The 144,179-nt window shown below is 42.3% G+C and overlaps 4 protein-coding genes across 6 annotated transcripts in view; 2 read left to right on the forward strand and 2 right to left on the reverse strand.

The window, feature by feature from the left end:
• Positions 1-6,193, reverse strand: part of plcb3 (phospholipase C, beta 3 (phosphatidylinositol-specific)) — an 86,591-nt gene extending 80,398 nt beyond the window's left edge. For all 3 annotated transcript variants that reach the window (XM_079579571.1, XM_079579570.1, XM_079579569.1), the window contains exon 1: positions 6,049-6,193. In XM_079579571.1, coding sequence (XP_079435697.1) covers positions 6,049-6,147 — 99 coding nt within the window. In that variant the 5' untranslated portion in view covers positions 6,148-6,193. The remainder of the gene's footprint in view (positions 1-6,048) is intronic.
• Positions 6,194-27,960: 21,767 nt separating this feature from the next.
• On the forward strand, positions 27,961-61,320 carry ppp1r14bb (protein phosphatase 1, regulatory (inhibitor) subunit 14Bb). The gene is made up of 4 exons (XM_079579669.1): positions 27,961-28,505; positions 58,828-58,911; positions 59,544-59,576; positions 61,163-61,320. Exons 1-4 carry the CDS (start codon positions 28,305-28,307, stop codon positions 61,229-61,231), a joined length of 387 nt encoding a protein of 128 aa, XP_079435795.1. The 5' UTR covers positions 27,961-28,304; the 3' UTR covers positions 61,232-61,320.
• Positions 61,321-70,881: 9,561 nt separating this feature from the next.
• On the reverse strand, positions 70,882-93,219 carry snx15 (sorting nexin 15). The gene is made up of 7 exons (XM_079579641.1): positions 92,910-93,219; positions 92,250-92,406; positions 91,110-91,225; positions 89,652-89,916; positions 77,523-77,684; positions 74,693-74,890; positions 70,882-71,072 (listed from the first exon to the last, which is right to left on the reverse strand). Exons 1-7 carry the CDS (start codon positions 93,006-93,008, stop codon positions 70,960-70,962), a joined length of 1,110 nt encoding a protein of 369 aa, XP_079435767.1. The 5' UTR covers positions 93,009-93,219; the 3' UTR covers positions 70,882-70,959.
• Positions 93,220-117,081: 23,862 nt separating this feature from the next.
• prox3 (prospero homeobox 3) lies at positions 117,082-130,441 on the forward strand. Its single transcript, XM_079580211.1, has 5 exons — positions 117,082-118,401; positions 118,956-119,063; positions 122,015-122,127; positions 127,537-127,642; positions 130,084-130,441. Exons 1-5 carry the CDS (start codon positions 117,115-117,117, stop codon positions 130,261-130,263), a joined length of 1,794 nt encoding a protein of 597 aa, XP_079436337.1. The 5' UTR covers positions 117,082-117,114; the 3' UTR covers positions 130,264-130,441.
• Positions 130,442-144,179: the final 13,738 nt, after the last annotated feature.

Raw genomic sequence — 144,179 nt, forward strand, 5'->3', positions numbered from 1 at the left:
CGGACAGGAGCAGAGTTTCCCCTTTGTCAGCTGGGACTCGGACAGGGAACAGGTACGAGACTACGAGCGCTAACAAAAGCTGCAAGTCTAGTATGTTTTTGTACCACTCTGCCCGTGTTGTTTAGTTTAGTCCACACGACGAGAGCCGGCGGGCACAGGGGGGCAGGCAGCACTTACCGCAGTCCATCCAGGGCTGTTGTGTACGCACCCACGACATTTAAAACTTAGTTTTCAACAGTATACAAGGACTTGCAAAAGGATCAGCCCTCCTTTAAGTTTTCAAAGCTTTGCCACGCTATGGACCATAAACATAAATATATTTAATTGAAATTTTATGTGAAAGACACACTGAGTGACACACAATCGTGAAGTGAAATGGAATTTATACATGACTATGAACTTGAGAAGTGGAATGTGCAAAAGTATAGGCCCCCTTTCCTCTCAGTGAAACAATTGCCTTCAGAAGTTTCCTGATGATTTGTGAATGATCACATGTTGACCCAATGACTAAATGGAGTCTACCTGTGTGTTTCTAATGTCAGCTCAGATACAGCTGCTCTGTGATGGTCTCAGGTCTGTTAGAGACTATTGTGGAGCAGAAGCATCATGAAGTCCAAGAACACACCAGGTCCGGGATAAAGTTATTGACAAGTATTAAGCTTAGGGGAGCGTTAATTTCAATTAATTACAAAGGTTCATTATTTTTTTTATCGTATTTCCCCCGAACACCCCCAAACACATCTCTCTGTGTACAGTTAAATACACCATCCAGGAGTGGAAAGAGTATGGCATTACTGCAAACCTACCAAGACCCGGCCGTCCTCTTAAACTTACTGACCGAACAAGGACAGCACTGACCAGAGCTGTTACCAAGAAGCCTATGATGACCCTGGATGACTTGCAGAGAGCCACAGCTCAGGTGGGGAAACTGTACACAGGACAACTATTAGTGGTACACTGCACATAAAGGCCATAGGTCAGTGCTGTCCACTGTGCCACTGACAGTCTTATACATTTTGTTTTAGCTGCTGCCAGAGTCGGGCACTGAAGACTCGGACGCGAGTCACACATAAGTCGCTATTTAAGAGAATTGCGACTCGACTTTGACTCGTCCCGTAAAGACCCGAGACATGACCGGGACTCATTACGAGTCCCTCATGCACTTATCATGCGGGCCTTTTAATGCCTGATTCTGGCCTTTTCTGTCGGCCGGAGACCACTGAGACCACTGAGAAATGCACCACTGCTCGTGCAGTTTTCGGTGAAACAAATGAAAGTTTAAAGGACAAGAATGGCAACAACACAGACTCAGGGCAAGGTCCCCGCTTCGATTCTGGGCCACATCATGTACAATAGGGTCCACCTCTTGTGGCCAGGAAAAAAAGATTCTTAAATCACAGTGGGACTTTCCTAACCTGGCTAGCACCAGACTGCTGTGTGCGCCTGAATCTTTTGGAACTGCACAGCAGCCTGGGGACCGTGGCCAAAATGTTCGCATGGATTTGGGAACCAATCACAGAACGAGGAGGGACGGCAAGATGATGGCGAGCTATTCGATATACGGAAGCTTGTAGTTTATTTACGGATAAAAAAAAAAAAAGTTTATTTACGGATCAAACATGACAGCAGCAGACGCGATGGTGTTTTTCGATCAAGCTTTAGGCCGTGTTTTAAATAGTTTAGCTCGAAAGTTTACAGCGGGTACGTCATACGTCATCTCATACGATGATACGATTGGCTGTGGTTACGTGCAGACACATGAGAGACATTCGTATCGCCCAATAAACGACTATGGACGATCGTAAACCACACCTCTCCTACGAGAAAATGAATTGGTGGTCCCCAGACTAAATATCACTTGTGATTTTAGTCTGGTGTTAGGCAGGCTAGGCATTTCCGGGTTAAATAAAAGGTCAGTGTAAACCTTCAATAACTGTATGAAAACCTGAAAATAAGTGTTTCCCTCCAAACTGCCATTATTTTTCATCCACCGGAAATTCATGTTTTAAACTTAGAGTATGTGAAACCAAAAAGTAAAAGGGATCCTTCATTTCTGGGGGGGGGGGGGAGAAGGCGGCTAAACTAAGTTCCAAAGAAAAGCTGCAGCTGCTGAGAAGACCTGCTCTGCAACCGTGACATTCAAGCACATATGAAGAGATTCTACTTCTTAGTTTTAACATACAGTATGTTTCACCTCTACATGAGTAAAATTATTTGAAAGCAATGTTACTCTTACTTGAGAAAACATTTTGGCTACTCTACCCCCCTGCTTATAAACATACATGAACACAGCTCTACATGTTTGCAAAGAGTAAACACTGCAGACGTGAAAAAGTGAACGTGAACACAAAGACAGATCCACACTATGTTTGATTCAGTGTGGCTCATCATGTTAAAGGCACAGCATCATGTTAAAGGCACAGCATCATGTTAAAGGCACAGCATCATGTTAAAGGCACAGCATCATGTTAAAGGCACAGCATCATGTTAAAGGCTCAGCATCATGCTAAAGGCTCAGCATCATGTTAAAGGCTCAGCATCATGTTAAAGGCTCAGCATCATGTTAAAGGCTCAGCATCATGTTAAAGGCTCAGCATCATGTTAAAGGCTCAGCATCATGTTAAAGGCTCAGCATCATGCTAAAGGCTCAGCATCATGTTAAAGGCTCAGCATCATGTTAAAGGCACAGCATCATGTTAAAGGCACAGCATCATGTTAAAGGCTCAGCATCATGTTAAAGGCGCAGCATCATGTTAAAGGCACAGGATCATGTTAAAGGCACAGGATCATGTTAAAGGCTCAGCATCATGTTAAAGGCACAGCATCATGTTAAAGGCGCAGCATCATGTTAAAGGCTCAGCATCATGTTAAAGGCTCAGCATCATGTTAAAGGCACAGCATCATGCTAAAGGCACAGCATCATGTTAAAGGCACAGCATCATGTTAAAGGCACAGCATCATGTTAAAGGCTCAGCATCATGTTAAAGGCACAGCATCATGTTAAAGGCTCAGCATCATGTTAAAGGCTCAGCATCATGTTAAAGGCACAGCATCATGTTAAAGGCACAGCATCATGTTAAAGGCTCAGCATCATGTTAAAGGCACAGCATCATGTTAAAGGCACAGCATCATGTTAAAGGCTCAGCATCATGTTAAAGGCACAGCATCATGTTAAAGGCACAGCATCATGTTAAAGGCTCAGCATCATGTTAAAGGCACAGCATCATGTTAAAGGCACAGCATCATGTTAAAGGCTCAGCATCATGTTAAAGGCTCAGCATCATGTTAAAGGCTCAGCATCATGTTAAAGGCTCAGCATCATGCTAAAGGCTCAGCATCATGTTAAAGGCTCAGCATCATGTTAAAGGCACAGCATCATGTTAAAGGCACAGCATCATGTTAAAGGCTCAGCATCATGTTAAAGGCGCAGCATCATGTTAAAGGCACAGGATCATGTTAAAGGCACAGGATCATGTTAAAGGCTCAGCATCATGTTAAAGGCACAGCATCATGTTAAAGGCACAGGATCATGTTAAAGGCACAGGATCATGTTAAAGGCTCAGCATCATGTTAAAGGCTCAGCATCATGTTAAAGGCACAGCATCATGTTAAAGGCACAGGATCATGTTAAAGGCACAGGATCATGTTAAAGGCTCAGCATCATGTTAAAGGCTCAGCATCATGTTAAAGGCACAGCATCATGTTAAAGGCACAGCATCATGTTAAAGGCTCAGCATCATGTTAAAGGCACAGCATCATGTTAAAGGCTCAGCATCATGCTAAAGGCTCAGCATCATGTTAAAGGCTCAGCATCATGTTAAAGGCTCAGCATCATGTTAAAGGCTCAGCATCATGTTAAAGGCTCAGCATCATGTTAAAGGCTCAGCATCATGTTAAAGGCTCAGCATCATGCTAAAGGCTCAGCATCATGTTAAAGGCACAGCATCATGTTAAAGGCACAGCATCATGTTAAAGGCTCAGCATCATGTTAAAGGCACAGCATCATGTTAAAGGCACAGCATCATGTTAAAGGCTCAGCATCATGTTAAAGGCTCAGCATCATGTTAAAGGCTCAGCATCATGTTAAAGGCTCAGCATCATGTTAAAGGCACAGCATCATGTTAAAGGCTCAGCATCATGTTAAAGGCTCAGCATCATGCTAAAGGCTCAGCATCATGTTAAAGGCACAGAATCATGTTAAAGGCTCAGCATCATGTTAAAGGCGCAGAATCTGTTTAGTCCTCCTTTAGTATAATGTAAATTCCGACATTTGGGTGAATAATCCCATTATAAAGCATTTGTATCCATTGAACGAACTTTGCAGGAGAGTTTGTCAACATTTCTGAGACAGTGACCCTGAAAGGTTTGTGAAATAATAAACATGTGAAGAATGTGGATGCCACAGATATGTTAGAAAGGTTAGGAATGAGTTTGGACACAACTAACATTTTCATTTGGTGGTTTCAAACTAACTCATAAAGCAAAGCAACAACAAAGGTTTCTAGCACAGCGAGGCCCTGGAAACACAGATGAAAAGCCAAATATGCCTAATGCTGATTCTGAAGACTCAGATTTCCTGAGAATTTCCTGGACAGACGAGCCCAGAGAGGACAGCGCGCCGACAAAACGCCCCACTTCATTCGAGGAGGGGGACAGCTGCGCACAAGCACCATGCACACCACAGTCTGGTCTGAGCCAAGTCAGGTAATCATTGACAGCCACTCACACGCACGCACGCACGCGCACGGAGCAGGGAGCAGGGAGCAGGGAGCAGGGAGCAGGGAGCACGGCGGGGTTGCCAGGCACGCTGCAGCGAAACATGCGGAAGGGAGTTGGGTCGCGTGGATCTTGGGGTGGATCAGTAAAGGATAAAGGACACAGAGGAGTGAGGCGGCGGGTGTGAGGCGGGTGTGCTCTCACAGTCTCACAGGGAAGGACAGAACTCACAGCCGAGTGGAAAACCGGCTGGGCAAGAATGCAACAAAACGCGCTTTGACTCCGTGCCCACGAGCGAGCGGAGCGAGGCAGCAGAGCGGAGCCGCCGCGCATTCACGACCGCAGACTGAAACCCCCATACACAATACGACAGGCTCTTCTAATTAAAGGCACTATACATATGGTTCTATTAGGCTTTAGTTTGGTCCTCTGTCAGTATATTGGAAGAACTGTGGGGAAAAACACTGTCCAATTCATTACAAAGCATTTGTATCAATTTCACAAACAACTCTTGAGTTTTCCAGTTTCCGTGAAAGCGACCATGAAAAGTGACCCTGAAAGTTGTGAAATGTGCAGATAAACCTGGAGTAAATTAGTAAAGTGAGGAAACACAGCTGACACATTCATGTCTTGCATTGTTTGTCATTTAGAACAATAAAAGAATGAGGTACAAGGCCTTCAATAGTAACGGTCAGTTTGTTGGATGATGCCTGTAGTTAAAGGCCCTGTACCTGGTCATTTTCCAGATACTGGAAATAAATCATTGATTTCCTTGTGAAAGTAGCATAACGCTACAGTTTACTTTACTGAAAAAATAAATCAGGTACAGGGCCTGACCGTGACACCTTACACAAACAAAAGAGAGACATGTTTACTGATCACTCTCATGTCAGGATATTATAACATTTTGTAAACAAGAGGAAAAGAAACTAAAGCAAACACAGCTCAAGGCAAACAGAATAAAAATACTAATCGAAATCGGAGAATGATAAATAAATAGTCACATTTTAGGGCAGAATGAAATTCTTGCAGTTGTTTTCAACAAGAGGAACTGCTCTGTTAAAACCTAAACACGTTCTGAAGCGCACGTGACTCTGGTGTCAGTTTGGTTTAGAGTGAACTCAGTCTTTTCCTCAGAATCATGTGTAAATGTGTAAATACAGAACCCCTCTGACATGAGGAATATCTCCTGTCAGAGGGGGAGGGTCGTACATGTGCGGGTGCTCCAGTGTGCAGAGTCATAATATTGACCAAAGGGGAAACAGTCCCACGCTGTCCGTGTTCCTGTTTCAGACTCGAGTAGTTACAGGACAAAGACACTGTCACTCTTACCTCGTCCCACTTGATAAACTTCCCTCCTTTCTTGAGCGCCTCGTGCACGCACACGGGCTTCAGTTGCAGTGCGTGGACTCCCGGCTTGGCCCCCGCCATGGCGAGGGACTCCCTGCCCGGCTGCCAACGCCTAAGCCCGGCTACACACTCCGCGAGCTGTCCACAGTGCCCGCCGCTCCGGCAGCGAGAGGCGGAGAAGGAAGTGGCTCTGTCTTCCTGGAGTCCTCCTGCTTTCTTTCTTTTCTTCTGCCCAGGAGGCGCGCGCGGCGGGGGAAGTTTCCGCGCAGGAAACTACGGAGCAGGTCCGCTGCGGCGGGGAAAGTTCGTTGTCCTGTCGGCTGGACCCGTCCTTTATCCCAAAGCTTTAGCGCCCACTCGGAGGAGCATCTGGCCCCAGAGCTTCGAACTTTCTCAGCTGGCCCCCGCTACGCTCGTCCGTTCCCCCGCCTCCCCTGTCACTCTTCCTCGCATGTTTTCTGTGGGAAAAGAAGGATCGACTGAGGGAAAGAGAGACAGCAGCGTCAGGGGGGGCGTGCCTAAAAAGGGGAGTGTTTTGGCTGTTCTTGTGTTCCGAGAAAGTTCAGTCGTTTCAGAGGATGAGCAGAGAAGCTGAGTCAAGTCTCTCAGAGCCCTGGAGGACTTTCCCTGTCTTTTTTTTTTTTTTTTTTTTTACTGATATTGGTTTTATGCTTGGAGACGGAGAAAGTTTTGCCACCAGTTTCATTTTAGATGGAAGCTTTACATTCATTTTCTTTTTATTCTTTTAAATTGTATAATGAAAGTGGTGCTGTATATGCCAGATGTACTTCAGTCCATAGGGTACAAACATATACATACATACATATATATAAATATATATATATATATACACTGCTCACAAAAACTTAGGGCACACTCAAAAAACACAATGTAACTCCAAGTCAGTCACATTTCTGGGATATCAGACTGTCCAGTTAGGAAGCCACGCTTATTGTGAATCAGTTTCACTTGGTGTTGTGGAAATTAAACAGACACAGGTGGAAATGAGTGGCAATTAGCAAGATCACTCCAAAAGAGGAATGGTTTTGCAGGTGGTGACCACAGACCATTTCCCTGTCTTCATCCTTTGTACCGTATTTTTGGAACACTTTTGCATTTGTCCAGTGTTCTCACCACTAGAGGCATCATGAGGAGCATCTACAACCCACAGAAGCTGCTCAGGGAGTGATGCTCATCCAAAATGGCACGTCCATTCATGCTGTGGCAAGAAGGTTTGCTGTGTCTCCCAGCGCAGTGTCCAGAGCATGGAGGAGATACCAGGAGACAGGCCAGTACACCAGGAGACCTGGGGGGGGCGACCGAGGTCAACAACCCAGCAGCAGGACCGCTATCTGCTCATTTGTGCACGGAGGAACAGGAGAAGCACTGCCCGAGCCCTATATGACCTCCAGAGGGCCACAAATGTGCATGTTGGTCCTCAAACGGTCAGAAAGCGACTCCATGAGGGGGGTATGAGGGTGGTATGAGGGGGGTATGAGGGGGGTATGAGGGGGTATGAGGGGGGTGTGAGGGGGGTATGAGGGGGGTATGAGGGGGGTATGAGGGGGGTATGAGGGGGGTATGAGGGGGGTATGAGGGCGTTGGGCCGGTGCTTACTGCCCAACACCGTGCAGCCCGATTGGTATTTGCCCGAGAACACAGCGATTGGCAGATTGGCCAATGGTGCCCTGTGCTCTTCACGGATGAGAGCAGGTTCACCCTGAGCACACGTGACAGACGTGACAGAGTCTGGAGACGCCCTGGAGAACGTTCTGCTGATGCAACATCATCCAGCATGACCGGTTTGGTGGTGGGTCAGTGATGGTCTGGGGAGGCATTTCATTGGAGGGCCGCACAGCCCTCCATGTGCGAGCCAGAGGTTCCCTGACTGGCATTGGGGACCGGGATGAGATCCTCAGACCTATTGTAAGACCATATGCTGGTGCTGTGGGCCCTGGGTTCCTTCTGATGCCTGATAATGCCAGGCCACATGTGGCAAGAGTGTGTCAGCAGGTCCTGCATGATGAAGGTATTGATGTTCTGGACTGGCCTGCCCGTTCCCCAGACTTAAATCCAATAGATACATCTGGGACATCATGTCTCGGTCCATCCATCAACGCCACGTGGCACCACAGACTGTCCAGGAGCTGACTGACGCTCTAATCCAGGTCTGGGAGGAGATCCCTCAGGAGGACATCCGTGGTCTCATCAGGAGCATGCCCAGGCGTTGTAGGGAGTGCATTCAGGCACGTGGAGGCCACACACACGACTGAGGATGATACAGACTCATTTTGGAGGAATTTCTACAGAATTTGGATCAACCAGTGACCTGATTTGTCACTTTGATTTTGACTATAATTTTGGATCCAGACCTCCAGGGGCTGAGAATTTGATTTCCATTTATCATTCTTATTTTATTTTGTTCTCAACACTTTGCCTGGCTAGACAGAGCCGGACTAAAGGACAGCACAGAGGCTCATCATGGCTGTACAGGAGCAGGCCTTGAGCACCAGAGCAATAGAGGCCCAGATCTATCACACCAGACAAGACCCCAGGTGTAGACTGTGCAAAGAGGCCAATGAGACAATCCAGCACATAACTGCAGGGTGTAAGATGCTGCAGGGAAAGCTTACATGGAGCGCCATAACCAAGTGGCTGGTATAGTGTACAGGAACATCTATGCAGAGTCTGGGCTGGAAACCCCAAGGTCAAAGTGGGAAACACCTCCAAAGGTGGTCGAGAATGACCGAGCCAAGATCCTGTGGGACTTCCAGATCCAGACGGACAGATGGTAATGAACCAACCGGACATTGTGGTGGTGACAAAGAGCAGAGGAGCCGTTGTGATCGACATAGTAATACCAAGACTTCAACATCAGGAAAAAGGAACAGGAGAAACTAGAGAAATACCAGGGGCTCAGAGAAGAGCTGGAGAAAACCTGGAGGGTGAAGCATCAGTGGTGCCCGTGGTCGTTGGGGCACTCGGGGCAGTGACCCCCAAACTGGAGGAGTGGCTCCAGCAGATCCCAGGAAATACATCAGACATCTCGGCCCAGAAAAGTGCAGTTCTAGGAACAGCAAAGATACTGAACCCTCAAGCTCCCAGGCCTCTGGTAGAGGACCCGAGCTTGGAGTAAAAAAAGAGAGAGGGTGAGGAAAAGTTTTTTTTAAAAATATATATATACACACACATATATACACATATATATATATACACATATATACACATATATACACACATATATATATATATATATATATATATATATATATATATATATATATATATATATATATATATATATATATATATATATATGTGTGTATATATACATACTGTGTAGGAGAGTGACAGGGACCCCTGTGCTGCCCCGACCAAATAAACCAATAAAGAAATAAACATGTATGCGGGGAATGTATTTCAAATAATATTTTTAAGATTGTGGTATACTTACACTTTTATTTGAGATTATTAAGAATGTAGTTACTTTCCTAATACATCACAGTACTCAAACATTACATTTTAGTCTCATATTGCACATTATTAAGGAAAAAAAATGAATGTAATGATAGTTTATTAAGTTCCTGTGTAAGAAATGTGTAGGGCTCAAATGTCTTTATCTCATAAGCTGCTGTTTGTTACTTTTAAAAAGCTGCTCCCTTCAGGGCGACTACAAACTCTCTGCAGTAAAAAACTGATGAAGATAATATAATATAGCCTTTATTGATCTCACAATGGAGAAATTCACTTGTTGCTTTCAGCTCTTAGGGTGTGCAAACAGGCAGGAAATGTGAGGGGAAAACAATGAAATAGTAAATCGTGGTATCTTAAATACAATGACTACCAAGTATAAACAGTAAAGAAGAAGTAAACAGACTATAACAGTGCAGGTTTACATCACAATGCACGTGGCTGATAAAGTGACGCAGATAAGTGATGTAAACACAGGGATTATTGCACATGTTACTTTACAGTCTTGTTGTAAGAAGAAGAAGAAGAAGATCTTTATTTATATAGCGCCTTTCACAGACATGGTCACAAAGCGCTTTACATGAGACAATTGTACATTCACTCCATTCTCGGTGGTGGTAACTACGTTTGTAGCTTCAGTTTCCCCTGGGGGAGACTGTCAGAAGCGCTTTCGCGACTACACACGTCTGCGCCAACGGACCCTCTGACACCACCATACATTCATCATTCATCATCATCATTCATCCTGGCCTATTGTGCATGTTTTTAGCGGTAGGGGAAACCGGAGTACCCGGAGGAAACCTATGCAGACACGGGGAGAACATGCAAACTCCACACAGAAAGGCCCGTCCAGGTGGGAATCGAACCCGGACCTTCTAGTTGTGAAGCGAGAGCGCTAACCGCTGCGCTGCACTGTGTAAAGTGAAAGATGGACAAAAGAGTCCATAATAACAATGTGGAACACAGAAACTTCAAATGCAGTTCATAGACGAAGGCAAAAATCTCTGCTGTACCAAGAGAGAGGGAGGTGCTGCTTGTTTATGCGTCGCCAATTATTAGTAATTAGTGGTAAATGAATCTGTAACAGTCACACCAATAAGCATAGCCTACATTTTTGGAATTATACATCGTATATAAATATAAATATAATGTACATCAATGTAAAAGGATTCAGAATACAGTACTCTGATTGGTGTACTGTACACTCTAAAGTAGCCACTAAAGTGCTTTAATTCAAGAGACAATAACAATAACAAAACACGATTACGTATACAGTACACACCTCACATATACACATCTACTCTGTACTTACACTGGCACCACCTTTAGTGAGATATTTTTCACTACTCAAAAAAATACAAAGAGGCAGGAGACTTCACATGTCGATTTAGGATAGAGGCTAAAGCAAAGCTACATAAAGAAAGTGCCTAAACTCGTCCTTGTGAAGAAGAAAGAAAGAAGGAATATGTTGGAAAAATGATGAATGTGTTTGGACACAACTATCAAGCAAAAGTAAAGCGTTTCCTTTTAGGCCTTTAATTCTTCTATCATGGTTGTTTTCTGCGTCACTGTGCCCTTCACTAAAGGTTTAAGATGGTGTTCTGTGGACTGACGTCGCTGCAGCAGGTAAGGCACCTGCAGCCACTGTCATCATGGGCCGGAGTTAGTGCAAAGCAACAGACATCTTGACAGTTTTAAAGAACATTATGGAGCAGTTTGTAAAAAAGGCAACCAGTGTCTTTCTTGCCTCCTTGTCTCATTTTAAAGCAGTACTAAGTAACTCATGCCCCTAGAGGCCAGAAGCGCCACTGCAGCATGTTGTGTTTTTTTACTCATTGTCCGTCAGAGTAAATATGCTGACAGAAAAGACAAATGGAGAGAGGGATATTGTACATCCAATCACACAATGGAGATCATTTTTTTCACTCAAACTTGAGCCAGATGATTAAATGGGCCGGTCGTTTGAAACCCTGTACACCAGGTACAGCGTGTAGCCACTAACGTTGTGAACTAATCCACCAACGGGTACTAGTAAAGTAAACATGAACCCGAATCAACTCCCAGCCAGCTCCGTTCACTTCCAGCCCCTGCTCCGCTGCACTGACGTCCAGCTCTGACGGCTCCCAGCTCCGCTCCTGTCCGACTCTATACAAGTGAAAATGATTAATTGTGGTTAAATGTCCTATGTCTGTGGTCTGTGCACTTTGTGTCATGTTTAAAAATTACAAAAGATTTTAAAATCCACTAGAGTGTCCCAGGCCTGTTGAAGGCCTGTTGAATCTGTTTTTTCGGTTACATAAGAAAAGGCATGTTTGTACCTGCTGCACACGCCCACAACCCACGTTACACTCATCCAGGTCCAAACAAAAGGAAGCTGTCATTTGTGCTGATTTTTGAAACTAACTATATTGTTTTTAACTTTTTCTACACTTCCTTCATTAAAGCCATGCTGTATTTCACCTAATAAAATAACAATAAAAAATGTGTCTACAAACTGAGTGGGCTTGCATTTGACTGATTCTTGCTTTCTGAATGCCTGGGCGAAGACCCTGTAGAAATGCATTGGCGTCCCTTAGTCGGCACAATAAAGGACTTTTACATTGAATGAATACAGTGTGCCTCGGACCTTCTCGTCTTTTCACATTTTTATGCAAGTACGGGAACTTTATGGAGGCTTCAGAATTCATGTTTTTGATACACGTCCTGGACCTAAATCATTAAGTGCTCTTTACAGTTCCTATATTCTGCTTTTTAAATCTTTCGACTCCCTATTGGTGTTTCTTGTAGCATTTCAAATGCAGAGTGTCCAGTTAGTGCTGGCATGGAGAAGAGAGAAGTCCGATGAGCTTATTATTATAGAAGTGACAGTGAAGCTTTCTCCACTTGATGACATCAGCAGGTGCGACAGAGGACTGGACTCATAACAACAGCCCCATGACTGCTTTTTTTTTTTTTTTAATCTATCGTCAACAACATTAATGTGGTTACAAGGTAAGGTACATGCTCATTTTATATTTGCACAAATTCACCTTGTCACATATGTCACTACAAAGAGCCAGAAGGTTAGGTTATGGGATGACATTACATTTTCAATGATATGATTATTTCCATGCATGATACTCCACAAACACATCATGTGAAACTGCTGGTAGCTCAGCCCATAGTAAGCTTTGTTTCTGGCCCCAGCTCGGCTTCATGCTGTCGTTTCCACCACTAAACCCAGTCCCCAGCAACACCCCCCATTCTAATAGTTCATTTTCAACCCTGACCCAAAGACGAGGCTTAAAAGCTGAGATAATGAGGAAAAAAATGAGTTCAAAGTCTTTAACTCACTGGCAAAAGAAATGACAATTTGACGAGAAATTATAAAATATCAAAAATGCCAACATTGGCAGTGCAAAATGTCATAGTGCATCATAGATAAAATGACTCAGAGACTCAGAGAGGTTATTGCACATGATTATTGCACATGAGTTACTTTACAGTGACTAGGTTTTCAGGGTCAAACCTGGAAGTCACAGGGAGTCCAGTCTGTGTTACGAGACCCGGATAAGTGCTGGCATTAGGCAAGAGATACTATGTTTAAGTATTTAGCAGTTGGACAGAATGGGGCAGCATGTGTCTGTGCACACATTGGAATCTGCTGACAATGCAAAACAAAAATATAAATAATATACATTAAAGCCACACTGCAGAATTGTAACTCAAAAGCACACAAAAACATGTCACATGTAAAGCTATTCTAGCAGGGGGATGTCAAATGTATTTTTATTAAAGGTCATGTTAGGCTGCCTGTAGTCAAAGCAACATTATATTATATTCCTTACTACTGAGGTATATTTATTAAAGCACAAACAAAACACGGTGTCAGAACGGTGTGACATTCAAAAATGCCTTGAAATGTTGTTTCTGAATCGCTCCCAAGTCATGTTCTTTTCAACATATTCTTTTTTTATTCACAGTGATAAGGTCGGTCTTCCTCATAGTCTTGGTCATGGTCTGCCCCTCCAGGTCTGTCTCCAGGTCTGTCTCCAGGTCTGTCTCCTGGTCTTCCTCCTGGTCTTCCTCATGGTCTCACTCACGGTCTGTCTCCTGGTCTGTCTCCTGGTCTTTCTCATGGTCTTCCTCCTATTCTGCTGTCTCCTGGTCTGTCTCCAGGTCTGTCTCCTGGTATGCCTCCAGGTCTGACTCCTGATATGCTTCCTGCTCTGCCTCCCGGTCTGTCTCCTGCTCTGCCTCCAGGTCTGTCTCCTGCTCTGCCTCCCGGTCTGTCTCCTGCTCTGCCTCCCGGTCTGTCTCCTGCTCTGACTCCTGATCTGTCTCCTGCTCTGCCTCCAGGTCTGTCTCCTGCTCTGCCTCCAGGTCTGTCTCCTGCTCTGCCTCCAGGTCTGACTCCTGGTATGCTTCCAGGTCTGACTCCTGGTATGCTTCCTGCTCTGTCTCCAGGTCTGTCTCCTGGTATGCCTCCAGGTCTGACTCCTGGTATACTTCCTGCTCTGCCTCCAGGTCTGTCTCCTGCTATACTTCCTGCTCTGCCTCCAGGTCTGTCTCCTGCTCTGCCTCCAGGTCTGTCCCCTGCTCTGTCTCCAGGTCTGTCTCCTGGTATACTTCCTGCTCTGCCTCCAGGTCTGTCTCCTGCTCTGCCTCCAGGTCTGTCCCCTGCTCTGTCTCCAGGTCTGTCTCCTGGTATGCTTCCTGCTCTGCCTCCAGGTCTGTCTCCTGCTCTGCCTCCAGGTCTGTCTCCTGCTCTGCCTCCAGGTCTGTCTCCTGCTCTGCCTCCAGGTCTGTCTCCTGGTCTGCCTCCAGGTCTGTCTCCTGCTCTGCCTCCAGGTCTGTCTCCTGGTATACTTCCTGCTCTGCCTCCAGGTCTGTCTCTTGCTCTGTATTTTACTTTTACTAGTGTACTTATACAGGTTACTACATTTTATTTCTACCGAAGTAAAACTCTCTGTGTGTGAGAAAGGTAGTTGGCGCAGATTGGCTGCCACCTTTCTGTCAGGGCATCTTTGGCCACAATAACAGTTTACCACGGATTGACTGATTACAAAAATGAAGAATTTAATTATAGGAATATGTGCTGATTCTGAGGAGGTTTGGACAATCATACTGACAATGAAATGGTTTTTCTTCCCTTCCCGGTTTTTTCTGTCTTATTTTGAGTGTTTTGCTTAATTTCTGTGGTAAATATTATAATTTGCTTGTTCCATTGGTGATCTTATTTCAAGACAGTCCAAATCTGCTTAAAATAAGCATTAATTGTCTTTATTCAAGCACATTTCAAGCCATTTTCCACTTGGCTTTTCCCCCAGTGTAATATGTATACTGTGAGATTCTTCCCAACTTGGAATAAAACAAATAAATACATAAATTGACTAAATAATATCCATCCATCCATTTTCTTCCACTTGTACGTTTCCGGGTCGTGGGGGCAGCTGTTGGAGTTGCCCAAATCACATTGCACCAGCCCTTATGGCTCCTCCTGCAGGTGGTGGTTCCACAGAAGGACGTCCTCATGATTAACCTGCTGGTCTCTCATAAGGGGCTTCTGAACCGCTCTTTGTCTGACCCGTCACCTAGGATCTGTTTGCCATGGGAGACCCAGCAACAGAGCCCCCAGCATCATTCGGGTACTCAAACCCCTCCACCACGTTAAGGTGGCGGTTCCAGGAGGGGTGACTAAATAATATTAGTCAAATGTGATTTAGTGGTGTACTAAGAACTGTTTCCTATTGAACATTGCCAAAACGAAAGAAACGGTATTCGGAAAAACTGGTTGTCTCCTCAGCCGGCCTGCATACAGTGTGAGAACATCAAGGTTGTGAGGACAAAAACCTGGCCTGGACCCTAAAAACAGACGTCCTCTAAGGGGCAGAGTCTCCTTTTCTTATGAAGGTCAGACACCTGACTGACAAGGACGGTGAACAGCTGGACCAGCTGAATATCGGGAGGGTCAATATTAGGTGTTTCACTTTCAGGCTGCTCTGAGCATTTTGCTGCTTGTAAATTCTGTGCCAATTCCAAATGAATTAAAATGACACTTCAACTATCATGATGGAAAGTGATGAAGTTACAAACACAGCAACTTCAATATGTTTTAGAGCCAATATCTGAAAGTGTGTACAGGAACACTTTAAATTGAAACTACAATCTGGGTACTCTAAGTCTGCCATTTCGGTTCGTGAATGCTTAGTGACCACAAGGCCTTGAAGATTTGATCATTCATACCTTGAGTTTCTGTGCATTTAGCAAAGGTACTCTAGTTTGAAAGAGTGTTCTCGTCTGTAAAGACTGTAGAAAGGCTGCATGGCCACATGACTGTTGTGGAATTGACAGGACATCTTTAAGCTTTCAAATAGGACAAAACACAGCCGAAAGCTTGTACAAATATTTGTATATATCTTTCAGATGAAGTGGAGTAAAAGTAATGAGTCCTCCACAAGAATACTCCTCAAGTTAAGTACTTAAACTCTCTACCTAAGTCCAGTGGAAGTTAATCTCCTTCTCAGGTGTAGCCATATTCTTTTTCTTCCTCCTGTGACACGTGGAGCTTTCCCTCCATCACACAGCCAAGAACCAACAAAGATACATTGTACAAAGACGCAGAGCGACTCCCAGAACACAGCGCTCTAGTCAGGCCGATAATGGAGAAGGGCTGACTCCGCTGACAGGGCAGTACTGAGCTGATCAGATTACCCCGCGCACAAGGCATTTGGACTTAACTAGAGTTTTTGTATTAGTAGAGCACATCAAACCCGTTTCTGGCCCAAAGCTTTCTTTTGTAGCACATTCAGTTGGTATGGGACCTTAGTTTCACAAAATCCCAAATTCATTTCACATGCGCGCTGTTTTCCAAGAGGGTTTACAATTATTTCACTTCTGCAAAGATCATTTTGTTTCCTTTTTTGACTAGCATTTTTATTGAGAGCTCAGCTCAGTCCATGATGAACTCACAATATTTTGTCCAAACAGTAAAATAATAGTTTACAGTCTATGGTTGGAGTCGTCTTTGATTTAGTAGCTGCTGGGAACATGGGGCTGTGCTGAAAGGGAGTGGTGAGGAGTGGCAGGAGAAGCCCGAGATGTTGAGGCGTGGTCCTTCTCCTGAACCTCTTCAATCACATTAACTCCATTAGTAAAAACTGTCAATCTCAGCCCGATCAAAGACCTTAGTGATAGATTGTGTTGTCTTGCCAGGCAGGTATGGTACATCACTAGTAACAGAAGGTCTAATAAGAATATTCCTATCACTTCTGGTAATATTGTTATGTTGTTGCTGCCTCTCGGCCAGGTCACTCTTGTAAAAGAGATTATAAATCTCAATGATTTTTTACCTGGTTAAATAAAGGTTAAATAAAAAATAAATTATAATAGAATATTGTTTAGAAGGACCAATAATCTTACTGGAGCAAAACATATGGTAACTCTTTCCCAGGGAGTAAATCTGTGAAGCTTCTGTTCCATATGAAAATGCATTGCATTTGAATGACTTCAAACGTCATTAAGTACTCTAGAATATTTCTCCAAAATATTTATGTTATCTAATTTGTATAGACTGTTTTTTGAAAGATCCCTTCATTCTGTTTGTCTGTCGAATAGCTTCAACACTAAAACGGACTGAAAGTGCATAAGGCTGGAGTACAGAGCAAAGCCTGGGCAGGCTGACTGAGACACAGTAAGAGAGATGTAATAACTAATCTAATCTTTTTTCTCTCTGGAGAGTCGGACAACGCTCCACTTTTAAAATGATGTCACTATTGGGAATAGTTTAATTTTTGGACACAAATTCAGCACTTCTACAGTAACACAACAGGGACAAATCTCCTTGCTGTGAGGCAGTGACACTATAAGACTTGGGCTGCATCTAAAAAGTGCAAGGCTGCATCTGAATTCCTCAAATACATAAACCCTTGTCACACCATAAGGTCAACTGTTAGATCCCTGTGCAGTTAGGAACTAGAGCTTCAGCAGCATTTGCCCAATCCGACCGTCCTTACCCAGCGGTGGAAACAACAGGGAAAGTGACATCACCAACCGCTGTTTCATACAAACTACATATGGATTACAAAAAAAAGACTAAATTATTATGCAAACTCCTCTTGAACACAATTTCAACTGCTCAAATAAACAAATTGTATGTCAATGTCATAAAGGTGAGAAAAAAGAAAACGTTTTTGAACGGGAAGCCAGTGAAGCTGTTGGAGGACGGGGGTGATGTGGTCTCTGGAGTCGTGCAGGTGAAGAGGCAGGCGGCGGAGTTTTGAACATGTTGCAGTTTTTGTAAATAGGAGGCTATTGCAGTAATCGAGTCTGGATGTGGATGTGGAGGGGATGGAGCGCAGGCGAGCATTGTTATGGAGGTGGGAAAAGGCAGTTTTGGTGAGTTAAATGTGAGTGTAGGGTCAAAGATGGTGACTGTATGGCCATCGACGGAGAGACTGAAATCGTGAGAGGGGAGGGGTGATTTGGGACCAATAACAATTCATTTCCAATTTATTGCAGTTGAGTTTAAGGAAGTCAGAGTTCATCCAGGATGTTATTGTAGAGAGGCAGTCTGTGTGTGTAATTGAATCACGACCAGAAACGGCTGCAGTGGCTCAGAAATACATAAAGATTAATTTTCAAACAGTCTTGTTCACTAATGAGGCCGTGTAACCCTGGATGGTCAGATCAATGGAGTAGTGGATGGTTGATGAATGGCCACCATGTCCCAACAAGGCTGTGACATCAGTAAGGAGGGGGGGGAGTCATGTATTGGGCCAGAATCATGGGGAGAGAGCTGGTCGGCCCCTTTAGGCTCCCTGAAGGTGTGAAAATGACCTCTGAAAAATGTGTGGAGTTTCTGACTGACCACTTTCTTCTATGCTACAAAAAGAAGAGCCGTGTTTTCCCGAACACGATCATCTTCATGCATGACAATGCGCCATGAATAAATAGCTTCAATAGCTTTTGATTTAGGTAAAAATTACCTCCTAATGCTGCAAATTTAAGGCCATTTTCAGTTCTTTACAAGCTACAAAATGTATTGAAACGCTCCTGTGCACAATAATTTGGAACAGTATATTTTAAAGTTGTTTACGGTATTTATTTTTGATGTGTTATCACTGAGAGGTTTTTTCAATCACATTCAAATGATCTGCAGTTAAACACTTGAAAATGATGCTGACTGTCATTTGCGTTGACAAATTTAGAACATGCTGTAATAACTCAAACATGAACCACAATAATGATATGAAGCCACACAGAAAACAGATGATGATAAAAAGCTGTTTCAGATTTACCTTCCACAGCAACAGCTTCATCCCAGAAATAAAAAATGCTCTGGTTAAATATTCCACCAAATCTTAAGTTTCTACTAAATGAAAGCAAAAGCACAAACATTTCATTTAGGCCATCAGCTGTGGTGACTTTTATGTGCAGAATCTTAATATTTTATGTGCAGAAACTTATTTTTATTTTTTATTATTATTAAATATGTGCCTGTCAATCAACAGTGGTTGCGCATTAATCACTCAGGGTGGGGCTGGGGGGATCCGGTTTGGGCTTAGAGCTCTTACAGTTGACTTGTTTCAGATGTATCCTAAATAAGCTGAGGAAGCTCCTTCTCCTTATCGCTGACCCGGACGTTGCGTCATCTTCAGCCATGACAAGGAGCATCCTCATGTGTCAGTGCAGTTAGGAGAAACTTAAGGAAGGAGTTGTTCCTTTAATACATCAACATTTGGCCAGAAAATGTTATTTCAGTGACAGAGCTGTAGCAGCAGAGCTGAGTAGGAAACCGGATTTCCAACATCATCCTTCACATTGGTGTGGTTCATGTTTGAAACATTCAGAGTCAGTGATAATTGAATAGTGCACTTTATAAAGAGTTGTTTAACACATCCTTCTGGCATTTGTGCAGCTGCTCAATTACCGCTTGGTAATTGTCGTTAAATTTGTTGCAGAGCAACAGTATGGTGTAACTTCCTGGTGGTACACTCTGGGTTAGGAAGGCTCATAACATCGGCCTCAAAAGGTTAAGGAAAAGGAGAAAGGAAAGGGAGAAAGGAGCCATCTTGCCACTTTTTAGATGCAGTCTTTGTTCATCTCAGACATTCACTTGTTACAACACCAAGAACACTCAGGGGGAGGAGAAAGGTGCAACCAAAGATCAACGTAAATGTGCAAACAAGTCATAGTAAATTAAAGGGATCTCATGTACGATCAGTGAATACAAATTTAAAAAGAGGAACAGCCCTCTCTAGGTTTAAATCTTCCAAAGTGTTCCAAAGTGTGCTATGGGGTGCCACAGGGTTCAGTGCTTGGGACAATTTAACATAATCCAAAATCACACTATACATTTTCACTGTTTTGCGGTCGACACACAGCTGTGCTTATCAATGAAACCAGGTCAGATAGAAAAAATAGACTGGTTTAGCTCCTGTGTAAAAGCCATTACGACCTGGATGACTGTAAATGACCACCTTCTTAACCCTGATAAAAACTGAGGTTATTATACTAGGCCCTCAAATAAACTATATGACTATAGTGAAAACCCTTGGAGTTCTGTTTGACCGAGACCTCTCTTTTAAAGCGCATATAAACCAGGCTTGTTTACCTGCGCAGCATTGCTAAAATATGAAACATCCTACCTAGAGTGATGCAGAAAAACTTATTCATGCATTTGTCTCGTCAAGGCTGGACGACTGCAACTGCCTGCGAGCGTGTCCTAAAAGTTCCCTGAGAAGTTTTCAGTTAGTTCAAAATGCAGCTGCAAGATTGTTAATGCAGACAGAGAAAAGAAGACATCACACCTGTGCCAAAGTCTCTCCACTGGCTTCACATTTAAAATCCTCATATTAAAGGCTCTGATTTATCTCCAAGACTATCTTTCAAATATAGTCGTAATCCTATACCATCTCTGCAGTTATAGTATATACCATGGTGCAAAAGTGTGGAACATCTTAAAAGACACTGCCGTCATATAAATGCAGAGAAAAGGCTGTTCGTCAGAAAGGACCATGCCACAACAGAAAGTGGGATGTGTGAAGAAATGACTGTGGGCGGGGCTCCGTCTCTTCATCAGCGCTGAAGTTAAAGCAGACATGAGAGGGAGGGTGGGGTGGAGAGTTCAAACACTGCTACAAGAGACTGGCTGCTATAAATAGGGCATGTGTGTAATTAGAGGCGTGGTCAGGTGAAAGCAGGAATCCGGTCCATATCTGCGGAACCGAAAGTGATAATGACTTCACGTTTCTTTGCATTGGAAAGAGCTCAGTCAGAGCCTCAGGGGAGCTGAGGAACACCACGGTGAAAATGTGTCACAAGTTTGTACACCTCAGATTGTATTTTATGTTGCAGACTTTTGCGTATCATTTAGTAACCATAAGAGACTTACCATTGTTGTTCTGGAATCTGCTCATTTTTGTCTTTCAAACAAGCTCCCTGTAAAGTACAAAACCTGACTCTCCTGAATGAATCAGCCTGATAAAGCGCCCCCTGCTGTCACAGTTCAACACTGAACCATTTCAGAGTTTAGAAGTTTCATACACTGGATTATAGACAAGACATTTTTAAAAATTGGTCAAAAATATCAGCCGTGCATATCGGCCTTATAGAGAATCTCATATTGGTCGACCTCTACATAAAATATGAACTATGAAATGTAAACAAATGAATTAATTCATTATGTCAAGATTCTTTTATGTCATTTGACAAATTGTTATTGAATACATTTGTGTTGGTATACAAGCTTTTAGCTTCCTTGGCCTCTAAGCATGTTGCATTTATATCTTGTTTAGACCTTTTTGATCTTACTGTAAATATCTAGATGTCAAATAAATGCTTAATGCATGAATAAATGTGGTAAGGAGTGGATACAAGATTCAATCAGTTGAGTGATTGAAGTGATCCAACACTGACATCTAGTGTGCTTCCATCCACACAGCACTGTCAACGTGGGAACAGAGAAGAAACACAAGTAGTATTTGATCAAGGTAGTCTGCGTGTGCATACAACACAACCACTGTTACTCAAATATCCAGCGGACAAATGGGTTATGGCACCAAGTCATCAGCTGTGGGAGTGAACAGACCCACACATCAGCAACACGTGCGATACGGGGACAGTAACATGCTCTGACCTCATGAAATAAAACCAAAAAATGCATTACAATAAAATGACTTAAAGTGCCAATGACTACACATTTCAATAGTCGAATAAAGAGAACACAATACTGAAGGATCCCCTGCTTTATCATTCTTTTGTCCAGCTGTTTGTTGGTGTTTGAGCATTCTTGTTTCATTGTGTTGAGAAAATTTGCTTGGGTGCATTTTTTAACACCTGTGCACAGTGATGTTTCATTGCTTTCTTTGCAATCTTGTGGGTATCTGGTTATGAACCTGGCATTTATGTCCATTTATGTCCAGCAGCTCCTCAGCCTGAGTAACAGGCAGCGGAGCTGGAAGGACAAGCCCCTGATGGGACGTAGCTGATAACACATCTCACCAATGGCTTGAAGGAGCTGAACTAAAGGACCGCACAGAGGCTCATGGCCTTGAAGACAGAGCAAGAGGACCCGATCTTTGAAACCTGGCCCCAGATCTTGGCCCCGAGACAATCCAGCACATAACTGCTCTACAGCTGTTCAGGTAAAGCTTATACAGAGCACCATAACCAAGTGGCTACATGATGCTGGTGTGTAGCGTTTGCGCTGATCCGTCACTGAAAATATCAATTCTGAGCTATGTTCCAAAGCTACTGGGAAAAAGGCAATGGAAATGTGTGTCACATGTGTAACACACATTTAAATTCTGAATTTTTTTTGCAGCAAATCTGCGACAAAACATGGGTTTAAAAAAAAAAAAGCATAAAAATACAGCAGTGTGTGCTGTGGTCTTTCCTGAACAGAAATGTCTTGGCACCTTTGGAAGGAATCCAGTCTTTGGCATACGCAGTCATGTCAAATCTACAAAGCACATTCTGTACGATGGAAACAAAGATCAAACTACAGCAGGCAGGACAGGCCCTACCTCCAAACCCTTTGGGTCCTTCATGTATTACTGAAAATATTGGGAAGATCCAACTATAATCCCACAACTCCTGATTCTTGGCTTGTTCCCATATAATTAAGAATCAACAGCCATCTGCAAAGATGAAATGCATTTTCTTTTGGAAGGACATACACAGACCACATGTGGGTGTTGTCAAAAGAACTGCATTCACAATTCAACAACAAAATGTAGACTGTGCAGTTTGTGTGTGTTGTTCATTGTGTCACTGGATAAACTACTTTCTTTTACACAAATGTGACCCACAAAGGCCAAAGACAAGTGTCAAACACACTGATCTAGGAATCAGAAAAATACATGCACCTCTAAATATTTAAAACTGATTATGAGTGAATCAACCCCAGCCGCAAACCCACAAACATTAGTTTAGCTGAAGCTGCACAGGACTAGCCAGTTTTACGTATAGAATCTGGCAACGCAAAGTGCCAGGATCATGTGGTTCTTCAGATCATAATCCAAACAAAAAGTGTAAACATCATGTGAATGATGTTTGAATGTGATTGTGCGGTTAGTAACATGCATACAGAGAATGTTAGGGACCAGCTAGAGACAGAGGCAAATAGACAGAGGGGTGAGGAGGTCACCATCTTGTAGATCCTTGTGACCTGTCTGAACACAACTGCGCTGAGAAGATGATGATTATTTGTTGTACCACACTTTAAGATGACACAGTGACCACACAATAAAATATTTCAGTCACAAACTTATATAAAGTCAGAGATTAGGGTTAGAAACATTTCAGAGTCCGAACCTGGCCCTTCAAGACCAGTTCAGACCAGACACTTTCAGAAACAAAATGGCCGTCTCGGGCCAAAGACGCAGCCTGTTAAAACATTCCCCCCTGAATAAAATACAAATGTGAAAAAGAACAAACCAGTACCTGTGGGAGTTAAGGTCAGATACATACTGTACATCAATTCACTAAAGCACACTTAGTCAGGGAAACCATGTAGCATTTTAGCACATATACCCACAACACTTGAAACATAAAGGTTTAAACCCCTGGAACCATCTAGTTCACAATGACCATTTGTTAAAAAAGGCACAGGAGTGCCGTTACACCAAGAGAACAGGACTGGTTTAAAAATCCAACCATAGTAATAGGACTCATAAAAACGAAGATTTACCCATGAAACCATCTTTACTGTGCTTACACTCAAAACCATGTTTACAATGTGTTTAAAGACACAAAACCACCATTTGGATGCTTAGACCCATGAAACCCTCTTTACCTTTACCGTGTGTGGATGCAGGTGTGTGCATGTGTAGGCCTCTTCTGTCCTCTTCTGTCCTCTTCTGTCCTCTTCAGTCCTCTACTGTCCTCTTCTGTCCTCTTCTGTCCTCTACTGTCCTCTTCTGTCCTCTTCTGTCCTCTTCTGTCCTCTTCAGTCCTCTACTGTCCTCTACTGTCCTCTACTGTCCTCTTCTGTCCTCTTCTGTCCTCTTCTGTCCTCTACTGTCCTCTTCTGTCCTCTTCTGTCCTCTTCTGTCCTCTTCAGTCCTCTTCTGTCCTCTTCTGTCCTCTTCTGTCCTCTTCTGTTCTCTACTGTCCTCTTCTGTCCTCTACTGTCCTCTACTGTCCTCTTCAGTCCTCTACTGTCCTCTACTGTCCTCTACTGTCCTCTTCTGTCCTCTTCAGTCCTCTTCTGTCCTCTTCTGTCCTCTTCTGTCCTCTTCTGTTCTCTACTGTCCTCTTCTGTCCTCTTCTGTCCTCTTCTGTCCTCTTCTGTTCTCTTCAGTCCTCTTCTGTCCTCTACTGTCCTCTACTGTCCTCTTCTGTCCTCTTCAGTCCTCTACTGTCCTCTTCTGTCCTCTACTGTCCTCTACTGTCCTCTTCTGTCCTCTTCTGTTCTCTTCTGTCCTCTACTGTCCTCTTCTGTCCTCTTCAGTCCTCTACTGTCCTCTTCTGTCCTCTTCTGTCCTCTTTAGTCCTCTTCTGTCCTCTACTGTCCTCTTCTGTCCTCTTCAGTCCTCTACTGTCCTCTTCTGTCCTCTTCTGTCCTCTTCAGTCCTCTTCTGTCCTCTACTGTCCTCTACTATCCTCTACTGTCCTCTTCTGTCCTCTTCTGTCCTCTATTGTCCTCTTCTGTCCTCTTCAGTCCTCTACTGTCCTCTTCTGTCCTCTTCTGTCCTCTTCAGTCCTCTTCTGTCCTCTACTGTCCTCTACTATCCTCTACTGTCCTCTTCTGTCCTCTATTGTCCTCTTCTGTCCTCTTCAGTCCTCTTCTGTCCTCTACTGTCCTCTACTATCCTCTACTGTCCTCTTCTGTCCTCTTCTGTCCTCTTCAGTCCTCTTCTGTCCTCTTCTGTCCTCTTCTGTTCTCTTCTGTCCTCTACTGTCCTCTTCTGTCCTCTTCTGTCCTCTTCAGTCCTCTACTGTCCTCTTCTGTCCTCTTCTGTCCTCTTCAGTCCTCTTCTGTCCTCTACTGTCCTCTACTATCCTCTACTGTCCTCTTCTGTCCTCTATTGTCCTCTTCTGTCCTCTTCAGTCCTCTTCTGTCCTCTACTGTCCTCTACTATCCTCTACTGTCCTCTACTGTCCTCTTCTGTCCTCTTCTGTCCTCTATTGTCCTCTTCAGTCCTCTTCAGTCCTCTTCTGTCCTCTTCTGTTCTCTTCAGTCCTCTTCTGTCCTCTTCTGTTCTCTTCTGTCCTCTTCTGTCCTCTTCTGTCCTCTTCTGTCCTCTTCAGTCCTCTTCTGTCCTCTTCTGTTCTCTTCTGTCCTCTTCTGTCCTCTTCTGTCCTCTACTGTCCTCTTCTGTTCTCTTCTGTCCTCTTCTGTCCTCTTCTGTCCTCTTCTGTTCTCTTCTGTCCTCTTCTGTCCTCTTCTGTTCTCTTCTGTCCTCTTCTGTTCTCTTCAGTCCTCTTCTGTCCTCTTCTGTTCTCTTCTGTCCTCTTCTGTTCTCTTCTGTCCTCTTCTGTCCTCTTCTGTCCTCTTCTGTCCTCTTCAGTCTTCACTTCTCTTGAGTATAAAGCCTGTGTTTGGAACCCGCAGTGCGCAGGAACCTTCTGTCGGTAGAACCGGACAGAGGCCCTGCGGTGGCGGGTCTCGCACAAACCAAACGATCAGAAGGCTAGCCGCAGGTGTCTTCTTCTTCTTCTTCTTCTTGTTCGTTTCCGGCAGGCTAGACGCCACCAGGCGTATTGCTGCCTTCCACAGTCTCTTAACAGAACTGCATCACGGGCAGATCCTCACATGCAAATTAGTAGAGAAAACAAACTCCATTACTGCCGCAATCACAGCCTCTCGATTTATCCGCGGGTCCAAGAGTGTCCTCAGTGATATCTTGTTCCTGTTCTCAGCACAGCTTTAAACAATCGACTCCGCTCCTCCTTATAGCACACACTCCATTAGAACATGAGGGACTGTCTCTGTTTTCCTGCCACACGAACATAGTCCATCCGGTCTCTTCCCCATGAGTGCAAGGTCTGGGCCAAATCCACAGTGACCCAGCCTTAACCGAGTGTAAATGACTTGTTCCCTTCTACTTTTCCCCCAGGTGGTGTCCCCCCCTTAACACTACTCTGAATTGAATGAAAATGCCTCCCTCTTTCCTCTCTATCCCACAGCTTCTGCCATCTACCTAGAAACTCCTGCCCTATAATGGTGCACAGCTCACGGTACCCTAAAGTTGTTCTCACTGTAATATTCTCCAGTTTAAGAGCGTTTTTCGATATAGAGTCTGCGCTCTCATTCCCAGCAACTCCCACATGGGCCGGGACCCACATGAAAGCCACTGACAATCCTGCTGCCTCAGCTCTAGGTAACGTCATAAAAATTTCGGAGATTACATCCTGCCTAGCCTGTGACACTCCTGCTTGCAGTGCCATCAACGCAGCAGCGGAATCCGTACATATCAACGACTGCTTGGGCCAAATCTTGCCCACCCACTCCAATGCACCCAGAATGGCTATTGTTTCCGTGGTAAAGACTGACACTCCATCTGGGAGCCGATGACCCTGACTTAAACCAACCTCAGGAACGTGGACAGCAAATGCTGCCTTTTTACTTATCCTTCACAGTCCAATCTATGTCTGGATCTGGGAGCAACCACGGTGGAACATCTGGCCACACCACTCTAGGGGACATACGCCAAACACCCATAGTCAATGCTTGATCGGACCATTGCCCTATAAATCATCAGCTGAGTTCCCTTATCTGCACCCCAGCTACTAGCTGCAATATATTAACAATGTTATCACATTTAACTACAATTTTATCAATATGGTGTCTCCATGTCAACCTTTCATCCAAATGCACACCTAGGAACTAGCCGCAGGTGTGGAGGAGAGGGTGTATTTATACCCTCCAGTGCGCATGCGCATCTCTGCACCAGCGCACATGTAACACGCTCATAAACCCACTAGGGGGCACCAATGTGCCTCGAAATACCATCACAGATCTTAGGGGAGCGTTACGATCACATGTCGACGGTTTATCATTTTTTCCTGAAATGTAGCTGTGAACTTCATGCATAATGTTTTAATGTTTATTTGAATAGGGCTTTAGATCTCGTCTATTTCATCATCGTCATAGTCTTACAAAATATAGACTATTTAGGCTACAGTGCTGAAAACTTAATGTGGGCTAATCTAGGCATTAGCCTACATTAAAAATAGGCCGCTCATCATTAAAAATAAAATAAAATAAATCAATAAATAAAACATTGTATTTTTCTTTCTTTAACGGCTGATACTTTTACCATTCGGTCAAGTGTTCGGGGCTGGAGAACAGTTGTCAGCTCTGCGTTCCAGCGTGTGGTGTGGCCATCAAACAGAGCTGATAACATGTTCGATCAAACAATGGGTTCTTTTCTAACCTGCTCCATGCAGGCTACATGCGTTCTTTTTCTTTGAAATAAAACCCTCAACATTCCCCACTCTGTCATTACCCAGTAGGTCTATAAGCGTGTGACAGCTTTCACAGTAAGTAGACCTACAGTAGTTGGAACTCTGACAGCCACTGATCTAGAAAAACGGGATGTTCTATGACTCCCCGGCTTTGCTTTCACAATTCTCACAGTAGGTCTACATTCCTGTTTTTATTTTCAGGTTAGTTATCTCCCTGTACTATGATGTCATTATCCTACCACAATAGACCTGTTGGACTTTTCAATTCTAAATGCAAAAGTAAGACCTCGCGCACAGGATGGACTGACTCATTATTGAGTGATGTTGGACACAGGGCTGGAACAGAGCAGCGTGCGCTATAAATGACACGCGGACAGCTGGACTGAGCACCAGATCTTGGAGTCGGACTGGGACCGGAGTACCGACGGCTCCAGTGATTGTGCCTTTGCTTCCTTTCCGTTCCTTTTTTATTTTTTCCCTCAGCGCGCTACGTGGGCAGAGCGCGCTCACGCACGCACAGCTCGTGGGGACGCACAGAGGGAGCAGTGTGATTTTTCTTTGTAAGGACTGAAGAAGAGCGCTTCCATTTCCTTCTCCTTAACTTGGCTACATTTTCCAGGCGTAAAGCGGCTGCTCCTCGCGCTTCGTGGTATCGTGTTTGTGGTGTGCTTATCGGCGTATGCAGAACCCAAGCGGCTCGACAGAACAGCATCAGGTCAGGCGCTTTTCTTCGTGGAATGCACATTCATCAGCCACACAAAAGCGACAAACTCTTTCGTTTTTAAAAACACTTGGTTTGTGTTTCGACTGTGCGGACCTATCACACTTTCATTTTCCCCGACATCCGGGTGGATTTTTCCTGAAGGCGAGCCATGGCTGCTGTAACAAGCCCAGAAACGAGCCCGCAACCCCGGGTATATTTTCAGACACCGGCCGGCACCACGGAGGAACCCGAGACCCCCGTCAGAAAACAGGGACGTGTTACCGTCAAATACGACCGCAAGGAGCTGAGGAAAAGACTGAACCTGGAGGAGTGGATTATCGACCAGTTAACGGACCTCTACGACTGCGAGGTGAGGCACACGGACAAAGAACCTAGTGATTAGGCGGAGCTGTTAATAGTCTGCATGATCCACTAGTGCTTCCTGCGCGGCCAGTGTGCCAAACTGTTGAGCTTTTTGGGCCTGGCCTCGCGTGGACAGCACATGTGGAGTGAGTGTGTGGAACCTGGGGGGCTGCAGTTTACACGACACTGATCAAAGTGGAGCTAGCCAAACTTCACATCCGCCGTGACGTGGCCAGGCTGGCTAAATGTAGCAGCTCTGAGCTCCACTCTCTGATTGGCTGATCAGTGTGAACGATGAGCCGGTGGCGCAGAGAAGAGCGGCTCGTCTGGTGACCAGAGGGTCGGCGGTTCGCATCCCGCAGGTGCACACTGTGGTTGTTCCCTTGGGCCCCTTGCCTTCGGTGTATGTATGAAAGAGAGTGTGAGTGGTTACTTGATTTAACGGCCAATGCAGGCAGAAAAGTGCTGTAATAATGTGGCCACTTATCACCTGTGAAATAATTTTAATATTTCAATATCAAATCGAGTTGGTCGACTTTTTTATTTCTTTTCTTTAGCTCGCTGCCCTCTGCTCAGAGGAAGAAGGCCCTGCCGAAGAACAGAGCCCACCTACAGATATTTGATGTTTTATTCGCTCAATCCAAATACAGTATAAATGATTTGGATGTTTAACAATCAATGACTTTTCAGTTAAGTCAGAGAAATGGTTTGCATTTTACTTATGTTGATGCACTTTAATTAAATATAATAAATAAGTAGAATATTTTTAACATATATTTCCAGTCCACAGTTATTTTGTTGGAATCGAATCGAATCGTAAATCGAGTTTTTTATTAAAGTTGCATATTTTTTTGGGGCCCAGCTCTACTTGTACGTCATTTGTTTCCAGATTAGGACTATTTTAAGTGCAATTTTGCTTATTCTATTTGACAATGCTATTTCCTCATGAGAGGATATTCTCACCTATTTCTCATAACGATGGGGTTTAATTCAGTGACGCTAGTGTAATGGTAGTGTTCAGTCAGACTGGGACCACTCACCTGTGATAGTGTTCAGTCAGACTGGGACCACTCACCTGTGATAGTGTTCAGTCAGACTGGGACCACTCACCTGTGATAGTGTTCAGGTTGGGACCACTCACCTGTGGTAGTGTTCAGGTTGGGACCACTCACCTGTGGTAGTGTTCAGGTTGGGACCACTCACCTGTGGTAGTGTTCAGATTGGGACCACTCACCTGTGGTCATGTTCAGGTTGGGACCACTCACCTGTGGTCATGTTCAGGTTGGGACCGATCACCTGTGGTAGTGTTCAGGTTGGGACTGCTCACCTGTGGTAGTGTTCAGGTTGGGACCGCTCACCTGTGGTCATGTTCAGGTTGGGACCACTCACCTATGATAGTGTTCAGGTTGGGACCGCTCACCTGTGGTAGTGTTCAGGTTGGGACCGCTCACCTGTGGTAGTGTTCAGGTTGGGACCACTCACCTGTGGTAGTGTTCAGTTTGGGACCACTCACCTGTGGTAGTGTTCAGGTTGGGACCACTCACCTGTGGTCATGTTCAGGTTGGGACCACTCACCTGTGGTAGTGTTCAGGTTGGGACCGCTCACCTGTGGTCATGTTCAGGTTGGGACCACTCACCTATGATAGTGTTCAGGTTGGGACCGCTCACCTGTGGTAGTGTTCAGGTTGGGACTGCTCACCTGTGGTAGTGTTCAGGTTGGGACCACTCACCTGTGGTAGTGTTCAGGTTGGGACCACTCACCTGTGGTAGTGTTCAGTTTGGGACCACTCACCTGTGGTAGTGTTCAGGTTGGGACCACTCACCTGTGGTCATGTTCAGGTTGGGACCGATCACCTGTGGTAGTGTTCAGGTTGGGACCGCTCACCTGTGGTAGTGTTCAGGTTGGGACCACTCACCTGTGGTCATGTTCAGGTTGGGACCGATCACCTGTGGTAGTGTTCAGGTTGGGACCGCTCACCTGTGGTAGTGTTCAGGTTGGGATCACTCAACTGTGGTAGTGTTCAGGTTGGGACCACTCACCTGTGGTAGTGTTCAGGTTGGGACCACTCACCTGTGGTCATGTTCAGGTTGGGACCACTCACCTGTGGTAGCGTTCAGGTTGGGACCACTCACCTGTGGTAGTGTTCAGGTTGGGACCACTCACCTGTGGTCATGTTCAGGTTGGGACCACTCACCTGTGGTAGCGTTCAGGTTGGGACCACTCACCTGTGGTAGCGTTCAGGTTGGGACCACTCACCTGTGGTCATGTTCAGGTTGGGACCGATCACCTGTGGTAGTGTTCAGGTTGGGACCACTCACCTGTGGTCATGTTCAGGTTGGGACCACTCAACTGTGGTAGTGTTCAGGTTGGGACCACTCACCTGTGGTCATGTTCAGGTTGGGACCACTCACCTGTGGTAGTGTTCAGGTTGGGACCACTCACCTGTGGTCATGTTCAGGTTGGGACCACTCACCTGTGGTAGTGTTCAGGTTGGGACCACTCACCTGTGGTCATGTTCAGGTTGGGACCACTCACCTGTGGTAGCGTTCAGGTTGGGACCACTCACCTGTGGTAGCGTTCAGGTTGGGACCGATCACCTGTGGTAGTGTTCAGGTTGGGACCACTCACCTGTGGCCATGTTCAGGTTGGGACCGATCACCTGTGGTAGTGTTCAGGTTGGGACCACTCACCTGTGGTCATGTTCAGGTTGGGACCACTCACCTTAGGTAGCGTTCAGGTTGGGACCACTCACCTGTGGTCATGTTCAGGTTGGGACTGCTCACCTGTGGTAGTGTTCAGGTTGGGACCACTCACCTGTGGTCATGTTCAGGTTGGGACCACTCACCTTAGGTAGCGTTCAGGTTGGGACCACTCACCTGTGGTCATGTTCAGGTTGGGACTGCTCACCTGTGGTAGTGTTCAGATTGGGACTGCTCACCTGTGGTAGTGTTCAGGTTGGGACCGCTCACCTGTGGTCATGTTCAGGTGTGTTCAGTGCAGACCCCAGCTGTGGTGGACCTGTTGTCTTAAGGTTGCTAAGCCTTGAGTATATGCTCCACTAAGCTGGCATTGACCCTTATTCTATTCTGAGCTGACCACGTTTCTACACTTAATGTTCCTGAAGGCCATGTCTGTGATTGAAATGTTTTAATCAGTTCACAAAACATTTGTGTCCGCTAGGGCCACTCATGATCAAAAATGACATTTTTGATCATGGCCTTGTTTCCAGACCATTAGAATCCATTAGAATCAGGACACAATTAATTTATTAATGCAATACATTATTAACCCATATCAGCAGTAGCTATGTCTCATGACATTATTTTCACAAAATTGTGATAATACAAAGTGTAAAATAAAAAATCAGGACCAAAACTTGTTGAAATATGGAGAATGTATTACCTATTTTTTAAATAAATAGGCCCTTTTCACGGTTCCGTCACTTAGCATAGCAGTACTATGAGCATGTGCACTAGCCGTTTGTCATTAGTTTGTCTGTGGTTATTCAAAAGAAACTTGCTGTAGCTGTAATAATGTCCCTGAGATCTACTGCAATATCCAAAGAAAAATGTGGAAGTGTGACGTTAATTAAAAATGGGTTTATTGGCGACATAGTGCAGTATTGATATTCATAGATCTGGTAAATAGGAAATATTTTCATCATTTTCCATTACAATTGTGTTCTTTTTACATACTACAAAAGGCCGCTTGTTAACGGAAAGCACAGAGTACCAATTGTAAACTTGCCAGCATAAGGTAATTAATGAGCCTCGAGGGAATTTCAAAATCAATGTTCTTGTTTATAGTCATTAGAAAGCATACATAGAAGCCGGTATGTGTTATACATACTGGCACTGTTCTGTTCTATATAGTGTAGATTCTAACTGTATCTATGATGTTTCCAGTCCACTGGTAGAGATGGGTAGAGAGGCCTATTGTGCACTAAAACATGTACAATAGGCCAGGATGAGTGTGTAAGTGATGGAAGATGGATAACATCCCATGCCTGCAATAAATACAGTATTTACCCATTATATTTTGTCATCGTTTTGTCAATCAAACTGGAATTCTCAGACATCCAGGTCGATACAACATGTCCAATAAATCAATGCAGTTGGACATTTCTTGATTTTGATGGCTTATGGTAACATGATAAACCAATTGACTTCGTTACAGGGCCAGAGTTGGTAACAGAGTTCCCACGAGTTGCAAAGTGTGCAGTGATACATAACCGTGCACAGGTGTCAGATTGCTCCATGGATGTATTGGACTTAGTTCATAGTTTTACTCCCTTTTGTGACGCTTTACGCACACCTTGCCCAGCTCAAACCTTCTGCCTCTCCCAGAAATGGTGTCACTGTCAGATTAGGGATTTTTTTTATGCATCGTGCACACATAAAGCAGCCATTATATGTTTATTTACAAAAGACAGTAAAATATAATTATCGTGCACACATGTTCAAGGTTTTTTTTGTTTACCTGCTTTAATAAGAAGACAAGGAACCACTATAAAAGAATCATGTGCATGAACTCTGGTATTTCCAAAGAATAGGCCACGAATAAAATATTTCAAAAAGATAATACGTGGGAAGAGTAAACAAAACTTTTACTCTACAGCACGGTTATATGTAGCGTGGTAATAAGATCAATATCTATTAATTAACTGTAATGGGAAAACACCCTACAAGGATCCAAGGACTTTTTTACACTAAATATCCTTAAACGTACGTATATATGGTATCTGACTGGCTTAGGTTACATTAATAAACAACTCACATAAAGTGATCTGCTCATTACCACAACACAATTGTATTTTATTAGGCTACTTTAGGTGATCCAGTCATAGTTACTGTCCCAGTCTTGATTAGTTAACATTAGCATGCTGCCGCTATCATTAGCATACTATTTCTAGCCGTGGTGTTTGTCGAGTTTAAAACTTCAGGTTCTGTCCTTCAAAATGAGGTACAGCATGTCCATATTCACAGTTATCCGTTCAGTATCAGCTATTTGGAGCCGATGCCTGATATCGTAATTTTTTCAGTATTGGCTCCGGATATGGTGCATCCCCAGCTGACGCACATCTGGTTTTGGCTTAGACCTATTGCTCATTTACCCATTTCAGATGCACCCCAGGTCTGCTGAGCAAAGAGCATTCTGGCATTCTGCTATTTAGGAGCCAAAATGTATTTTCACTGAATTTTCACTAAATTGCATTCCTTTCGAAGTACAGGTATTATTATTTGATTAAAGAAAGGTTAAGAAAATAAATAAGATAAAAACATAACCGTAAATTAAACCTTTGCTTGACCTTTTTTTTTTTTTTTCATTGAACCTCCGTGAATTTGAATTCCTGCTATTAAGCCTGAAACCCTGAAAGTTGTAAACGTGCTTACAAAGTCATTCCTATGAAGAATTGGATTGATGAATGTGTTTGGAAGTTAGGAAGTTTGTATGTCGGGGGTAAAGTAAAGTTTATATGTAAAGACATATAATAATAATGCAATGGTTTTATATAGCGCTTTTCTGGATACTCAAAGACGCTTTACATTGCATTATTCCTTCACTCCATACTTGGTGGTGGTAAGCTAATATTGTAGCCACAGCTGCCCTGGGCTAGACTGACGGAAGCGAGGCAACCAGTCTGCGCCATCGGCCCCTCGGACCACCACTCACTCCCTCCATTCGCCAGGCGATGTATCAGCAAATATTTGAAGTAACTTTTATCATTCTTTTATTGAAAGTGTCTTAACCTTTTCTTTTATTTGCTGGTTTGACGCCGGTCTGTGAAAAACAAGAACAGTCTGAACCACATTGTCAAAATGTGTAGTCAGATTTCTGGTGTGCGTTTTGAAGACCTTGCCTCCCTCTTTAAGAAAAGACTCCCCCAAAAGACTCGATCGATTTTGGGTCAACAAAATCGTGTCTTGTGGTCGCACTTTACTCTGATGCCTCCAGGAGGCGATATGTCGCCCCCCAACAGAAAAGAAACTGCTATTCAAAGTCCTTCATTCCGACTGCTGTCAGAAATTTAAATGGCAACATCTAGGAAGGCAGTGTTTATCTGGTTCTTTTTCCCCCTAATTTTTCCTGGTCCCCTTGTGTCCTGATGCACTTCCAGTTCATGACGTCTGTATCAAATATGGTTGTTTGTGTCTCCATTTACTGTTTTTTGTGACCAGAGAGCAGTGAACAGAATTGCCCATTGGGATGAATAAAGTTGTTTTGATTTTGATTTGATTGATTTGAGGTGGTGTTCCCAAAGGATCTCCCATAACCCTAACCCATCCACATACCGACCGGCCCTTCCCTGCTTAGTTTCTAAGGTCTGATGGGATGGGGCAGAGCAAAGGCGGTATGGCCATATATTCCTTTCACAATCTGCAACATTAGCGTTGATTGCAGTATTTCCCTGCCTTAACACTGAAGGTTGAATGTTATTGTCGTCACTTACTAATCCCAGCCTGCTGTGTAGCCACAGCCAGTGTAGCTTCTTCTTCTCTCCCAGTGCCAGACAGTTAGACAACAAAGAGATTTCCAGTTCGGGACAGGAGCACATGCCACTGAGCAGTGTAATCTGAGACAGTATTCTGCTGGCCACAGAGCGGATCCACTCCTGACAAACACGTGTGCAGAGAGCGAGTGGGAGTCCTCACTCTCCCCCGTCTTGGTCCCTTCCTGTCCCCCTCCCACTCTGTTCCCCTTCTCTCACAAAACCCCCCTCTTTCTGTCTCATCCTCCCTGTGGGTCAGTTTTATTGTTTAAACCGGTCTGCACATCTCTACACTTGTAGCTCACCTTGTAGAGCGTCAGCTTAGAAACATGAAGGTTGTAGGTTCAGTTGTTTCACTTTGGCCACTGCACACACTGGCCCTCATTTATCAAACTTGCGTATGGTGAAATCAGAGCGTATGTGGGGTGTACGAAAAAAAAAATATATATATATTTTTCTATTTTTTTTATGTGGTCAAATTATAGACCCTTCTTTATATTGGCTATTTAGGCCTACAGCTTATTTAATTATTATTATTATTATTAGCCTATTTCCCCCCTCTTTTTTATGTAGTAAATGTGATCTTGGATTGGCTATAAGGTTAATGTGGGTTACTGACAGGTTCTTTAATTTTCCTCATGCGCAAAAATATTATATTTGTTGTGTTAAAAATGGCTCTTTATCATTTCCTGGTTGGAGAAATGTTCTTTTTTTCCGTGTTTCGTGCGTGCGTGCCGTAAACCCCGTGGGTGAGGCCTCCTGATTATGAATATTTTGGGGCGTTTCATTCAAATGATGCTAGGATTTCTCCGCGGCATTTACCATCAGATGCTTCTGCGTACGGAAAGATCTGAGCGTAAAGCACAGGTTCATAAATGCTATGCGCACTCTGGCGTATATCGCAAATACACCTACACATATACCGTTTTTGTACGCAGTGATGATAAATGAGGGCCAGTGTCTGGGCCTGACACACCTCCACAGTCAGCTTTGAGTTATGCAAATCATTCTGTCTTTTTTGCCTCTTTGCTGGACTGCACCAATTTAAACTGACTCGCAGGGGTGTTCAACTTAACACCCTGTGTCAGCTCAGCGTCCAATGGCATCTTCTGCAACAATGTGCAATGCAACAGTTCTTTGTGATTTCCAACGCTTCAGTCATTATTTGATCGATTTACATCTCTCGTCTTTGTGTCTAAAACAGCAGCTCAGGCTCCTGCTGCAGGGCAGTTAAAGCCTATGGGCCTGGAATAGTACAACTGTGAGAGTCCATTCTCAAGTACCGCAGCCCACTGGGGAACGTCGCCACTCTCCCGATTACCCAGAAAACAAAACCATATATTTGCTCAGACCCCACAGCTTGTGCTACTTTCAAATGTTTCTTTTCATGTTTATCATGTTTTCATGTCATTTGATATCATGTTTTTATTGACAAAATATGGTAAATATCTTGAAATAATGTGGCCCCTGAGCAGCCTCTGCCCTGTCCCCCTGCACAGGGGGCTGTCAGCTCTCTCTGGCTTTAGCTCATCGTGGTGTGCTGTATGAAACAGTGCAATGCCAGGGTTTGTCCGGGCAGTGGAGGAACACGATGAGAGTGAAGTGTCCAGTAAAGGATATGATTAAACCATTGCATTGGTGAAGATTTAGTAAAAACCTGAAGTAAATAAAAATCAGTCACTAATGGTATTGATCACTAACCACAGCTTACTGTGCACAACAGGACAGGAAAGAATGCATTATATTCAGAAATGCTCAAAGACTGTGCATGGACAGTTGTACTCCATAAAAGCTGCTGACATTTAAGGCATGGGTCTCCAGTATGCTACACAGTAAATGTTGTAGAGTACATTTGACTCTGTTCAGACTGTATTTGGTCCCACTCTTCACAGTGTAACTGTGAGTTGACTCTCTTCAGAGTTACACGTCAAGTTAGATAATCTGACACCATGAGTGACAGCAACATGACGTTGAACAGAACGTGTTCTTTATTTCTAATAAAAACGCTCACGACTCATTGCACTTCAGTCTGTCACAGACCGACAGATGAAGAAATCCAGCTAGGCCTTCAGCTGGAAGTACAAATTAAATATTGAAAATCAAGCAGTTATTCATAACAATTAGATTTAAAGAAATAACAAAACGGTTTGAAAAAAAAAAAGAAAAAAAGCTCTAGTATTGTATCTGATGTAGAGTCATTTGTGTCCCTGTTCCTCTGAGTCATGGTGGACACAGCAGACGTGGACAGGACTGTGGTATCCACAGTTTTAATTTGGAGAGAGTGGACTGAGCCTCGAGTGCAGTCTCCGTAACATGGACCTGTCCACGTCAGTCATGGTCCACCTTGTAATAACTACACACAAATTAAAGGTAAAAAAAAAAAGTATTTTGTATGTTTGTCTCGTTATTACAAATTATTAACAGGCCTTTGAACGTTACCATTTAAGGTTTTTATTTGCTGATGAAGTCCCAGAAGCTCTGCCTAATGCAAAACTTGCATGACTTCCTTCTTCACCTGTCGGTCTGTGACAGACTGAAGTGTGGCCTCAGCACTTTATACTGAAAACAAAGAGCACATTGTAAGTGTCACGTTACTGTCACTCATGGTGTCTGACTGTCTAATCTGAAGTTTTACTTTGAAGAGAGTAAACTCACAATTACTCTGAAGAGTGGGACCAAATACAGTCTGAACAGAGTCAAATTTACTCTACAACATTTACTGTGTACTTTGACATAACAAAAACATCAGAGAGCTCCTTATGCTTGTTTAACTATGTGACTTAGGAGCGGTTTATCCTGGAGAATCAGCCTGTTGGACTTAAAACACTTCCTACATTTAAATGAGAGTAAAAGCCAGCGCATTATTTTTAGCTCTGATTTGCACATTGTCCTGCCCACTAATCCTTTGAGCTGCCCGATCAGTCAGGCTGTCAAAAATCTAGGTCTGATGTTTGATAGCGAGCTGAAATTTGACAAGTTAATGCAAGGCAAGTTCATTTGTAGAGCACAATTCATACACAAGGCAATTCAAAGTGCCTCACAGTTGCATAGAATTACAAGAAAACCGATAAAATCAATAAAACATCAACATAAAATGAATGAATTACAGTAAAAGGCTGGAGTGCAGATATAATACTTTCAGTCATGTGCACGGGCAAATAGAACTGTTTTCAGCCTGGATTTGAACATTGTCAGAGTTGAGGCCTGTCTCACATCCTCATGAAGACTGTTCCGGATTTTAGCTGCATGAAACTGAAACGCAGCCTCACCATGTTTATTATTGACTCTGGGAACCACCAGGAGGCCCCTCCCTGAAGTTCTCAGGGCCCGTGATGGTTCATACGGCTGTAACATGTCAGAGATGGACTTCGACACTAAATGCTGTGGTCAAATTTAACTTTTAGCTTGTTATAGCTAAGGTCAAACCCCTTTTATCTCGTAGTGACTTCAAAAAGGCCAAAGATGCTTTTATCAATTCACACATCGATTACTTTAACGCACTATATTTTGGTATCAAGCAGTTCTCACGACATCGCCTTCACTTGGTGCAAAACGCAGCTGCAGCCTTTTGATAAACACATCCAGACGCTCCACATGGCCCCGATCCTCTCCTCCCTCCACGGGCTCCACTCCGTGTTCAAATTGAATTTAAAATGTTTGGACATGCTTTCCCATATCTGTCTGAGCTTCTGTCCACCCACGGCCCCCCAGAGCCCTGCGCTCCTCCCCTCAGATGGTTTTGGATGTGCCCAGGTCCGGGTCCAGGCCATGTCAGGACCAACACTGAGCTGCGAGTGGTTAAGTCCAAACTAAACTTATTTAGACAGACCTTCCATAACGCAGAGTGATGTTTTGTCCTGTTTTGCCTGCGTTTCATTTCATGGTTTTCTATTTTGTGTTTTTATGAAAAGCACTTTGGTCTGCCAAGGTGTAGTTATGAAGTGCTATAGAAATTGCGTGATTGATATTTTAACAAAATTAATGAAAATGACTTGTCCTTATCAGTGGCGGCTTGTGATGTAAGCCCTATAGGTGGGGCTGTTGCACACTGTGCTGTTTTTGTTTTGTTTTTACTATCAGATCTAACAAACACATTTGCTGACTAAAAAGAAGCCACAGAACTAGCATTGCAGACAACTCTTACTCCCAGAGCATCAGACACATACAACAAGGCAAAAGTGATTTTAAAGGGACTATACGGAGTTTAAACATGTTAAAATGATGTATTTATCCAACAATGGCCTAATGTGTAGAATGAGCTCAGACCTGTTCACCACAACTGCCTCTAAAATCCTGCACTGTTGCTCAGAAAGCTGGGGGTCTGAAGTGCCGTCACGCACGAGCTTAATATAGAAGCTGCAGTTACGCGTATGACCTGAGGTGGCAGTAGTGAGTATAAAATGACCAACTTGCATTCAAGCCCCTTTAAAGTTATTATATAAAATTAACTATAAAAAATGAAAAATACAATTCCTTCTTTCTCTTGTCAAAAAAATGACAGGAGGTGCTTAGCACACCGAGCTCACTTATACCAGCCGTCCCTGGTCCTTACTCTTTACCTTATTTACCTAACTGGTTTGCAGGTTCTGTTCAAATGTTCAGAACAAAGAGTCTAAAATGTGACAAGAGTGACAAAAAGGGCTGGAGGGTTGATCCCTGATCTAAACAGTATGTGGTAGAAAACTTGCAGATAGCGATAATCACTTACAAACAGACATCACTGCTCTGACTCGGTTCCTCACTGATGCTCAGACTGTGGTTCCCTCTGTCTCACAAATGTTTCTACAGTTGTGGCACATTTACACTGATCGACTTCTGCTCTCTCTGTGTTTGCGGGTCTGCAGCTCGCCTCAACATTGACCTAATATGTATAATAATAATGATAATAAAAAAGAATACATTTGAGGATGAAAACAGTGGCTGTGTTGACAGGAGCTGTGTGTTTTCTACTCTGTCCCAGCAGTTATTTCCATGGCAACAGCATGTCGAGTATTTGTGAGTAAGCTTGATTTAGCGGTGGAGATCCTGCTGTTTTACCCTGAGAAAAAGCATTTTGTCAGAATGGTATACTGAACTCAAAAGCAGGGAGAGGCAAAAAACAATGATAAATAAAATAAAATGTGTTTTTCTCACTTCTCTACACAAAGTTTCACCTACAGACACAATATCTGGGTTTGTCCTCCTGTCTCTGCAGTTTAGTCCCGTGGATCGGGACGAGATGGTCGAAGGGCAGTTGTGATTTGCTCAGCCTGCGCTCTGAGCGGTGAATACCAATGAGCCTGGTGTGTGTGAGCCAGAGGCCGGACAAAGAGCTGTTATGAGGGGGCATCAGGTGAACACTTATGGAGCGCACAGCTTGATGAACTCCGGTCAACATGTGGAGACTCTCTCTCTTCATTTCTCTAAGATAAAGCTAATACTGTAGATTTGTGAGGCGCCTTGATGTGGCCTTTCATCAGCAAACACATCCAGTACACATGATTTAGAAGCATACGTGCCAGAAGGACAGTGCCGTCATGGTCACGCTGGGAAGGCTCTTTGAAGTGTAGGAGTGGGTGTTGCGGAGGTCCGGGGGGAGAGTTCCAGAGCTGGGCCCCATAGTGACGAGGCGGGCAGGAGGAGAGTGAACAGGAGTGGAGATACATGAAGGATGGTCAGGTATGGAGGGGGAGGATTGTGGAGTTGATGCAGTGTGTGATGGGGAGACAGTGGCAGTGCTGCAATGAACCTTTATCCAACTGAAAGGGAGGTTTTAGCTACTGCCGTAATGTAACCTCAAGGGGCTGAGTTTGTTTTTTTCCTGCTTTGAGCCTCTGCTGTTTGAGTGACATGTTCACCAATCAGAATGATCGAGCCTCACTTCCTTTGGCTGCTGGCCAATCAGAAGAGGCTTCAGAAGAATCATGTTTGCCTGCGCTGCAGTCGCTATAAACAAACTCCACGTGTGTCTCGTGTAAACTATTCTTACTGCTAGTAACAAACAACAAGTGCGGAGAAAAAACAACTATTGCCTTTGCTCACGGCTGCACGTGCGTATCATTGTGTTCATTGTAACATCTTTAAAGACAGTTTGTGACGTAAATGTGAGGTGCAGCGTTTTGCAGCTTGTGATTCGGAGAATGCATTTATGCAGCTGAAGAGGGAGAAAGGCTGTGCGAACGCTGTGTTTAATTGTTGCTGATGAAGATGGAATATAATAACTAAGTACCTTGATGTTTGAGAACAGTTTGAGAAGTTTATCTACAGCTCAATACTTATTTTCATGAAATACAGTGAGAACCAGATGTTTACATACACTTTATAAAAAGACATATGCATTATTTTCTCCCTGTCTCACATGAAACCAGAATTAACTGTTACTTTTTTAGGTCAAATAGAATTAAAAAATATATATATTTGCTAAATACCAGAAGAATGAGAGATAAAATTTTCTACATGGTTTTATATAACTTTTTACAAAGCCAAAAGTTTACATACATTTCATTCATATTTGGTAGCATTCCAATTAAACAATAAAAGATGATGTGAAGATAATGAAGTAGCAATTTGAGATGTTTCTTTTTTATTCTGTACAGCTGGTCTGTCAGAGAGGGTTTTAAAGGATAACGTTTTTAACTTCATTTAAACTGAGGTTGATGGGCCGTGGTTTTGTGTCTGTTCTTTACATTTGTCTGTTGTTGTCCTTGTGCATTTTTGCTCACTGTAAATGAATTTCCCCACGGGGACAATACATTTCTACCACTACTACTACTACTACTACTACTACTGCTACTACTACTGCTACTGCTGCTGCTACTGCTGCTGCTACTGCTGCTGCTGCTGCTGCTGCTGCTGCTGCTGCTGCTGCTGCTGCTGCTGCTGCTGCTGCTGCTGCTGCTACTGCTACTGCTACTGCTGCTACTGCTACTGCTACTGCTACTGCTACTGCTACTGCTACTACTACTACTACTACTACATTGCCTTTAAACTTTGTAACTTGGGTCAAACATTTTGGATTTCCTTCTTCTCACAAACAGAATTGATGTGACTGAGACACATTAGTAGGACACCTTGTGTGCCTATGCCTTTTCAGCTCTGCCCAAACATTTACAACCGGGTTGAGATCCAAACTTGTAATGACCACTTCAAAACACTGACTTTGTTTTCCTGAATTTGGAAGACCCATCCATTCTACAGGTACCTGTAGTATCATGTCATGTGTAACATACCCATTCCATTCTGGATGCCTGTCAGGTTGACTGGTTTGGACCTGTGTTTCCTAACTCCCCCACCATTACCATATAATGTCAATACTTTATTTTCCTCACAAATAATTGTTGATTAAAAATGAAATAAGCCAAATAGAAACAGTCATGTTAAGACTTGTGCTAGTGCTCTTCTGTACTCACATTTTAAAATAAATGTTTTCTGGGAAAGGTCCAGTGACGACCCAGTGAAAATGGTTACGTGACCAATACGTTTGTTAAGTGATGATGTCATCAGTGTCAGCTGATTTTCACCTGCTCTAGAACCGACTACAATGCTCTTTTAAACATCTGATCGCAAAGATCAGATGTTTTATGAAGTTTATTTAGTAATGCATTTCTGGCATTAATCATCAAATATTTTTTTCCATACATAATGAAGGTGTAAAGGTGTAAAACAGTTGTTATCTGTTGTTATTGCCTCTAGTGTCTGCGTACACTGGTGTATGAATGAGAGTGTGAATGGGTAAAGCGCTTTGGGCCTGATAAAGGTAGAAAAGCACTATCTATGGAACTCTCAACAGTTTGGACCCAGAAGTAGCTTATTGTTGTGTGTGGTGTCACACTTAACAAACGTATAACTACAGACAGTTAAGACGATTCCAGTTGCAATCCACATTCCATAGCATTAAACCTTTCAGCCCTGCAGTCATGAATCATTCACTCACTACATACGCGTTAAACTACTATGTATCACTCATACCCTGTGAGTCTGCATTGATACAAAGTTTGCTGCTTCATGTTCACTCGCCTCATGGGCCACTCATCCACATAACAATCCCTCTTCAAACATATTTGACTGGTCCTTGGTAGAGAAGCCTGCCGTGGCACACTTGGGCACCGTGGAGCCATGATCCGGGCAGATTAGGCCAGTTTAATAAAGTGTAGTGTGAATGTGCCTGAAAAAGCAGAATAAGCCACTTAAAGAGTGAATGGCAACAGCCCAGGTCCTGAGGACGTGCCAGAAGTGACATAATGTTAATCCGTGTAATCGGTCTATGTGTGCATTCTTATTTTAATCACAGATAAGCCGCACTTTCACTCAAACGGTGGCCTCACAGCGTCTGCGTTCCACTTTAACCTAAGGGGCAAATATAATGCATGATGCAATTAAACTAAACAATTAAAAATGATTTGAATTCAGTATACTGTTAATATATTTAATAGTATATTTTTTTGCTTGAATAAAGAATGAATGACCCCTCCTGGAACCGCCACCTTAACGTGGTGGAGGGGTTTGAGCACCTGAATGATCCTGGGAGCTTCGTGCCCCTGGTAGGGTCTCCCATGGCAAACAGGCCCTAGGTGACGGGTCAGACAAAGAGCAGTTCTGAAGCTCCTTATGAGAGACCCATGAGGCCCGGTTTGCATCGTGAGGCCGTCCTTCTGTGGACCCACCCAGCAGGAGGCGCCGTAGGGGCTGGTGCAATGGACCTGGCAACGGAAAAGTGGAAGAAAATGGATGGATGGATAAATAATTAATTATCTATGTTTTTAAACCATAAAACATGCATTTGAACCCGATTCATACAAAAAGTGTGAGGACCATATCATCATGTCAAAACATACCTAAATTCTGCTCGTACTCTTTCAAATAAATGGCGGGACGGATAGTGACAGACGCTGACCAAGACTCTTAAATCCAGACTCATGTAATACTGTACTATTGGACACACTAGGTGAATATACAGATGGACACAAACATGGAATGAGTCTGTTCTTTCCTAAAGCTCTTCTTTGTATCGGCCACAACCTAAAATACTGTCCTCTTCAAACCCTGGATTCATCATCTCTCTGTGACAGATGTTTCAGTGTGGAGGAAGAGTCACCAGACAGAAGCAGATCAAATTTAAGGCCATTTTAATGCCACAAATGCAGAAAAAAATCTGCACATACTCCATTATTACATATTACATATTACATTTAGTGGGACAAGGCCTCGTGGAAGACCCAGGACACGGTGGTGGGACTATGTCTCCGAGCTGGCCTGGTGTCGCCTCGGGGTCCCCCAGAACAGCTGGAGGAGGTGTGTGTGGATCGGGAAGTTTGGGCATCTCTGCTGAGACTGCTGCCCCCGCGACCCGGCCCCGGATAAAGCGGAAGAAAATGGATGGATGGATGGATGGATATTACATTTCATCAAACAGAGGGAAGAGATTTGGACAAAATGGGAAACTTTTGAGCAACAAAATGTGGTAAATATCAGTCAAAACTGCAGCTGAACATGTTTTAGACCAAAATGTTGGTATTTTTGATGAATATACATTTGATATGGAATATCTGGGTTCGTCCTCCTGTCTCTGCAGTTTAGTCCCGTGGATCGGGACGAGATGGTCTAAGGGCAGTTGTGATTTGCTCAGCCTGCGCTCTGAGCGGTGAATACCAAGAGGCCATGAAAAGGAACACATTGATTTGTGAAGCAAGGACAGACTTTGAGGTTTATTTCAAGAGGTTGGACAAATACGGTAAATCCCAGGTTACACAAATAAATCAGTTTTAAACACTTTAAACACATTTTTCAAGTCCTAAAACCTTTTCTAAAATGTCTATTGTCGGTGCGATGTTGAACATGTTGAGTCTGGCGTTGGAGCCCATGGACATCACCAGGTCCTGGATTTGCTCCTCAAGATCTTTGCTTCTTTAGTTATATCGTCCAGATGTTTTAAGACTTCATCTCTGCGGTTACTCACAGTGTTTTGATGAACCAAAAAGCTAAACATGGATTAGAACATGGTGAAGCAATGTGGTGGTTCATGATGATGTTTCCGTTTCTGTTCCATTACTTTCGAGCCCCTGAAAAAGAAACAGATTCATTAAATCAAATCAAATCAATTTTATTTATATAGCGCTTTTCATACATGTCATGTAACACAAAGTGCTTTACAGATTTAAAAACATTCTCTCACACCCACCTCCTTCCACTAACATATTGTCGCATTCACACTCCCCCCACCCACCTCCCCAGAGACACATCACACAAGCACACAACACACACTCAAGGTAAAACAGTGGAGACTCTGGACAAAAGGCTAAGATAAGGCTGGGTACAGATAAACCAGGTAAGGAAACACCATCCAAGGAGCGTCTGCATCAGGGACCAACACAGGGTGGCTGGACAAGGCACGGTGGAAACGCCACACCTCCATCGAGACACCCACAAGACAGCCCCCCAGCAGCCACAGCCAATCACCGCTCCCGAGGCAGAGGGCTCCTCCAGAGGAAACTGGAAGAGCATAAAAATTGTTAAAATAAATAAAAGTATGTAAATAAAATCGAATAATAGGACAATTAAAAAAAAGACCAATGGGGTAAAATACATAAATACAAAATGAATATTAATAACAATTAAATGTCAATTTAATTAATTATAAGGTGCTGATAAAAAATAATAAATAGCCCTAGCAAAAATAAATATCAGTTAAAGGCAAAGCTAAAAAGGTGGGTCTTGAGCCTGCTCTTAAAAACATGAACGCAGCCCTGAGCTCCTCCGGCAGGTCGTTCCAGAGGCGAGGGCCGCAATATTGGAAAGACGCCTCACCATGAGTCTTTTTGTTGACTTTAGGAATAACTAGGAGACCCCTGAGGAGGAGCGAAGGGGCTGTGAGGGTTCATAAGGTAAAAGCAGTTCTGAAAGATAAGAAGGACAAAGACCATTAAGACATTTAAAAACCATTAAAAGAACCTTAAAATCGACCCTGAAACACACGGGGAGCCAATGCAGCGATTCTTAAACCGGTGTAATGTGGTCCCGCCTCCTGGTCTTCGTCAGGACACGAGCTGCTGAGTTTTGTAAAAGTTGCGAACCTGAGATACTCTTTTTGTGAAGCCCAGAAAGCAGGGCATTACAGTAGTGGATACGACTGGTGATAAAAGCATGCATGAGCGTCTCCGTGTTGGCCCGAGAGAGAATGGGGCGACTCTGGCTATGTTCTTTAGATGGTAAAAACCGATCTTTGTGATATTCTTAATGTGTGGAATAAAAGTCAGTTCAGAGTCAAAAATCACGCCCAGGTTCTTCACCTGTGAGGGAGGATTCATAGACAGTGACTGTAGTTTGGGTAAAAGTCTCTCTCTCTGGGCCTCAGGACCGATGACTAAAACTTTTCTGCCATCAAGGATTTAATAACTAAAATGCAGTTAAAAAGTGCATCTATTGGCCCGGTGTCATCAGGAGACATGGAGATGTATAACTGTGTATCATCAGCATAACTGTGAAAGTTGACTCCATGTCTCCTGATGACATCACCAAGAGGGAGCATATACCGATTAAAAAGCAAAATAAAAAAAAAAATTGAACCCCAGGGCACACCACATGTAATTTTATGGACCTTAGAGGAGAACACTTACCATGAACGTCCTGTTTGTGAGGTAGGAAGTAAACCATTTGTGTTCAGCACCAGAGAGGCCGATGTGTTTTAAACGAGTTAAAAGAATAGTGTGGTCGACTGTATCAAAGGCAGCGCTCAGATCCAGAAGAACCAACACTGTCAACTTTTTAGAATCATAATTTAATCTAAAGTCAGTTAAAATCTTTAAGAGGGCGGTCTCGGTGCTGTGGTTTACCCTGAAGCCAGACTGGAATTTCTCAAGGACATTATGTGCATTTATAAAATCACTGAGTTCGGTAAAAACAAGTTTTTCTAAGTTGGATACCGGTCTAAAATTGTTAAAATCATTAAAATCCAATTTGCTCTTCTTCAACAGGGGCCTCACCACCGCCCCTTTAAAGGCAGCAGGGAAGACCCCCGTCTGAAGAGAGCAATTCATCATGTTTAGAAGCTCGTCTTTAAAAGATCCATAAAATGTTTTAAAAAATGGCGTGGGGACTGGGTCTAAAAGACATGTGGTGGGCCTCACTGAGGAGAAAACTTTATCAAGCGTCTCAGCATTAACCAGGACCAAACTGTCCAGTGTTTCCTCTGGAACAAATTGACAATCAGATGTATTTAAAACCGTGTTCCTTTGGGTAGATAAAATATTACATCTGATAGTGTCTATCTTCCCCCTGAAGTGGTCTGCAAATGCCTAACAAAGGGAATCTGATGGAGTTTCACGGAAAGCTTTGGGATCATGGTGAAGAGGGTTGTCAATGGTTGAAAAAAGAACCTTTGTATTATTTTTAGTTTCTAAATCCGTGTACCCTTCGATCATCGAAAAACTAATTATGTGGTTGTTTTATTGTATTTCCATTTTCAAAATTAAATTGGAAAGGCAAAAAATTAAAAATAAAATATTGACCCATTTCTTTGCTATGCAGTGGAAACAAACACTGCTAAAACAACTTCCGTTATTTTGTTCACTTCTGCTTCGGTTTGATTTGCTACTGGAAATGATGAATAACTTTTTCTCTGCCTCTCTCTCCCTCGCGCAAGAGGGAAACAAAAACAAACTTAAGCAAAAGAGGTCGAGCTTCAACGCGATCTCCTCTGTAACCGTTGTTTATTATGTCATTAGGACTTTTCAGTCCGTGGCGGAAACGTCAGTATGTTGCAGGTGGCGTTTCTCCGAGTTGAACCTCCTCATCAACACATCCTTCTACTCAAACTTGAATTTATGAGAGTGAGGTCGTTTTCAAAAGCAGCTGAATGAGCTGGGCCTTGCGTCTGTGCAGAATACTGCGCCGATGCAACGAAAACACGTTTCTGAGCGTGGAAACGACCGGACTCTGGGGCTGGAGAACGAGCGCCTGCACCCCCACACTCCCCCCACACTCCCCCCCACACTCGCGCCACCGTTTTTGGACCATGAATCTGGCTCGGTCAGTGCTGTGGCCGCGTCCACTTTTCAGTCTCTCTCAGTCTTCACTGAAAGCTCCAGTGTCTGAGTGTAAAACGCACACTTGGAACGCGGGGTCTTTTCGGTGGACTTCAGCGCTTTGTAGTAAAACACACACGAGCACCTGTCACTGCCTTTGCCTCTCCCGAGCCGGTAAGGGGGACATGAGCGTAAAGAGGCCGACATCGTGGACTCTCAGAGCGGAGGATGATCGTTAATACTCCTCTATCATATCAGCTATATTTTATTTTGTGCCCAGACAACACGAGAGCCGAGCGCAATTGCGCACGAGCGCAGCTAGAGGGAACCGTGCCAGAGAAAGAGAGAGAGGGGTGAAATGCCGCTGGTCCCCTCTCTCCGTGTCAGGGGAGGAAATAGTTACTTGTTGTGGAGTTTGGGCTGGTCTAATCGGGCAGAAAGCGCAAAAGTAACACTGCGCAAATGAGTGATACGTAGCCTATCTTTGCCCAATTTGTAGTGGCTTCTCGTGGTTATACGGCGTATACCTGCGTATCACGTAGACGACACCACATCTGTGTCTGGGGGGGCATAAGCATCTTGGGGGACGGGCACGGCCCCCTATGGCCCGCCCATAGCAACGGGCATGGAGACGCACAGTGTCTGCCCAGCTTTTTAAGGTTGTTTTCCAAGCAGAATCTCCTCACGGATATTTCTGAGCAACCATTCCCTCCGTGGTAATATAAAGCATCTCTGATCTCTGCATGTGTTGCCCAATTTTTAAAAAGTATATGCATAAAACTTTCCAAACAAGTGTAGGAGCGGCTCTGAGCTGAGGTCTCTCCTCACTTCCGGTGTCGCAAACAATAATAAAACAAAATAATAGTAACGTCATAATTTTGGGGGGAATTTAAAACAACTAGAGCCAAAACAAACACATTGACATTAACGTATACAAGATTTATTTTTTTAATTCAAGCTTAGAAAGGAAAAAAAACAAAAAACAAATGGAAATGTTGTTTTTCTGATTTTATTTTGAAACGGAATAACTAATGATCGAAGGGTACACGGATTTTTCTAAATCCGTGTACCTTTCGATCATTAGTTATTCCGTTTCAAAATAAAATCAGAAAAACAACATTTCCATTTGTTTTTTTGTTTTTTTCCCTTTCTAAACTTGAATTAGAAAAAGAAATCTTGAATACGTCAATGTCAATGTGTTTGTTTTGGTTCTAGTTGTTTTTAATTCCCTCCAAAATTATGACGTTACTATTATTTCGTTTTATTATTGTTTTCGACACCGGAAGTGAGGAGAGACCTCAGCTCAGAGCCGCCCCTACACTTGTTTGGAAAGTTTTATGCATATACTTTTTAAAACTTGGGCAACACATGCAGAGATCAGAGATGCTTTATATTACCACGGAGGGAATGGTTGCTCAGAAATATCCGTGAGGAGATTCTGCTTGGAAAACAACCTTAAAAAGCTGGGCAGACACTGTGCGTCTCTGTCGTGCAGTGGACAGGGGGCTACGAGCCACGAAGAGCTGCTCACGACGAACGTACGAGTGAAAATCGCACGATCGCAAGGTTTTCAAACATGTTTGATATTTTTTGCGAGTCGTGCAGTCCTGGCCCTGTGGCAGCGACACTGAAGCCGGTGGAAAGCAGCGCGAACACGGGGAAATGCAGCTGCAGGCGCCGGGAGGAGAGGACACACCGTTTATTATAATAGATCCATGGGACACACGCGTTATCAGTCCCGTCGCCAGACGTCAGTCTTAAGGGGGGCATATGAAATCCACGGGGGGCACATTTACTATTAAGTACATATTTTTCACATGGTATTCACGTAGCCCTGGCGCACACTGATCATTACATTAAACATAATCAACAGCAAATATGACCAGACCAACTACAGCTGCAACAGTCCTCCTGGCGGAAACGTCAGTACAGTTGCAGGTGGCGTTTCTCTGAGTTGAACCTCATCATCAACACATCCTTCTACTCAAACTTGAATTCATGAGAGTGAGGTCCTTTTCAAAAGCTGAATGAGCTGGGCCTCGCATCTGTGCAGAATAATGCGCCCCCCCCCCCCCCCCCCCCCCCCCCCCCCCCCGCGACATCGTGAACTCTCAGGGCGGAGGATGATCGTTAATACTCCTCTATCATATCAGCTATATTTTATTTTGTGCCCAGACAGTACGGGAGCCGTGCGCAATTGCGCACGAGCGCAGCTTAGAGGGAACCGTGCCAGAGATAGAGAGAGAGGGATGAACTGCCCTCTCTCGGTGTCAGGGGAGGAAATAGTTACTTGTTGTGGAGTTTGGGCTGGTTTCTAATCAGGCAGAAAGCGCAAAAGTAACAGTGATACGTAGCCTATCTTTGCCCAGTTTGTAGTGGCTTCTCGTGGTTATACGGCGTATACCTGCGTATCACGTAGACTGCAACACATCTGTGTCTGGGGGGCACAAGCATCTTGGGGGACGGGCACGGCCCCCTATGGCCCGCCCATAGCGACGGGTATGTGCGTTATTATATATTTTTTTATTCCTCTTCGTCACTTTAGTTGTGCATGATTACTTTGCAAAACAAAAGTCACTGCTGAAGTGGGGTGGACGGAGAGAGGAGTGGCAGAGGGACAGTTTGGGAATGCACGACGGGAAAGGGTTTTAGAGCGCGGCTCTGGGGAAACAGAGAGAGAGAGAGAGAGCTCCCGAACGCTCCAGGCACCAGCTCTCCCGGGCCATGGGAGAGAAAAAGGCGTGTGGAGTCCGTGAGTGAGGCGGGTGCAGGAGCCCCGACACTCACATCTGCACCTGTTCGCTCAGCTCCGCTCTTGGCCGCCTCCGAAGCGACATCACCGCGCACTGCCTCCTCCTCCTCCGCCCCGGTCACCTCGGCTGCTGCTGCAGCAGGAGCTCAAAGTGAGCAGCAACGAGTTTGAGAAATAAAAGTCATAATGACATAATAAACAACGGTTACAGAGGAGATGCGTTGAAGCTCGACCTCTTTTGCTTAAGTTTGTTTTTGTTTCCCTCTTGCGCGAGGGAGAGAGAGGCAGAGAAAAAGTTACTCATCATTTCCAGTAGCAAATCAAACCGAAGCAGAAGTGAACAAAATAACGGAAGTTGTTTTAGCAGTGTTTGTTTCCACTGCAGAGCAAAGAAATGGGTCGATATTTTATCTAGAATTTTTTGCCTTTCCAATTTAATTTAGAAAATGGAAATACAATAAAACAACCACATAATTAGTTTTTCTGATTTTATTTTGAAACGGAATAACTAATGATCGAAAGGTACACGGATTTTTCTAACTGTCTTATTTCATGTTTTCAACTGCTCGGCGTAAATTTGGTAATTGATTGTAATTTTATTTTTCCTCCATTTTCTTTCTAGCACCCTGCAATTTCTTTTTGGTTTTATGAGTTCCTCATTTTTCCATAAAATATTATCTACATGTAAATTAAAATCACCGGCTAAAATTATTTATATTTTTTGGAGGTCTGTAGATTGTAACACATAAAATTTCAGGGCTGCTAAAAACAATGGCACTGTATTCAAAGCTGGTAAAATCATCAAATAAAACCGGCTTGGCAGCAAGGGTCATAGAATTTACCAGAGCAGTGCCGCCTCTCTTTTTGCCACTCCTTGTAGAATAAGTGAAGTTAAAATTAGGTGGTGAGACCTCTTTGAGAACAACTGCAGCATCTGCACCCAGCCATGTTTCTGTTAAAAACAAACAGTCAAGTTTATGATCTAAAATCAGGTCATTCATAATAAAAGTCTTGTTCAGCAGAGAGCGGACATTAAAAAGTGCCATGTTTAAGGTGACTGAGGGATGACTAAGTGAATGGTTTTGTGGTAATGAGACTTTTGTTAACTGCTTAAGATTATTTGTGTTATGTTTTATGGATTGTACATATTTAGTCCGCTCTCTGCTGATAATGACAGGGATGGGTGAATTATGTACAGAAAGTCCATTATAATGTGAATTACAGCTAAAATCAGAAGTGAGTTGGGTATAAAACGGGAAGGTTGAGTGACAGTAGGGGCGAGGGCTGGTGCTAACTGGGACAGTTTGCTGGGGTGGAGAGCAGGGGGTTCTAAGAGGGAGGGACAAAGGTGTGGTGGGCTTGGGAGGGGTGTCAGGTTGGGAGGATGCAGGCAGTCAATAGTTGTTGTGGGAATGAATAGCATACACTATGTTGGCTGTTAAAATCCGATTTCCAAGTGGGTTGATGTGACGTCCGTCAGGGTTATAGCAGGAGGAGCGGAACCAGAATAGTGTAAAATTGTCAATGTAGCCATAGTTGTATGTGGAGGTGAAGTATTTGAGCCAAGAATGAAGTGCCTGAATCCTGCTAAAACGAACATCCCCATGACCCAGCGTGGGGAGAGGGCCAGAGATAAAAAACTGTTTTTCCACAACGGGATAAAAAGTCAAACAAGAGTCTAAACTCAGTCTTTGTGATCTCTGACTGATGGAGAGAAGTGTCATTGTGCCGACGTGGATGATTATTGTTGTGATTGTGGCGGGCGCTGCTTGGAGAATGTCCGGTAGTTTATTGAGTAATTTGCTGACAGTAGCTCCGGGAAGACAGTGGGTTTTGGAATTTAAAAATCTACAGTACCTTATGATGGAGTCTCCCACCAGGGAGAAAAGGGGCCGCGGAGGGCGAGGCGGAGGCACGGACGCTGAGGTGGATGTAGCGGTGGCGGTGGGGCGGAGGTAGCGGCCCGTTCGGGGCTCCTGTGGCCGGTGGCTGTGGCAGCTGGGGCAGGGCAAGGCGCCGGTTGAGGTTGAGCGGGTGCAGCGGCCGTGTTGACGCTGACAGGATGTTAAGGAGCTGTAATTCTTTTCCTTGAATGTGAATATCCTCCGGTTAAAACTGAACGTCTGCACTGACTAAAGCTTGGGGAACTTTGATAAACAAATGAAAGGACAAAATCACAAATCATTATTTATGGACCAGTAAAATACTTCTCCAGGTGTGTTTTGGACGAGGGAACATTATGGTTAAAAGGTTGACATTGCATCGTACGGCTCCTTTAAACACAACACCAAACCAACTGATTGTTAGCCATGAAACATTTGACACACACTTATTCTTCAGCTCCGACAAAGAGAATCTTTTGGAGGCGTCAGCTGTGATTTGGATCCGCACATCTGCTCATGTTGGCTCTAAATGAACCTCCACTCGTGTCCTAATTATAGACAATTACAGCACATGTTTCCTGCCCCACACAAAGACTGCACACGCGTGAAGGCTGCAGTGGGACATTAGGTCTGAAACTGTGAGTCATTAAACAAACACACAGACTGTGGCAACTGTGGCTCAGATGGTCGAGGTTTGTAAGCAGAAGGTTCCCTGTGTGTTTGAGCCTGTCAGTGACATGTTGTGCAGACTGCCAGTCTCACTTCATTAGTCTACCCTAGGGCAGCTGTGGCTAAAGCAGCCTGCCACCAACCTATAAGGACTGAATGACTAATGCAATAGAAAGTGTCTATATAAAAGAGGTTCATTAATATTATTAAAGAGGGGGTATTATGCTTTTTTCAGCCACATAGCACCAGTCTATATCACACTACAATGATGACGAAACCTTCTGTTGGTCTGTCAATGCAGTAAATTAGAATAACTGCCTTGTATAAAATTGCTCTTTCAAAATGGCGGTAGCAAATGACTTGAAATAGGCCTCTGTCTCTTTAAGAACCTCTGACCCTTTCCGACACGCCCCCTCCACACGCTGTCTGTGGCATCACAACAACACTGCGCTCGTTGTCTCAACAGTATTGAAACTACGATCGGTGCATTTTAATTTTTATTGTTGGAAAGGAGCTACTGTTTATCACTTTGTGAACAATGGCCACACAGGATATTATTTGGAGACAAACCTTCCACACCGGACGCTTGGAAGGGGCTCTTGCCTGAAAAATAACTGCTGTTTGGAGGCTCTCTCTTTGCATCTGCCATGCCCTATGGATCTCTAACTATACCCCCATGGACGACACCAGGATCTGCAGGAGCCCATACGATTCAAAGACGGACATTATCTGTGCAGGTGGACAATGGTTTTTCGAGGTTACCCCGTTAGCTTGTTATAATCGACTACAGCTCATTGTTGATGAAAAGTCTGTAATAGACCACAAATGTGTAAAGCCAGGCTCATTGTGTGATCATCGTAAAGGCTGCTTCAAGTAGTTGCTGCTTTATTGACGTTATTTGTGCGCAGTATGCTGCCTGTTTTCAATGAATGTTGTGAAGGTGAAGGTTGTTAGCTTGTCGTGGCTAATAGTGCCTTAGCTCCGGGAGAAAACCACTCGGCTACGACTCACTGTAGATGAAATGTGAGCAGTAAACTACGAAATCAACAAGCCCGGCTCAGTGTGTGATCATCATAAAGGCTGCTTCAAGCAGTCGCCTGTTTTAGTGACGTTTTCGATGCATAATATGCTGCTTGTATTCAGTGAATTTTCCCGTTAGCTTATCGCGGCTAGCTTGTTAGCTCCGGGAGAAAACCACTCGGCTATGACCCATTGTAGATGAAATGTGAGCAATAAACTTCCAAATCAACAATCCTGGCTCCGTGTGTGATCATTGTTAAACGGTTCTTTATGTGTGTGGTGGTTTTATTGACTTTATTTGTGCATATTTCTCGTTTTCACGTGATGACTCGAGGTTTAGCTTAGCATTAGCTTTCTCCGGAGGCTCTGTGCATCATCAAGGCAGAACCAGACACTGAAATAAGTGTTCTTGTCACCGGTTTTAATCCTGGGTGTTTAGGTAACAGAAACACTGATGTGTGTCTTTGTAAAAGTCTGCTGTAACTCCGGTTCACAACACATGAAGCTAAACCTCCATGATGACTCTGTTTACATCTTAGGGCTAGACACTGCGGGGAGGGGGTTCTGCTGAGGAGCAGTGGTTGGTTACTCGGCTGGTGACGAAAGGTCGGAGGCGTATCCTGAAGGAATCAGGCGTTTTATCCCTAAAATGGCCGCCATCAGAGTTTCTACAGATTACTCGAAAATACGTGAATGTGCTAAGGCAACACTTCAGGCATGGTTTTAATGAGGGAATGACTTAATAACATGATGTAAAGCTTGAAAAAGTCGATTTTGCATAATACCCCCCCTTTAATGTTAATCATAAATTCAATCCTGAATTACCTTCTGCCATCAAACAGCAATCTGCTAGAGTGCTACAAATGGAAAACACTAAACAATATTTGAAACAATAAATATCAAGTACAAAAGAGCACTGGCATGAAATGAACACAGTTCTATAATGAAAGTGTAGCCCATGCACAGGAGCAACATCTACAGTTTTTCCCTTTTTAAAGGAATAGGCCACCGTTTTTACATACTAAGATATGTTCTTACCTCACTTTAGACGTGTTAATATATCCCCGTCTGGTCTTTGTCCGTGCGCTCTGTCACGCAAACGGAGCACATACGCAGCCTCTCCCACATGTCACATAGCTCCGAAAAAGCTCACGATAGAAGCTACCAAGCTCTTCCACGTGTTCCCTATTTAAATAAAGTTACGTGAAGTGTTTTCATGCGAAGTATATTTACCCAGAAATGTAGCATGTCGATTTTATAAGCAAATAAAAAGGGGGACTATATTGTGAGGCGTAATGATACGAGGAGTAAAACGTCCGCGCAGTAACTCCTAAAGGTTATTGACGGAAGTGAGCGGGGGGAAGTCTTTAGGAGTTACTACGCGGACGCTGTGCTCCTCGTATCATTACGCCTCACAATATAGTCCCCCTTTTTATCTGCTTATAAAATCGACATGCTACATTTCTGGGTAAATATACTTCGCATGAAAACACTTCACGTAACTTTATTTAAATAGGGAACACGTGGAAGAGCTTGGTAGCTTCTATCGTGAGCTTTTTCGGAGCTATGTGACATGTGGGAGAGGCTGCGTATGTGCTCCGTTTGCGTGCCAGAGCGCGCGGACAAAGACCAGACGGGGATATATTAACTCGACTAAAGTGAGCTAAGAACATATCTTAGTATGTAAAAACGGTGGCCTATTCCTTTAAGGAGAAACAAAATGGAAATGAATAGGCTGGGATTGGCTTGAGTTTTTAGTGTTTGTTGCTTTAGTGAATTTGCTGAGAGGACAGTTTTAACCATTTTAAGGTTTCTTAACACACCACTGAAAATCATGACATGTGCTTGTGTAGCTTTTTCGTTGGTTTATAATGTTAATGTTGTATATTCCAACAAAGATTGATCTCAATCATTCAGGTAGATATAACACAGAAGGGTAAAGCGATTCTCTTTGTGGGTCAGTATGAACCAAGTGTCGACAGGGATGAGCGTTACGCTATGGACTGGCTTATTAGTGATTGGATCTATGGCTGTTTTGTGGGAGCTGAGTCTTTGGGATCCGTTCAAAAGACTGGCTTTTTTCAATATAACATTTTAATAATGCCAGCCATTGTTGGGCTGATTCGGGGGAGTTCTGGGTAAAATTGATTGAGATCTGCTTCAAACCGTTCACCTTAAAGGCACTAGATGCAAGTTGGTCATTTTTATACTCACTACTGCCACCTCAGGTCTTTCGCGTAACTGCACCTTCAATATTAAGCTTGTGCATGACGGCACTTGTGAGTCTTTTAACAAACAGCGAGAGCGCCCATGGACCCATCGCTGATGATTTTATTGGTTGGTGCGAACAGTTTCATTTGTCTATAAATGTGTCAAAGACCAAGGACATGTTGATAGATTTCCGCAAGGCGCCCCCTAGTGGCACCAACACTGTGATCCAGGGAAAACCGGTTGAAGTAGTCTCCGAATACAAGTACCTCAGGACTATTATTGACAAGGACTTGCGCTTTGAGTCTAACACTGACGCCATCTGCAAAAAGGTGCAGCAAAAACTCTTCTTTTTAAGAAAAATGAATTCATTTAGAGTTTGTAACGTCCTCATGACTATCTTTTACCAGTCTTTTATTGAGTTTTAACATTTTGTTTTGTATCTTGGTTTGGCTGGTCAGAGTTGCAGGTAAAATCATTGGTGCACAGCAGACTCAGCTGCATGACCTTTACATGACCTTCTTAAACCGTATTTGAAACTAATTAAATTCAACTGTATTTGACATGGCTTAAGGCTAACCCTAACCCTCAGGTATTTGATGATGAACATTTTGAAATGGAAAGTAGCATCATTCAGCTCCTCTCCACAGTCAGCTTGTTTGGATAGTGGATAAGCCGTGGCTTTGTTTCTTCAAAAGCAAAACACAAACTAGACTGATGAGTTTATTTGGGAAGGCAAGGTGTCACTTTAGAAATGAAAGAAAGGACAACACTCCTAGTCAGGATAAACTTTTATTTCCTGTTTCCTACAGACAGGGTTCAGTGACAGTACTTCATTATTTAATATCATTCATAGTCACACATTGTTACATATAATAACAGTTTTCTTAATGTTTAAATAAGTGTATATAAAGTGGGCCATTGAGTGGTTTTGTCCTGGTTCTGCTCCGCTCACAGTCCTCTGTCCTGTCACTCACTCCTTATGTCCTATTGCACTTGCCGTAGTTAAGACCATTGCAAATGCATGTGAATCTGTTGTTTAGCGGTGTGTATTTCACTAAGATGTTCATGAAATGTGCACTGTAGTGGCTGTAGTTTCTCAGTTCCATGTGCTCAGAGGCAGCTCAGAGCAGCTGTTGTGGTGTAGCTGTGATCCCTGCAGGAAACCCCCCTCTGCCAGAGTCTCTGGTCTGGGGGACTCCTTCCGGACCTCCTCCCCTCCTTTCACTGCTTCAGCTGCCTCCACTTCAGCTCTGAGCTTCACTGGCTCCAAACTCATTTTGGAAGGCTTTTTGTTTGAAGGGAAGGGAGTCTAACATGTGGCCTTTAGTTAACCAGGAAAGTCCAACTGTGATTGAGGAATCGCTCTTTCAGAGGCTTTAGAAGGGACCCTATTGTACTTGTTTTAGCGCCCATATGTGGAAAAACATGCTAAATCTAACCCGGAGCTTCTTGCTTTGAGCCCAGAGTACTAACTGCTGTGCCACCTTTGTCGCCCTTGAGTCTTGAATTGAAGTGATTGAGGCGGCAGTGGCTCATCAGAACACTATTGTGTTCCTTTGACCCCCCGACCTCGCTCGTGGTGAGTGATCGGTGGTGATTGGAGGATTGACAGCTGTTATTCTGTTTGTCTACCTCGGAGCAGTTGTGGCAACAGGAGTCGTGTGTGAGTGCATTAATAATAATTAAATCATAATAAAGCTAAGTCTTTCACCTGATTATTACAGACATGTGAAACTATAAAACATATAAAACTATGACCAAAATAAAGAAAAAACATCTTCATTAAAATGAAAATAAGGGTCTAAAACATGTGGCAGTTTGAAAGCGCCTCATACCAAAGGAACCATAAAGAAAAGAATATATATCATATTCTTGTAAAGTTGAGTAAATACATTGTACATTTAGTTGTCGAAATGCAATTTTTGTCGACTAGAAAAAAAAAAAATGTTTGACTAAAACTTGAATGAAACAAAATGACATTTACTGAATAAAAGTCTGTTGTTCTTTAGGAAGTAAAGAACTGTAATGAACTGTAGCTGAGAATAAAGTGCACCAAAAGTAAAGCTGGAGACATTTTCTTCACTTCTCTTTGGATGTTTTTATCTGTCATGTAGCGCCTACTAGTGGTCAAACAGAGGCAGTTTTCAAAACTCTTATCTGACTGACTGCATTCTCAACAAAATAAAGTCTGGACTTGAAGAAATTGAATTGAATTGAATTGAAACAAAAGCCCTTGATGTTGCCGATGATGCCACGACTAATGTTCTTCGGGAGCTGGACTGACCCGGTCGTGTGTGTTTTTCAGGAGGAGGCCATTCCAGAACTGGAGATCGACGTGGACGAGCTGCTGGACATGCCCAGTGACATCGAGCGAGCTGCAAGAGTCAAGGTACTAATGTCAGCAATGTCCCCACCATTTTCACTTTCTACGTAAAGCAGTACTAAGTAATTCATGCCCCTAGAGGCCATAAGCGCCACTGCAGGTGTCGCAGCATGTTACGGTTTTTTACTCATTAATTGTCCGTGAGAGTAAATACTACGCTGACAGAAAAGACAAAGGGACAGAGGGATATTGTTCATGCAATTACACAATGGAGATCTCAAACTTGGCTGTAAATACTGTTTAAGTGGTGCTAGCTCGCAGTTAGCTTTGCCCGTTAGCTTCTTCTTTGTGGTTCCATTCGTATTGGTGACTCCGACCCAGTGCAGGGAAGTTGCAATCATGGTTTTATGCCCAGAGACACCAGGGGAGATGAAAGACCCCCAATCATCCCATTAACACTTGTATTACCCCCAGAGGGACTACGGAAAGGATTTATCAAGGTAAACAAGTTACTTAGTACTGCTTTATAGCTGCACTACACAGATGACTCTATGATCAAACTGTTGAGTAAAACAAGCTGTTGCCTAGATGCATTTCTTGCTCATCCCGCACATCCGGATTTAGCCTCTGACTTCCTGGTTCCTGTATTTGACACACAACACCTGCTCTTAACAACACTTTGTCTTGCTGTGTTGCAGGACCTGCTTGTTGATTGTTTCAAACCTACTGAGGTAAGTTTTTATGAATATTTGATACTGTATATTCAAGTGTTTTTGATCAATTGCTCTTGTTGGCTTTGGACTTTTGAAAGATTTTCAGGGACATTGCCATGTGGGGGCTGCTGTGTGGGATACTACAGCAGATACTTATGAATCATGTTCCTCCAGGAGCTCAAACATGGCATGCAATAGTGATGTGCGGGTCGCTCAGTGCGCCTATCAACATCTTGTCAAAAAAAAAGCAGAAGGGGGGATAATTACTCAATCACATTAAAAGCACATATATTTCAGCAGAGAGAGCGCCACTCTGTACTGCATTCTTTGAAACATGAAACACAATGAGACACAAAAATAAAGTATTACGTGAGAAAAATGGAGGAAAATGCAAATAAATGTACTGGCGATAAATTGAGCCAAAACCCATTGTCATAGAACAGAAAAGAACGAACAGAACAAAATAGAATAGAATAGATTTTTATTGTCTACCGAGGTAGAAATTCATCTTTGGCTCACTGACACATAAAACATAAGACGAGGGACAATACACACATGCCCAGAAGAAAAATACATAAGAAAAGGAAATGTAGAAAAATAAAACAGAAACAAATATTACAGCTCAGTCCATTTCTGTTTAGGTTGCTGCTTCATTCAGAATTCCCACAGCTCTGACCCATTTACTGAACAATAAGTCCATATGGTAATTTTCGGGACAGCCTTACCCACATAGATATATATAGATATATTGTTCCATCAGCAAAATAGACATAAAATGTGCCATCAGTATTAACATTGTGAAAATAAAGTGTGTTTTTATCCATAAATGTCACTCATAGTTAGATATATTATGTTTTCTGATAGTTCCGGGTTTAGATGTCGCCTTTATGTATATTTGAGACGATGGTGGCGCAGATAGTAGCTCCCTTTGGCCTTGACGAAAGAATTATTTTTATTTTTTATTATTAATTATAATATTTACATTTGTTTTAGACCCGGAGCTGATGTAGGTTTTTCTTGTATGTTCAGGTGATCAGTGGCTGGTAGGAACCCCAGAGGACGAGAGCTTTACTGAAATGGACTTGTTTTTGTACTAACATACACAAATAGGCCTGCATAGTTCACCGTTTAATTTAGGCGAAAATAGGCCGTCACATACAGACAGCGCTTAAAAAAGGTAAAATGTGGGGGCAAAATGGCTCTTTGGATGGTATTATGTAGGAAACAAAAGAGGGCGAACTAAATCAGAAATATTATGTTTTCCATTTTAAATTCCCTTATTCTTGACATTGGCCTTAAATGGTTAAACAGTCTGTGAAGTCTGTGAACATGTCTGAAGCAAAGCAGTAGTTCATCACAATTCCATGTGTGTTCATTCATAAATAAATGCCTTTAGTGAGAATCAAACAATGCACAAACAAAGCGTTTCCATTACTTTACTGTACTCTTCATGATTTTAGATGCTTTGGTTTTTTGTTCTCCACACGCTGAAAGCAATGGAAACCTTTTGGTGAATGGCGTAAAAGCTCATGGCATTAGAAAAGTGTGGCGATTCCTGACCTAGAATGTTCGGCTCAAACGTCACCGTGTTCTTCCTCTGACAGGACTTCATCGCTGCGTTGCTGGACAAAATCCGAGGGATGCAGAAGCTGTCCACGCCTCAGAAGAAGTGATGCCTCTGGTCGTTCCTCCTCTCAGGGCTCTTCTGCTGACGTCCTGCTGCCCCAAAACCTGCCCTTCTCCCCCCCCCCACAAACCATGCGCCCCAACAGTCACTCTTTACACCGTGACATAATAGTAACTTCCAAAATCTTTTTTTGTGTGTGAAACTGATCCATGGACCTGCTTACGTTTGAATTTCTGGGGTCAGTGAATTTAAATTTATTTTTGTACAGTGGCATTGTTTGCTATGTTATTTTTGGCACTTTGGAGCGACGGAGAACTTTTTTTAACGGTTGAATGTGAAGCGCTGGTTGGCTCTGGTGGCGGTACGGTTCATCCTGTTCTCCCAGATCAGTTTTAAAAAAAATCGGATGCAAATCCCAAATAATTGCAGGCATTAAGTTCAGTTTTGAAGTTGGAAAATTCTCTCTCCTCATTTTATTTGGTAGTATTTTACATTCTAGTTGAATTTGATTGCAGATTATTTAATGTTCCTACTAACATCCATGATAAGAACTCCTCGAGTGCCCTTCGTAGAAATCTCTTGGTCTCTCCACGATTGTCACTGTACATTGTTCCTTCACAAAAGGTCACAGTGAAGGATTGAATAAAAAACATACTGACCAGGCTCCATGGTAAAATGGCCGCTTCATTGGCCTCAAATTGTAACAAAGGGGAGAATATCATCAGCGACCTATAGTGCTACGTGACTTTGCGACGTTATTTTTGGTTGATCTCTCCAATGCCAGAGCCAATCGGATTCCAGACAAACAGACACCAGCCCTTCCTCTCTTCTTCAGCTTTCACACCCATTTCTTTTCTGTCTAAACTGATGTTGCCTTAGGTGTTTATTTACGTCTCACAAACCAAAAAGAAAAAAAAAAACAGGAGACAAACCACACGGGAAACTGCCACTTGTGACGAGACATCTGCAGAGGGACTTCTTTTTCTCTTTTTGTACCTGGAAGTGAGATTATTTGGATGTTTTTCCTTAGAAGTGTTTACTATGTAGGCCTTGATATAGTGAAGCAGAGGAAGCCCATTTTATTGTTCATATTGTGATCCAAGTGCCACATTAGGCAGAAGAACATAGTCCAAGTATCATTGGAAGAGTCAGATTGTGATAATTATGCTGACACTAGACCTCACATCCATTATTACAAGTTCACCATGTTTTGTTCTGACTTTATCACAGAATTAGAACATTTGGTACAAAATACCCTGACATGAAGGAGATTGATCAAATCTGTGAATTTCACATTTTCAAAAGTTTGGTAATATAACTTCTTAATCAGGGTTTCTACAGGCAGAAGCAAATTTAATGGCTTCTAATGCCATTTTAAATACGCAAAAATTCATTTCTTAAGATTTGGAAACATTCAATCAAACCGAGGAAAGAAACTTTTCAGCAAAAAATGTCATGTCAATAACATGTTTTAGAGTCAGACCATCATTTTGGTCATTTGGATAATCCTTGTGAAAATTGTTCAGCAATGTCAACATTTTCCAATAACTTTAGATTTAGTGCCAGTTTGAATCAAATCTAAAGCTTTTTCATGACATTTAAAGCCTTGAACTCATGTACCCCTGTTAATGTCTTTTTGGGGCGTGGCTAGCAGGCTCTTCCTGAAGAGTAGGAGTCGTCTGTATCACAGAGTCAACAATATTGGGCCTCATCTGCTTGGATAAAGCAGTTCTGTTTAGAGAAACCAGTGAATGCTGTGGCAGCCATTGTGGTCAGGCCTGTTGGAATATAGGGTACCACAAACTGTCAGTCAAATATAGATGAGTGCGGCTGGACTCGCCTTCTGTGGCCAAACATGCAGAGTAGAGTCATCCAAAACTACATTTACTCAGAACTTCATACTGGAGTGAAACATCTCGTAAGATGTTCCTCGTGATAACAGCGAGCGCAGCAGCTATCCTCACTACCCGGGACTGTGCAGTGAGGATACTGTCTGTCAGTCTCAACAGACACAAAACCTTTTCTAATGATCAATCAGGCTCAGTAGATCTGTCCGAAGTCTCACAAGTGCATTTCCTTTGAAGTTACTTGAGTAAATGGAACTGAGTAATAGCCACCTCTGGAAGCGTGTCGCCGCAAACTGTATCAGCTCCGGGATCTGAGTGGATTTTTACCCTTATGAATCCGGCACTGGATCACTCCTTCGACTGTTACAAAAAAAGTCTGTTTTTATCTTTAGGGACATTTTGTAAAAAAAAAAGAAAGAAAAAAGAAAAAACAATGTTTTGTTGACTCTAAATACATGAGCTAAACTGCATTCGCCAAAACAACGGTGTTTTTTGAGACGGATTCGAACCAACAAATGTAGCAATATCAACAACAGGTCTTGGTCCAATTTTGTTACACTTTTATGCAACTTTAATAAAAATGTTGTGAATTTGGAATTTGTCGTGTGTCTTTTGTCGGCCAGTGTAACATAAACAGGCCCACACAGACCTGTCCTGACCTCTGATGACACCAAGCTACACCAGGAGTCAGAACATGTGACGGAAGTGGTCGTTTTCAGTACAACATGGTAAACCTCAGTCCAAGTCTAGTCGGCACAAATATTACTCCTACAAATAACAAACACTTGAGCTCTGGATAAAATTAAAAAAAAAACTACGAGCACACTGGTCTCCTCTGCTGAAGGATTCACATCCTACGTCAGTATCTTCTACCCGCAACTTTTTGTCTTTTTCCTTTTTTTTAATTTAGATAACACCAAGTGACAAAAGAAATAGAAATGTTTACATCATCTTCACAATACATGAGATAGGTAGATAGACGTTTGAATGTGTGGGGGTGGTGGCCGTTAAGAACAACAACAAAAAAACAAGCAGGACAATGGTATGTCTGAGTGTATGAATGAACAACAACAAAACAAAAGAGGGCCTAGTATTTATTATATATGTATATTTGTTCATTTAAAAACAAGGTATTATTTCAGTACTATTGATGTCAACCAACACTGCTCCATTATTAATTGATTGATCTATTGTTTTTTTTTCTTTGATTTTGTTTACTTTGCTTATTAATATTTTAATTTTCTCTTTTTCCTCCTCACTTTCTGTATTACTGCGGGTTGCATAGTGGGCGAAAAAGAACAAGGTGACCATCTGCCCTTCAAACATCAGTGCACCTCTTGCAGAGAGTTTATTTGAGTGTCCTAATCTGTGCATTAAAAGCAGCAAGATTCTGGTTGAACTGTTGTCCAGTCCTCCTCTTGCTCAACAGAATCTTCTGTTTGTCTGTAACAGTTATTTATGTGAGGATTATTATTTATTTATCCATTCATCCATCCATTTTCCTTCACCTGTCCGTTGCCGGGTCGTGGGGGCAGCTGTTGGAGCTGCCCACATTGCACCAGCCCCTTATGGCTCCTCCTGCAGGTGGTGGGTCCACAGAAGGACGGCCTCATGGTTCTAACCGGGCCTGTTGGTCTCTCATAAGGAGCTTCTGAACCGCTCTTTGTCTGATCCGTCACCTAGGACCTGTTTGCCATGGGAGACCCTACCAGGGGCACGAAGCCCCCGACAACAGAGCTCCAGGATCATTTGGGTGCTCAAACCCCTCCATCTCCAAGGTGGAGGTTCCAGGAGGGGATTATTCATTTCTTTTTTTTTTCCTAAAATGAACAGGACCCTCATTTATAAAGCTCAGAGTGAGCTTCATAAATGAGGGTCCTGTAGTGGAACCACGTCAATTTCTTGGCTGTTGGTGAAGGTGAACTTCACAGTGTGGCCTATTCTCTCTGCACTTCCCCTGGTGTCCACTAGGTGTCTCCATTGTGCTGCTGTTGGATTTCTCGCCACAGATCTATAATATACAGTTGTGAATAAAGTATAACTTAACTTAAATATTTGTCCAAACTGTTGTGTGACAGCACAGGCACTCACCCTCCATATTTTGTTTTGAGGATTTGTTAATGCACCACACTTTTGATGCCTGTAAAACAATCTTTAGTCTTGTACATTTTACATCACTATGAGAGAGCGCATTTATCCAGATTGACCTTTGACCGGAAGATTTTTCATAAGCGAAGTCGATTTTGCTTATAGATTCATGTTCCAGAATATTTCAATTTAAAATCTTTAAAAAAAAAATCTTGGCAGATAGAAAAGGATCCCTGTTGCATGTTCTGTGGGGATGAGGGGGAGCTCATGCTTTTATTTGACTTTTGTCCACATGTTTTGGGTTATGGTTAAGGTCTGTGAATACTGTTTTGCCAATCATACCTCAGAATATTTGATGTATTTTTGAGGGTAAATGTTCACACATTTTGAATATAACTATTCTGCTGGGTAAAATGAGTAAAAGAGTACATTTCTAGAGCTAACACTAAATCAAATGTATGTATAAAACACTCAAATAACAGAATAACTGAGCATGAAAAGAAATGGAATGTGAATGGGACTTGAGTTAGATATAATTATTAGGAGTACTTTCTTAAAGATGTGCCATTTGTTATATCATAAAGGTTGTGTGTTGTATTTTGTTTATATATTTTATTTTTAATTCTGTTATGCTGTCTTTTTTTTTTTTTTGCTTGTGCTTGTTTTCTAGTTCGCTTTCCAGTCGTAGCACTATGAATGTGTGGATGATTGTGGTATGAATGCATGGGGGAGTGTTTGGGGTGGGTGGGGGTTTTGAAGCCTGTCTTGTTATTTTATTCTGTAAATAAGTAAATAAAAAATAAGTAAAAAAGCCAATCTCCGATAATCACGTGTCTGCAGGAGACCGATTCAAAGACACTGTAAATCTGCCTGACTCCAGCAACATCTCTGTGTTGTTAAAGGGATATTTCAGGATTTTTGACATAGGGCCTCATTTCCTAGTTATCCAGAGTGTTGCTGGTACCTGGACATATTTTTTTTGTAATTCATGCAATTCTTATGTTTGAAGAGCCTGCATTAAAAACAGTGTGACCCGCTCCACAGAGCACCTGAGGCAAATCACTTATAACACCAGACTAACCATATACACTGCGTTCCAAATTATTATGCAAATTGGATTTTTGTGTCAAAAAGGTAAAAAAAAAAGCAATAATAATGAAACTCATGGATGGTATCGTGTCTTGGGGCTCTATGAATCACTGACATAAATCTCAGAGACCTGGGATGATTAGTTTTCAGGTTAAGCCCAGATAAGGGAAAAACTACTGAAAAAGGGTGTTCCACTTTATTATGCAGATCAACATTTTCAAGCAATATTGTAAAGAAAAAGGGTCTCTCTGCTGATGAAAAGCGTGAAATAGTTGAATGCCTTGGTCTAGGTATGAAAACCTTCCATATTTCATGAAAGATTAAGCTTAATCATCATACAGATAAGAGATCTGTGGATGATTCAGAGCACACTCCGTTTTGTGCCGATAAAGGCACAATATGGACGGTTTCTGCCAGACAAACACATCAGATTAGGAGAACAGATGCTACAAAGCAGCATACAGGTATTTGAAGCTGCTGGTGCCTCTGGAGTCCCCCAAACATCAAGGTGTAGGACCCTCCAGAGGCTGCAGTTGTGCATAAACCTTCTATCCGAGCCTCCCCTAAACGGTTAATTTAAGCTGATGAACAGAAACGGCTGCAGTGGCTCAGAAATACATGAGGACTCATTTTCAAACAGTCTTGTTCACTGATGAGGCCGTGTAACCCTGGATGGTCAAATCAATGGAGTAGTGGATAGTTGGTGAATGACCACAATGTCCCAACAAGGCTGTGACGTCAGTAAAGAGGTGGCGGAGTCATGTTTTGGGCCAGAATCATTGTGAGAGAGCTGGTCGGCCCCTTTAGGCCCTTTTAGGATTCCTGAAGGTGTGAAAATGACCTTTGAAAAATATGTGGAGTTTCTGACTGACCACTGTCTTCTATGCTACAAAAAGAAGAGCTGTGCTTTCCTGAACAAAATCCTCTTCATGCCTGACAACGCACCATGTCCTGCTGTAAAGAATACCTCTGCATCACTGGCTGCTATGGGCATAAAAGGAGAGAAACTCATGATGTGGACCCCCTCCTCCCCTGACCTCAACCCTATTGAGAACCTTTGGAGCCTCAACAAAAAAAACTTCTATGAGGGTGGGAGGCAGTTTTCATCCAAACAGCAGCTCTGGGAGGCTATTCTAACATCCTGCAAAGAAATCCAAGCAGAAACTGCCCAAAAACTTACAAATTTAATGGATTTAAGAATTTTGAAGCTGCTATCACACAAGGGCTCCTATGGTAAAATATAACTTGACCTGTTAATATTTTTTGGATTGAAATAGCTTTTGATTTCAGTAAGTATGACCTCCTAATGCTGCAAATACAACAAATGACCATTTTCAGTTAATTACGAGCTTTAAAATGTATTGAAACGATGAGTTGCATAATAATTTGGAACAGTGGATTTTTAGGTTTTTACTATATTTATTTTTGAAAAAAATACTGTTATCACTAGGAAATTTTTTCCACCACATTTAAATGATCCTCTACCAGTTAAAGACTTAAAAATTATGCTGACTCTCATTTGAGTTGACAATTTAGAAAATCTTAGAAAAATGTCATTTGCATAATAATTTGGAACGCAGTGTACATGTCTGTGTCCATAGAATCATAGAATCATGTTTGGAATATAACTGACCTTGCATCACATGAATGATCGCATTTTGAGGGACTATTTTCTAGCAGATCACTCCGCCGCTGCGTAGCTTATACAACCACGAAGCTGATGCTGCTCAAATATAACTTATTTTAAATGCAAAATGGTTAAAATTATTCTATCGACACATTTATATGGTTAGTCTAGCGTTCTAAGTGATTTGCCTCAGCGTCATGAAACTCTTCAAACATAAGAACTGCATGAATTACAAAAAAAATATCTCCAGGTACCAGCAACACTCTGGATAACTAGGAAATGAGGCCCTATGTCAAAACTCCTGAAATATCCCTTTAAGGCTCTAAAATTATTTTATTAGTTTATTAGTGCTTACATTTCTGTCAATAACTGTCCCCGTTTTCACATTATTTTCAATTTGAATTTGGCCAATAGTCTCGTGGAAACATCATGTTACTGTAACTTTTCCTTGCTTCAGTCATTTGTTTCCATTCTTTTAAAAAAACAAGAGCACATTGACCCTCAATAATCACTGTAGGATTTGGAATCTCATTCATTATAATTCTTTTCGGTATCATCAGCCCATCGATCCTTTTGGAACAGAACAAATGAGCGCAGTGTTGCTTTCAGACTTTTTAGGATGGAGGCTGCAACACACTTTTCAAACCACTAGAGGTCCTTGTTTCGTAACATATTCTGATGAATCGACGGTTTCAAAATAGTTTTTCAAAGTCATCAACTAGACGGGGTTGTTTGAGCTCTGTTGACATCTTTTCGCATGCAGAACTATACCATTTATTCAAAGAAGTAGTCAAGGAAATGTACCTCAGCTCAAAAGTTAGTCCATCCATTTTCTTCCACTTGTCCGTTGCCGGGTCATGGGGGCAGCTGTTGGAGCTGCCCAAATCACATTGCACCAGCCCCTTAGGGCTCCTCCTGCAGGTGGCGGTTCCAGGAGGGGGAGAGAGATTTAAATTTAACAAAAGAAGTACAAGAGCAAAGTGTTTTAACATTAATAGCATTTAATCCATTGGAAAATCAAGTACTGAAAATAGCAAAGGAGTACAACAAATCAAGGTCGATTACAAAATACAAATCAATCTCGTTTTAGTCATCATCAGTCGACTGTAAAGGTCACCAAAGACTTTGTACATTTCTTTGTGTGCCAAAACAATGAGTTATGAACACAACCTGCAAACATTTAGGACAACATAGTAAGACACTGCATGTTTTTTCTTTGTGCTGAAATATTGTCCTCCAAGATACACTATTTCCACATTTCAAATACAGTCATTGTCTTTGTACAGAGCAAAAAGTTGGAGACACTGTAAAAGTTTGAGTGCCAAATGGGCCAATTGTATGTACTGCTATTTCAATCTCCCACAGGGAAAAAGAGATTTGAGCATATTCAACTTCAATGGTGGTAATAATAGTAACTGTTGAAGTGCACTGTTGAAGGCTATGCACGCTTTTATTAGCTCCAGCATTGACTAACGCACTTTATGTGGGTGTGAACAAGTGCACTTTGAACTGGCTACAATTGGTGCAAAACGCTGCAGCTCGGCTGCTCACAAACACTCACCGGCGCAGTCACATGACTCCAGTGCTGTGCTCCTTACACTGGCTCGCAGTACATGTGAGGGTTCATTTTAAACTCTTAATGTTTGTTTTTAAATTAATTCATGAACTTGCAGCTTCTTATTTATGTGACCTGCTCGTTGCACATCAGCCCAGTAGAGGCTGCGTCTGCAGGACAACACCTGCTGGAGGTCCAGGACCAAAAGTAAGCAGTGGGTGATGGTTCCTTTTCAGTGGCTGGTCCGAGGCTCTGGAACTCTCTGCCTGTTGAGTTACGAGCCATCACTGACCTGACACTGTTTAAAGCTAGGCTGAAAACATACTTGTTTAAACCCGTTTTTGATGTGTATTGTATGTGCTTTTCTTAAATATTTCATGCTAAACATGTTTTTTATCACATTGCACTTATGGAAAGCACTTTGGTTCAGCGGGTGCTGTTGTAAAGCGCTATACAAATAAAGGTTGATTGAATGATTTATTGAAATGCTAAAATCTGTCATTACTGGGTCAGTTCACATGAAACTGGCACAAAGTTCAATGTCTTCTCTGTCGGAAAAAAAATGTACTAAGGTCACACATTATTTCAGAATGGTCTCCAGATGTAAGGACAATATTAAAAGTGAAATTCTGGCAGGTTTGGAGATCCCTTAAGGAAATAAGGTTACAATTCTTTCAAAAACAACGACCCTGTCCTTCATCTGCGATCATAACATAACATCATCAAACGTAAAAGAAAAGTGCATCACCATACAATACAACAAATTAGTATTTACAATAAATTCTGGTGCGCAACATTTAAAATCTGGTAGTTATGTTACTTTGGATACTGCATTGTGATATGCAGTTTATTTATTTCACTAAAATATTAGGTTTTCAAACAAAAACATATGAAATTCAATGCAATGAAAAGAAATGTAAAATAAATCATGTGTCAAAAGCATCTCGTGACCCCCCGTGAGGTCCTGACCCCCACTTTGGAAACCCCTGCCTTATGGAGCAACAATCTGAAACATACAGCTGACTTGCTAGTCCAAGCTCAACCTCCATCTTTAAGATCGTCAATGGCTTCATTTCTGAGCAAACTTATTGGCAAATTGTACTAAGACTTAGAGGTGAATGTGGGAGCAAACATTTGATCAAAATCAAGTAAGACTTAAATGACAATAACAAAATGAATGGTATAATAGAAGAATGAGGAACGAACGTGAGAGTAGAAAAGTGTTTGGTTAAATGTCTGATTAGCGTTTTAGTTTAATGTGGTTAGACAGAGAAAATGACGTTCGTTCCTTCCATCAAAGGAATGGTGCCTCCGCCTCTAGCTGACTTGTTCCATCATTATGATCCGCTTTGTGTTTATTGTAATGTTTTGAATGTATTAGTATTCGAATTTCCAAGGGTTAGTCCAGTATGTCGACTGAGTCTGATTGGCGTAAACATCTCTGTGTCTACGTCCAATAATCAGACAATATTGGGACAAGAAGTCAAAGTCAGGCTACTCTGTGCATGGAAACTGCTCGTATTTGGACTTTTTCAGGTTGTTGATCCTCAAAAGTAAGAGGGGGCGTGTCAAGTATGAGCGTCACTGGGCGCCGAGTGCATGTCTACCAGCATTTCCACGTGCTTTAGATACAGGGCAGTCCTCCTCATCACCGCCTCCCGACGTACAGGGTCTGGGTCACCTGCATGAGCACATGAACACACACACACACACACACACACACACACACACACACACACACACATGAACACACACACACACATGAACACAGACACACACATGAACACACACACACACACGCACGCACGCACGCACGCGCGCACACACACACACACACACACACACACACACACACACATTCTCAAGTCAGTCAACATGTACGGCTGAGAAAACTCGGGACAAGTAGTTTTGAAATCATCAGTTCTTATAATCTTATTATCACTTCTGGAGCCTCCTCTTCTCTCTAAGTTATTAGTCTGAAGTTAGATTTAATTTATGTCCTGGTAAAATAGTCATGTATCAAAATCACAATATACATAAGCATTATAAAAAATTCTGGCACATAGTGGGTGAGATTAAACAAAAACAAAAGAGTTAACTTCGTGATACAATAGCCACATTTGGCCGAAATGCTCGCCTATTCTTTCTGAAAAACAAAGATAAAAACAAAAGTGTTCCCAAAGGATGGTGAAAGACTGTTGTGGAGCAGAGGGAGCGGAGGGAGCTGAGCAGGAGGAAGAGGAAGGACCAGTGCATAACACCACGCTCTGAAACAGGGATAAACCCGGGAGGCGCTGCACTGTAGCCTCAGCTTAGCCAAGCATTTCTCAGGAACCGCGGCACGTAGAATGAAACGGTTTTCAACTACTGAGAGCTTAGAGTGGGGGTCGGCAGCCCGCAGCTCCGGAGCCGCATGTGTGGCTCTTTGCCCCACTGGTGCAGCCACGAGTATATGCCCAAAGTGGGAGCTGGCACGACCATTACTATAACTAGTAATAGTCTGTTGTGAAATACTTAGATCATATCAACAGGCGACGAGTGCGGTGAAGCAGGAGCAGAGAACGTCAGGGGGTTGGGGGAGGCACAAAACCTGGGCTGTGTCCGTAACCATCAAATTATAGCCTCTAACACTAGCAACTAATCCTTGTTAGATCTCTGTGCAGTTGGTGAACTACAGCTTCAGCAACATTATGTCCAATTCGACCTCCTTACCCAGGGGAAGGGGAAGTGACATCACCAACAGCTGTTTTTCTTCTTCTTTAAAGGGGCTTGATGGAAGTTAGCCATTTTATGCTCACTACTGCCACCTCAGGCCATACGTCTAACTGCACCTTCTATATTAAGCTCGTGTTCGGTAGCCTGATAAACCACACCCACCTTTCTACGTGAAAGAAGGTGGGTGTGGCCACACACAGTAAACAAGTTGCTGATTGGCGGCTAGGGCCTACCCGAACCAAGAACAGAGAAATGACAAGGTTACGTCACTTGCTGCACCACTATGTTGTCAGTTCAATTGACATTAACATTAGCCAAAACTAATCATGGATGAAGTAGTCGAGGATTTTGCCTCTCGTTCTCCGCGCGAGTTTATATTCACTTCATATCTTTCTAATTGAAAAAATATATATAAATAATAAACAATATTTTTTAAATTAGACTACGGCTGTCGTCACGTCGTGGGGCGTGACGCCCACTTAAACCGCTCCAATTGCTCCGTGACCAGACTAATTCCCTGCGTGGAATGGACAGGGAAGAGTATGGCAGAGCCAGGCAACGTGTTCGGACCCAAAGTAACACCTTTTTGAGTGACAGAGGCAGTTGTGGTGAACAGGTCTGGGCTCATTCTACACCTTAGGACATTGTTGGAACATGTAGGGGGAGGAAAATACATTATTTTCACATTTTTAAACTCCATATAGTCCCTCTAAAGTTATTGGTGGAGTGCAGGCCAAACAACAGCGCATGCTGCCACCTACTGTATTCACCTTATTCTGGAAGTTCGCGTGGGCGCCGCCATGAATTGTGCCCGCCCCTTTTCTCCTATCTGTTAACATGGGGCTGGAGAAGTCCAGATAAAATCACTCACTACACAAAAACAAAGCTGTTTTCAGGCCGCACAGACGGCACAAACGGTGCAGTGTTGACTTGTTGGTGCAAATGAACATTTTACACAAATCAATCTGCTAAAATCAGATTTGAACGGTGAACTCTTTCCCTCGTTCTCCGCTTAATGAACGGGCTTCGCACTCTACCGGCAGTGCCAGGACAACGGAAGTGCTGAGACAAAGCAAAAAGAGTGAAAAGTGGGCGGGGCGGAATAAGGTGAATAGTGTCCAACAACAACAACACAGTGTCCAAACAAAGACCTTTACGGAGAAAAAGTTTGGCTTGTGCAGAATCTTTATTTATTTATTTATTATTTTTATTATTAAATGTGCACCTGCCAACAGTGGTTGCGCATGAATCACTCGGGGGTGGTGGTTTATGTGATGGCACATAGCTCCTAATCGCCTGTAAGGGACCACCAGAGGTCACTATCAGTGTTAATTTTGACAACATATTTTAATTTAGTTTTAGTCTTTTGACAAAAATGTAATTCGATTTTAGTCTAGTTTTAGTCAAAAAAATATCTTCAATTTTAGTCTAGTTTTAGTCGACTAAAATTGCAAGTAAATTTAGCTGACTTTGCATTGATATTATTCACTATAATCATATTTAATGTTGTTCTTCTGCTTCATGGAGCTGCTCCACATGAACAAAGCTCAGAGCTGATCCTTTGGCAGTGAATTTACATGATCTGAGGCTCTTTCAGACGGTGAATAGAAGTTTGGATGATTTTAGTCTCTCCCTTTCATTTTTTAGTCTTATTTTAGTCGACTAAAATATCTGGACATTTTAGCCATAGTTTTAGTCTCATGAAAAACGTTTATTTAGTTTTAGTCCAATTTTAGTCGTCAAAAATATCACTTTGACTAAAATTAAGACTAAACATTTTAGTCGACGAAATTAACACTGGTCACGATGATAAAGTGGCTATGATAGTTTGCATTGAGGCTCCTGCCCCTAACTCCTTCCTCACTGACAGACCAATTCGGACGCTTCTTGTCATGGTGGACGCTGACGCACATCCGGTTTGGCGTAAGACCTCTTACCAATTTACTGGTTAGAATGCTGGTAGAATTAATTACATAAAAATAACAAAACATAATTAATAATTTGAATAAATATTCTGAATTTACTGGTATATTTCTAAACAGATCAACATTAATATTAATCAGTGTGTTAGATCGTTTGAACGTTAAAACTATTTGGTTTGAAATGGTCCGAAATGGCTCTTCGAATGTTCAAGATCTAGACCTCTGGCCTAGACCAAGAGTCTCACCTTTCAAATGAACCATAGCATGTGTCCTTAGCTACGACATAGAACATGCTGTGGTGCTACAGATAATATGAAAAATGGTCTGCATTGTTGGCACTCTACAGCTAAATCCCAAAAATAGCACGTTACTCAGTGTGTAAAAAATTTAATAATGGGCAATTCTTTTTCAAATTGCGTTTGCTTGTAGCTCCTCAAAAACATGTTTGTTCCCTCAAAGAGCTACAGGCAATATTCATGTTTACTGATTGAAACCTGAACTGTAGAAATAAATGTTTAATTACAGGCTATTTGGGAGATGAGAGCCTCATTGGCACTTTGGCACGTGCCGCTATTCCTTTTGCACGTGAGCAAACACTTCTTAAATGACCCCCTTAGTTCATCCGTCTCATTTCCCAAGGACCTTACATTCCCCACCATTTTACCTTGGACTCCCGTGATGAGGATATCCACCGCTGTCCTGTACTTGGCAATAGCAGCACTGAAGTCTCTCTCTCTCTCCTTTTGTAGCGCTGCAGTGAGCTCTGAGGATGCTGTGGACAGGTAATCAGCGCCCCCTGCTGTCAAACTGTCAGATGGCAGGCTGAACAGCTCCGAGTGGTCATTGGATGCATTAAAGTGACCTGAAAACAAGAAGAGAGTATTAAATGACTTTGAACATTCTATAGATAGACAGATAGATAGACTCATGGTCGACATCAAAAGACAAACAGATAAAAACAATGAAACCTCTAAACTTTCAAGAGGCAGCCATCCCAATGTTTCCACAGCTGCGAGGTGTAAAACAGCACTGCACACAATACTGGACAACAAAACAATCACTATATTTTTGGAATCATTCAGGCGACATAAAAACTTAAACATCAGGTTTCTCAAGACAGCTTGCAAAGTGTTCGCTCGATTTGACACAAAGAGTTCAGTGGCACTTGTCCATCGGGCCTTTTTTAATAAAATTCTCCAAGCATCATTGTATGCAACTGTAAGTTTTGGGAAACTGGACTTTTTAAAATTCACCCACAAATGTGTGTTGTACAGAGGAGAGCAGTAGGCTCGAAACAGAGCCAATTTCACCTGTGCAGAGCAGAAGGATGGGTACAACATCCGGCACTGACGGTACATGTCCTCATCATCTGTTAAATGGTCAGTTATGATGTGACCGAGGTACTTGACAACATCGCACACAGTCAAGATGTTGAGCTTAAAGTCAGGAAACTTCAGTGATCTGTCCTCCTTTGTCTGACAGATCATAATTACACATTTAATGGAGTTGTATTTCACACCCTGCTGTTCCCCGTACACAGAGCACACATTTAAAACTGCTGGAGACTGGCTGAACTATAGGGCTAAACACACCAGGTGGTCCTGCATATATTAAATGATTAATTAAAGCACCACCAACCATACAACCAGTTCTGCACATATTCAACTGCCTGAACAGGTCATTCATAAAAAAATTAAAGACCATAGGGGACAGCAAACTGCCCTGTCTCACACCATTACAAATCTGAAATGGTTCAGACACACATCTGTCCCATTTGACCTGCAGAGTCTGATGGGCATACCAGTAAGAAAGACATTGAATTCGATATTTAGGCACAGCTGATTGACACAATTTCTTAAACAATTTCCTGTGAGGCACACGATCAGATGCCTTAGAGGGATCTAAAACACACGTAAACACAGGGGAATTTTTACTTCTATAATTACACAATGATTCTTTCAGTGAATAAATACACATATTAGCTCCATGATTTGCTTTGATAGAGTTGGTAAATAAATAGCAGAGTGGAACAGCAGAAAATGTTAGAATAGATTTCAATCTGGGTGAAGTGTAAAACTATTAAGTCTTCTGTAATTGTTACAAGCTGGAAATATTGCATCTAAAAATCACCAAAATGCTTGCATGTATCATATTAAATGGTTCTGCACCCCGACCCCCATCTTTATACAGTCCCCATTTTACAATATATCAGGAGCTTTCGGAGCACAATGATCCACCCGGTTAGTGCTTGTGCTTCACAGCTAGAAGGTCCGGGTTCGATTCCCACCAAGGACGGGGCCTTTCTGTGTAGAGTTTGCATGTTCTCCCCGTGTCTGCGTAGGTTTCCTCCGGGTACTCCGGTTTCCCCTACCACTAAAAACATGTACAATAGGCCAGGATGTATGAGAGTGTGTTTGAGAGTGCGCATGGGGGACGACGGATGAAAATTAGCCTAAGGCTACAATCCGGTGTGGCTTGTTCATTAACTTGCACTGTCCCAACCAAATAAACCATAAATAAAATAAATGAAACTGTGGAATGATATGGTAATAATGTACTGTCTCACAATGCTGTAGTCTGTGTTGTTTTCTGCTGTGCTGTTTCAGGATATGCTCATGAATTAGATTAGCCTTGGTATAGGAAAAAAAGCATGAATTGTTCAAGTACTGGTTTCAGGGAAGGAAAATGAAGAGTAACCAGCCTGATTGAAATGACAATGTAAAATGTACCTCCAAAAATGTAAAGGATATTACATTTTTAGGCCAAATAAAAATGATGTGTGTGAGTGTATTTCTTACAAAAAAATCAAAAATAAGGAATGCCATTTGGGTCAACGCCTTTCAGAAACGGCTTTGTCCATGTCTGCGTGTGCTACACACACACGGCTGGGATGAACCGAGATAAGAACAGGGGGAACCAAACTGTGAAACGACCCAATACTCCACATCTGAAATGATTTGCATTTTACAAGCTACACAGCTACAGCTACTTTGTGGCCATACCGCCTTTGCTCTGCCCAATCCCGTCAGACCTTGGAAGCTCAGCAGGGAAGGGCCTGGTCGGTACTTGGATGGGAGACCGTTTGGTAACACCAGGAAGCCTAGCGAATGTAATGCGTGAATGAGTGTGTGGTGGTGGTCGGAGGGGCCGATGGCGCAGACTGGTTGCCTTGCTTCCGTCAGTCTACCCCAGGGCAGCTGTGGCTACAATAGTAGCTTTCCACCACCGAGTATGGAGTGAACGAATAGTGCAATGTAAAGCGTCTTTGAGTGTCCAGAAAAGCGCGATATAAAACCAATGCATTATTATTATAATTATTACAGAGCTACAGATAATAATCATTTGCTTTTGCTGAAAGGAAATTATGTCCAAAAGCAGAGATTGAAGGCGGAGATGTCAGAGCTGAAGGTCTGTGGGAATTTTCGCATAAGCTGAAGTTTACAAAACTCGATTCATGAATGTTGTATTTCTACAAATGTGTATTATTATAATACCTTGTTTAAAGTAAGGGTCAAATGCAGCCAAGTCATTTTCAGACAGTAGGGGCGGAACGTCATCTTCAGCATGTGGAGTCTGCTCTTCTACCACAGATTCAAAAAGTGAGTTCAACTCCTCCTGCGACTCCTGTAAATCCTGGATTCGGATCGGTGATGGAACTGGAAAGAGATAAGGAGCATAACAAGTTAAAAACAAAACGCAAGGTCTGAACACCAACTTTTCGAGTGCCTTTAAACATGGCTGTCGGAACCATTCAGTGTGGATGGGACTTTGAAAAGTGGTTGTTTAGTCCCCTCAACTTTTCAATGACTTTACATTATGTAAAGCTTAGACCAAGCCTATTCAGTTGGCAGCCTGGGGGGCAGTTCCTGCCTGCCAAACAATTAAATCTGGCCTGCGACTCATTTTCCATAAAAAGTTATATTTTTTGGCATTATCCGGGCCACTTTCGTGTCGCTCCGTGGCACATTCAAATGAAAACATGGCTCTGTAAAAAGTTGTAAAACGGCTGGCGTAAGAAAACAGGAGGCTTATTGCTGGACGGACAGATTTTACCAAACCGAAGCCAATCGTGCATTGTGTTTTTGGACTTTTGCTCAGATTATTGCTTGAGGGAGCAGTGTGTTTCCCTGTCTTTATCATTACAAAGGGCCTGACCAGCGACTTCAAGGTAAGGGACAGTTGTTGATGTGTTTGTAAATCGATGATGGAGCTGATGGCGAGAGAGTTTTGGGAACCAAACACTGACAGCCAGAGTGTTCAACCGCTCAACGAACTCACTGAATATCAGAATTACCAGGTAAATATGACTTCATTTGATCTGCATTCGTGAGCAATGTGAAGATACAAGCACAGAGATGCTTTCTTTCCGATGGTAGGGGTAATTAACGGGTAAAGCGTGGCTGAAGCTGAATAAATGAGGATGCAAACATGATTGCGCTACCTCATAAGAACACTTAATTCACAGAGCTTTTCATAAAGCACCCTGTCTGGACAGTAGAACAGCGGCTCCACAGTTGCTTGGTAAGCCCTCGCTCAGCTGTGAGGAGGTGTGCTCATGTTTTCTTGGCTCAGTTGGTTCAGACCTCATCAAGTCCTCACATCTTTGGCCCGATTTCCCTGCTGACTTAGTCCTAGTGTAGTCAGGGGGGATCAGGAGGGCACTCATTTCATCAGCCCCTTGAGCCAGCGGTGCACTAACAACGGAAAGGATATGCATAAGTAAAATCAAGGTACCTCCTCCTCCATGCAGGGAGAGAGCGTCAAAGTTGTGAGGACATACAGATATCTGGGGGTGTTGCTGAATGAAAAACTTTTTTCCACATTTCACTAGTTTTACTGGTCCAAATTTTAGTTCGGTATTGGCCCCTCTTTATTACCAACTTTTAGGGTGTAAATAAATTGCTTATTTTTTTGTGGGAAGGTTCTATATCCTAGCCTGGCTAACGCCAGACTAAAATCACAAGTGATATTTAGTCTGGGGACCACCAATTCATTTTCTCGTAGGAGAGGTGTGGTTTACGATCGTCCATAGTCGTTTATTGGCCGCTACGAATGTCTCTCATGCGTCTGCACGTAACCACAGCCAATCGTATCATTGTATCCGATGACGTATGACGTACCCGCTGTAAACTTTCGAGCTAAACTATTTAGAACACGGACTAAAGCTTGATCGAAAAATAGCGTCGCGTCTGCTGCTGTCATGTTTGATCCGTTAATAAACTTTTTTTTTTTTAAATCCGTAAATAAACTACAAGCTTCCGTATGTCGAATAGCGCATCATCATCTTGCCGTCCCTCCTCGTTCTGTGATTGGTTCCCAAATCCATGCGAAAATTTTGGCCACGGTCCCCAGGACCTAGCCAGGTTATCTATATCCTGCTTTACTCTGGCTTTTTGAAATACAATGTTTTATCATTTAGAACAATGTATTTGTATGAAAGGCAAGTTATTTGGGAATAAAGACTCCCTCCTGGGAGGGGAGGAAAATGGTTTGTTAACATAGTGCACTTTTAATCCAGAATTGTGTCCTAGTAAAGAAAACAGTGTGTAGCATTTTAGCTGATGTGTAGTGTGTCAATGACAATGGCCCTCATTTATCAAACTTGCGTACAATGAAATCATGGTGTAAATGAGGTGTACGGAAAAAATGTACTTACTCAAATCCTACACCAAGTCAGGAGGTGGTGTACATGACACACCAATCTTAAAAACTAAACCGTTTTCAACAGCATGAATTGCATTGCCACATCGCATATTATCCTCATTAGTGATTTAAACATGAAACAAGGATGATTCAATGTTGCGCTGCATCGACATGCTCCTCCACCCCACGGGCCGAGTGCAGAGGCTCAGCCCGGACCAGAAATTTTAGTTCGGCGTTGGCCCCTCTTTATTACCAACTTTTGGGGTGTAAATAAATTGCTATATCCTAGCCTAGAACGGGCACTAGAACAGGCATCTCAGACACGCGGCACAAGGGCCAACTGCAGCCCTCGGGGTCATTTTTTACCGAGATGATTTCTTATTTATATTATACGTGGCCCGCCGGTAAATAGCATTAAACACGTTAGAACTACATTTCCCATAAGGCACCGTGTGGCAGTGTCAATGCCGCTTATTTCAACAAAGAAACGGACCAAAAGCAGCGGACTGTGAGAGAGGAGCCTCTGAAACAGGTGGGAGAAACTTTAGTTGTTCAACTAAACATGTGCTGGAAAAGTTACACCTCTGCAGCAGGACAAAAAGCCCCTTTACTATCTTTACCTTTATGACATTGCAAAGTGAACACATCATAATTGGCATTTAAAAGCGTCACAACAGTAAAGTGAAGAGCCTTTTCTCTCCATCTCTCTTTCAGAGCAACATTGTGTGCTCTGACAAGCACATCATGTCAATTAATTTAATCTTTATTACGGACACATGTGCGACCACATGATCCATAGTTAAATTAAAAATAGAGAATATGGAAATGTATTAAAATGCTGCAAATAATTATAGCAACATTGAAAAAACATAAGCCCCCCCCATCCATTCTCTAACTGTATGTCACAAAAAGGCCTGAGGTCAATGACTCCACATTATTTACATAATAATAATAATAATAATAATAATAATAACCCTCTGAACCCTCAGTTTGAGCTTCTGAACTCTAGGAGGCGATACAGAGTCCCACTGGCTAAAAAGGCTGTGTTTAAGAAATCTTTTGTCCCCTGTGCTGTGGGAATTCTGAATGAAGCAGCGTCCTGAATACAATTGCCACAGAAAAGAACTGTTCTTATATATGTGTTTTTATTTTTTTATTGGGCATGTTTGTATTGTCCACAGTCTTGTATTTCTGTGTGTCGGTGAGATGAATTTCTACCTCGGTAGACAATAAAATTCTATTCTATTCTATTCTATTCTATTCTATTCTATTCTATTCTATTCTATTCTATTCTATTCTATTCTATTCTATTCTATTCTATTCTATTCTATTCTATAATAATAATAGTAACTAGAAATGCAATGGCTGCGCCATTGCGATTGACTGCGGAATTGCGGGAAGCGAATGCAGAAATTGCATAACTGTTCAAATTGCATAAATTGCTTAATTTGCATAATCTAATTTGCATAAACTGGTAAAATGCATAAAATGTCATGTTGCATAAACTGTTTAAACTGCATAAAGTGGTAAAATGCATGAATGGGTTAATTTGCATAAATTATGTAAATTGCATAAACTCTTTAAAATTCATAAATCCTAAATGGCATAAACTCTTAAGTTGCATAAACACTTTAAAATGCATTAACTGGTTAAATCCCATAAAGTGGTTAATTTGCATAAATTGTTAATATTGCATAAACTTTTATATTCCATAAACTGGTCAAACTGTTGAAATGGCCTCAGTGCTTGATTGGCAGAAGCACAAATGGCTGAAAGTCCTGGAGTCTCCCCATTGGCTGGATTCCCACATACACACCAATGCAAAAATTTCAAACTCCCGTATAAAAAAAATGGAAAACTGCAGAAGGCCAATTTTTTCTCAAAACCCACAAGTTGCATAAGCTGAACATGCACAAAGTGCAGAAATTGCATAAAATGCAGAAAAAAGTGCAGAAAAGCATGGATTTGCGGCAGCCCCATTATAAGTCAATGGGAAAAATCTCCGACATTTTGGCCGATTGCGGAAAAACCATAAGTTGCAGAAGTCCCAAAAGTAATAGCACCCTTCTCCTCAACATGCGGAACATTTTGATGCATAACTTGCATAAATTGCACAAAGCATGAAGGTGCTGAAAGCTCTAGAAAATCGGGAAAAAGATGGAAGAGGAATAATAATAAAGAACATGAAAACCAATAATTGACTGCGGAAGAATTCCGCAGTCAATCAACTAGAAATGCCATTGCGATTGACTGCGGAAATGCGGGAAGCGAATGCAGAAATTGCATAAACTGTTCAAATTGCATAAATTGCTTAATTTGCATAATCTAATTTGCATAAACTGGTAAAATACATAAAATGTCATGTTGCATAAACTGTATAAACTGCATAAAGTGGTAAAATGCATGAATGGGTTAATTTGCATAAATTATGTAAATTGCATAAACGCTTTAAAATTCATAAATCCTAAATGGCATAAACTCTTAAGTTGCATAAACTGTTTAAAATGCATAAACTGGTTAAATCCCATAAAGTGGTTACTTTGCATAAATTGTTAATATTGCATAAACTTTTATATTCCATAAACTGGTCAAACTGTTGAAATGGCCTCAGTGCTTGATTGGCAGAAGCTGCACAAATGGCTGAAAGGCCTGGAGTCTCCCCATTGGCTGGATTCCCCCATACACACCAATGCAAAAATTTCAAACTCTCGTATAAAAAAACTGGCAGAAGCTGAACATGCACAAAGTGCAGAAATTGCATAAAATGCAGAAAAAAGTGCAGAAAAGCATGGATTTGCGGCAGCCCCATTATAAGTCAATGGGAAAAATCTCCGACATTTTGGCCGATTGCGGAAAAACCGTAAGTTGCAGAAGTCCCAAAAGTAATAGCACCCTTCTCCTCAACATGCGGAACATTTTGATGCATAACTTGCATAAATTGCACAAAGCATGAAGGTGCTGAAAGCTCTAGAAAATCGGGAAAAAGATGGAAGAGGAATAATAACTAGAAATGCAATGGCTGCGCCATTGCGATTGATTGCGGAATTGCGGGAAGCGAATGCAGAAATTGCATAACTGTTCAAATTGCATAAATTGCTTAATTTGCATAATCGAATTTGCATAAACGGTATAAACTGCATAAAGTGGTAAAATGCATGAATGGGTTAATTTGCATAAATTATGTAAATTGCATAAACTCTTTAAAATGCATAAATCCTAAATGGCATAAACTCTTAAGTTGCATAAACGGTTTAAAATGCATAAAGTGGTTAATTTGCATAAATTGTTAATATTGCATCAACTTTTATATTCCATAAACTGGTCAAACTGTTGAAATGGCCTCAGTGCTTGATTGGCAGAAGCACAAATGGCTGAAAGGCCTGGAGTTTCCCCATTGGCTGGATTCCCACATACACACCAATGCAAAAATTTCAAACTCTCGTATAAAAAAACTGGAAAACTGCAGAAGGCCATTTTTTTCTCAAAACACACAAGTTGCAGAAGCTGAACATGCACAAAGTGCAGAAATTGCATAAAATGCAGAAAAAAGTGCAGAAAAGCATGGATTTGCAGCAGCCCCATTATAAGTCAATGGGAAAAATCTCCGACATTTCGGCCGATTGCGGAAAAAACGTAAGTTGCAGAAGTCCCAAAAGTAATAGCACCCTTCTCCTCAACATGCGGAACGTTTTGATGCATAACTTGCATAAATTGCACAAAGCATGAAGGTGCTGAAAGCTGGAGAAAATCGGGAAAAAGATGGAAGAGGAATAATAATAAAGAACATGAAAACCAATAATTGACTGCGGAAGAATTCCGCAGTCAAGGCACTTCCGTTGTCCAGACACTTCCGAGCGAGCGCTAAGCCGTTCATTTAAACAGAGAACGAGTGAAAATATTCTCAGCTCAAATCTAATGTTTAGTCGATTGATTTGTGTAAAATGTCCAATGTTTGCAGTCAACACTGCACCGTTTCTCAGCGCTGCCGAAAAACGGCTTTGTTTTCGTGTAATGACTGATTTTATGTGGACTTCTCCAGTGGTTAAATCCCATAAAGTGGTTAATTTGCATAAATTATTAATATTGGTAAATGGTCTCAACTTTTATGGCACTTTTCAACCTACATTAGGCACTCAAAGCGCTTTACAGCAAGGATCCACTCACCCATTCATACTCTCATTCACACACCAATGTACGCAGACACTGGGGGCAATGTGGGTGAAGTGTCTTGCCCAAGGACACAACGACAATGTGCACTTTCAGGAGGTGGGATTCAAACCCCTGACCTTCCGATCATGAGACGACCCTCTCTACCATCTGTACCACTGTCGCCCCTTTACAGTTTATTGCATAAACTGTTCAAATTGCATACATTGGTTACATGCGAAAATCTCTATTAAATTGCATTATATTGCTTTAAAATGCATAAACTGGTTAATTTGCATAATCTATTTTGCATAAACTGGTAAAATGCATAAAATGTCATGTTGCATAAACTGTATAAACTGCATAAAATGGTAAAATGCATGAATGGGTTAACTTGCATAAATTATGTAAATTGCATAAGCTCTTTAAAATTCATAAATCCTAAATGGCATAAACTCTTAAGTTGCATAAACGCTTTAAAATGCATAAAGTGGTTAATTTAATTTAATTTAAAAAAACTGGAAAAAAACTGGAAAACTGCAGAAGGCCAATTTTTTCTCAAAACCCACAAGTTGCAGAAGCTGAACATGCACAAAGTGCAGAAATTGCATAAAATGCAGAAAAAAGTGCAGAAAAGCATGGATTTGCGGCAGCCCCATTATAAGTCAATGGGAAAAATCTCCGACATTTCGGCCGATTGCGGAAAAACCGTAAGTTGCAGAAGTCCCAAAAGTAATAGCACCCTTCTCCTCAACATGCGGAACATTTTGATGCATAACTTGCATAAATTGCACAAAGCATGAAGGTGCTGAAAGCTCTAGAAAATCGGGAAAAAGATGGAAGAGGAATAATAACTAGAAATGCAATGGCTGCGCCATTGCGATTGATTGCGGAATTGCGGGAAGCGAATGCAGAAATTGCATAAACTGTTCAAATTGCATAAATTGCTTAATTTGCATAATCGAATTTGCATAAACGGTATAAACTGCATAAAGTGGTAAAATGCATGAATGGGTTAATTTGCATAAATTATGTAAATTGCATAAACTCTTTAAAATGCATAAATCCTAAATGGCATAAACTCTTAAGTTGCATAAACGGTTTAAAATGCATAAAGTGGTTAATTTGCATAAATTGTTAATATTGCATCAACTTTTATATTCCATAAACTGGTCAAACTGTTGAAATGGCCTCAGTGCTTGATTGGCAGAAGCACAAATGGCTGAAAGGCCTGGAGTCTCCCCATTGGCTGGATTCCCACATACACACCAATGCAAAAATTTCAAACTCTCGTATAAAAAAACTGGAAAACTGCAGAAGGCCATTTTTTTCTCAAAACACACAAGTTGCAGAAGCTGAACATGCACAAAGTGCAGAAATTGCATAAAATGCAGAAAAAAGTGCAGAAAAGCATGGATTTGCAGCAGCCCCATTATAAGTCAATGGGAAAAATCTCCGACATTTCGGCCGATTGCGGAAAAAACGTAAGTTGCAGAAGTCCCAAAAGTAATAGCACCCTTCTCCTCAACATGCGGAACGTTTTGATGCATAACTTGCATAAATTGCACAAAGCATGAAGGTGCTGAAAGCTGGAGAAAATCGGGAAAAAGATGGAAGAGGAATAATAATAAAGAACATGAAAACCAATAATTGACTGCGGAAGAATTCTGCAGTCAATCAATAAAGAACATGAAAACCAATAATTGACTGCGGAAGAATTCCGCAGTCAAGGCACTTCCGTTGTCCAGACACTTCCGAGCGAGCGCGAAGCCCGTTCATTTAAACAGAGAACGAGTGAAAATATTCTCAGCTCAAATCTAATGTTTAGTCGATTGATTTGTGTAAAATGTCCAATGTTTGCAGTCAACACTGCACCGTTTCTCAGCGCTGCCGAAAAACGGCTTTGTTTTCGTGTAATGACTGATTTTATGTGGACTTCTCCAGTGGTTAAATCCCATAAAGGGGTAATTTGCATAAATTATTAATATTGGTAAATGGTCTCAACTTTTATGGCACTTTTCAACCTACATTAGGCACTCAAAGCGCTTTACAGCAAGGATCCACTCACCCATTCATACTCTCATTCACACACCAATGTACGCAGACACTGGGGGCAATGTGGGTGAAGTGTCTTGCCCAAGGACACAACGACAATGTGCACTTTCAGGAGGTGGGATTCAAACCCCTGACCTTCCGATCATGAGACGACCCTCTCTACCATCTGTACCACTGTCGCCCCTTTACAGTTTATTGCATAAACTGTTCAAATTGCATACATTGGTTATTATAAGTCAATGGGAAAAATCTCCGACATTTCGGCCGATTGCGGAAAAAACGTAAGTTGCAGAAGTCCCAAAAGTAATAGCACCCTTCTCCTCAACATGCGGAACATTTTGATGCATAACTTGCATAAATTGCACAAAGCATGAAGGTGCTGAAAGCTCTAGAAAATCGGGAAAAAGATGGAAGAGGAATAATAATAAAGAACATGAAAACCAATAATTGACTGCGGAAGAATTCCGGTGAGTGAGGTGAGGTGAGTCTCACTGAGCTGATCTCAGACACAGAGTCTATAAAATGGCATTTGGAGAGTGTCCAAGTCGACACATTCATTGATGTATTTATTATATGACAGGGTCATTGAAAATAAACACAGTACAAAACAAGTTTGTAGCTGATGCTTTTTGCTGGTGCTCATTATCAGCTCCAGTCCGTGATTGGGCCTTTTTCTACCCTAAATTAAAATGACTGGTAGATTTGTTGCACATTTTGCATTTCTTTCTAAATAGGCTAACAGACAGAAACTGGTCCTGACTCCTGAAAGATCATTAACTGATGCCCTGAACCAATTTTAACTGAACCAAAATGAGATTAATTACAAAAACACTAATAGTCTAAGTCTGTAATTTCAAATCTAGAAGCTCGGCAAAGCTTAACAATGTGCAGATAGTTAATGTACAGTCTATTTTACGGTATATTATAGCAAACAATAAAAGTTTCTTAATCATAATTGACTTAATAAAAAAGGCTTCGTCTGTTGCGGCCCCCGACCAACACTGGGTTTGCATTTTTGGCCCCCGCTCCAAATGAGCTCGAGACCCCTGCTCTAGAACCTGCAAGTCAGAGACGCTTATATTTTTGTATTTATGTTTTCTTTCTTGTTTTTAACAAAATACCGTTGCATACGCAAATTTTGTGTGGATTCCCCATCTCACACCCGCGGCCGCTGCCGTGTACCAGGACACCGGGGTCTGCGTGCCGTGAGGCCATGCCTCGAGGCCATGTCATGTGTTCTGGCTGGTTTGAGTCTGTGGACCACATTCTGTGCTCGTGAGTAGCCCGGGCGTCAAACAAATCTTTCGACATCTCCACAGGGGTTAGGTCCGGGTTTGAGCACAGGGTCTGGTAACCGTGCGCTCTCCTGTTGTCAGGGGAATGAAGCTCGTCCCGTCGTAGGGCTGTCTTTGGTCCAGACGGGTTGGTTAGGTTCCGGTCGGCTGTCAGCTCTCCGCGCACCTGTTTCCTCCCAGAAGAAGGCTCTGCTCAGGCCGAAAGACGTATAGTCCTGCCGCGCTCCAGTGCTGAGTCCACGGAGCTGTCAGCTGGTTCAGATCATGGTCCATAGTCTGCTCTGACTGCAGCGTTATATCCACGCTTTTTAATGTGGTCTATTTCTATACCCTTTTTTTTTTTTTTTAGGCCTACAGCTTATTTAATAAAAGTCACTTTTTATTATTAGCCTATTTTTTTTTCCCCCCTTTTTTTTATTTCGCAAATGTGATCTTGGATTGGCTATAAGGTTAATGTGGGTTACTAACAGATTCTTTAATTTTCCTCATGCGCAAAAATATCATATCTGTTGTGTTAAAAACAATTATTCATCATTTCCTTTTTTGCCGTGTTTCGTGCGTGCGTAAGATACGTGGTTGCGGCCTCCTCATACATGAATATTTTTGGGGGCGTTTCATTCAAATGATGCTAGGATTTCTCCGTGGCATTTACCATCAGATTCTCTTGCATACGGCAAGATCTGAGCGGAAAGCACAGGGTCATAAATGTCACGCGCACTCTGGCGTATATCGCAAATACACCTACACCATTTTTATACGCAATGTTGATAAATGAGGGCCAATGTCTTAACAACTGAGGAAAAACAATGAGAGCCACATACTATTACAGTTCAAATACGGTTCATGGACAACCCAGTTCATTCTGTACAGTACACATCAAAAGTTTGGAAACGCTTTTTTATGTATTGTTTTTTTTTTATTTCAAGACTTTTACATTGTGGATTCTCACTGACGGCATTCATTTATGGGTCAGTCCATCTCAGTTCACCCGATGAGTTAAACCTCACCCTCTCCAATTTTTGCAATTTGGTATATATGTAATTCATGGCCAGAAAAGCCAAAATTTTAAATTTCAAACTAATCGGACCAACAGTTTTCGAGATATTGCATTTTCATTTTTTCACATTTTCGCGAAAAAGGGCATTCAAATTGCTGGAACTCAGCAACCACAGGTCCGATTTTCAAAAAACAGGTATGTCTGTAAAGGGGAGACCACGAGGAATCTAAATGTGACATTTTTCATGTATTTTGGTATTTCTTAGGTGGATGACCTTTGTTCCTATATTTGGCCTTGAAATTGACACTGTGGGACATGCCCAACCACTCCGACGCCAGTAGGAAAAATGTTGCCCTATGTAAACCTGGCTAACGCCGTGCTGCTGTGTGCGCTCGAATAATTTCGAACTGCACAGCACCCTGGGGACCATGGCCGAAATTTTCTCATGGATTTGGGAGCCAATCACAGAACGAGGAAGGACGGCAAGATGATGATATATGGAAGCTTGTAGTTTATTTACGGATTAAAAAAAAAAAAAGTTTATTAACGGATCAAACATGACAGCAGCAGACGCGACGGTGTTTTTCGATCAAGCTTTAGTCCGTGTTCTAAATAGTTTAGCTCGAAAGTTTACAGCGGGTACGTCATACGTCATTGGATAGGATGATACGATTGGCTGTGGTTACGTGCAGACACATGATAGACATTCGTAGCGCCCAATAAACGGCTATGGACGATCGTAAACCACACCTCTCCTACGAGAAAATGAATTGGTGGTCCCCAGACTAAATATCACTTGTGATTTTAGTCTGGCGTATGTGTCAACTACAACATATAAAAAAACTGGAGGGGTTTTCTTTTTCATTTTCATGCAATACCAGGTGGAAGTTGACATACCCACTCCTCCAGACATACATTCACTGTCCGTTCTGTACAATTCCATTAATTTATATACACAGTAACTCAGATTGATTTATTCCAAGACATAATGTCAATCGCAAACAAAAAGTCAATGAAAATTTCACAGATGTCTCAGCCTCCTGTTCACTTTTTTTTCCTGATTTCTACTCTCTCTTTCTGTTCCTTGAGGAACAGTTTCGTACACAGGGCCATTGGGAAGCTGAACTCCCTTAAGGCCTTAAATTTGTATTCTTGAATTTTAGACTTTTTAACACTTTTTAAGACCCCGCGGATACCCTGTGCCATGTTTGATGACTGTGTAAAGAATATCAATCTCTTCCATGTGCCAGTGGATGAGGTGGTTAGTTGTGAAGCTGAACTCAAGCCTAGATTCAACTTGGCTACGACCATCAAAGGAACATTGCAGTTCCATCGTTTCATCCCTGTTTCAATGACAGAGATGCATGTCTACAACTCCTACAACTTTTGACGTGTTCTGTAAATTGAAAGTTTCCGAAAAGTGCTTGGCAATGGGAGTCACATGTAAAAACAGATGTGGTTAGCATAGCAGAGAATGTTATTCAGACCTCTGTCGTCCAGCTCGGTGTCACTTGGCTGCTCTTCAGAAGATGCCCTCATCTCAGAGAAGGCCTCCGTAGCCACCTCAGGTTCACCGAGCTCCAAGTCCAGGTTGTTGCCTAGATCCTGGGGTAAGGTTGGAGCTTCCCGGCCCATTTCTTCTTCAGCAGGCTGACAGTCGGAAGCACGCCGTTTGGGAAGAGGGATGAGTGGTGCAGGCAGTGGCCCATGGGCATCTACAGACGGGTCAAGAGGACGCGACACCTCCCCACCCTACAACACAAAACCCAAGTGTCTACACAAGCTGCCACTCCACTGTGCATCATTGTTTAATCCTTACTTATAATTAATCCAGAAGTGTGCAACACATTTAAGACCACAGGCTCAGGATAAGTGATAAAATCTAAAAATGCTCAGTTCTGGGAAAAACATTTGTCCGTTTGTGGTTAATAAACGGACAAATGTCCGTTTATTAACATGAACATTTGGTTAATAATGTCCTTTGTTTTGTATACAGACAAAACAAAGTTTTGTAAGTATACACTGTAAGTGACTGTGACATTGCTGAATTGGAAATCGGAATATTGGAATGCAAACTGGAAAAAGAGACAAACAATTGGCAAGAAAGTTTTATATTAAAAAAATATTTCAAGAGACATAATTAGAGTGGAACAATGCTAAAAATGCTGATGTGAATTATTGGTATCTACATTTAGAGTAGATACATATTTTAACATAATTTAGCTCAATTTATAATATATGGGGTAAATGCTCAAGATACCCTGTATCTGATGTCCCCAGTCATTTGCACTTGCAAAGTTTAAAGCGTTAAATAATGCTGTGTGTGTGTAAAAGATGATCTCAAATGCCAGAAATATAATACGTCTCCTTTAATGTGTTATATGGAGCTGCTTTCCCAGCACCAGCAATGCCAAGAGCACTTGCAGCCTCCCTTTCACAACTGCTCATGTTCAGCCGACAGGGGCCTAAAGCTTTCTGAAAGGCCAGATTTTGGGCATATTACGGTATTTATCTGCTATTTTAACATCATGGACTTCTCCTACCTGTAAATGTTTTGTATCGCTCAAAAACTAACTTTTATGACCCAGCCGAGCTTTGTTCTAGACCTGCTCTGGCTTCCCACCTCGCTGGTTGGCCAGATTCCATCACATAGTGCGAGCTGTAGCGAGCACGCTTCAGCTCTCGCAAGAGGGCCAAAAGTGTAGCTTTGTAACACAGAAGTCAAGATTTTTTGTCCATAAGCGCAGTGAGGACAGGCCATTGAAATACACTGCCATCTTGGATAGATGTTGTTGGTACTTCATAGGAAAACAGAAAACCAGTGTTATCAGCCTACACGTATCGGTTTTGTAACCACCACGGAATTGTGATATTCAGTTGCGATGACCCCTGAAGCCACACTTCACAGTAACTGCCTGGTCTCTCACACAGCAAATTTGTCTTACTCTGAAGAAGTCTTTGAGTTGTGGGCTGTTGTACAGAGCAGGAATGGTTGTTGTGAACTGGAACATGGCCTCAGCAGCTCTCCTCCGGTCCTCGATGACAGATTCATCAAACCGTCCTGAAGCAGAAGTAAAACAGATGGGTTAGACAACTTATCGCAGAACGAGAGGCAAGATTAAACACAATTGAATCCAAATTGCATGAGGACTGGATAAAGTAAGAAAATCTCTACGGCCTGCAAGACCATTTGACCAGGCTCCTCGAGGCATTTTTCATATTCAACATAGTATATAGATCAAGGTCATGTGATTGTAAGTGACTGATTTGATTGACAAGTGCTGTATCATGGCGATCACTAAGAAAAGGAAGGTGAATCTTGAATACCACGAAGTGAAAGGCAAGCCAGTGTGCCTAGTATGTGGTGAGGAGCCCCTCACAGTGATGAAGAAGGCAAATCTCCAGCTCGATTACACCTCAAACAATAGGCCAGGATGAATGATGTGTGTGGGTGAATGTATGGTGGTGGTCAGAGGGACCATTGGCGCAGACGTGTGCAGTCGCGACAGTGCTTCTGTCAGTCTCCCCCAGGGGAAACTGAAGCTACAAACGTAGTTTACCATCACCAAGTATGGAGTAAATGTTGCTGCTCAAATATAAGGCATGTTAAATGCAAAATGGTTAAAATTATTCTATGGACACAAACATTTATATGGTTAGTCTGGCGTTATAAGTGATTTGCCTCAGGTGCTCTGTGGAGTGCGTAAGACTGTTTTTAGTGCAGTGTAGCTGATACCACAGAAATGCGCTAGCCTAGCACAAGCCTAGCGCCACGAAACTCTTCAAATATAAGAACTGCATGAATTACAAAAAAAAATATCTCCAGAAATCAGCAACACTCTGGATAAGTAGGAAATGAGGCTCCATGTCAAAAATCCTGAAATATCCCTTTAACCTACAGTCTTTTTATAATCGTGGTAATCGTAAAAACGGTTATTATTGACAAAAACATTCCCATCCCTACCCATCATTTATGGTTAGATATGTGCAGCACATACACGGCACACGATATGACACTTACCAGTAAAGAAAAAGGTGTTTTTGTAAAAACTTAAATATATTAAGTATAATTCCAAGTGCATTACCAAAGACTTGTGCACGGGGAAAAGGTGGAAACTCCTCTTCTCTTCTGAACAAGTTTCTGTGAGTGAAGGCCAACTCCCCATGGAGCTTCTTTAGCTCGGAAAATCTCCTCCAGACCACCACCTCCTTCACATCTTCAGGATGACTTTTTGACACAAACTACACAGAAAGGCACATCAAAAGTAATATCTGTTAATAATAAAATATTTATAACGGTGCAATATATGCAATATTTTCTTTAGAAGCAGTTTGGACTAAAAATAGGGATGAAAAAATAACTGTTCTGAATGGATTTATTTTAAGTCCATTTCAATGCGTTACGTTCCATTAAATGAAAAATAAAAAAAAAGAAGCGTTTGGTTTTTCATCAAATTGTGTCAAAACATGAATTTGCTAGATTAGGACCAAAACAATCCTTTCAAGTTACTATGCGTTTTGTTTTGGCTCTGTCAGCAAACTATTGATATATATCGCATGTCTCCCCTCTTTCCATCGTAGCCAAAGTGAAGGGTCTAAATTCGCGGATGTCCATAACAAACTTTGTTTTGCGAACAGTGCCAATGCAGTGCAGATAACTGACAACAAAAAGGAAACGCATTAGCACTCAGATGCAGGAAGTCTCATAATGATAATAATGAAGTAGGCACAGCGTCCAGACCCACCCTGGCGGTGATCTTGTACTCCGTGTGGCCCTTCTCGTGAGTGCGGGAGTCGCTGACGGTGAAGAAGCGGTAATGTTCCTCCTTCTGTTTGCGTGACATGTCCTCACCATAGATCTGCGATGGTCCTTGAGCGTTTCACTAACATGAAGAATGATTACTTTACATGAACAGCAGCGCAGCAGAGAAGAACTTTCATCCCCAACAACATATAATATTAGATTCAATTATAATAGATCCATGATCCATGCCAACAACCAAACTGCCATGGATCTATCACAAAACAACACCAGCCAAGGGCGCTTCCGGGTCGGTGACGTACCTGAACGTCATTACGCACTGAGCCGTGTTTTTTTTTTTTTTTTTTACTTACGTCATGAATCGCCAGGAAAGGCAGGTTTATTTATACCGCAGCAGCCTATGCAATTTTAGCATATTCAATTCAAAATAGTTGTCTAAAAGGTATTACTCTTTCTGGCAGAGCAATAAGGTTAAGTCAACTAGCTGATGCCAGATAAAGTCTGGCTAAATGCACTGTCCCCTCTCAGCAGAGCTTTGCTTTCGCTCTGATCTGGAGTCAGACTGAGCCTCCGTAAATATCTGCTGCCAGAAGGAGAGACTGTCCCTGAATCAGTTTTACAGTTGGCATTATCCTCCTGCCAGCCACCTCATAGGTGAGGCCTATGTTGTCATGTCATGCGTGTGTGTAATGTGAAAAATGGGACAGTGCATGAGCCTGTGTTGTAGTTTGGGGAGGTGATGATATGAGCCATATTTTGCGCAGGTGCTACAGCGCTATTGATATATTTATAGTGTATGATATATTGGTTTTGAGAATCTGGCAACCCTGAGTCCCACCCACTCCTGGTCACATGTCGGGTCCGACACAAAAAAATCCCATGTATTTTTAGCACTGACTTTTCAAAAACATCAACTATTTGTTGAGATTAACATCACGGCGCCGGCTAATCTGCTATAACTCGCGGACATGAAACGTACAAGGTAAAATTGAAGATTTGTCTAAAGCGTTATAAACTGAAAAATTATAAAAGTAATTATGTCATATTATCAAGTATTGTTTGTTTCTTTTAAAGTACCCGCGCAAGTGTCGGTAGTTAGCACATAGCTGATTAGCCGGCGTCGTTCCATTAAACTCTTAATAATTGACTTTTTTGAAAAGTCAACGCTACAAATGAAGCCTCGGCGTTAATTCAGCCTGGGAGACTAATTTCAGCATCACATACCTCCAGCCAATGACCGCTTCAGAGAGGGCCACACCTCCACCTCAGCCGTCAGTGTAAGAGGCGCACCTCTGTAGCAGCCAATCATCGCCCTCGGTCTCGCTTTTAAGCCCCGGCAATCATGGTTTGTTTGCTTCCCAGCTGCGCTGTGACCCGCCTCCACCCCATCTCCGCCTCTTCCATCCACGGCTTCTACCTGCTGCAGCTTCACGGGTCTTCCACACCACCACCAGTGTCTAGGCTCCGGGGGAAGACATCCCTAACTACAAGCTGTTCATCCATACTGACTTTCATACATCGATGTTACCGCCGGGGTCTGATCGCCAACACTAATATACATGTCAACAAATGTTCCTAATCACTGCTTTTGTCTGTTTGAGTCTATCCAGATTGAAATACATGGGACTCTTTGTGTCGGACCCCGACATGTGACCAGGACTGGGTGGGAGTGTGGAGCTCTATTAAGGATATTTTTTCATTAGCCTCAGGTCTTAAAGTCAACCTTTCTAAATACGATCTATTTCCTGTCAAAGACTGCTGTCAGTCAGAAATATTAGGAATCCTTGTGAAACAAAAAGTGAAATATCTGGATAATATTTGGATATTTTGATATAATTTAATTATTAAAAGTAAAAATTAAATTAAAAATCTAAGACCTAGAGAAAACTTCAATCCCCTTACTTTGCTAATACAAAAGAAACATAGTATGTGGTTATGGAGAGACCTGTTTTATTTTTGGTAGAATTTTACTTTCCCAAGCTGAAGGTTTTCAAGTTTAGTTTATGCCAGCACAGCACTTGAAGTCTTCTCTAATGATATAAATACAAAAGTAGACAAAATGTTATTTTACTTTATTTTGAAAACAAAGTCACACCTTTTTAAAAAGGATGTAATGATTAAAAAGGATAAAAATTATTTTTAAAAAACTCTTCCTCACCCTCCGCGGGCGGTCTCTTTTTCCTCCAAGCTCCAATTGAAATGCCTCCCCAGACCATCACTGACCCACCACCAAACCGGTCATGCTGGATGATGTTGCAGCAGCAGAACGTTCTCCAGGGCGTCTCCAGACTCTGTCACGTCTGTCACATGTGCTCAGGGTGAACCTGCTCTCATCCGTGAAGAGCACAGGGCACCATTGGCCAATCTGCCAATCGCTGTGTTCTCGGGCAAATGCCAATCGGGCTGCACAGTGTTGGGCAGTAAGCACCGGCCCAACTTGTGGACGTCGGGCCCTCATACCCCCCTCATGGAGTCGGTTTCTGACCGTTTGAGGACCAACATGCACATTTGTGGCCCTCTGGAGGTCATTTTGTAGGGCTCGGGCAGTGCTTCTCCTGTTTCTCCGTGCACACATGAGCAGATAGCGGTCCTGCTGCTGGGTTGTTGACCTCGGTCGGCCCCCCCAGGTCTCCTGGTGTACTGGCCTGTCTCCTGGTATCTCCTCCATGCTCTGAACACTGCGCTGGGAGACACAGCAAACCTTCTTGCCACAGCACGAATGGACGTGCCATTTTGGATGAGCATCACTCCCTGAGCAGCTTCTGTGGGTTGTAGATGCTCCTCATGATGCCTCTAGTGGTGAGAACACTGGACAAATGCAAAAGTGTTCCAAAAATACGGTACAAAGGATGAAGACAGGGAAATGGTCTGTGGTCACCACCTGCAAAACCATTCCTCTTTTGGAGTGATCTTGCTAATTGCCTCTCATTTCCACCTGTTGTCTGTTTAATTTCCACAACACCAAGTGAAACTGATTCACAATAAGCGTGGCTTCCTAACTGGACAGTCTGATATCCCAGAAATTTGACTGACTTGGAGTTACATTGTGTTTTTTGAGTGTGCCCTAAGTTTTTGTGAGCAGTGTATATAATAGAAAAGTGCAGTTCTAGGAACAGCAAAGATACTGCGCAGAACCCTCAAGCTCCACAGGCCTCTGGTAGAGGACCCGAGTAGGAGGAAAAAATAGTTTTTTTTTAAATATATATATACACACACACACATACACACACACACAGTGCCTCTCGAAAGTACTAATACACCTTGAACTTTTGCACATTTTGTCGTGTTTACAACCATAAACATAAAGATTAATCGTATGTTTTTCATCATTTTTTCACCACTTTTTCACTTCACAGTTGTCTGATACTTGTGTGTGAACTTTCAGTAAAAAATTCCAAATAAAATCTTTATGTTTAATATATACCATCATTTGAAAGTGAATTCCATTCCCATTACGTTAAGTTGCTGACATGCATTTACAGATTTTATCGCTTTTTAGTTATGGGATGTTGTGTTTGTGTTTTTAATGATGGAGGAGGCTTTGAACATTAGTGCGCCTCGGCTGGATTGTTCGTGAGAACCTGTGTGAAGTTAGTCTCCCCATAGTGTCCGATTCATTCTAAAATCGAGTCATTTGCTTGTGCCTCGTTAGTGCACATTTGTGCGAGCTCTGTGTTTTGTCCATAGGACATGGTAGTAACAAAGAGGGAGACTAGTTTTCAGGCAAGAGCTACTTCCAATGGCTGCGAACACTCTGAGCTGACGTGCGGCCAGAGCGCCTTGACGCACGGTGACATTTGTGACAAGCGTCTGACTTCAGTAAGCACAAGCATCCTACTACGGGCTTTAGGCGCGTCTTTGACGCCTGAAAAGCGTTTGGTGTGGAAGCACCTTTACGTCTGTTTGGACTCATTAAAATGCCATAAACACACTGCAACTTCCTCACTTTATCTTGTGCCACCAGTGAAAAGTCCCGTTGCAAAGAGTCGTCCAAAAAAGAATATCTGTTTAACCAACCGGTGTTATTAGCTTGTTTCCCATGTGTTTACAGACGCCGCGGGCGGCATGCGTGTGCAAGTAACCAATGAGGAGTCTTTAGAGTTGTGTGCGTGCTCTGTGAGAGGGTTCGGGACTCAGTCCGGCTCAGTCCCAGAGCTAAGTCTATGGCTGTTTCCCAATTGCCAGGATCCTCGGCGTCTCGACCACTTTGGACGTAATCACGTCATCACAGCGCTGCCAAGTGGTGGTCCAATTCACTTGGACCACTCGCCCCTCGCTGCTCCACTCCTCCGTTTGGCTCATTTACGAAAGGTGCACCTGTGGATCCTCCGTTGCCGATGCACTGCAACATTGTTTTTTTTTTTCTTTTCTTTAAAACTTTATTAGTCTGAACTCCCTTTTAAAAAGTTTTGTTCCAGATTCGTGCAAAAAAATAATAATTGTAATAATAAAATCATGGGTAGAAGTGTTGTAAGCAAGTAAAGATGTAAAAAAGAGGTACATATAAAGTTAATGAAAGGCCTAATAAATAGGCCTTATTGAGAAAATATGCCTGTGGTTGTTTGCTTGAGTCTGCAGTGGTAGCTGTGGTCGTTAAACTGGACCTGCTAAATATATTTAATATTTGAATTGAATTTCTTACAAATCCTTGCAGAAAGGTTATTATTTTATTCAGGCCAAAATGTTCAGACAGTAGACATCCAACCAAAACCTTTATATAAACAGTTTCCTGGCCTCTGTTATTCATAAAACAGTTATTTTTGTAAGCATTGATTGACATTTCGGGTGCGAAGAGGACTGGGTGGCAGTCAGAGGCAGGTGCCTCGACGACCTGGTCCGCATGCGCAGCTTCTGGCGTTCGGGACATGGAACGTCACCTCACTCCGCTGGCAGGGGAGGAAGCCGGTCAGACCAGGCAGGCCCAAGCGTGTTGTGAGGGTCTGTTGGGAACTTCTGGCGGATCCCTCTGTGGGGTCTTCAACTCCCACCTCCGGAAGAGCTTCACCCAGATTCCGGGGGAGGCGGGGGACATGGAGTCAGAGTGGACTCTGTTCTCCTCCTCCATTGTCGATGCGGCTGCTCGTAGTTGTGGCCGTAAGGTCTCTGGTGCCTGTCGTGGTGGCGCCCGGAAGTAAGGGATGCCGTCAAGCTGAAGAAGGAGTCCTACCTGGCCTTGTTGGCTTGTGGGACTCCTGAGGCAGCTGAGAGGTACCGGCAGGCCAAGCGTGCTGCAGCTCATGCGGTCGCGGAGGCAAAAACTCGTGTCTGGGAGGAGTTCGGGGAGGCCATGGAGGAAGACTGTTGGTCGGCCTCGAAGAAATTCTGGCAAACCATCCGGCACGTCAGGAGGGGGAAGCAGTGCTTCACCAACACTGTGTACAGTGCGGGTGGGGGGCTGCTGACCTCGACTGGGGATGTCGTCAGTCGGTGGAAGGAGTACTTCGAGGACCTCCTCAATCCCGTCGTCACGTCTTCCAATGAGGAAGCAGAGGCTGGGGACTCGGGGGTGGGCTCGTCCATCTCCCAAGCTGAAGTCACCGAGGTGGCGGGGGCTCCGGGGGTGGATGAGATTCGCCCTGAGTACCTTAAGTCTCTGGATGTTGTAGGACTGTCTTGGCTGACACGTCTCTGCAACATCGCGTGGCGGTCGGGGACAGTGCCCCTGGACTGGCAAACCGGGGTGGTGGTCCCTCTCTTTAAAAAGGGGGATCGGATAGTTGAACCTCGGATCCAGGAGGAACAATGCGGTTTTCGTCCTGGTCGTGGCACACTGGACCAGCTCTACACCCTTCGTTGGGTGCTCGAGGGTTCGTGGGAGTTCGCCCAACCAGTCCACATGTGTTTTGTGGATCTGGAGAAGGCGTTCGACCGCGTCCCTCGTGGTGCCCTGTGGGGGGTGCTCCGGGAGTATGGGGTCCGGGGCCCTCTGTTAAGGGCTGTCTGTTCCCTGTATGACCGCAGCAGGAGCTTGGTTCGCATTGCCGGTAGTAAGTCAGACCTGTTCCCGGTGCGTGTTGGTCTCCGCCAGGGCTGCCCTTTGTCACCGGTTCTGTTCATTACCTTTATGGACAGAATTTCTAGGCGCAGCCAGGGGCCGAAGGGTGTCCGGTTTGGGAGCCTCAGGATCTCATCTCTGCTGTTTGCGGATGATGTTGTTCTGATGGCTCCAACGAACCAGGACCTTCAGCACGCTCTGGGGCGGTTTGCAGCCAAGTGTGTAGCGGCCGGGATGAGGATCAGCACCTCCAAATCTGAGGCCATGGTTCTCCACCGGAAAAAGGTGACTTCCCCTCTTCAGGTCGGTGGGGAGTCCTTACCTCAAGTGGAGGAGTTCAAGTATCTCGGGGTCTTGTTCACGAGTGAGGGACGGATGGAGCGTGAGATCGACAGACGGATCGGTGCGGCGTCAGCAGTGATGCGGTCGCTGTATCGGTCTGTCGTGGTAAAGAGGGAGCTGAGTCGGGGGGCAAAGCTCTCGATTTACCGATCGATCTACGTTCCCACCCTCACCTATGGTCATGAGATTTGGGTCATGACCGAAAGGACAAGATCGCGAATACAAGCGGCCGAAATGAGTTTCCTTCGCAGGGTGGCTGGGCGCACCCTCCGAGATCGGGTGAGGAGCTCAGTTACCCGGGAGGAGCTCGGAGTAGAGTCGCTGCTCCTCCACGTCGAAAGGAGCCAGCTGAGGTGGCTAGGACATCTGTTCCGGATGCCTCCTGGTCGCCTCCCGCGGGAGGTGTTCCAGGCATGTCCTAGTGGGACAAGGCCTCGTGGAAGGCCCAGGACACGGTGGTGGGACTATGTCTCCGAGCTGGCCTGGTGTCGCCTCGGGGTCCCCCCAGAACAGCTGGAGGAGGTGTGTGTGGATCGGGAAGTTTGGGCATCTCTGCTGAGACTGCTGCCCCCGCGACCCGGCCCCGGATAAAGCGGAAGAAAATGGATGGATGGATGATTGACATTTCATTATATGATTTGACACGTGACCTGACGCAGCTGCTCGCTCCAGGAGGCCGTTCCATTTGAGCTCAAATGCGGTGGTGAGAGGACACTCTGCTCCGTTTTGGAGGAGCCACCACTGAAGACGTCAACGAAGTGGCCAAACGGAGGACGGATCCTCGCAATTGGGAAACAGCCAATGTGTGTGTATGTGCTGGAGGCGGGACCTGCGGCACTGCCATCTATCGATCACTGTCATATTCATGTGCGTTCTCTGGACTGATTGGGGCCTGGTGTTGAGATGCCGCACCAACCAGGAGTGGGAAGCAGCAACCAACCAGCCCAGAGCGGGAAACCAGTCCTCCAATCCCAGGCCAGGGCCCTCACAGCCTGGTTTACATGGAGAGAAAAGAGGGGACGTCGAGCACACAAACAAAAGGAAGGGAGACTGGAGGCCTGGGGCCGTAACAAAATGTATAAAACGACAATGATTATACACAGTTATGACTTTGGGCAATTAGTTATGATATAAAATTAACTATAGTAAATAAGTGTCAAAAAAATGGCTGGGGGGCTTAGCCCTAGCCAATTGATATCAGCTTGACATGGTCAAGGTCAAGGTTTATGTAGCACATTTAAATTACTGTCGACACAGCCCACAGTGCTGTACAAGTTTCAAAACAAGAGACAAAAATATATATACAATATACAAATAAGGTAAAAAAGTATTTGGAATGTTCAACTCAGCTCAGCCAAACGCGTGTCTTTAAGAGTTACTTAGCCTCTCAATGGGTGAGGCTGATTGAATACTCAAAGGGAGCTCGTTCCAAAGTTTGGGTCCAGCGACCGCAAACGCCCTGTCACCTCAGGTCTTTTTATTCGAGCGGGGACGGGTTAAAAGCAGCTGGTCACGTGACCACAGGGCTCTCACAGGAGAATATAAACGCAACATTTCAGACAAACACTCTGGAGCCAGGCCATTCAGTGATTTAAAAAACAATAGTAGGATTTCAAATTGTATGCTGAAGGGCACCGGGAGCCATTGAAGAGACTTTAGCACAGGCACAGAGCCTGTTAGGAGGCGTGCAGCAGCACATTACAGCACGGTATGTAATAGGTTTATGTTTAAAGTCTCCAACTTACCTGAAAGGACAACTTAATTTACTGCCGCTTGGCAACCCTAAAATACATCAGTACATTTTACACTTTTTGACATAAACTTAGTTACACACACTGTTGTAACAATATTACAAACCATTTCACAAGCACCAATTGAATTAGTTTTTTTGCTTATTTTAGTATGGCTGTCTGCTGGTTATATGTAGATTAATCAGTAGACAGTTAAAAAGAACTCTTAACTGCACAGGCCAATAACCAGAATTGAACTCTTCTGAATTTGCTGTGTATCTTTTGAGCGACTGGAGCTTTGAAGATTGAAATAGAAATTGCAATAATACAGGCTTAGCAGGATTTATACATTCAGTGAATGAGAAGCAGATTATTTTGTAGCTTGCCAAGGATCATTTATTTTACTTTTCTTGTATGATTACTTCCATTCCGAGTAATCATACAGCCTCATTCTCCTGCGTCCCCACAGCTCCTGGTTAGTGCTGCACATGTGAAGCAGAGATAGACAATAGAGAGATGTATTCCTCTTCACATGAGCACAGTCAGAGTGGTAGGCAGCCACTGTTTCACTCCCTTCTCACTGGACTCGGCAATTATCCTCTCTAAAGGCTCCGGCTGAGAGCATAATAGCCCTCTTTTATGAGCGCATGGATCAACGGTGCATGTTTATTCGGCTTGATTTAGTGTGCTGCCTGAACAATAGAAAGGCTTCATGTTGGCAGACATATGTGAAAATGATTTCGCAGTGAGAAAAAAGGCTTTTCTTTTTGCACCAGTCCAGTCTCTGAAATAAAAGCATACAGGCAAATGACCCAGATGTCCACGGTCAGCACTAAAAGATGCATAGTCCGCATGATTATATATTTTGGGGGGGCTTTTAACCAAAGTTATAATAATAATAATAATAATAATAATACATTTTATTTAAAAGCGCCTTTCAGAACAACCAAGGACACTGTCCAATGGACACATTAAAAACATTAAAAATATAATGAGTTCCGTCATGAAAAAGTTGAAATATATTGTTTTTTAATTCTTACCATGACTTTTTATATGTTCAATGAAATCTGGTTAATATTGTGTGTCTGATATTAGTCAGGCTGTTGACACGCAATGTCAACTTTATTTATATAGTTCATTTACAACAATTTTAGATGCCAAAAGTGCTTAAACATTATCAAAATAGAGAGTAAAAATGACACAAAATAAAGTAAAAATGCAGCTCAACTTGAATCAGCCCTATCTCTTCGCATCTTTAAACAAAATGTGTCCTCTAGTGAAATCCGGTATGGAGTGAATGAATAATGCAATGTAAAGCGCCTTTGAGTGTCCGGAAAAACACTACATAAAACCAATGCATTATTATTATCATTATTATTATTATACAGCAGGTTGCATAAGTATCGGCCCCCCTATAACTTTTCAACATTTTGCCACGCTATTGACCATAAACATAAATATATTTATTTGAAATTTTATGTGAAAAACGCACACTAAGTGACACATAATTATTAGTGAAATTTATACATGATTTACTATAGTCCCGTTTTCTGTTTGCCAGAAGACATAAGGAGGCCGTCTGGCAAACAGAAAACGGGACTTCTTATGGTTTCCTTTCAAAAAGGGCTTGTTGGAACCACACTGTCATAAGGCCAGGATTGTGCAGTGTACGACTAATAGTTTTTTTTTTTGTGTGATCAATTATTTATTATGCATATTTTGTTTTATGTTACAAGGGCATAGGCGAGAAATAAATAGAACATCCTTGCAAGCAGTATGGAAAAAGAAAAATTGGAAAAATTAAAATTATACATGAATATACATATATACATACATCTCCATAAAGTGAGAGAAAACACACAGAAAAAAAACTATGAGGAACATATGTTGTCTACATGCATAGGGGGCATTAAAGGCCATATACTCAAGTTTGTTTCATTTCGGAAAATGAAAGAGGGAATCACAGAACTGAAATATTAGTTGGGGTACATCCATTTTCTTCACAGCACATCTGTAGCATCCCAATTCCCCTAAGGGACACTCTCACAAGCACATTCCACAATCCGCTGGGCCACACCCCAGAGTCACTTCCATAAAAGTGCCTGAAAACTCCATAATAAAATGCTCAGTGTTTCCTCCACAGATGTCCGAGTTATAGCATACCAAAGGAAGACAAAACAAACTTCATTCCATAACTAGAAAACGACTTAGATATAGCTCCTCTAAATACCTAAACTCCAGACCAATAGTTCTCCAATTGCCCCTGTAGCTGTCCCCTACCCACCCGCCTCCCAGCCCACCCACAGGACCCCAAACCACATATGAATATTATTTAAAGCAGTGATCTAATTTTCAAAGTTATTTCTCTCCATAAATTGAGGTTGTCTTCTTTAGCTTGATGTGTTTGAGAAACCCATAGTTCCATGTTTGCAATGGCCAGGAAGTCAAGAAGCCATTTTTGTCTTGTAAATAGAACAGGGGTTTACATCTGCAAGTAATTAGGCGCTTGGCTGCAGTAAGGCCTGCCAACCAGACACGTTTTTGCTTCACATGTCAGAGCTATCGTTCAGCAGTAACGTACTGGAGGTGAATATGGTACTTTAACAATCAGGACCTCTGAAAGCGTTTGTGCGACATCTTTCCAAAGGGCTGCAACCTCTAGACACTCCCACACCATGTGAAAAAATGTTCCTAGAATATTTTGAGAGCACAATGTGCATAATATAGCGTGGCAAAATGTCTAGTTAAAGGGAGGGCCATACTTTTGCATATCAATGTATCTATGAGAAGCCTGTGGTTACATGAAGATGAGAAGGTTTTGTATTAATTCATGACAAGAGTTTCAGACTGGGAGCTGTGAAAAGATGAACTGAAGGTCCACTTTTAGAACAAAATAGTGGAGGTTCAGAGAAGGCAGCATCCACTGAGGACACAGCAGGCCTGGGTCTGCGCTGTAGCACTATACACTGCATTCCAAATTATTATGCAAATTGTATTTCAGTGTCAAAAAGGTTAAAAGAAAACTTTTTTAATGTAACTCATGGATGATATTGTGTCTCGGGCTCTTTGAATCACTGACATTAATCTCAGAGACCTGGGATGATTAGTTTTCAGGTTGAGCCCAGTTAAGGGAAAAACTACTGAAAAAGGACGTTCCACTTTATTAAGCAGACCATCATTTTCAAGCAATTTGGGAAAGAAAATGGATCTCTCTGCTGATGGAAAGCGTGAAATAGTTGAATGCCTTTGTCTAGGTATGAAAATCTTCAATATTTCATGAAAGATTAAGCGTAATCATCATACTGATAAGAGATTTGTGGCTGATTCAGAGCATACATGAGTTTGTGCAAATAAAGGCCCAATATGGACGGTTTCAGCAAAACAAATACATCAGATGAATAGAACAGCTGCTACAAGACAGGTATTTGAAACTGCTGGTGCCTCTGGAGTCTCCCGAACATAAAGGTGTAGGACCCTCCAGCAGCTTGCAGTTGTGCATAAACCTTCTATCCAGCCTCCCCTAGACTGTTCATTGAAGCTAAAGCAGAAACGGCTGCAGTGGCTCAGAAATACATGAGGACTCATTTTCAAACAGTCTTGTTCACTGATGAGGCCGTGTAACCCTGGATGGTCAGATGGATGGAGTAGTGGATAGTTGGTGAATGGCCACCATGTCCCAACAAGGCTGTGATATCAGTAAAGAGGGTGCGAAGTCATGTTTTGAATCATGGGGAAAGAGCTGGCCGGCCCCTTTAGGTTCCCTGAAGGTGTGAAAATGACCTTTGAAAAATATGTGGAGTTTCTGACTGACCACTGTCTTCTATGCTACAAAAAGAAGAGCCGTGTTTTCCCGAACAAAATCTTCTTCATGCATGACAATGCACCATGTCCTGCTGTAAAGAAAACCTCTGTATCACTGGCTGCTATGGGCATAAAAGGAGAGAAACTCATGATGTGGACCCCCTCCTCCCCTGACCTCAACCCTATTGAGAACCTTTGGAGCATCAACAAGCAAACATCAAACATGAGGGTGGGAGGCAGTTTTCATCCAAACAGCAGCTCTGGGAGGCTATTCTAACATCCTGCAAAGAAATCCAAGCAGAAACTCTTCAAAAACTCCCAAGTTTAATGGATTTAAGAATTTTGAAGGTGCTATCAAGTAAGAGGTCCTATGTTAAAATATAATTTGACCTGTTACGACTTTTTGGATTGAAATAGCTTTTGATTTCAGTAAATGTGACCTCCTAATGCTGCAGATTCAACAAATGACCATTTTCAGTTAATTACAAGCTTTAAAATGTATGCATAATAATTTGGAACAGTAGATTTTGAGTTTTTTATCTCCCAGTTATGACTGGGAGATTTTTCTCAGCCACAGTTAAATGATCCTCTATCAGTTAAAGACTTGAAAATGATGCTGACTCTCATTTGAGTTGGCAGTTTAGAAAATCAGAGAAAAATGTCATTTGTATAATCATTTGGAACACGGTGTATATGCCATTTGCCATTAGGGATGTAACTCAGGAGTCCTTTAGGTTTAGTCCTGCAAAACTGGTGTTTGGTTACAATGTATGTGGTACCCTGAAGGTACTGAAGGAGAAATTTTTGTCTGTGTTGTCGCCCAAGGGTAGCGTGTCAGATTTGTTTCCAGGTGCAGGGAGCAGTTCCAGCAGGCCACTTCTTTAGCTAAGTATGCTCTGTCATCTTCTCAGGCTATAAAAAGGCAGTCCTTCGTCACTTTAAACCCAGCGATAAGGTTTTGATGTTGCTACCCACTGTCGGTTCTGCTCTCTCAGCCCATTTCTCTGGACCATATGTTGTTGAGAAGAAAGTGTCTGACACAAACTATATTATTCTCACTCCAGAATGGAGGAGGGATACTAGGCTTTGCCATATTAATATGCTCTAGTCTTTTCTTGTCAGGGGTGAGGGCCAGCCTGTTCAGCCCTTGCTAGCGGTGCCTTGTGTGTACGCTATCATAAATGACATTTAATTACAATAAACCAGGGGATAAGGCCTTGGGCTCATGTGCAAGCTGTTGTTATCTATAATGAATCCAATTGTGAGATATACAGTACAGGCAGAAGCGTCAACCACTGTTTCTGTGCCCAGAAATATAATCTTGTAATGTAGGGAATATTGTCTAAAGTAATTCACTCTCGTCCCACATCAAATACCTTCAAACTAAACACAAGCTCTTGTTCGTTCAAGTTACCAGAGGAAAATGTCCATACAGTGACTATATCTACCGAGCCAAATTTTCAGGACATATGTTGAGATGAAAAAAAAGGTTGAAAATCATAACCAGAAAAGTTTCACAAAAGGCAACAATTCAGGAATTTACTGTGGAGCTGCATTTGTTGAATGGATGTCAGTAAAGTGCATTGCGCCAAGTGAAATATATTGAAGAATGGATACGTCCTCATTACATAATTTAAACAGTATACGTACATTATGATCAATGAACCTGTGCCATTAAAACTACTCTATGCTTGTGCCTTCTTTGGTCATACATACACAATTACCTGTCACTGTCATATTGTTTAGCCTTTTCACTGAATAAAATATCTTACTGCATGGCGCATTTTGAAGTTATTCAAATATTATAATCCTCTATTCATACCATAATGTGCAACACAATGATGCAAAGACATGACTGATTGAGACAGACTGAAACAAGCCCGAATGGATCCCGCACATGTTGAACCTCAACACCGGCTCTTCCCGCATGGACCAGGAGTCCACGTGACCGCTGGACGTGCCTTCGACCAATCGCGCTGTGTTGGAGGATAACATTAAATTGCTATTTATCATACTGGGTCAAGCTGTACAGTCGTACTATCTCTGTCATAGCCTTGACTGTGGTGCTCAGGTGCCACGCTGTCACTGAATGTTTGCTTGCGTATCGGTCTGACGCTCTGAGAGGGTATTTATCCCTTTTCTGTAGAAGCATAGACAGACTTGAATGGTAGGACTAGTGCAATGTCTCGAGTTCATGTCTCCGGGTCCAGTACCGATGGTAAATAAACATCTCCTGTACAAGACATCCAGACTGCGGCCTATTTTTCATTTATCCTCTTGAACACCATTAATAATTCTCTCACACGCTGCGTAATACAGACACTACCTTCATGACGTCATCGACAACACGTTGGCCTGTTGAATGCTTGTTCAATTCATTGTAATAAATCTCATTAATTAAATTCATCTTTTCTCAAGAGAAAATCTGGATATCATGTGTCTTTGGAGACCTGGCAGAGAGAGGAAGAGTTCATTCATTTAAATGATCTCTGCCCAGCTGGCTGCTCTGCTGTCTGGAAGCCCCAACCCTGTCGCTGTGGTGGTGGCCTGGCTATTGTGCACAGAGATGAGTACACATGCAAAGTGATCCAGTCCCAAGAATTCTCTTGTTTGAATCGCAGATGGTCAGGTGGATTTTTCATCCCCATTCTAGAGACTGCTGTACATCCAGAACAGCGCTGCCAGGGTCCTGATGAGGGTGTGGAAGTATGAGCACATCACCCCATCCTCCGCTCACTGCACTGGCTCCCCATCCAGCAAAGAGTACAGTTCAAAATCTCTTCACCTACAGCGCCTTCGCGGAACTGCACCATCTCACTGAACTCCTGACCCCTCCCACCACCACCACCAGAAGATCCGCAGCACAGGCATTCACCGCCTCCGCCACCCCAAAACCCACCTCGACACCATGGGAGACAGGGCCTTTTAGGCTCTGGAATGCCCTTTGAACATCTCAGGCACAGCAGTTTGTAGACTATATTAAAAAACAACTAAAAACATTTTTATTTAGTCAATGTTACAGCTGACTTTTTAACCATAGGCAGTTTTTATTATTTTTTGTACTCACTGCTTTTATTGCCATTTTACTGTAGCACTTTGAGATTTGTTTGTCAATTGTAAAGTGCATTATAAATACAATTCATTATTACTTGTTATTATCAGGTCTCAGAGGCGTGTCATCACTTCTAATACTGCAGATAGATTTTCTGATATGTTTGACCCTCTGTTAGTCATGGACTGTTTCGATGTGGACGATCTCATTCACTGTTTTAACAACCACTGTGTAGAAATTCTGGATCAGTTCGGTGGCTCCTGCATGTTAAATGAAGATATCTTAAGCCTTCAGAGACAATGTCGAAATTCTGAAAGCCTGGGGAAATAACCTTGAGCAGGGATCTTGCGTCATCATACGATGTGATGGTTGAAAATGCCAGATCTGATTTGATCAACTGGTAACATTGAATAAGAAAAGTCCTAAAGTGTTGTTTGACACGATCTTTTCACTTGTATGTCCTGCTGCCCCTGTTTTGTGTAAAGCTCACAGCAATGCCTTTTTGAGATTTTTCACTAACATGACAAAGATGATTAAGGATAAGATCCCGCCCCTTCCATGTGGTACGCCTGATGTCTTTGAGCCTTTGAGTCTTTGCATCTCCAGCATCTGGTCCTCATTTAGGGCTGTGACGTTTGCTGATATTTCGGCACTGATGACCAAGATGAAGCCGTCCTCTTCTTCATCTGACGTCCGTCCTTGCAGGCTCTTCCAAAAAGTGTTTGCAGAAATTGGTCCTTGTGTTACCAAAATGGTTAACCTCTCTTTGTCTACTGGTGTGTTTCCCAATGCTTTCAAACATGCCATAGTGGAGCCATTACTGAAAAAAGCAGATTTAGACCCAACGGATCTCAATAGTTTTAGGCCTATTTCCTATTTCCTTTTCTTTGTGAAAAGTGCCGTACTAATAAGCTTAACTTACTTACTGACTGACTTACAACAGAGCGCATCGCTATTTATCAGAACTGGGTCAAGAGTGATTACCAATGGGTTAATATGAATGAAAGCTTATCAATTCTTACCCCAGTGGAGTGGTTAAACATGGAAACAGGCTCTCAAAGCGCTTTGTTACGCTTTGTAACAACATGCAGGTTATGTCATCCAAATGTGGCCAATGGTCACAGAGATTTGACCAGCAAAGTACCTGGTGCGGAAAGGAAATAAATGAATATGACAATAAAAAACTTGACAAAGGCTCAAAAGAGCTGAAACACACGAACATACACATGACGAAGGGTCAAAAGAGCTTAAACACACGAACGAACATACACATGACGAAGGGTCAAAAGAGCTGAAACACACGAACATACACATGACAAAGGCTCAAAAGAGCTGAAACACACGAACGAACATACACATGACGAAGGGTCAAAAGAGCTGAAACAAACCAACATACACCTGACGTAGGCTCAAAAGAGCTGAAACACACCAACATACACATGATGAAGGCTCAAAAGAGCTGAAACACACCAACATACACCTAACGTAGGCTCAAAAGAGCTGAAACACACCAACATACACCTGACGTAGGCTCAAAAGAGCTGAAACACACCAACATACACCTAACGTAGGCTCAAAAGAGCTGAAACACACCAACATACACATGATGAAGGCTCAAAAGAGCTGAAACACACCAACATACACCTAACATAGGCTCAAAAGAGCTGAAACACACCAACATACACCTGACGTATAGGCTCAAAAGAGCTGAAACACACCAACATACACCTGACGTATAGGCTCAAAAGAGCTGAAACACACCAACATACACCTAACGTAGGCTCAAAAGAGCTGAAACACACCAACATACACCTGACGTAGGATCAAAAGAGCTGAAACACACCAACATACACCTGACGTAGGCTCAAAAGAGCTGAAACACACCAACAAACACACCAACATACACCTGATGTAGGCTCAAAAGAGCTGAAACACACCAACATACACCTGACGTAGGCTCAAAAGAGCTGAAACACACCAACATACACCTGACGTAGGCTCAAAAGAGCTGAAACACACCAACATACACCTAACGTAGGCTCAAAAGAGCTGAAACACACCAACATACACCTGACGTAGGCTCAAAAGAGCTGAAACACACCAACAAACACACCAACATACACCTGACGTAGGCTCAAAAGAGCTGAAACACACCAACATACACCTGACGTAGGCTCAAAAGAGCTGAAACACACCAACATACACCTGACGTAGGATCAAAAGAGCTGAAACACCCCAGCATACACATGATGAAGGCTCAAAAGAGCTGAAACACACCAACATACACCTGACGTATAGGCTCAAAAGAGCTGAAACACACCAACATACACCTAACGTAGGATCAAAAGAGCTGAAACAAACCAACATACACCTAACGTAGGCTCAAAAGAGCTGAAACAAACCAACATACACCTAACGTAGGATCAAAAGAGCTGAAACACACCGACATACACCTGACGTATAGGCTCAAAAGAGCTGAAACACACCAACAAACACACCAACATACACCTGACGTAGGCTCAAAAGAGCTGAAACACACCAACATACACCTGACGTAGGCTCAAAAGAGCTGAAACACACCAACATACACCTGACGTAGGATCAAAAGAGCTGAAACACCCCAGCATACACATGATGAAGGCTCAAAAGAGCTGAAACACACCAACATACACCTGACGTAGGCTCAAAAGAGCTGAAACACACCAACATACACATGATGAAGGGTCAAAAGAGCTGAAACAAACCAACATACACCTAACGTAGGCTCAAAAGAGCTGAAACAAACCAACATACACCTGACGTATAGGCTCAAAAGAGCTGAAACACACCAACATACACCTAACGTAGGATCAAAAGAGCTGAAACAAACCAACATACACCTAACGTAGGCTCAAAAGAGCTGAAACAAACCAACATACACCTAACGTAGGATCAAAAGAGCTGAAACACACCGACATACATCTGACGTATAGGCTCAAAAGAGCTGAAACAAACCAACATACACCTAACGTAGGATCAAAAGAGCTGAAACAAACCAACATACACCTGATGAAGGCTCAAAACAGAAACACACAAGTCTTGCCAAAAGACACAAAAGCAGTATGTACTGTGATTGAACAACTGACTTTCAGATCAATGTCCAAGCCCCTGGTCAGATCTTGTGATCGATCACATTCTGTCTTCTGCACTACTGAGCTTTTGTCATGAGAGCCATCATGTGTGACTAACTCCCTCTTCATTGTTCAACCCTCTCTCTTGCTTATGTTTATTCAGACCTCACTATCCCCCTCGGTCCAGCTTTTCCTGCTCCTGTTTCCATAACAACTGCAACATTTGCGTTGCCCATTTCTAATCAACAGAACAAAATGGCAGACAAAGGAGCGGATGGAAAGGAAAAGGCTTTATTTTGGTGTACTGTGCATGCAAGAGAGCCGTACATATTGAGGGTTTATTTGGTCCTTGCAGCAATCATGGCAGATTATTTCTCAGCAGCAACAATTTCCATGGTCATTTTTAAGAACATAGGCCACTTTGACGTTTTATTGAATAATACCCGAAACAGCCTCTACATGTCCAAACTTCCCCTCAGTTTTTTTTTTTTTAAATGACTATGACCTCACCCTTCCCCCTCTCTATCACACTCTCACCATACCGGTGAAAATACAGTCACTCATCCACACACTCACATGTGTTTTAGTATATATATATATATATATATATATATATATATATATATATATATATATATATATATATATATATATATATATATATATATAAAACAAAAAAATTAACAAAACACACACGTAGCTAAACGTAAATGGTCACACATTAGACCCCGTTTGAGAGTACTCAAAAGTATATTCTTCTCAAGTAGACTACATAAATGTAATATTGTTGAATCTAGTGTTGTGATGTATGGCTCTTTACTGGGAGCAAGTCTTTGGGATCTGTTCATTACAAAGAGACATTCAAAAGACTGGCTTTTTTTTATATCGTTTTCTTCAACAACGATAGCCAGATAAGTCTGAGACATAATCACCAACAGGCACACCCTTTAATTTAAATCATCCAAAATTGCAGTGTGACTTAAAATAATAAATCTGGTGCCACAATTAATTAAAAGAGGCCATAAATGTCAAACAAATCATTTGTTGTTCAAAAAGCTTTCTCATCCGTGCATAAAGCTCTCACTTGTGTTGCCTCAGTTGTTGGGCTGATTCCCGAGTTTGTTCAGGGTAGTTTTGGGTGAAAAAAAAGGATCTGTCTCTTTTCACAATTGAGATCTGGTTTGAGCAGTTCACCTTAAAGAGCTGTTCAAATAAACCTCGTCATGAACGTCACATCACTCGTCGAAACAATCAAAGGAAAGGTGAGTGAATCACAAGGTCCAGTCGAGTGTAGCAGGTGCTCTTTGAGGATCAAGGCATAGTAGTAGAGCATGTGTGTAAATTTAAGAAAGAAAGAAAGAAAGAAAGAAAGAAAGAAAGAAAGAAAGAAAGAAAGAAAGAAAGAAAGAAAGAAAGAAAGAAAGAAAGAAAGAAAGAAAGAAAGAAATTCAAGGCACTCATGCTTTATGTGAAAAGTCCTATGTTGAAAACTAGGGGACATGACCAACTCTTTTCCACCAACAACGTGGTCTTCTTCAGGGCTAAGATAAGAGAACACCTGAAGAGAAATGTACATGTTGGCTGCCCAGTGCCCATCTTAATCTACATTCAGTGCACTAAATAAAACCAGTGAATGGCATCTGAGGGTAAACAGTTAACAGTGACATAATTAAGTGCAAGACAACACTGGTACAACTAGTGACCCATGTAATTACAGTTTAAAAGTTGAGTATGATTTACAGTGTGGCCAACCATAGAAAAAGCCCATATAGCCATTCTGTGACATTTAAACACATCAGGACAGAGCTTAGACCAAAACAATATGAACAAAAAACTGCAAATTCAAGGTCTTTATTCAGACCTGGAAATCCATTTCAACGGATGTCACTGATTTTGTTTGTGTGGATCCCAACAGCGGAAACAGAGAGAAGCCCACGCAGTAGCAGAGGTGAGGGAGGGGGAAGGGGGTTCTGCACAGACGCAGCGTAAAGAGATGAGCTCAAAGTGAATGCACACACTCGCACGGGCAATAGAGACAGCTAGAGTCGCCAACACCTGCTTCTGGCTACTTGTTTTTTTGCCTTTGCATCTGAAACCAGTAAAGACCGAGACAACGTTCTCAACTGAACCCTGGAAAGGCTGTCCATGAAAGAGTGAGTGCATGTTTTCATCTTGTAATCTAGCAGAGTACGAGCTGATATAAGAGCTCTAAATGTCATTCATCACAAAGAAGGGAAAGCTCTGCATCCTTTTAAATGCAAGTATATGGGATCATGGGGATATCAATGAAGCGCAAGTGGAACCACATTAAGTGATAACAGTTCAAAATATAATAACAAAAACAACATTTCAGAATATTTATTTTTGCAATAACTATATTGTATTGTGTAATGCGCATAATTGTATGAAGTCTATAATAATTGCACTTCCATTATTTACAAGACTTTCCACCTCATTTGTTAATCATGTATTAGCGCCTATAGTGATTTATTTTTATTGCTCAGACCATGAATTTAGAGCTAGATAAATGAGACCCTGCAAGACAACATGCCCAAACCTTTGCCTAGCCTAATCTATTTAGATACTTTAAATCAATGGTTTGCAATCTTTCCAGGCCACGACCCTCAAAATCACCAGACCAACTATTCAGGACCACACCCTGGAAAATTAAGATGAATGTTTGTTTTAGTCCAAATGATTACAATGGTTATTAAAACTAAGTATTCCATAAATGATAATCAATATTAACTAAATGCCACTACACTTACTTTATCTTCTCCAAGGGGATGTTCTTCTAGTTGCTGTCTATCAAAAGTTTTTTTATGGTCCCATCCGTGTTGATTTTTCCTACGATTCAAATCGTAACCAAGTTCCTCATGACTCCCTGTGTCCTTACGTTTTTGTGGCAAAAACGACATAGATCGTTCACATTTGACTCTACTCTTCTGGCCGATGCGTCGTAAAAACACTAACTTAAATTGTGTAATATACAAAATACAGCGCGTTTTTGTCATATCCGGCTTTTCTTTGATTGCTTCATATGCTTGTTAATCACACCCATCGGGAATTCAAAGAAATCACCCCGATCCCAGATGAGAATAATCATAGATGGTGGGTCGTGAGTCCACCCAAGGAGGAGGTTTAGGCCTGGTCCTGCTACTGAACCTCAGTCAATAGATGTCTATGTAGGCTCTCAGTCGTACAGGAGTTGTACATCTTCGATGAAGGTTCTTGAGTCATCTTTTGTGCCTTGCAGTTTCACCTCTCATCCTCTGGTGAAACGTTAATAATTTATATTCAAAATAAAGTTTTTTATTAATGTGAGCTATCCAAAAAGTAATGTGTGAAGTAATAATAAAAGAAGCCATGGAATCAATGGCCCATGATGATAGATATGTTTTTTTTAGTTTTTTTTTAGTTAGTTAGTTAATTTATTTTCTTCGGTCATTATGAACATTTAAATCACATGTCACATGTTTTCCAAAGATCTTAGACATTATACAATAAGAAAACACATACATTAAGAATTTAATCTAAATGATGCCTGACCGAAAGGGGTTTAGGCTGAAGCCAAGACTTATTCTGCCCAACCCCTTTTACAAACTGTGACTCTGTGTCCAAAGAGACACATTATACACTTTCTCTAAAACCAACGATGGAAACACTTAAGCACAAAACTTAAACTTCAACAATCAAAAATGATGCTATGTTTCCTCGATCGACTTCTTTTCTAATGGTCTTCATTCAAGTGTTCTATACTTCTCTATCATGTTTAACTTATACATTTTCTGAAATGCTTTAATAGTTTTGGAGCCTTAAGTTGAATAGATAAACTGTTCCATTGATCAACGCCTTTGACTGATAAACTCCTCCTCTTAGTATTACTGTGCGCCAGAGGTTTCTGTAGCAGATCAGTTCCTCTAAGGTTGTATATAGATTCTCTAGTTTGAAACATCTCCTGTAAACACTGAGGGAGCCTGAGATTGTGAGCTTTGTACATCACAACTGCTGTGTAAACATCAACAAGATCATGCAATTCTAAGATATTTAGTCTAATAAAAAGTGGACTTGTTGGAGCCAAGTATTCTGCATGGCTGATCACTCTAACAGCTTTCTTTTGCAATAAAAAGATAGGATGTGTATTAGTTTTATAGGTATTCCCCCATATTTCCACACAATAGCTAAGGTGTGGAAGGATGAGGGAATTGTATTGTATATATAATGCGTTTTCATTCACAGAGGTTTTATTTTACATAGTATGGCAATAATTTTAGATTTTTTAAAATAATTTTTATATGTGAGGATGGTGATGCTGTAGTTGGTTTATTTTCCCACTAAATCCAGCACTTAATAGCTCTGATTTTACTCAGCGCCCAAAATTGATGCAGCTTTTCAGAGGCTTTGAAAAGCTAATCTGATCTTGGTATAAGCACATTGGCAGCGCCACCATCTGGCATGTGTAAACAGTGGAGGGAGGGCATTTAAATAATTAATTCTTAGATAGCCTATTTAAAGTAGGATTAAGCGGGAACAGTGGTACTGAGTGATTGTTTCACTGTGGCAACCCCTGAAAAACAGCTTTAGAGATTAAACTCACACGCACTGATAAAACACAAGCACATAAGCATAAGCTTCAGTCTACAGCTTTTGATCTGTGTAAATTGTGTAATTGTGCATCTACCGCCTGGTCATAAGACGACCTGCCTTACTGTTTGTGCCTTGAAGTTTAATGGAAGTCAGTTTATGTTTATTTTTTTCACAGTCAACTAAAGAATTACTGACCTGTATCCTCCATGACCACGTGTTCTCAGAGCAGAGATCTTCATCATGAAGATTCCCTGTCCTCCAGTGAGCCGTGCCTGAATGAAATGCTCTGTATGCTTTGTCATTCTCCCAGACTTTTGGCAACCTGCGTGAAGCAACGGGAAACTGATAAGTTAAAAATTACAAATCTAGTCTAAAATGATCTCATAACAGACAGATTATAACTATGCTCAATTTTTGTTGTTGAAAAAGATTTATAATATTTGAGACATCAAGGACAGAGAAACTTCTGATAATTATCAGCTTTGAGACTGAGCTCCATTTGAGGTAATCAGATTGCACTAGAATAATCACAAATATTCATCATAAGTAATCTAAATCTTTACTTTCATCGCTTGTCTTATTAGTTACACAGCTTGTATATTCTTTGTAACACCTCTTGTGATACCGCACTTCAGTTGCAACACAATCGTTTCCTCGCACATACATGAGGAGCTTTCAGTTTAGTCAGTGGCAGTGGTGTGTGATGCATTTATAATCCTCATTTTTCTTTTGTTCTGTGTCGGATTGAGAGGTCCCACGATTTATGCATGAAGCCTGTTTTCTAGTTTCCAATTGCCACGCTTCTCCTCTGCGTTCATGTTATAATGCATTTTACTTATGTTAACATAAAAAGTTAAGTTGCATCTGCACAGCTGCATGATCACTTATTGGCTGCCAGGTGCTTTCAGTGTGAACTTCACACTGAAGTACAGACTAGCCTTTAAGTTATGGCAGTATCAGGGTATGGATATAGTTCAGTTTTTAAGTACTCGCCAGATAATATAAAAAAAGGCTGTATTTCAGTGGAGAACTTTTGGTTACGGGCTCAAACTGCACTAATGATATTAGTGGTAATGGTCTCAACTTACATAGTGTATTTCAACATTAGGCACGCAAAGTGCTTTGCACCTGCTGGAGCCGGGATTCGAACGCCTGACCTTCCGACCTTCTACCACCTGTGCCACTGTCGCCCCACTGACTGCACCACTGTAAATGTAATTTTGTAGTCCCTTAATCAGTGGAGCAAACTTGAATGGCACGGCCTACAGTGCACATGATACACTGACAGTGTGGAAGGTAATCTTTGATAGCGTTTAAAAGGTTCAATAACAGCATCAAACTAAAGGGGTGAGAAGCAAGAAAACCCATTGTGTTTTGACAAGACTGCTCTACAGTCTTGTTTTGTAATAAAACCAGTAAAAGACAAAATCATGAGTAGAATACTTTAAAATATTGTATTATCAATTGTGATGTGTGTCATTTTCTCTGAATATTTATACAGAATAATATTGATGATACACTGTTCTGTTTCTCTCTCTGTGTAGAAATAAAGACAAACAGTTGCAGCACTGATGGCTTCCTATGGAGATATTTTTGACAAGACTCCTCAAAAAATCAACCTGTCCACTGTACCTTCCTGCTGTGTTCATCTACCCGCACTCCACTGCCAGCAGACTCAAAGGCATCCTCTGATTCAAGACCTCCAAACAGCCCCTAGACAAACAATTCGGATGAATATTAGCTTTCAGACACACCCAGAGAAAATTTTGGAGGCAAAACATAGGGCAAATGAAAATAAGGACACAATGAATACTGACACAGAGGGAGGGATTTCAGACAAAACTAAATTAGGAGTTAAAAACAAGTTGGGAGAAGATTTTGATTCACAGAAAAAGTCACCACCAATGAAGAAGATGAAAGCAGAGAGCAAAAGTAAGAATGAAGAATTTGAACATTGGGGCAGAAAGAAGAGAAAAGACGAGATGGAACTAAAAGAGCAAGTGGGAGATCTAAAGGCGAGGCTCCAGATTCTGCAGGAAAAAGTGTGGAAGGCATTAAATGAGAATAAGACAAAATGGAGAAAGCAAGACGTCAGAGAAGAAGAGGACAAAGGGGTATACGCTGAAGAAGAGCCTTCTGCAAATGTATCAAAAAAAGAGCAAGAGGGTCTTAACTCTCCACGGGGACACTGGTGGAACGACACCGACTCTTTCAGTGGAGACTGTGATGGAGAAGCCAAGTTTGTGCAGTTTTTGAAGATTGAACTCAGAAGTGCAGTGGCCAGGATCATTGACCGAGTTCTTTACACTGAAGCTCCAGAATTCGCTTCTTCCTCGCCACCTGCTGCTTTGTCATTCCTGGATGAAACTAATGAAAAGTGGGAGTGTGGAGTTCTGAAGAAAATATATAAGGGAGCACAAAGAGCGGATGACAAAGACAATGAAAACACTCAAGGTCAGTCGATTGAACCATCTAAACCAGTTGACGTCCAGATGTCTGCGGGTGTGAGTGGGAAGCTTCTGCCACAGTACCCCCCGCCCACTGTCTGCCTTTCCAAGCCTCCTCTGCTTGCTCCTCCTTCCCGGCCAAGCGCATCCCCTTGTGCCATCCCTTCTCCTCATTACCTCCAATCAATGGGCCCACTTCCGCTGTTGCACCTCAACATGCAGGAACTCTTTTCTAGGACCCTTTCACAGCAACTCCTGCAACCAACCAAAGGCTTTCATTTGAATACGGGACCACCGCTCCTCCCACCTGTGCCTATGATTGGACTTCAAGAGCCGAGGAAAAGTGAAGCGCGAATTGAGGTGGGCATGAGAGGAACTGGATGCACCATGGACCTCTACTTCACATCTGGGATATCCTTTGAAAATGTATTAGAAGAGCAATTACATCTTGGTGCTGCATTAAGAAAAGTATCTACCTAATTGATTCAGTTCACTTAATGCACACTGCACATTTTAAACGAAACATGCATTGAATCCTTGATGAGGGGAACGAGAGTGGGTGAGAGAGTCAGTCATTGATATGACACTGTATGTAAATCTAGTCCTCCTATTAAGTTATTTATTGCTTTGTTAGAGAAACAGGTAATGAATAGCAGCTAATCTAAAACCTGGTACCAAGCATATATTGACTTTGACTTGTGTAATGCATTGTTGTGCACTGCTTCTGTGAAAATTTTACTTCTTGTATTTATTTATTTGATTAGAACGGACATGGTAAAACACATACATATAAACATGCCAGATCTTAGCCATATATACACACACACGTGTACATATACATATACATATATACACATATATATATATATATATATATATATATATATATATATATATATATATATATATATATATATATATATATATATATATTATATATATTGGTTGACCTTAACTTGGATTACAGTCAGGAGGGTTTATCCCCATGCCATCTGAAAAAGGCAAAACTCCTTTTTTTCTACACTCGCTACCCCAGCTCCAGTGCTCTCAAAATGTATTTTCCTGATGTAAAGGTTAGTGGGCTTTTCAATTTTGTACATTTTGAAGTAAAATGACAAAACTGCACGCTGCTACACACACAAAAAATATATAGCATCAACGGGTGAGATAACTAAGTTATCAAAAATATAAAAAATCACTAGAAAGCAAGGACTCTGCAGTATACATGATGTTTGTAATGAGAGCAAGTGTCGCCAAAAGTAGGTCCATGCTCTAAATCATGTGTGCAGAATTATTATACAGCTATAATCTCCCACACAAATGGGAAGGAAAAAGACATCTTAAGCTGGTCAGAAGCTTTAGAAAAAATGTAAAGGGTTGCACATCAGTAGTTCATATCCAGACAGATGTACTCACATATTTCTTTATTTGGTTACAAATACGGACTACTGATGTGCTACTGATGTGCTACCCTTTACATTTTTTCTAAAATGTATATTTTTTGGGGCTTTAGCACTCTGCTTTAGCATACTGGTCAGAAGCTATTTGCATCATATTGTCATACTGCCTAGCCTCTGGCGATACGATACGCATCCCGATACATAGATTGTAATATGATACAATATATCCCGATATTGAAGTACTAGATGATTGTTGCGATTTTTTTTACTACTTTGAAACAACTAGTCAGTAAACTAGTCCACCTTCATTAGATTTGCATGAAATACATTCTGTCTGTCTGTCTGTCTGTCTGTCTGTCTGTCTGTCTGTCTGTCTGTCTGTCTGTCTGTCTGTCTGTCTGTCTGTCTGTCTGTCTGTCTGTCTGTCTGTCTTATTATATGCTTTTCACTAATGTGCTTGTGGTGTTGTATGGTGATTATGTAACTTTGAATGGAAACCAGTAAATGAAACCAACAAAACTGGGGATTGATTGATCGATTGATACGAGAATTGCGTGACGATGCATCACCGATACTATATTTTTCAACACGGTGGTGCACCTTGATTCTCCTACTGCGCATGTTCCTTAAAAGGGCAAATAAGCAGAAAGCCCCGCCCTGACAGGGCAGACATACTAGCTTCGAGTCTCCACAGCAGAGCCTGTCAATCAAAGACTTAAGCTTAAACTTTTTTATTTTTGATGCTAGCCCGGGCGGAGTGTATGTGTGTAGAGGATACACTTGCCTGGGACGGGGTGTACTTGTGATTGGGGGGTCTGGGGGGTGTTTGGGGGATTTGCGTGTGTTTATTTTTTATAATCTGTGTTTAGGTATGTTATATATAGAGCTGCTTGATTACAGCCATACAGTATTTGTAAAGAACTTTGTAAACAAAACACCTGACAACTGCCCCCACCATGGACAACCACCCCCAACTCAAAAACCCTCCAACCTCCCCACAGACCTCCCTCAACGCCCCGTACAAGCATATCCTCCATGAGCCTCATAACTCCACAGAAACAGCCTCACTGTGATATTAGGTTTTTCCCATAGAAAATCACAAATGTTTCCTCCTTTATTAGATAAAACACAAATAATCACAAATTTATGATTTTATCGTGTGACGGCAGAGCGATGATTATAATGGGACTCAATGGGGCATGAAATGCCACTAATGTAACATTAGGGAGAACATGTGAAAACTCTTACTCTTACTTTACATAAAAACTAAAAAACTATCGTAATCAAAGTTACTACTGATCTTTGTCATACCCAAGGGTGTTTTAAAATGTACATCCAAATTCTGCCCAAACTCACTTTTTATATGGAAAATTTGCCATTTTGTATGCTACTTTTTTGTTATTTCTTTTTAAATCTGTTGATATTTTTTCAAACTTTCAAAAAATGTTCATCTACCATATTTTTTACAGCCGTCAAAAAAGTGGCATGAAGTACATGAGCACTTCATTGTTTTTATTATGCAATTAAAAAATAGCACAATGGCAGGGCAAACAGAAAACTGGTCTTCCATCCAAGTAATAGCCAAGAGTAAACAGTGTCCCTTGTACAATAGGGGGAGGGGAAAGAAAACCAAAATGTACATTCCTCTTCAATTTACATACAACGTTTGTTTTTTATAATACATAAGACAAGGGACAATTGGATTGGATTGGATTGGACAATGACAAGACAAACAATTTAGACAAATAACACAAAAGACTAAACACACAAACGAGACAAAAATATATATATATTAAAATATCTCAAATATGGAAAAGCTATGGCCAAGTTCAGAGCAAAAAATTACAAAAAGTGGCAAAAAAGGCCCCAATGGAACATATGGGTTAAGGTGTCTGTTGCTGAGCCTTACCTCGACATAATCTGGACTGGACTTGGTTTAAGAACCTTTTAAACCATTTAATTTCGCCAACAACCTGGTCCGGTGAAGATAGTGTCCGAAAAAAAAGGAAAAAAAGGAAAAGAAAAACAGTTACGAATAAATTTGAACGCAATTAACTTAAGTCAAATTAACTGGTAAATGTTAGTACTATCAGTGGACCAGCAGAAAACGCATCCCTATTGCAGTGGATGTGGTTTCGGAAAGGCACTGGTTCGGGCAGTGCTTCCCGGACTTAATTCCTTGCACACTGCATTGATTGATATTACATTGTAGGTACCGGATATTAATATGGCAGGAAACAACCTTTTTGTCTTAATGAGTGTGAGGGGGGGGTGTGAGTGAGGGTGGAGGGAGGGAGGATTTTGGGTTGTTACACTAACTGTATAAGTCTGCATAGGTTTCCTCTGGGTACTCTGGTTTCCCCTACCACTAAAAACATGTACAATCCAAAAGTTAATCCTCCAGCCATATGATATTGACAATTAGCCTGGCTCGATATCTGGGGATGGGTCCCTGAGCTCTGACTTACCCTGGCTACCCACTGCTCAGGTTGCCCCGGCAGCATTGATGATGGGTCAAATGCAGAATTTTGAATTTCCCTATCGGGATCAATAAAGTATAACTTAACCTTAAGTCAAAGCAAGATCCTTTGAATCAGGCTTTTGTGTGTGTTTCTTGTATGCAGTTCAACCGCTGTGTCACCTCGCAGATGATCAAGTGGTTCAGTAACTTCAGAGAGTTCTTCTACATTCAGATGGAACGCTTTGCACGTCAGGCAGTGCAGGAGGCTCTGACACTGTAAGTTTACTACTGCTATGCAACACCTACTACTATGACACCTGCACTATTGCACCAGCTTCTATTAGTTCTCCTACAGTTGTGTCCTTGGGCAAAATACTTTGATTACCTTGCTCGTGTGAATGCGGCAAATGCTTGATTGTGGTATTACAGATGGAAGACTCGCTTCTGTCAGTCTACCCCAGGGCAGTTGTGGCAACAATAGTGGCTTACTACCACCAAGAATGGAGTGAATGAATAATAACTGTAGTGTATGCTAAGATAATGCAGGCTTGTAATATAAGTGTAATCCCTTATTATTATGTCCAAAGGTGTAAAAATAAAATATTAGTAGTCAGTATTTAGGTAAACTTAAATAGTAAAGGTAAAAGAAGTAATTATAAGTAAAAAATGAAGGAAATATTGAGACAATATGTGTTTTGACCATCTAATTTTCTAATTCTTGGAGAAGAAAAATGTCAAAACGCTACTGATGGCACAGTTGTAATAATTCATCATCAGAGGTCTGGAGATGTGGCTACTCCTCAGCTTCCTCAAGTAGTAGAGGCGTTGTCCCCCCCCCATGTTTTGTCCTTGCCTCAAGTGGAGGAGTTCAAGTATCTCAGGGTCTTGTTCACGAGTGAGAGACGGATGGAGCATGAGATCGACAGACGGATCGGTGCGGCGTCAGGGATGTATCGGACTGTTGTGGTGAAGAGGGAGCTGAGTCAGGGGTCAAAGCTCTCGATTTACCGATCAGTCTATGTTCCCACCCTCACCTATGGTCATGAGATCTGGTTAATGACCGAAAGGACAAGATTGCGGATGAAAGCGGCCGAAATGAGCTTCCTTTGCAGAGATCGGGTGAGGAGCTCAGTTTCCTGGAAGGAGCTCGTAGTAGAGTCGCTACTTCTTCACGTTGAAAGGAGCCAGCTGAGGTGGCTTGGGCATCTGTTCCGAATACCTCCTGGTCGCCTCCCGCGGGAGGTGTTCCAGGCATGTCCTGTAGAGACAAGGCCTCTCGGAATGCCCAGGGCATGCTGGAGGGACTATGTCTCCGAGCTGGCCTGGTGTCACCTCGGGGTCCCCCAGAACAGCTGGAGGAGGTGTGCATGGATCGGGAAGTCTGTGCTTTACTTCACCCGTGTTAATTGCCTGCCCCGCCATGATGTGTTACACCTGTGCCAAGGTTTCCTTGTGTATTTATACCCCTGTGTTTCCCTTGTCCTTTGTCAGTTTATTGTCTATGTCAGCCCCAGTTTGTTAGAGTTTTATTTCACCATTTTGCCATCTCTGGATTTTGTTATTTTGGATTTTGCCAGTCATTAAACACCACTAGTTTTTGTTGCAATCCTATTTCCTTGCTCCCCCTACAACCATGACACCCACTGCTGAGGCAATAAGGGTGGGCCCAGGATAGGCCCTCTACTACTGTCACCCCCAGGAATTTAAAACTGCTCACCCTCTCCACCATCTCCGAGCCATTAAAGAGAGGTCTGCAGTTGTTTGGTCTGTTCCTGTGGAAGTTCAAAGTGATTTCCTTGGTCTTTTTGATGTTTAAGACCAGGTTATTGTTGTCGCACCGCAATGCCAGATGTTGCACTTCACTCTTCTAGTCCGTCTCATTGTCGTTGGTGATGAGTCTGAGAACTGTGGTGTCGTCTGCGAACTTGACAATGACTGGAAAGACGCGAAGCAGTAGAGCAGGGGGCTCAGCTCACACCCTTGGGGGGCCCCGGTGTTGATGACAAGGGTGGAGGAGTTGTTATTGTCCACTCTGACACTCTGCGATGGTGTCCTCGGTTCTCCCTATAGGCAAACTGGTATGGATCATGTGATGGTGGTATGGCAGCTTTAATATGTTTGATGACCAGTCTCTCCAGACATTTGGCTGGGATGGAGGTGAGTGCCACAGGCCTGTAGTTGTTTGGACATGTGACATTAGTCTGTTTGGGGAGTGGGACTATTGTGGTGGATTTAAAGCAGACTGTAACCCATGATGTTGACAGCGAGGTATTATAGATTATAGAGAAGACATCCGCAAGCTCCCCAAGCTCCGCAGCACAGTTTTTGAGCACCCAGCCCGGCACTCCATCCGGTCCGGGTGCCTTCCTGATATTAATGCGACGAAAAACACATCTTGTGTGTGCTTAGGACTGGGGCATAACGGGTATAAAAGAGGTTTAGGTCCTCAGCCAAGGTGGTACAGGGGGGTGTTGACTTCCTCTCGTAGTCTGTGATGGCCCTGATGCCCTCCCAGACTTGCCTAGGATTTGTGGTTTCAAATCTGGCTTCAATACGTCTCCTGTGTTGTTGCTTGACAGTATTGATGGCTCTCCTCGGAGCAGCCCTGGCATAGCTATGCGCCTCCTGGTCTCCACAATGGAAAGCACAATGCCTAGCTCAGATAAGTTGTTGCACTCTGTAGAAACAGTCCTGAAGCCTAGGAATAGCATCCTCTGGCCATATTCTGTTCTAACAGCAGTCCCAGCACTCCTGATCTTAGGCGCATGTCGTGGATGCAACAGAAGGAAGTGGTGATCCGACAGACCCAGGTGGGGGTAGACCTGGGCTCTGTATGCATCTGCTATATTGGTGTACACCTGGTCTACGGTTCTATCTTCTCTAATAGCACACTTCACATTTCGCTGGAATTTGTGAATTTGATCTCCGGAGGGATAAAGTACTCGACTGACAGGTGATGTTCTCTGGTGTTGGGTCATAGGACTTCAGTTCGACTGTACTTAAGTGCTAAAATGGCGCAAAAAAATACACAGCACCACCAATAAAGTGCAGAAAGATGACAAGTGTACAAGCTCGATATGAGCCAGCGACGGACAGATCTTAAGGCGCAACCGCCGACACCTTCACTGCGCCCAAGACAACTCTCCCACTACAGCCACTATTTGACAGCCCCAGACTAACATGGAACATCAGACCACTGGAGATGCTGTGCCGGAGGTGCAGCCACCTGATCTCACTCCAGTGAAAGAGACTGAGGCGAGCCATCATGGTCGTGCCATAAAACCAAGGCAAATCCTGGACTTATAACTGTAGACCTGGTATATGCTAAATTACAAATTGCATTGATTACCGGTGATTTATTTAAAAAAAAAAGAAATACAAATCGGTAACGACCTGCTAGACCCAAAGTTAAACAGTGAAGTATGGTGCCATCTTGGATTCAGGAAGTTGAATCAAAGATGGCGGAGTAGGACCGAAACTCCCCCAGACCATTAAGTCATCCACACAACTTGACTTTGTTTGCCCTATATGCAAGTGATATATGGAGTAATCTCTCACATTGTCCGCTTATGCCTCGTCCTACGCGCTTCAGAGCCCCCAAAGTAGCGAAAATGGTAGAATCTTCCTCGACTCAACTCACCGCGGAATACCTCGACTCACTCCTCTTCCTCCCCTTTTCGGGGAAGCCGAGAAGAAATCTAAAGAAAAAATTGAATTTCCAGAGAGTCAGCTAGGCTCAATCCATGATACACTTGCCAAACACGCCCAAGAAATCGACAAACAATGGGCCACAGTCGCCACCTTACAGGGCCGTGTTGGAAATAATGAGAACCTCATTAATAAACTTGCTGACAGAATAGCAGAGTTGGAAAACAAACTAGTCTCATCAGAAGATCGAAGCAGGCGCAACAATTTGCGCATTATGCACATTAAAGAAGGAGAAGAAAACGAGAATGCTCGCGACAGGGCTGCCCTCTGTCGCCTTTTCTGTTTGCTCTTAGTTTGGAGCCGGTAGCACAGGCAGTCCAATTAGTTGTTCACCGGCCAATCTCGATCTTCAATACACCTCATTTTATATCCCTATATGCGATGTGACAATATTTTACTATACATAGAAGATGTGGCTCAGTCTGTCCCCCATCTCCTTAGTCTATTCAAAACTTTCAGCATAATCTCTGGCTACAAGGTAAACTGGGGGAAATCTGCTCTTCTTCCATTACACGTATGGGACAGGACTTTCATTCACCAGTTTTCTCAAATTATGGTCTCAAAATTGGGAATTCTCCAGTCTGGTTTCCTCAGTGGAGCCAAGAACTATATATTTCAGGTGATATTCAGGTGATTTCTCCATCTGTGAGATCAATAAAGTACCATCTTATCTATCTTATATATGCAATTTTACGGGCGTTTTGACCATCCAAGAACTGCAGAACAAATATAACTTACCTGGAACATCCTTTTTTTTAAATTTACAATTACGAACCGCAATGCGCACATGCGGGGTCCCGTGGGATACCTAACCTCCTGTTCACCCAGTTCACAACGTGATAAAAAAATCAAATAAAGGTTGTTTCTAGAATTTATGCCCTTCTACAGGAAGCCCAAGATCCTTCGGTGCAAGTTATTAAGCTGTGGGAAACAGACTGCGATTGCTCAAAACTAGACTGGAAAACTACTTTTCAAAATATAAAATTCTCCTCAAGAAATCCAAATCACCAGGCGATTCATTTTAACTTTATACACAAAACTTATTTTACACCCTATACCTTACACAAAATAGGACCCTTCCCTCACCTAACTGCACGCTATGTGATAGAAATGCAGTTGGATCATTTATCTATCTAGTATGGGAATGCCCAAACTCTAATTCTTTGTGGAAGAGAGTATCAAACACACTCTCTCAAATATTATCTAAAGCGATACAATGCTTGCCAGAAATTTTGCTTCTTAGTGATAGTTCCACTTTGAAAGTTACATTCCCAGAGCAACGAACATTGTTGGCTGGTCTAACAGCTGCAAAACGTATTTTAGCGTGCAGATGGAAGACCCCTTGGCAGGTGAACCAACAAAAGTGAAATAACCTTAGAAATTCGCAACATGGAATAAGTAAGTGAACCCCTGTATAAAATAGCTGCTGGTCCTTCTTTTGCAGCAATAACTGTTTTTCTGTAGTTGGACATTAGACACTCACAACGATCAGGATGAATCTTGGACCATTCCTTTTTAGTTCAGTGAGATTCAGGCGGTGTATATTATGGCCAATAAAAGTATGATCAAATGTAAATGTTTGGGTGGTATTAGTTTAAGCAGACACTGTTTAATCATTCCTGTGATTTTGGTGAAGATCAGACCACATTTAGAGACCAATTTAGGCAGAAATGTGAGAAATTCCAAACGGTGTACTGACTTTTTCTCGCCACTGTGTCAGAAACCCACAAGCCGGAGCTGCTGAAGATCCAAGACTGTAGATCCACTTTCACCTCTGTGCGTTAGTCAACACAAACAAACACCTGAAGTGGTTTGGTGTAAATATCAAAGTAAGCATTTAGAAAAGAGCCCCATTAACACGTAGCCTAATATGGGGGGTTTGCTGTCTATGTATTGAGGGTATTGTGCGGGTTGGACCTTCTCAATCCAGTCCCCTGACCTAAATGTCCAAAAATGTTTGTGTGTGTTTAAATGTAGAGACGATGGAGCACATGTGTACAAGGACAGACGGCTGCGAGTTGACCATAGCACAGAGCTATATCGCATTCTGAACATGCACTACAACAAAAGCAATGTGTACCAGGTACGTGCTTGGCAATACCAACAGGCTCTGGCTGCAGAACGCTGCACCTCCACTGTCATGTCTCCATTGGACTCTCCTCCACTCATGGGTCCCTATTATATTTTCATCATTTAACAGTTTAATTTTTTTTTTTTAATCAGTTATAAGCTTTGTTTTGGAATCTATTCGGTGCATCTTCTTACTGTGATCTGTTTATTGCACATCAGCCCGTGGACTGCTGTGGTCTGCAGCAACAAGGGACAAGAAGTGTTTCCCAGCATGACTTTTACTTAACTGTTTGTCTCCCCCATTTCTCTTACTTCATTGGGTTGTGGCTGAAAACAGGGGCTAAAGAAAAAGAGTTCTTCTGCACAAAATGCAGAGCAGGAGCCTGCCTCTGCTCTCACTCACACCTCCTCTCTCTGAACGCTGCTCCGCTGCAGGGCTGATGAGTGGGACCTTGAAAACACACAAATGTACATTTCGGATTGGATTGATTAAGGCGAGCCACTGCAGGTGAATAGGGAAAATTTTTAAATTTAAAGATATCAATTTGAAACTTTTACTGTATATTACTGGCATAAATATGACCAAAAATATTTTTTGTGTAGAAGTAAAGCATTTTATGCCTAAAAATGCTAAAATGTTTTAGCCAACAAAATCTGGGTTAGGGGTACGGATTGAGCCAGATTCAAATTTATGGTTTTACCTAGTTGAAATATGAGTTACTGAGACTTTTTCTGAGGGTATTTTGAATAAGTTGTTTAGTTTTTTTTTTTTTTTAGCTGTTTTTGGAAAAATCTGTAAAACATTTAATTTTCCCTTGTTTTTGACATTCAAAACTCAATATATCAAGCTCGGATATATTGTGTCCTTATTAAGGACACAAGTGAGAACACATGATCCACAAGTACACAGTACAATATTGAAGCACGTTATTATGATGATTAGGTATTTTTTTGGTTTCCATGTGAAAGCTTATATGTTTAGAGATCAATTTGGCCCAACCCTGAAAACTTTTCGTTTTGCCTGTAGTGTCTCACCTGAAAAAAAAGGCTAATAAGGATTATTGGAGCAGAGCCAATGGTAAGGACCATGGGAAAGCTTTGATTCAACAGAATGCAATATAAATAAATGAATGGTATGGAGAAAAAAAGGCGCATCAGGCATGGAACAAAAGATGCACGTGCCTGGGACCCAGAACACATGGCTACTTAGTCTGCATGAACAAAAGGGCATACTTATTAAGGTTCCTGATTACAACTGTTGGACTGGTCCCATCAGAGTTCTGACTCTACCAAAGGCCACATGGAAACACAGCAAAGATAAATCTTTCCTTTATATGTTTAAAAGGCAAGTCAAGGCAAATTTATTTATTCAGCACATTACATTACAAGGCAACTTAATGTGCCTCACAGCAACACCAAAAACACAATAAAAAAATAACAATTAATAAAATCAACCAATGCATTCATAAAAATATACAAAAAAATATGGGTATATTAAAACTATATATTAAAAGTCGTTAAAATACCATCAAGTGCCATAGGCAACAATAGGCATGTTTTCAGCCTGGATTTAAACATAGTAAGAGTTGTGGCCTGTTTCACATCCTCACTGAGGCTGTTCCAGACTTTTGCTGCGTGAAACGCAGCCTCACCATTTTTATTGGTGACTCTGGGAACCACCAGGAGACCCCTCCCTGAGGATCTCAAGGCCCGAGATGCTTCATACGGCATTAACACGTCAGCTATATATTTTGGTGCCCGACCATGAAGAGACATGTAAACTAGCAGAGCTATTTTAAAATCTATTCTTTGAGTGACAGGAAGCCAGTGCAGAGACCGGAGCACTGGACTAATATGGTCGTATTTCCTGGTTCTGGTCAGGACTCGAGCAGCAGCATTTTGAATAAACTGCAGCTGTCGAACAGCTCATTTGGAAAGGCCAGTGAACAGGCCGTTACAATAGTTTAACCGACTGGAGACTAATGCATGAATGAATCTCAGTTTCAGCAGGCACTGAGCCTCCTCAGTGAGTGTATAAGCTGCTGTCACTAGCTTGTGTCAATAGCAGTAGTGAGTGCATTGCAATTAACCCTTTGATTTATTTTGGAACGCGTGATCAAAAAGACAGTGATTCCCCATACCGCAAATGTGTTTGGCACATTTACATGATGTTTGACTGATGTTATACTCAACTTGTATTTTCTCTACAGTATTTGCTCATGCACAGCTCATTTAACTAGCACATATTTTTATTATAGTTGCACACATGTATTTTTATATGTGTATTATAATGAACTATAATGTTATGTTTTGTATGTTTGTGTGTTTGCTCGGTTTCATAAGCAGTTTATGTTTTTTTACAGAATTACTGCAATTACAAATATAGTCACCCTGCCCCCCAGACAGTGAGAGTGCGTCAGGTTGGTGTGAATTCAGCTTATGCTTTATGTTCAGGTCCCAGATGGATTCATCAAAGTTTCTGAAGTCGCCCTGAGGGAATTCTATGCTGCTATCTGGACTGGCAGAGACTGCGACCCCTGCTGGAAAAAAGGCATCTATAAAATCATCTGCAAGTTGGACAGCCCCGTTCCGGATGCATTTCTGCTGCCTGGATGTCCAGTGGGAATGGGATAGATTTGTCTTTGTGCAGAGTCTCATGATACCACTTTGTATGCTCATGTACACACATGACCGTTCCAATTGAATTTACATTGGCATGCACGCAATCTCATACTTGACTCTGAAGGGACATTATTTAGCCAATGAGTTCATATAACTTTAGTTGAGAATAGATTACCACCTAAGTGACAAATACCCCAATACCCCCCCACACAAACAACATACACATTAAATGTTTGATTATTATCAGTTACTGCAGACTTAAATGTTTTTGTTTGTGTGCAAATACATCAACAGTACAAGTTGTGTTTAAATAATAATAAGTAATAATAATCCGAACCCTGAGAAAATGATATTATTTGGTACTGTTTAGTTGGACAATGTATTGTAGATGCAAACTGTACAGATCCAAGAGACTTTTAAAATTAGGAAGTGAGGCTCTCACTTAACCCTCACTTAACACGCTGCATATCTGTCATAGTTTTGTCAAATGGTCTGAATTTTTAGATATGCGTTAACATCCATGACTTTTATCAGGACATTTATAATAACAGTGTTATGAAAAGAGTGACACTTGTGGTCCTTTGGAGCCATGACCCCATTCCCCCCCCAATATGTCAGTCATAAAATATATTTCTTTCAATTAAACTTGGATTCTATCTTTATCTTTAGTAATCTATTAGATCTACATTGGAATACACACCACCCCCTTACAGTAACTCAGCAGAACCCAAACCCTATAATCCCACCCTTTCTGATTTGATATTGCTTTAAACTAATTCCTTTTGCTCCGTCTCTTACTCTTCTGTCCCGTTTTTTTCTCTCCTCTGTCTGAGAGCCAACTCCTTGTAACTCCTCTCCACACCATTCATTATAACACACACACACACACACACACACGCACGCATGCACGCTCTCAGGTCGGTGGGAAGGTGCTTACAGGGACAGTATATCTGCCCAGGGCAGCACTTCTTGTCCTTCTTTTAATGCACCTTAGCCCATTTTAGGGTAAAACAACAACAACAATACAGATATAGATCAGGGGCAGAATGGTGGAGAACAAATGGATAAAAAAAATACAAAATAAGTAATTTCGTGATCATAAGACTATTGAACATGACATTGATTATGAATATTATTATTATTATTATTACTATTACTACTACTACTATCATTATTATTATGCTATTATTGATAGGGTTATTGTTGTTGTATGTATGTATGTATATGTATGTATGTATGTATGTATGTATGTATGTATGTATGTATGTGTATATGTGTATGTATATATATATATATATATATATATATATATATATATATATATATGTATATATATATATATATAATAATCATAATATCATTATTGTGATTATCATTAGATATAGTATAATGTCAGTGTGGATGATGGTGTTGATGATGACAATGATAACAATTATTATAATTTTTCAATCGGCTTTTTTTATTTTCTTTCTTTTTTCCATTACACACGAACGCACTCACATGCACACACGCACACACACACACACACACGCACATAAACACACTCACAAAAAAGAAACAAATAATACTGTCTGTTTACTGATGACAGAATGGTTACGGATCAAGAACCAAGAACGGTATGCGTATTATTTCTTGTGTTATTTGATTGTCGTCTGTATTTTAGGTGAGCAAATGTTCATCAGATATTTCCCAGTGTCCCCAGTCAGCATTGTGGTGTAATTGATAATACTTCTCAAAGTACTGTATATTGATGTTATTAAAATGATGTAATCTTTGAAAACATGGTGCAATGTATTCATTTATTCAGGTACTAGACCATCTTATAAGTGAAAGGTTGATGATTTTATATCGCCTCCTACCAGCCCATACCGTGTCCTTGTAACCTGTATGAATGAGATGTGCATGGGAGTTATGGGGGTGGTCGGAGAAGCCACTTTTGCTGATACATCATGTATTTTATATATATACACACACGGAGACAGCTCTTCTGTCATCTGCTGTAATCTTGTCTTGACTGTCATGACTCAGATCTCATGACCATAGGTGAGGGCACGTATATAAATTGACCGGTAAATAGAGAGCTTGAGACATATTAGAATACTTCTCTAGGGTGAAGGGAAGTAACATTAACTTTACTAAACTAGATTATTATGAATTATTACTAGGGATGTCCGATACCTAATACATTATTTTAAAAATTAAGAAACAAAACTATATTATTCAACTTGTTTTCATTCATGGTTTTGGATATAGAGAGTAACTCTACTTTGTCTGTTTTTCTCAAGTAAGCAAGACTATTAGTCTTTAGAGTGTAATATAGTTTTACACAGAGAGGGTGATCTAAAATCCCATTCTTTATTAAATGTGTTTGTTGATTGGCAATGAAAACAAAACTTGGGCAATACATTTTTTATGCACTGCAATGTAAAAAACTGTCTGGCAGCGCAGAAAAAATAACAGCAGTAATGTGGCTAAACAGTTAAATAACACAATATATTTGGCCAAAAGCTAAATGTGCCATGTTAACCTGATTACAGTCTCTTTAATAAGTAGATATAGCCTGGAAACCGGGACGGGGTCGAGATCCGAGCTGTGCACGCGCGCCGTTCACCGTGGCTTGAGCACGGCTCACCTACTGTGGGCGTGCACAGAGTGTGTGTGTTTAACTAATGGTTTAAGACAACCAGGAGTGACAACAAGTGCTTCAATTCACCTCCTGAACATAGCGCGGGGGTAAGCAAAGAGAGGAGGCGGTGGTTAAGAGAGGAGGCGGTGGTTAAGAGAGGAGGCGGTGGTTAAGAGAGGAGGCGGTGGTTAAGAGAGGAGGCAGTTGTTATCAGGTTATAGAGACGAAGTTTCCCCTCGTCATTCAGCGTTTGCGCACGTATGAGCGCAGCGGGCCATCACAGACTTTTAAACATCTGCGCAGAAATGCGAGGAGGGTTTCTCTGCTCAGTGCGGGTCTGAGTAGGCATGGTTTAATCACATGTAGCGGGGTAATAGGATTAAAACAGCTGTTTGCTACTTCTACCGTCCTCTCTCCGCCCTGTCTTCCCGTCCGTTCTCACTCCTCTCTCCTCACTTAGCCTACAGTAAACTCTGGACGGGTTATCGGAGATGTTGTTATTGTTCTCCTGCGCTGGCACTTGTGTGGATTTGTGGATTTCTCAGACGAAGGGGGACACGGACTGAGCGATGGTGCGAGTGGTTTGACACAGCAGGTGGAGTGAGTGACAGCGGCGCTGGGCCAGGGGGAGAGGACAGAAAGTGGTTCGCGGTAGCTCGAAATCTGATCAAAAGTAACGAGAATGGACACGCATAAATATCCGAGTCCTGATCGGGAGGTGTTGTCCGATTCCGATCGAGTCTGTAACCACGTGATCGGGCCCGATTTCCGATCACGTGATAAGATCGGACATCCCTAATTATTACTACTATTAAATTAAAGTGAACATCAAGCCTCTGGGGCTTAAAATGATTATTTTGGGTTCCTCTTAGGAAAGGATTGAGATATAGGCCTGGCTACGGCTGCTCGGGACTGCTGCCTCAGTTATTAAACACTGCATTCACGACTGCAGATCCACGCCCGGGCATTTGAGGAAGAAAGAGGTCAGTCTAACGAAAAATCACTAACCTGTTTACCTGTTTAATGTAACCCCTAACGTACCTCAGTGTCTGGCACAGACTGTTCGGGCTCAAGCACAACAGCTGCATATTTGTGTGAAGCCTGGCTTTTGATCGTCCGATCCTCCTATATGCATTGAGCGTACCTGACAGCCAATCAGAGAGCTTGTGACAGCTGCAGATACTGAGACAAACCAAAAAAACACTGCGTGAAAAACGGAAAATGTATGTTATTTTTCACAAATGTGTTTGATACTTTAGTATTATCACAGCTGCATGAAACATAGGAAGGCTTCTCTCAAAATTGGCTTCTCTCTTTGAAATCCTGGCAGTGTGGACTGTGGCACCTTCTTGTTGAAGCCACACATTGTCAAGCTTTATTTAAGACAATACACCTGGCACACCCTCCCCCTGAATGTACATATGTATCTATCGTGAGAGTTTAAAATCCGGAAGTAAAAGAAATTAAGAAAGCTAGAAATAAATATAAAAATCAGAATCAGAATCAGAATCAGAATAGTTTTTTATTGCCATTGTTTGAAAACAGGTTAACAAACTAGGTTTTTTTCATGCAACATAAAACATATAACACAGAATTTAGATTAAAAAAATAAGCTATAAAGCTTCAAATTATATGGCTATAGGGGCACGCATAAAGAATATTTAAATAAGTAAGATAAAAAGTGAATTTTGGTAAGACAACAACAATTTGACATAGAACAACAGCGGGATTGTATTATCACATCCATGAGTCTGCAACTAAGCTATTGGGTCTTGTTTTTTGTTCATGAGTTTGATTGCGGAGGAGAAAAAACTGTTTACTTGGCGGGTTTATGGGTCTGGATGGACCGTAGCCTCCTTCCTGAGGGGTGAATAGTCCATGAAGGGTCAGCTGTGATCCGACCCACACGCCTCCGGGTCCAGGAGTTGAACAGCTCTTGGAGAGATGGGAGCTCACAGCCAATCACCCTCTCAGCAGCACGCACAATGCGCTGCAGTCGATACTTGTCTGTAGCGCTGGGGTACCACACGGTGATGGAGATGAAGATGGACTCAATGATGGCCGTGTAGAACTGCACCAGTAGCCTGGTTGGCAGCTTACGTTTCTTCAGCTGCTGCAGGAAGAACATCTTCTGCTGGGCCTTCTTGATGAGGGAGCTGATGGTTGGAGGTCGTTTGAGGTCCTGGGTGATGGTGGTGTCCAGGAAATGGAAGGAGTCCACGATGGAGATGGGGGTGGGAGAGTTTGTCAGAGCGAGGGGGGGCGGTGGGGCTGTGTCTTCCCTGAAGTCCCAGATCATCTCCACTGTCTTCTGGGCGTTCAGCTCCAGGTTGTTTTGGCTGCACCAGGATGCCAGCTGGTCCACCTCTCTCCTGTAGGTGGACTCATCACCATCCGAGATGAGCCCCATGATGGTGGTGACGTCCGGACTGGTGACTGGAGGTGCAGCAGATTGTGTACAGGTAGAAGTGCCAGGGGAAAGTATACAGCCCTGAGGGATTCCAGTGTTTGTAGTCCGAGTGTCCGAGATGATCTTCCCCAGCTAGACGCTAGACCGTCTCCGGTCCATCAGGAAGTCAGTGATCCACCAGAGCCGCCTGAACCAATGGGATAGCAGGGGCTGGAGCCCAGGGGCCTACCATATTCAAGGGCCAATCACGGGGGTCGGCAACCCATGTGGCTCTTCAGCCTCCTTGTAGTGGCTCTTTGTCCCAATGGAGTAGCAACGAGTATATCTACAAGGAGAACCGGTTCTGATGATTAATCCATCAGAACCGTGTGACTCCTTCATTAACGACACCTCTTATTGATGGAGAAGGATCTGTCGGCGGCCTACAAGACAGAGGCGTGCCGTGAAGTAGGCGTGTCGTGAAGTGACGTCACTACATGACACGCCTACTCCACAAAGGGAAGTCACGTTAAACCACACGAGATTAGGCTGTCGAAAACTGGAAGAAAAATGGCAGACCATTTGCAAACAGTAAGTGACAACCAAACGTGTTTTTAGCTTTAGTCAGTCACACAAGTTACAGTGTATGCATGAATAAATGCACATCACCCTGAACAGATAAATAGGCCACGAAATGTTTAAAGAAGTTAAATACATTGCAGAGAAAGCAATTTGTATTAGTTTCTCCTGCGAGTCATACCATGTGTGCCATCAACATGTTGTTAGCCACATAGCATAATTGACTAAGTCATTTTGTATGGTTAAAATGGCAATAAGAGAAAAACAATGTTTCAAAATTTTTTTTTTTACATGTTTTCCAAAAACTGGAAAAATGCGTTAGACAATTATGCTATGTGGCGAATGATGTTTCTTATCTTGTCACTGTAACAGCAACAAGTTACTGACGATATATCAAACAGGACACCACATAATTGAAGGCTACATTTGGTTCTGTAATTTTTGTTGTTGTTGAATTTAACAAATGTCAATCTTATTTAGGTGACAGTTAACACCCTGGCTGAGAGATTTCAGCCATTGCAAGAGGCCCCTTGTAGAATTCAGAAGGGGGCCAAACCAGTGCTTAATTTGTAAATTAGTATTTTCAGGAACACTTTTGGTCTGTGATGGATTGGGGGAACAGGCCAAAACATTTGCCAGATCCTTTACTCTGAAAAAAAAATAATTGGGGGAATGCGTTCCCCCAAACGGGGAATCAAATTAAGCACTGTATGAACCATGGTTTAGATTATTATGTTAGAATTGATGGACATATTTCAATGTGCACTGCAACATCTAATCTGTGTTTGTTCTTTTTGGACAGTGAATTGAAAATGATTGAGGCGGCACTGGTGAGACACTTACCAGAGGAGGGGGCAGGGAGGCTCCAAGCCTTCGAAGACAAATTGCGAAAAGCGCTCTCCCCTGAAGCCTTTCTCAGCAGGCTGTAATGGACCATAGCCAAACAAGTTTGAAATAAAAAAAATGTATTTGTTTCCATTTTTGTACGTATTTATTTTGTGTAGAGCATATTAAGTGGCTGCATTTCACAGAGCCATTCACATAACATGAATTCATAAATAGGCATGTACATAAAATACCAGATAACAATGTAATGTTATAATCTTGACTACATACATATTTGACAGACAAAACACAACAGTAATGAACGTTTGCTTGTCACAAAATGACAAAGGAGGGCGATGGCCACAAAGTTTTCATGGCGTGTGGTCTTTATGATCAGTAATGTGTGTAGGAGTGCGTGTAGTGGTTTCGTAATGGCTTTAATTTGTAATGTGCTTTTCAATCCTGTGTTGACAAGTTTCTCAAAACGCCACAATGTAGTCTTTATTCATTCACTCCACACTGGGTGTAACTACTGTTGTAGCCACAGCTGGGGAAGAGTAGTCAGGCTGCCAATCTGTGCTATCGGCCCCTCCGACCACCACCAACCAGTCTCTCACTACGTTCACAAAGGCAATGTGGGTGGGTGAAGTGTCTTGCTCAAGAACATACCAGACTGCACTTGTGGCAGCCAGTATTCGAACCACCAACCATAGGCCCCCTTTAGAAATTAATCTACAAATTACACAAAAGCGCTGACATTATTTGACTCATTAGGCCCGAGCGCCATCAGGGCTGGCGAAGGGCCTCTTGTAATCGAATAGAAGAGCGCACAAAACGAGCGCGAAGCGCTCGCCTCCTATGCACCTCCAACCATGCACTAATGCACTCCTCTCGTCGTGCACGTTCACTCACTCAGTTTTTTTTTAACATTGCGAGATAGGACGCGGGCAAAAATGAAGTTTGACGTAGAATCCTAAAAATCGGTACAGATGAGCATCATGACTAGTTGAGCAAAAAATATTATTACGGCAACGCCGTCGGCCATATTGGATGTCGGCCATTTTGGATGACAGCCCGCGAAGTGGGAATACGCCTCTATTTTTCACTTCGTACAAAATCTATCTCCTCCTAGACCATTTATCGGAACGAGCTAATTTTGGGTGGAAAATAATCTTGAGAAGTAGAACTTTACAAGTTATCCAAATTTTTTTTCTAAGCCGCAAACTGGCGAAGTATTTTGCAATTTTTCGCAAACAATAAATGGCTCCCAGAAGCCCGATTTTGATCATTTTTTTGTCAGGTGTTAAAGTCACAGTCCTAAACACTCTCATTAGGCAAAATTCAAATTTGGCGCGATAGCGCCCCCTATAGGAATTATATGGTGAGTACAAATTTTAAGTTTTACGAAAATTAAAATAATTTGGCACAATCAGCTCCGATCAGAAAAGTCAATCACACCTATGCCATATTTTTCACGGTGTTGCCGTAGTGATGACCAGAATGTCCCATTTTGTTCTAATGGAAAAATGTTAAACTCCATAATTCAGCAACATGTGCTTTTTCTATCTCCTCCGAGGAAAACCTGGTGAAGAAGATCTAGAGAAGTGAGGAACCAAAGGTTATCCAAAGTACTTGGATAAACTAAGTATTTTCAGTTTAAGTTAAATTTAAAAATATGCTTCAGTTTGCAGATATAGCGTGATACAAATTCATACACCACACTCAAAATTATTATGCAATTTGTATTTCAGTATCAAAAAGGTAAAAAAAAAAAGTTTTAATGAAACTCATGGATAGTATTGTGTCTCGGGCTCTTTGAATCACTGACATTGCTGCTAAATGCTGCTGTTGCATTTTTAAATGAATGAAATAAATAAAAAAATGAAAAATGAAAAAAAATGAAACATTAATCTCAGAGACCTGGGATGATCAGTTTTCAGGTTGAGCCCAGTTAAGGGAAAAACTACTGAAAAAGGACGTTCCACATTTTTAACCAGATCATCATTGTCAAGCAATATGGGAAAGAAAAAGGATCTCTCTGCTGATGAAAAGCGTGAAATAATTGAATGCCTTGGTCTGGGTATAAAAACCTTCGATATTTCATGAGAGATTAAGTATAATCATCGTACTGATAAGAGATTTGTGGATGATTCAGACACACACGGGTTTGTGAAGCTAAAGGCACAATGAGATTGGTTTCAGCCAGACAAACACATCAGATGAATAGAACAGCAGCTGCAAAGCAGCATACAGGTATTTGAAGCTGCTGGTGCCTCTGGAGTCTCTGAACATGAAGGTGTAGGACCCTCCAGAGGCTGCAGTTGTGCATAAACCTTCTATCCGGCCTCCCCTAAACTCTTCATTGAAGCTGAAGCAGAAACGGCTGCAGTGGCTCAGAAATACATGAGGACTCATTTTCAAACAGTCTTGTTCACTGATGAGGCCGTGTAACCCTGGATGGTCAGATGGATGGAGTAGTGGATGGTTGGTGAATGGCCACCATGTCAGTAAGGAGGGGGCGGAGTCAGCATCATGGGGAGAGAGCTGGTCGGCCCCTTTAGGATTCCTGAAGGTGTGAAAATGACCTCTTTCTGACTGACCACTGTCTTCTATGGTACAAAAAGAAGAGCCGTGTTTTCCTGAACAAGATCATCTTCATAATGACAAAGCACCATGTCCTGCTGTAAAGAATACCTCTGCATCACTGGCTGCTATGGGCATAAAAGGAGAGAAACTCATGATGTGGACCCCCTCCTCCCCTGATCTCAGCCCTATTGAGAACCTTTGGAGCCTCAACAAGAAAAACTTCTTTGAGGGTGGGAGGCAGTTTTCATCCAAACAGCAGCTCTGGGAGGTTATCCCTGTGACCCGTGAAGGCCACACAGGGCCTTCACGGGTCATTTTGCCCGCTGTTACTTTCCAGGCATTTGGACGCAAGGTGACACAAGGGGGCGCCCTTCCAACCTTCTCAGTGTAAATGTGAGTTGACTTTCTTCAGAGTGAGACTTTAGGTCAGACACCATGAGTGACAGTAACATGAGGCTAAATACAGTGAGCTCTTTGTTTCCAGTAAAAAGGCTGAGGCCTCATTGCTCATCAGTCACAGACTGAGAAGTGAAGAAGGAAGTCATGGAGCTTCTGCTTTAAACAGAACTTCAGACTTCTGCTGCATGTAAGAGTCATATCATATTCTGAAACTCAAATATGTAGTAAAAACATATATGGAAAATTATTACTACAATTCCAATCAGAAAAATATCCCAAAAAATGTTGTTTTATTTACTCTCATTCTAAAAAACAAAAAAACAAGTCATGTTTGTCCCAGTTCCTCTGAGTCATGGTGGGTCCTGGTGGACCATGGCAGACGTGGACAGGACTGTGGTAGATCTACTTTTACTTTGGAGAAAATAGTTACTATAGAAACTGTTGAAGAAATGAACCTCACGCGCTTCTTCTGTCCACATCAGTCCTGCTGCACCACGACTCAGAGGAACTGGGACAAACATGACCTACAGCAGATAAGATAAGATAAGATGATACTTTATTGATCTCACAGATGGAGAAATTGCATTCGATGAGAGAGCATCCGGCAGCAGCACCCATTCAGTGCGCACCACTCTTTTTCCACTCTTTTTTTTCTTTGGTGAAAGATCGTTGTGTCGCAGCCGCCATCTTCACTGAACAGAATACAAATTTGAATACAAATTTGAATACAAATGACAAGGGTTTGTTTTTGTTTTTTTAGAATGAGAGTAAATAAAAAAAACATATTTTTTGATTAGATACATGATTTTCAAATATTTTTCTTTTTCATCATTCTTTATTCATACTCTAGGTCCATAGTATAAAAAGACATATATATATATAGACAAGACTCACATAAACAATACATACAAGACTATAAAAGACAGCTATACCAATGTTTCCATAAAGGACACTGGTACCGCGCAGCACAAGACCTGGGGTTCACCAGAGCCACCACCAAAGAGTTCACAGAGTCGTTGAGGCGACAAATGAATTTAAAATACAAAGTTTTAGTGCCTGAAAGCTGTTGACACGAGCCTGGCAGAGCAGCAGACTGGCACTACTGGACCTGGGCTTTTTTAGTAGCATCCTAAAAGCATCATTATATGCGACTTTGAGCTTCTGTAACGTGGCTTTTTTATATTTACACCACAGAGGAGCTGTGTACAGAGTTGTGCAGAAACTTCCAAACAGATTAATTTCCTGACCAGAATATTTGCTTGGGCATAAATTATATGACACTGCCGATTAATATCATCATCGTCACAAAGGCGGTTTGTAATAAAGTGACCCAAGTATTTGTCCTGTTGCACACAGCAAGACTTTGCCCAGACAAGTAGAAATGTGGGAAACAGATGTCATTATCTCCTTTAGACCGACATATCAGCACAGTGCTCTTTTTCGCATTGTAGATGATGTCATGTTTGAGTCCATATTCCGAGCAAACATTCAGCAGTACTACTGGGAGAAACAATAGCCAGATCATCAGCGTACATGAAATGATTGACCAGTGTGTCACCGACCACACATCCTGTTTTACAGTGGTTTAGTTGATGGGACAGTTCATCCATGTACAGGTTAAATAGAGCCGGGGACAGAAGCCCACCCTGGCGCACTCCATTGCTGACCCCAAGGGAGGTGGAGATGGTATTCCCCCATTTGACCTGCAACTTTTGCTTAGAGTACCAGTAGGCCAGGATTCTTTTAATACTGTCAGGTACACCCCTCTGCTTAAGTTTGACAAAAAGCGTATGGTGGTTTACTCTGTCAAACGCCTTCGATGCATCTAAAAAGCCCATTAACATGGAAGAGTTGTTTCTTACATACATTTGTACGGTCTCCTTTAATCCAAAGATACATAATTCAGTTCCCAGTTTTGCTTTGAATCCAAACTGGTTGTCTGTTGTCCCAATAAACTGACCGAGACGATCAAGCAGTATTTTCTCCAGGACTTTGGACAACACACTCGCTAAGGGTACTTGTTTTTGTAGTTGTAATAATAATGTTCCATATATTATGTTTTTACTACATAATTGAGTTTAAGAATATGATATGACTCTTACATGCAGCAGAAGTCTGAAGTTCTGTCTTAAGCAGAAGCTCCATGACTTCCATCTTCACTTCTCAATCTGTGACTGAAGAGCAATGAGGCCTCAGCCTTTTTACTGGAAACAAAGAGCTCACTGTATTTAGCCTCATGTTACTGTCACTCATGGTGTCTGACCTAAAGTCTCACTCTGAAGAAAGTCAACTCACATTTACACTGAGAAGGTTGGAAGGGCGCCCCCTTGTGTCACTTTGTATCCAAATGCCCGGAACGTAACAGTGGGTCAAAATGACCCGCGAAGGCCACACAAGGAATATTCTGACATCCTGCAAAGATATCCAAGCAGAAACTGTCCAAAAACTCACAAGTTTAATGGATTTAAGAATTGTGAAGCTGCTCAAAGAAGGTCCTATGGTAAAATATAACTTGACCTATCGAGATGTTTTTGATTGAAATATCTTTTGATTTCAGTAAATATGACCTCCTAATAGTAGAGCGGTTAAGCATAAAAATTGTGCACTTTGTGAAGAAAGCATAAAACTTCTCCCAGTGTTATTACATATTATATGCATTAATTTCAGATGTGGAGGTAAGCTGGATTTGACCTCTGAGGGCAGCCATCTTGGATTATTCAAAATGGCCGCTGTAAAACTTATTTTCTCAATTTTTTCACTTCTAATTGACCTATAGTTTTGATCTTAGTGTCAAAACCTACATTTTGAGGGGCAATGATTCCAATGGAATCAAATTCAATAAGCTAGACCTGACCACAATGCTGTTTTACTCTTTAATAACAACTTTACTGATGTTCAACTAAGCATCATGGCACACTTTAATGCCATAAAATACAATTATAGGCAAGGCAAGGCAAATTTATTTGTACAACACATTTGTTTGTTTGTTTGTTTGTTTACTTTATTGTCCCCGTAGGGAAATGTGTCCTCTGCATTTAACCCATCCTTCGATGCCACTGGGGCGACCTGTAAGGAGCGGTGGTCGACGGCAGTGCCGCGCCCGGGGACCCATCTCCATGATGTGGAGCCAGGCTGATGGTCAGAATCACCTGGCTGGAGGATTCACCTATTGCACATGTTTTTATTTTAGTGGTAGGGGAAACCGGAGTACCCGGAGGAAACCTACGCAGACACGGGGAGAACATGCAAACCCCACACAGAAAGGCTCTGTCCTGGTGGGAATTGAACCCGGGACCTTCCAGCTGTGAAGTGGAGGCGCTAACCATGCCGTCCCATTTCGTGCACAAGGCAACTCAATGTGCCTCACAGCAACACCATAAACACAATAAAAACACAATAAAACGAAATCAATACAACGCATAAAAATATATATATAAAATACTAATGTGTATTTTTTGAAATTATGTATTAAAATGAGTTAAAACACAGTCAATTGCCATAGGCAGCAGTGAATAAGTGTGTTTTCAGCCTGAACTTAAACACAGTCAGAGTTGAGGCCTGTCTCACATCACTGAGGCTGTTCCAGACCTTTGCTGCATGAACTTGAAACGCAGCCTCAGCGTGTTTAGTCCTGACTCTGGAACCACCAGGAGACCCCTCCATGAGGATCTCACAGCCCGAGGTGGTTCATACGGCTGTAACATGTCAGAGATGGATTTCAGAGCTAAACCATGAAAAGACTTGTAACAAGCAGAGCTGTTTTAAAGTCTATTCTCTGAGTGACAGGAAGTCAGTGCAGAGACCGGAGCACTGGACTAATGTGGTCGTATTTCCTGGTTCTGGTCAGGACTCGAGCAGCACCATTTTGGATAAACTGCAGTTGTCTAACAGCTCGTTTGGAAAGGCCTGTGAGCAGCCGTTACAATAGTCTGACCGACTGGAGACAAATGCATGAATTAATCTCTCCAAATCAGGTTTAGACACTAGTTTCTTATTTTAGCAATGTTTTTTAGGTGGTAATAGGCCGCTGATGTGATGGACTTAATATGACTGTTCAAATTCAGGTCTGAGTCCATGATTACCCCGAGATTTCTAACTTGATTTTTGGTTCTAGTGAAAGAGCTTCAAGATGACCAATGACAACCTCTGTGTTTTTGTGGCCAAAGACGATTATCTCAGTTTTATCTGTATTCAGCTGGAGGAAGTTATTTTGCATCCACACACTAATCTGTTTAATACAATGACACAGTGAATCTACAGGCCCATGTTCACCCACTGTCAGTTAAAAAATAGATCTGAGTATCATCTGCGTAATTGTGATGGAACATATTGTTACTGGATATTAATTGACCCAAGCGTGTACAGATTGAACAAGCGGGGCCCCAGAATCGACCCTTGGGAACCCCACAGCTATTAATCTCGACACAGTAAGTCCTGTCTTTAAAGTAGGACACAAACCACTTGAGCCTTTCCAGAGATTCCCACTCAGGTTTTTAACCTCTCTAGTAAGATCATGTGGTCCAC

The sequence above is a fragment of the Gobius niger genome, assembly GCF_951799975.1.
Source record: "Gobius niger genome assembly, chromosome: 21".
Taxonomy (NCBI): Eukaryota; Metazoa; Chordata; class Actinopteri; order Gobiiformes; family Gobiidae; genus Gobius; species Gobius niger.

Bases quoted from the DNA above. Each gene is read 5' to 3' on its own strand.
- ppp1r14bb (XM_079579669.1), top strand. From the start codon at position 28,305: ATGGCTGCTGTAACAAGCCCAGAAACGAGCCCGCAACCCCGGGTATAT. The intron at 28,506-58,827 runs GTGAGGCACACG...TGTGTTTTTCAG, and splicing joins CGGACCTCTACGACTGCGAG to GAGGAGGCCATTCCAGAACT. The intron at 58,912-59,543 runs GTACTAATGTCA...GCTGTGTTGCAG, and splicing joins AGCGAGCTGCAAGAGTCAAG to GACCTGCTTGTTGATTGTTT.
- snx15 (XM_079579641.1), bottom strand. From the start codon at position 93,008: ATGTCACGCAAACAGAAGGAGGAACATTACCGCTTCTTCACCGTCAGC. The intron at 91,226-92,249 runs GTAATGCACTTG...CTTCTGCTTCAG, and splicing joins TCCCCGTGCACAAGTCTTTG to GACGGTTTGATGAATCTGTC. The intron at 77,685-89,651 runs GTCTGAATAACA...ATCTCTTTCCAG, and splicing joins CACCGAGCTGGACGACAGAG to TTCCATCACCGATCCGAATC.
- prox3 (XM_079580211.1), top strand. From the start codon at position 117,115: ATGGCTTCCTATGGAGATATTTTTGACAAGACTCCTCAAAAAATCAAC. The intron at 122,128-127,536 runs GTAAGTTTACTA...GTTTAAATGTAG, and splicing joins GTGCAGGAGGCTCTGACACT to AGACGATGGAGCACATGTGT. The intron at 127,643-130,083 runs GTACGTGCTTGG...CTTTATGTTCAG, and splicing joins ACAAAAGCAATGTGTACCAG to GTCCCAGATGGATTCATCAA.